This window comes from Echiichthys vipera (assembly GCF_963691815.1).
Source record: "Echiichthys vipera genome assembly, chromosome: 21".
In the NCBI taxonomy this organism is placed as follows: domain Eukaryota; kingdom Metazoa; phylum Chordata; class Actinopteri; order Perciformes; family Trachinidae; genus Echiichthys; species Echiichthys vipera.
The window spans coordinates 4,660,210-4,804,388 of NC_139846.1; the positions used below are offsets into that span (position 1 = coordinate 4,660,210).

General features: G+C 41.5%; 1 protein-coding gene across 1 annotated transcript; it reads right to left on the minus strand.

Moving 5' to 3' along the window:
* Nucleotides 1-13,055: 13,055 nt before the first annotated feature.
* On the minus strand, nucleotides 13,056-107,094 carry LOC310963440 (cadherin-20-like). Its single transcript, XM_083936285.1, has 12 exons — nucleotides 106,988-107,094; nucleotides 47,214-47,505; nucleotides 41,627-41,921; nucleotides 38,879-38,998; nucleotides 36,529-36,696; nucleotides 34,515-34,702; nucleotides 33,303-33,556; nucleotides 19,181-19,317; nucleotides 16,928-17,049; nucleotides 16,429-16,546; nucleotides 15,995-16,246; nucleotides 13,056-13,613 (listed from the first exon to the last, which is right to left on the minus strand). Exons 2-12 carry the CDS (start codon nucleotides 47,418-47,420, stop codon nucleotides 13,096-13,098), a joined length of 2,379 nt encoding a protein of 792 aa, XP_083792411.1. The 5' UTR covers nucleotides 47,421-47,505; nucleotides 106,988-107,094; the 3' UTR covers nucleotides 13,056-13,095.
* Nucleotides 107,095-144,179: the final 37,085 nt, after the last annotated feature.

A 144,179-nucleotide genomic window follows, 5' to 3' on the forward strand; every position in this document is an offset into this window, starting at 1 on the left:
TGTAAATGATGTTAAAATCATCCACAATTAAACAGTAAATACCTACATTGGAGTAAGGTAAGTTAAAAAATGTAATCTCGTTATATCTTGTGCCTCTGTGCAACAGCAATGTACTACACAGGAGAATTTAGCAGTCTCATAACCCATGACTCAGCTTAATGATGTCTCTATACATTTTCACAATGCAAATAACAGGCACACATACTCTTTTCTCTCTCTCTCACACACACACACGCACACACACACACACACACACACACACACACACACACACACACACACACACACACACACACACACACACACACACACACACACACACACACACACACACACACACACGGTTTTGTCTCATCACAAAAAAGTTAACAACATGTGAGCTCATGCTACAGCTCGGTGGCTAACACACCATGAGGATATGCTAACTTGCAGAGCTAACCGCTAACTACCCACACTTCACAGCGCTCACCGGAAAATAAAAGAATGAACACAGGTAAAGTAACCAGGGTCGCTTCTCCGTGGTGCACCAGACGCTCAGGTATCGGCCCAGACAGGTTTGTTTCCTCCACAGTTCATCACTTTGCACGTTATCAAGTATTTTTTCCAACTTTTCCACTCCGACTTCTGTGTCCTTGTTCTCATCCTCGTGTGTGTATCACTGCGCGCCTCACTAACTGCAGCAAGGGCGAACATGAGCCAATCTCTCCGATAACAATCCAGCTTCACTACTTGCATCTTTTATTAGTTTCTGCTGTTTTATAGCTTGTTAGCTTGAAACTGTAAGCAGCTGACAGTGTGTTTTCTCTCTGTACTGACAGTCCGCTCTGAGCTGGTGATTTCAGCTTTCTTTGCCGGCGTGTCCGAGCTGTTCCCTCGTCGAATAGTATTTCACAAATCAGACAGTGATTTGTTCGATCCTTTTTGTGAAGTACCATAAAGCTGCCGCTGATACGTTTGAATCTCAGATTTCAGAGAAGAGCGTGCGTCCGTTTAGTCATGGTCAGACATTTTGGGAGGCATAAACATAAGAAACTAATGTATGAGTAGAGGGAGAGATTTTCATGTTTTGTTGTGTGACATAAAATATGTCACTAAATAAAAAAGGCGATTGCAACCAGTGGCAAAATGAGACTTCAGAGATTGTCAGGGACTTTAAACGACAGCGCCACCATAGTGGTGGTGACGTTGAAGTCATGCAACCATGTAGTTGCTACACAGCTTAAAGCCCAACATTAGCTTTTTACTTTTGATGACTGTATTTACTGTAATATAGTCTATATGATGGAGAAAAAAATACTTTCTGTCAAGGAACCCTGGGCGATGCTAACTTCTGGGTTGCCTTATATAATCCCTGCAACACTCATCCCTGTACATTTTAAGAGGCTCTGAACTTGTCACTCCCCACAAGCAAGCACCAAGCCCAGCACAGAGGGAGTGACGATAACTCAAATGTCAAAGCTAACTTAAGGAGTTCCTGTTGTTTTCTTCCAGTTTCTCTTCTTTTTTGTTCACCTCATAAGAAGCACAGACAAGTGCTTCAGACTTGCTGAAGAGTGCATTACACATATGTGCATGCAGTCATAATGCGCTTCTACTGCAGCCTGTGTCTGCACAGCTGGAGTTACATGTGTGCGTGACTGGATGCAACGAAGTGTCCATCTCTTCCTGTCTCACTTTGATATGTGAGGTGACTTTAGCCTCTAGGGACTGACAGTCATGTGCAATGGAGGGCTAAGAGAATGCAGGATATCATTTAACCCAAAGACTCCACCTGCTGATTTCACTGATCAGCACACGTTCAAGTAGAAATCTCCTTAAGTGAAATCCGGGGGTGAAAACTTGCAGACTCAGGAGCCGTCTACACGAACGTGGGTGTTTTTGAAAGCAGGCGTTTCTCTGCACGGTTCGGCCTTTCATCCACACTTAACCACCAGAGTCCAGAGTGAACTTTTGTGAAAAGTCTGGTTTCATCAGTCACGTGTGGACAGGAAAACCATCATTTCTTGTCGACATTGTTTGACGTCTGTGAAAGAAATTCTCTAGAGTCCTCAGTGTTTCTCAAATCATGTCTTTACTAAGCTGCGTGCATACAGGAGAGACGCTACCAACAAACGTGGTCAAAATGTTCTCTGCCTTTCTCCAGAGAGCTTCAGCATATATACAGTCACATCAAAGCACCTTACACAAGAACATCACAGTAACAATAACAAACACACTACCCAATGTTTATGACCCCAGTAGATGTTATGACCGGCAAATGTCACCATTTGCAACCCTCATGTGACCCCTCTCCACAATCCCCCCAGCACTTATTCAGAGCTTGACTGTTAGTTAATTGTTATGTTAACCAACATACAGAAACCACGGATTCACACACCTTAAACTCAGAAAAACCCATAATATGAAATGAATGTGACCAGCTGACGGAGTTGTTGTTAAGGACGACCTCGCCAAAATACTGCTGCTATTAGCAACTTCTCAGCACTTTGTGTGTGTCTGTACAACTACTCAACCACATCCAGCAACAGAGGCGTCAGCGTGATCTATTAAGATAATAATAATAATAATTATTATTATTTTTCCAGCCTTTTGATTGTCTAGAATGGCCTTCCTGTTATGAGTGCTCTAGCCACCTACTCGTTTGGCATGTAAATGACACTCTTTGTGGCAGATTTTGCAGTTTCTTCTGGACGGAGATATTTTTTATCACACTGGTGGTTTGGAAAGGATTTCTTTTTAAACCGGGGGCCATAAAAGTGAGGTTTCAAAAATACCCGTGTTCATGCGGACAAGGCCAGGTCAGGTTGACTCACTGCCAACGTGTGACATGATTGCCCTTCCTAGATGGTGCAATTGGTCCAAATTAGATTGTTATGATAATGCGTTTGTTTTTGCATGAGGAGATAGTTAGGTAAAGACAAAAACATGCACCTGCATCATAAATGTGTTTATCCCAGGGACAAGCTGCTCAGCATGCTCATTTCATTATATCTCTGCAACACAAAAGACTTCTTTGACATACACATGAAATCATTCATTTTTCGAATGATTTTAACTAAAAATCTGGCCATATCTTACACATTGCAAACTGTAAGGATGAAAATAATTGAGAATATAATACATAGAGTTGAGTCATAGCATGCACATCCTGTTATTTAATTTAGAAATTTGCAGAGGACAATTCCTTTTTTTTAAAGAGTACCTGGAGATTTTTCGCAGAAGACAAAAACCAACAAAGCCCCTCACAGATGCACAGTATCTCTCTGGAAGGAGTCACATACACACAGACTCAATTTCTGTGGTCTGACAAAATAAGAAAGGCTGGTAAACAAACCGTCCTGCTGGGATTCACTGGATTGGCAGCTCAATAAGAACACTATCACAAGGACAACAACGGGTGCTGTAGCCGTATCCCAACCCAGCTCTGATTTGACAAACACTTCATATCAACCAAGCTCTCACCTCCTCCATCACGTCCCTTCCAGTCCCCCCTCGCTGTTTTTATATTTGTAGAAAGTGGCATCCATCATAAGGGTCTCAGATACCTAATACGCTGTGTGCCAAGTCCAATTTGTCAGATCCGGTTTGTATTATCATGCTTCACTTTTATTTCTTTTTTTATTAAAGCAGAAAGAAGAGCTGAGATTTGATCCTCTCGCCGAGTTGAAGGACACAAACAAATTGGTCACTGTGAGGAGGATGAGAGAGGAAGGAGAGAGATTGGAGGACCAGTGGGGGATGGAGGGGGGTGTTAAAATTTAGCTCCAACTGAAAGTCAACACCTCCTAGATCACTTTCCCACCTCAGCCCCACTGCTTAATTTCAATTCACATGTGTAGGCTCCAAGATGAAGGCGTCTGTCTCTGCCATCGATAATAAAATGTGCAAAGCAGGCAGGGCTGAGACTAATCTCAAAGGAGCAGGAAAACTTACTACTTGTGTTCCACTGCCATGTTGCTGTCATCTTTACCTGCAGAGTACTCGTAGTGTCTCCTATATATCTCCCAGTGTGTGAGGATGCTTCAGCACTCACTCACTCACTCTCCCTCTCGCTGATGGATGTGGGATGCTTTGAAGCTGACTCTTTGTTTTTATGTTGTTCCAGGAAATAAGCTCTTACCAAAATGGCACCAATTGAAAGGGACCCATAAAAAAAAAAAATCCCTTTAAATGAAGTGTCAGATGTGCTTCCCATCACTTGTTAATGCAACAATCTCAGAGTATCAAAGCATGCGTTTTTATTTCTGGAATAAAGAAAAGAAGATCATAATTGTTGCATTAGCAGCACTTCCGTCACTCTGGATTTGATGTCCTTGTTGTGTGTCGAGTCGTATAAAACTCCTTCATCCCCACTGCCATAAACATCATAATGATCCACACATCCACGTAAACACTTTGCCACTTTGCACACATATATTGTCATTTTTGTCCCGTGTAAATTATATTTATTAGGTATTTTATTTTCTGTTTATAAAAACACATGTTGTTTCTTTATTGTCCTAGTTGTATGTTGAGCCACGTCTAAGGCGATTTTCTGTCATGACAGACCATAAAGTTTCCTGTATCTGAAGACACTGTGAAATCCGATTTGAGCGACTGTACGGAAGCCGAGAGTGGTTGTCCTTTGCGATTATTTTTTTTTAATTATTTCATTTTTTATTACGTTGAGAAATCAAAAGGTAGTTTCCTTTTAATATTATTTATCAGAGATCAGAAGTTTAAGTGGCCCAGACCGAGACGACGGTGAAGTGTGCGGAAGGATACGCATCGTTTTTTTTTAAAAATAAGATGTTAGGTAACATGTTTTATTAATTTCTTGTGAATATAATTCAAGTAATTTTATTCCATACATGTATTTTGTATATACCCTTTTATTAGACATGTTACCTGTGTCCCTTGTAGATTAATTCTGTAATATCTGGGTTTCTGGGGAAAAAAGGCTGGTACAATTGAGTTGAGGACATCCCTGATTATATTTAGACAGAAAAAGAAGCATTTTAAAAGAAAAATCATTTTGGAGAGATCAGGGCCATTTGAATGCATTTAACGTAAATATCAGTATACAGTGCCTATAGAAAGACATGATACCCTTTTGAAATAAATAAATAAATATAAAAATAAATAAACTAAAAAAGGAAATCACTTAAATCACTTAAATCACACTGGCAAAAAATATATTTTTTATGAATTATCATTTCAAGCTGTAACACAAAAAAAGTGATTATTTTTAAAAGGGTATCATGAATTTCTATAGGCACTGTAAGTGCATTACATCGAGATAACAGAGCTTGTTTTCCCCATATAACAAGGACGAATCAACTCTTTATCACAAGATAACGCCAGTAAAATAGTTATTGCAAGCGCGACACGTCTCGGCTTCTGTAGTAAAAAAAAAATCACATTTCATTGGATTGTTTGTTTTTTGCTATCCACACTTTCTAAAATCAAATTGGATGCAACCTGGATAAAGCCAAGGTCTAAGAGTAACCTGTCTGCACATTAAAACAAAAGAAATTTACAGATTATTGCTTTAGCGTAAAGCTCTATGCGCCAGCGTCTGCAGCTGAGTGTGAAGTTACTGTAAACCTCTGTGAGAAGCTCATGATGCCACACTCAGGAGAGGCTCTGTTCTCTCAAGCAAACACCCTGACGGCAAAAAAAGCTCATGTTCTGCTGCAGCTTAAAGAGATAAAGCTGGAATAACCCGTCGCTGCACTCATAAGCTTCATGGGCTGAGAGACAAAGACGGAGAGAGAGAGAGAGAGAGAGAGAGAGAGAGAGAGAGAGAGAGAGAGAGAGAGAGAGAGAGAGAGAGAGAGAGAGAGAGAGAAGAGAGAGAGAGAGAGAGAGAGAGAGAGAGAGAGAGAGAAAGATAGAGACAAAGAAGGGAATAAAACACATGGAGGGCATTTTCATGAGAGAAAGAAGTGTTGGAGTGAAGGAGACAGAATATGAACTGCGGGGAAAGAAGGTAGAGAGACCGAGAGATAAGAAGAGGATCAGAGAGAGAAAGTCCTGCAGCGATTTGGGTCTGTATATATGTTTCGCTCTCTAACTCCACATGTCAAATGGGTTGGACCTGCTCTTCCCTCCCAGGGCTTCAACTTTGCCTTTCTTTCCGCCCCTCAATTTCCAGCAGAGCGGAGTGTGTTTTTCCACTTCGCATTAGGGGATGATTCACTGGGTCTGCTGCGGTTTACCCTCAGCAGGATTAGAGCCGGAAGGCTTCTTATTATCCTCTACCGTTTGAGCTCCTTCGTCTGTTAGAAAGAGCGGTGGAGCTTTTGACAAATTACCCCCTCAGTGCCTTTTTTGGATGTCACTGCTCTGGCCTGGAAATGGCCCTGGAAGAGGCTGGCAAATTGGGCAAAATGGGAAGGAGAGGTTGCTTTGGGTGTCTGTGTGAGTTTGACGGGTTGTTAGGATTAAGTGTATGCAGCGGGATGGGGAAAAAGCGTAGAAAAAGGCACCGAGGAGGAAAGAATCCGCGGGACATGAGCTCTGACAAATGCTTGCGACAAGAAATTTATGTTGAGGATTGATGGGAATAAGGTCACCGCGAGCGCACATCCTTCTTGTGGAGTTGACTGAAGAGTTTGTTGACCGAGAATACATTCACAGAATAATGAATCCCTAAACCCCTCTTTATACGAAGATTTGTAGTCCTGGAATTTACGTCACATGAACCCATGCAGACCTCCGTTTACTCATCCATGCAAGACTTGCAAAAAATAGAAAGTTTTTCTCCACAAAGACTCAGGGATTGTTTGCCTACTTGGTCTTCATATTTGCAGCTTATTCTTGACGTTATATTGTTATGAATTGAAAGTTTTTCAAGCATACATTTTCTAATATCTACAATCCAGGTCAAGGCTGGACAAGAGGCGAGACGAAACCGAAGTTTGAACTGAACTGAAGGAGAAAAGCAAATAAAGTCAAACCAAATTCAACAAAAGCAGGTGGAAGTCAGGGCTGACTGAAAATAATCCCAACTTGCAGCCATGGTTTGTATGTCCTTGAAATTCGAAAGCCCATGAATTGCAGGGTTACTTTAAAGGAAATATCTGCTAATATTTGAGTTCTTTCTGCCAGAGGAACAGTTTTAGGTATTTAATAGGACAGATTACTGTGTTTTTGTCTGCCTTCTCTTACCTGTTTGAAGTGGGCGTGTCTCAGACGGAAAGAGGAAATGTCACATACTTTAATTCACCAATCAGAGTTTAGAAGCATTTTACTGAGATTCAGATGATGGGATTAATAACAGCCAGGATGCATTTAGCTTAGCATAAAGACTGGAAGCAGATGGAAACAGCGTGCCTCGCTCTGTCCAAATGTCAAAAATACACCTACCAGCACCAGAAACTTACTCATTAACATGTTGTGCAATGTCTTTTATTTTTTATTTTTTAATTTGTGCACAAACAGAAATGACAAATAAAAAGTTAGAAAGGTTGATGCATATTTTTGAAACTTTGTTTAACAAATTTACTGAATCCTTCAATCGGCTTGCAAATATTTCAAATAGTAAACCTTCCAAATGGAGTTTCAGGAAATTGTACCATCCAATAATAGTACTTCCTGATGAGATGAGATTGGAGGTTAGACTGCTGATGAGGACACTTTGATCATAATACATAAAGACATGAAAAGCCTCTGTGGACTATTGAATGGTAAAATAAAGAGACAAATTAGAGGAAAATCCCCCCGGTGAGTAATTGAAGTGTCCTGCTCAGCATGCAGAGGAAATGAAAGTGAAAATGTAAATCTTGGGAATATTATAAAATTCATATTCACTGTTGAATACCACCCAGCAGGCCAGCCAGAGCCACAATGGAAATGGAAATTCATAGTAGATGAAGATATCGTACACGATAGATTATCACTCGGATTATTATTGATTATCTCCTTTCCTTTGCTTCATTCTGCATTTTTGGACTGAAGGAAATAAACTTTTCATAGTCCCAATTCAATTAAATTCAATTCAATTCAATTCAATTTTATTTACAGTGGCAAATCATAACAAAAGTTATCTCAGGACACTTTACAGAGTATATATATATATACCACACTCTATGACTTATTTATGATTTACATAGACCTAACAATTCGCCCGTAGAGTACGGTGGCAACAAAAACCTTGCTCTGTGGAGGACGGACATCTGTCTGCACCGGTTGGGGAGGAAGAAAAGGAGAGAGAAAGAAAGAAAAGACGGACAGATGGACAGAGAGAGAAAAGTCAGACACAAAGACAGACAGACAGAGACACACTTCCAGAGATGCAAGCAGCCAAAGAGCAACAGTAACTATAGTAATAGCTATAGTAATGTGAATAGGACTTACAAGTTATGGCAGTTAATATAGCAGAATAGCAAGAAACAGGCACAGCTAGAGTGACAGAACATGGCAATGATAATAACAATTATGGCGGCAAACACAGAGTTTAATTACATCAACATTATAGTAACATGCATTCATGAGACATGAATGATACAGACAGACAGGATAAAAGCTTAGAGTAACAGCAACAGGAACTGTGTCCGCACCACAGGAACGATTGCAGTTCAGACTTGTTAGCCCCTACTTCAGAGTGGCTTCTCTAGAGTAACTACAAGCCGTCCATCTGCTAGTTATCTAGCTAGCCTGCTAATTTCACCATACTTTCATGCTACACTGGTAACAGAAAAAGAACTGGGTAACGGTACATCTGACTCACTCTCTGCCACTAGCAGACTGCTTCGCTCGAAATGAAAGCAGCTAGCTAGCTAATTTTTATGTTGTCATGTTTTATACATGTGGTGATTGTCTGCTTAACATTGATCGGATTAATTGCATTTATCCTATTCATCCGTCCATCTTAGCCTTTCTATTTCTTGTTTTATTGGCCAATTTGACCATTTTGACCCAGAGGGAACAACATTGGAAAATTAGCCTTTTGGCTAACACTGGCACATTTGGAGTAATGTTGATTAATGTGCACTTTCGCTGATAATGGAATTAATAATAAAGAATAACTAGCAAGAAGTACGGGGGCTCAGTGTCAGAGCGGGTCGTCCTCCATTCGAGAGATGGTGGTTTGATCCCCAGCTCCCCCGGTCCACATGTCGAAGTGTCCTTGGGCAAGACACTGAACCCTGAATTGCTCCCTGTGCTGCACATGGGTGTGTAAATGTAGTCAGAGTAGACTAGAAAGGCGCTATATAAGTACAAGTCCATTTACCATTCAAGCTAACTGGCTAACTGTAGGTTGAGGCTCAATATAAATGATCCGTACTGCCTTAAAAAAAAAAAGTGCGGTAACTACAAAAAAAATAGATAAATAATGGTTTGAATTTAATGTAATATTTTCTTCTTGTTTTCTATTTATCCCTTAAGTTACTATCTATCGAAGAGTTAAGACAATGGTGATTGATCGTATGGGCGACTAATAAAAAAACACTTGTTGCCTCTTTGCTGAGTATTCCACTGAGTCTGTAGAGACATTCCCTCTCTAAATGTAAATACGCCGCCTGTTATTGGCGCTGACGGAGGTTGGTCTGCCGGTTATGCTGCGTTCACTTGTAATCAGATATCGGGAACTCTCAACTTCTGTGTCAGGCTTGTAATAAGGGCAGAAGTGTAATAGGAACACGTGTGTGTGTGTGTGTGTGTGTGTGTGTGTGTGTGTGTGTTTGTGTGTGTGTGTGTGTGTGTGTGTGTGTGTGTGTGTGTGTGTGTGTGTGTGTGTGTGTGTGTGTGTGTGTGTGTGTTTGTGTGTGTGTGTGTGTGTGTGTGTGTGTGTGTGTGTGTGTGTGTATTTCAGAGGGTAACATATAGGGGGCGGAGTGGAGACAGAGAGGTGAATGTGTGTCAGTAAAGAGCTATCTACTGTATGATATACAGTATCCTGTATATATTATGGTTCACTGACATGCCATGGTATCATTTTTTTATCCAAATCAATCCTAACGTTCATACTTTAAGGCCCAAACACCTTGTAGAAGTCATGTTATTAGTGATTTCGTAGTCACTTCACGTTGTTCTGCACTGCTAGTAAAGCATTGACTGATTCCAGTGACGTGCAGTGAGGGTTGGGGTTGGGGAGGCACTGACTCACAAGTCAGATTTACAAACATACAGTAGGATGCCAACAGGATAGGAGGAGAGAATAGGATGCTGAAAACCATTTTAAAACACCAGTGCAACTGTATATTGCAGTATATCTGACCTTTACTGTAAATGACTATATATTGCAGTATATCTTACCTTTACTGTAAATGTATGTATATTGCAGCATATCTTACCTTTACTGTAAATGACTGTATATTGCAGTATATCTTACCTTTACTGACTGAAAGTCCAGCTTTGAAAAATTTCTTAGTTTAGAAATCAAATCCTCCATTTTCAGTGGAAGAAATGACAGCTTGTCGCTAAGCTCTACAGCGTCGCACAGCACACTTCTTGTGTTTACTTTTTGCACACAGGTCAGAGTTCACCGTGATCTGGCTGCAGGCTATCAGGCTGCTCACTATCGCCGCCTGCCTTGAGGCAGAGGTACTGCCTGCCTCAAGCCAGGCATCTCCCCTGTGGATTTATGTCTTATCAATAAGATGTAAATATTACACACATACGTAAAATACATTACTGAACACCATGGAAAAGAAGACGTATGCTTTTATTACATAAAAGTGTCCTCAACCATCATATTGGAAACATAAACAGAAATGGGAACAAGCACGCGCAGAGGGTACACGCTCAATCCAGTTTGTGAGTGATGCGCAATCTGGAGGGAGGCTCGGCTGTCCGTGCCTCACCTCTCATCTCCGAAGAGACTCCGTTTATTTAAATAGGAAATACAGAATTTCCTGCCACTTTTACTATAAAAACGGTCAAAATACATTAAGAACCACACCAAAATCATAGTCCAGAGGATAAATATTAATACTTGTGTTATTTTATTATTTCGTTTCTTTTTCCTCTCATGATGACAGGGGAGGCACAGCCTCACCTGTCTCCCCTGACCGCACGTCACTGACTGATTCACAGTTTATGAAAGGAGTGCCATCTACACCTAAAGCATCTAAAGTATCTCGCCCTGGGCTTGTGGGTAATGAAGAGAGAGGAGGGGGCTTGGAAATAGTTTTATGTACAACATTTACCACTACCTTAAGTTCCTCTGGTCCAAAAACGCCTGTCGTTGTGACTTTGAGTGACAGTTAAGTACAGACTCACTGTTTGTGAGTGATGGATTCCCACCAGCTCATATAGAAAATACCGTGAAAGCAATCAGGTGGAACGATTTTTGCAAGGTGCTACCAAGGCTCGAGGCTCAGGTACAGCAGGCTGTGTGTGTTTGTGTGTGTGTGTGTGTGTGTGTGTGTGCGCGCGCGCATGGGAGGGGGCATGATTATCGCTGCAAAACAAAATAAGTCAAGCAAATTAAGAGCTTTGAGGGAAACTGTAATGAAAAGTGATTCAGCTGCAATAACACTTTGGAGGACAATTCAGCGTATTTGCAAAATTTAAATTGCTGCTTTATCTTTTAAAGGACTTACATTTCTGCCATGCTTCAGGGCTCTGTATATACCCTTTTCCCCAACCAAAAAGAAGCAGTTTTGTTATTACAAACCACTCTGGAAATGTCACCACCCAGAAGTTCAAAAAGCCTTTTTTTCTTTGCATCATGCATCTCGAGGTGGTTCAATGACAGAAGAGAAGCAACACTACTTTTTTCCTTTTTATTACCAAGAATACAAAAAGAATATCTACATTCACATACCACTTACTGCAGCATGACTGACCACATAGTGTAGAGTTCAAGTAAAACTTCATCCAATCAAATTATCAAAATGTACCTTCACTTAATTGCAAGTCATTAAAATCTTTTTTTCTTTATATCTTTTGGTGTTTGTGTTTTGCGGATTTCTTTTTCATCCAAAATGTCTTTTTTTTTAAATTATTATTATTTTTTACACACATTTGGCACTTATTGCAGATTATCAACATCTCTGAAGTCCACAGGATTGGAGGATTAAGCCACGTTTGTGTGGTGGCAGAAAAGCAACACAGTGTCTCTAAACAGGGCAGGTGGGACTCTGGCTGGCACTGCGGTGGTGGTGGTGGATCCCAAATGAAAGGCGACTCGTGTGTCGTGTGCTCGTCCAGTGTCAGGGAGGTGACATTTGACCGCCTGCTGGGATACGTCCACTTCCTAAAACCGGCTTCCCTCGTATCTTCATGAATGAACTGCTTTAGTTACAATACAAATAGCTAAAAAAAAGATACAAAAACAATAATACGATTAACATATCAACCTGGAAAAAACCCACATAGGATTACAGCATCGCCCATCTCCTGTGCACGTCGTGTGACTGGAAAACAATAGCTTTTACATCATTTATGTTACAACACATATGTGATCTATTTAAAGACATCCTCGCGTAGCGGCAGTTTAAGTACAGTGTTGGTTTTGAAGTACCCACATAGGTTAAGCAAAAAATATATATAAATACAGCACATGGAACAAAGGAATAAATTAAGACCTGCCACGGATGAAACAAAACCAAACAAAACTCAGATTGCAGCAATGACTTTTCTTTTATTCCCTTCTCAGTGTTGTGGCTCTTCAGATCAGCATTTCAGAGTTTGTCTCCCCGTGTTGCTGTGCGTAAGGTGGCTCTCGTTTTTCATCTCTGGCATAAATCGCTCCACACTTTGAAGCAAAAGGGGCTCTGCCTGTGGCTGAGTCGGGCAGGCAGGGGAGTTAACATGTGCTTTGAAGCCGTTCCTTTGCGGGGCCTCAGAAGGCTGCCAATCCGGCCTCAGTCTCTCTGGAGGAGATTTAAAACCAGCTCACACTGCTGCTGCTGCTGCGCTGCTGCTGCTGCTGCTGCTGCTGCTGTTGCTGCTGCTGCAGGCAAATCAGGCCTTCAAGGCTGTGAAGAATCGAGGCTTCGGCAGGATTTCAAGTGCTATAACGGTCATGGATGTAGACATGAGAACATCCCGGCTTTTATTGTGCACACGTTCTGTCTGTTTGTGTCACTTCTTTGATGCTTTTGTCTCTTTTTCGTTGGTGTAATTGATCTCGGATTGAAAAGGCAAAAGGCTCTTGGTGTTCTACCACAACGGAGGGGAGTTTGTCTCCAGCACGCCGTACATCTCAGCTAGTTTTTTAAAGCGAGGCCCCCAGTCGTTGAGATAGTCGTACTCGTGGTCTGTATTGGACGTCCCCGACTGGAGCGAGCTGAGCGATTCGGCGACCGAGCCTTCCCCCTCGTAGGCGTAGGTCTGCAGGGAGTCATAAGGCGGGGCGCACGGGTCTATGTCGGCGTCCAGGAGTTTCGCCAGCACATATCCGTGGACGTTGCTGTCACCACCGCCACCCATGACGCACGCCTGGGGGACGTAACGGGACAGGCTCTCGATCTCTGGCAGCATGTCCTGTCTCATCTTGCCCAGATGGTGGTGCGCCTCACGTGGGTTCCACATAGCGGCGATGTCGAAGGCCTCGGTGTCCTCCTCGCCACCACCTTCGTCGTCGTAGCGCACAATGTTCTCGTGGACGTTTTCCTCCTCATCGCACAGGTAGGGCTTCTTACGATGAGTGCGCAGGGAGAGCATGAGCAGAATCATCACTGGTGAAAGGAAGAGATGAGAATCAGTCAGAGAGGAGAGTTTTAGAGATCTTTGAAAGGGACGCAATATTTTTTTAAAGATTCTTTTTTGGCAGTTTTCCAAGCCTTTTATTGTACGGACTGACAGGAAATGGGGTGAGAGAGAGAGGGGGAGACATGCAGCAAAGGGCTGTATTTTAACTCAGTTCACCATGAAACGTTCCCAGTTGATTTCTAACATAAAGACAAATATTTATGGTGTTACAAGTTTTCTGAAATTTTAATTAAACATGCAAATGAGACATTATCTACATACTTCCTAACCCTCCCGATTCTCCCACGAGACACATTTCTCATTGCCCTCTTTTGAAAAATGTCCTGCATTTCTCTCCAAATTTCTCCTTTTCCTCATCACAACCTCTTTCTAACTGTTTCCACCCACAAAGAAGATTCAACCACACAAAATGTCAGTTAGTGAAGGGGAGGGAAAGAGAAATGGAGGGTAAGCTAAGAGAATTAAAAGTAAAGAATTTAACAAAAAAAATGCTTTTGTAGTGTTCTTATTATTTTGTTATTTTATTTCTTTAAAAAAAATGCAGATGCAAAAAGACAAAGTGACGTAAAATAAACACCTTGATGTGTTTTCTTTCCACTAGTCTGAAAGAAACCATCATGGAAGCAAAATAGCAACGCATGAAAAATCGGTTTGCCTTAATTGGAACTTTTAAGGGGAAGCAGCACAGAAGTACAAACCTTTTTGTAGATCAGATGGATTAAGTACTAACGAATCGTCAAACTCTTTTATTCCAATATTGTATTACCTATTTTATTTCAAGCAAAAAATAACAATCCCTGGCTGCTTTCATGGGAAAATTTGAATTTTACATATCTTTGAATTGCAAATACATTTGTGCTTTTATGGATTTTTATGTCAAATCACATCTCTGAAAAAGCACAAGCACAACCACATTTCAATGGCTGTAGTTACTTCTTTCACGTCCTCGTCATTACCAGCGTTAAATGTCTCATCACATGCCGAGCGTGAAGGCACATGAATCCAGAAAAACGTTCCATTAACTGAAATTTCCAGTCAGGAATTTTGCTGCCCAGATTGCACTTCAAACAATAGTTTAAGCCCTGCCGGAGGGCGAGCCTCAGGGCTGCAGGAGGACCTTGATTAAAACCACTGCAGAACTTTGACACCCTGACCTTTTCTGCCGGGGAGTGTGAGACCTCTTCCAGAGCAAAATAATCGACCTTGAAGAAGAATATGTTGTTTTAATAAAGTCCTGTCTTTGAACTAAACACTTGAGAGAAGAAAAAGGAGACACCATTAGCGAAGGCATCTCCCAGTGTGATATCATCCGTGCAGGATTAAATGTGGCTCTCTTTTTTGCATCCTGGCAAACGTCTAGCGTTCATTAGCACCAGCTGCCCTGCAGCATCACACTTTGTTCTCCCCGGGAGGCAGATATGGACCCACTTTATCTCTCCCTGCAGACCTGTGAGTGTGAGCAGGAGGGCTCAGCCGGCTGACTCACTTTGCTCCACCAGGGAGGCACCGCAACAGTTCTGCTCACCTCAAATGTGAGCTCATTGTTTTCAATAGACATAATAATTCTGATTTGAAAGATTTTTTTTTCCATGTGAGCTGAAGGGTTATTCAATGATCTTTGTTAAATATATCAAATACACAGTGAAATGATGATTATTTATGCTTTTGACTGTTCAATTAGCTAGTAACCTCAATGACCCTCACTTTACTCTATACTCACTATATAATGTAATTGGTGTTAGTTAAATATTGTTATATTTAGGGAAGGTATTTACTATAACTATATTATTTTTTATTTAGATATTTTTTTAAACATTGTTAGAGTTTCTTAATTTTCATTATTCAGGTTTTTATCTATGCGTTGTTAAAAATATGTAAAACTTCCTAAGTAAAAAAAGATTTTAAAGCATCTCTGTTTTGCTTTTATTTAATTTAATTCTTTTTTATTTATTTAATTTCTTCAAAGCTATAGTCTATGATTTGAAATATTGGTAATTATTATTAACATAATTAACATGTATACGTCGATTATTATCCTGTAGTTCGATCCACACAATATAAATAGCAAAAAGAACCTAAAAAAATCTATTTTTTCAAATTTGTCTCAGAGGCTCAACTGATTTTCAGAATGTAGGGACCATAGCTTTAGACATTTTTCATATTTATTTTCATATTTTATTTTATTTTCTAAAGAGTTTCTTGATTTTGGTCATTCATGTTTTTATCTGTGCTTTGTTAAAATGATTTCCTGATAAAAAAAAAAAGATGTAGGGGCAGTAAACCTGCCACTGATATCATGATGTGACAGAAGTCCACTGGCTCGTCTCTGCAGCAGGTCACAACTCACCCAGCAGGACGAAGATGCAGGCCAGGATGGCGATGAGCGCCCCTCTGCTGAGGCTCGCGGGCAGGCTGTATGCCTCGGCATTGCACGACATGACATTGCCCTCATGGTCGCAGCTGCACACGCGGATGGTCAGCGTGCTGGTGCTGGTCTGGACTGGCTGCTCACCATCAGAGATGAAGATGGGCAGGTAGAAGATGGTCTGGTCCTGCTGGGACCAGCCTCCTCGCCGTGTCAGGATCCAGGCTGTGTTGTCTGGAGAAGAGACAAAAAGGTCGGGGAAGGGTTGAGAGTGTGGCGGTGCAGCTGATAACAAATCACAGATTACAGGGTTCAGGGCATGTCCTGGACTGTACGTGTTCAAGGTCACTGTAAGTAACTGTGAGCAAGCATCACTTGTTTTCGTGAGACTTTACAGGACCAGTCTGGACGTCTACCTTGGTTGTCTCGAAGGGTGAAGTTGGGGTTGTTGGCTGCTTCTGGAGCCAAGCTGTAGTAGAAGTGTTGTCCACTCAGCGGCTCATCTGGATCCACCGCCGTCACCGTCTGGATCAGCTGGACACACACACACACACACACACACACACACACACACACACACACACACACACACACACACACACACACACACACACACACACACACACACACACACACACATAACACAAACACACAGTGGATTATTATCAGTGAGCAGCATTTTCATGCTAATTTTCATTTCTTTACCTACAGTTTGGAGCTTAATCTATAATAATGTATCATATTTTTGTCATATATTTTGTCTGTAAAGTTTCTATATCTCCTAGTAGCTTTATTGGAGGAAAAAGTTTAGCATTTTCTTCTGGAGTTTGGTGGTGTAAAAGTATAAAATGCACCTCAAAGTTTGCATTTTGAGTAAGTTTTCTTCACGCCGTCATCACGCCAGATGTATCTTACCTGTCCTGCTTTGGCGTTTTCACACACATAAGCCTCCAAGTAGTGTGTCAGCGAGGGGGCATTATCGTTGACATCGAGGACCCTCACAGCTACCGACACACTCGAGATCTGTGTTGGGTTATCTGCAACACACAAACACACACACACGGTCAGACGCTGTATAAGCTGCGTTGATGGACTCAAATAAACGACTCTTTGAGGATCCATGCTGAGCTCAGTTTGTGCCTCCTTTAATCTTCCCCTCATTTACAGCGAGCCTGCAGCGCATTAGCTCTTCTCACACTGACATTACAGTTCTATTATTCTCCATTACCAATCAGCTATTTGCATATCTTAACCAGCTGTGTAATAGGCAGTGAAAACCCAATTAGTGTGTAGTAACTACTTTCTCAGGTTTCATCACATGATCGATCAGTCAGTGGCGTGACTTTGGTTCGGGAGGTCGAAACGTGTGTTCATGCCGGGTGTGTGTGTGTGTGTGTGTGTGTGTGTGTGTGTGTGTGTGTGTGTGTGTCTGATGGTCAGAAACACTCTTAAATGTGCTGACTTTTTACCAGAGTTAAGTGAAATCAGCGGTGTGGAAATCTCTTTGAGTTAAAGTACAGCACGACGCAGTCAACAAATGAAAATGAAAACCACTAAGAATGAGAAGAGGATGAGAGATTTAGATTTAATCCTCATGAAAATATGACTTTTCTCAGAATAATTTAACTTCTCATCAAAATAAAAAGATTTTTCTCAGAATAATATGTATTTATTCCCATTATAAAACAAATTACCTTTATTATGACTTAATTCTCATAATATCATGTCTTTTACATAAAATTACAACATCCATATCATATAATATGTAATCTTATAATTACTTGATCACTTTTTCACAACTATGAAATCCAGATCTTAAAATGATGATTTTTTTTAAATTATTATGAGATAATAAGTTTACTATTAAATAAATTTACTATTTTCTGTTTCAATGCAAAGCATATTTTATAACTATATATTACACAATATGATTATGTTTGTTCATTATTATATTGATATATTATTATACACTACTATTACATTTTTATTTATTACATTATTATTTGTAAAAAATATATTATTTATCTATTTATTATATATATATATATTACATATATATAAATTCCCCATAATCATTTTTTTCTCATTAAATTCTCATAAAATAAAAAGTAAATTTATTGTCATAATATAAGGATATTTTCAGTCTTGAAAACATATTTTTTTCCCCCTAAAAATAAATGTATTCTCAATTTAACTTGTGAAAAAAGCACTTTGCTCTCAAAATATCCTACTTTTTCTTCCCACAACGGTGCAAACACACAGCATATAATCACAGCATCATGCGGCCTAAATGCAGCTTCACAGTGTTATAAAACAATAAATAAGAACACAAAAAGTAACAGAAGTAAAGAGAAAATCAGTGAGCATTTAATGTTGCTTAGTAAAAAGTCAATCAGCTGTATTTAGTTTGTCACTCCTCTCTCTCGTCCCTTTATACCGGTGCCCTCTCTCGCCCTCACCGTCTCCGGCACATCTTTAATTAGCCACCATGTGAATAGTTAATCAATTAGCCGTTCATTTAATTATCATCTCCTTTTCAGTGTGACGACCACACAAAGAGACAAACAAAGCAAAGGGAGGAGGAGGTGAAGGTGACTTTGGGGACTTCCAACTGCGTGCAGATCTGCAGGACATCTTCTGCTCCACGTTACACAACTCTGCAGGAGTTGTTTTCCAAAAATCACTGCTTCTGTGTTTAGTATAATCACCCATCTGTTTTTTCTGCACTTTTTTACATCTCCATGGTTCTACTTCTGATCCAGTCCCTTCTGTCTGTGACTGTAAAAGTTCAAACCCAGTGTCTGAGTCATTTAAGTTGGTATGGTGTATAAGTTGATTTTAAACTCAACAGGTCCTCCAAAATGTTATATTATATATAATATATAAATATTGTCTTTGTATGCACAAAAGGAGTGTCAGCCTAATTTGGTTGTATACAATACAATGGTAATAAAGGCTATTCTATTGAACCTTTTCACCTGTAGGGTCTCCACATAACATTAAATATTCCCTGAAGGTGTTCCTGAGTCACAGTGACCTTTGACCTTTGACCATCTGTTTGACATATTTTCATCACACTAACATGAAATAAGTCCAATACACGGTTCTTATGACTCAATCATAAACAGAAATGACTTGATGAGGTGTGTGTGTGTGTGTATGACATACTCATCTCCATGGCGAGGATGGTGATGTTGTGCCAGCCGATCTCCTCTCGGTCCAGCTTGCGCACCGTCATGAGCGACCCTGAGGTGATCTCCAGGTAGAAGAACTTGTCGGGGTCACTGGACCTCTCGATGGAATACCTGGTGACACAGTAGGACACGTGAGCGCTGCGTGGAGCGTCAGAGCACCTGCGTGTGTTTTTTTGGGGGGAGCTTGTAATCCTATCTGAGGGGGGGAAGCAGGCACACGCACACACAATCCTGCATGTGTGCATGTGTGCATGTGTGCATGTGTGCGATAAGGCGTCAGGCTGGCAGCCTCTGAAGGAAGAAGAAGAAGAAGAATGGGCTCCAGATAAGGCTCAATCACAGTATCGGCCTCCTCTGCCAAAGTGACGCCGGGGATACACAGACCTGCAGCGGGACACCATGGCTCATCTTCTGCCAGCAACACACACACACACACACACACACACACACACACACACACACACACACACACACACACACACACACACACACACACACACACACACACACACACACACACACACACTCTCTCTCACACACACACACACGCACACACACACACACACACGCACACACACACACACACACACACAGACACTCTTTCTCTCTCTCTCTCACACACACACACACACACACACACACACACACTTTGGAGCAGAAACCTCTTTCTGTAACCATGAGGCGATCACACACACAGCTTCACCCACCTGGAGTCACTTCACAGCAGCCAGTGGTGGAACAAGCACTCAGATCTTTTACTTTGAAGTAAACATTGGAATACAACAATGTAAACAAAATAAATAAATCATAAGTAAAAGTCCTGAGTTCAAAATTTCAAAATAGAGAACAAAGTATCAGCATAAAAATAAAGCATTATAGAAAATATGTCCTATGAGTATAAAAATCAATATAATATAAAACAATATTTCTCATACTTCATTGAGTTTGTATCTTAAAATGTTTTGAAACTCTTTTTAACAATATTATCGTATTTTTTTCTGTTTGGGATTTTATGATTGTTGTTGTATGCTTGTTGTGTAAAGCACTTTGAGCTGCATTTGCGTTATCATAGATGCTATATAAATAAAGTTGTATTATATATATTCTTTATATTAATAGAGTAGCAGACGGAAATACTCAAATACAACTACTTCAGAATTGTATTTATAGGTCCAGTACTTGAGGAAATATATGACCAAAGAAGAAAATGCTGATTTTTTTTGGGTGAATTTTGACAAAATTAACAAAACACAATTATTGTTTTGTTAATTTGACATTTTATGCAATGGACATTTGTCAGTCATGTCCATAAATCTATGGTGAAATATATAAACATTGTTAACAAAAATAATAACTGACGAGGGGACTCTGTAATTGGTCGGCTCCCCTCACCTGTCCTCCCTCGCCCGTCCACTAGATGCCCCCAGACTCCCCTGACAGTCACCTGACATCCCCTCCCACCTGCTCATCAGCCCTGCAGTTTATAAGCAGTGTTTTTGTGGCTGCTGCTTCTGTGGTTTTTTTCTCTGTTGTTGTTGTTGTTATGTGGGTGTTGGAGGCTTTATTCTGAGGTTATTGCTTCTTGCACCCAGCGGTGTCCAGTTGTTATTTATTGGCTGTCATTTTTTTGTTTAATTGTCTGAATTGTTGTCTCTTTTCTGGTTATTTCTCGTGTGGCTACACTGAGGAAGACTGTTGTTTGTTTCTAACTGATAACCTGCAAAGTGCCAAGTCCATAGAAAGGGAACAAATGGCTGCTTTGGACATCAGACCTCTGTGGTGTGACATGTTAGTGCACTGTATTTTGAAGCCTAAATATCCTCTAATTAGGGCTGTCATATCCTCCTTGTTCCTAGCCCCCGTGGTATGGTGTAAGGCAGCTGTCAAAAAGACGTATCCGTAATTCTCTAATTCATATTCATAATGTTAACAATTCATGTGTCAAAAAGTGGTTGCACACGAAATTCCTTAGTCATATCCATGAGTCAGTGAAATTGGATGTGGGTCCGGATTGTTTTTATGAGTATGAATTAAAAAGCTGTGAGTGCAAAGTCTTGTGAATATGACTCAAATTTCTACAAGTACAAAGTCTTCACTGTGAATATGACTTTGAGTTTACGGATAAGAGTAGAAAAATGCTGAAATGACGTCACTGAGGTCACAGTCAGGTCAGAGGGGAAAGTCATCCGCGTAGTACAAACACTTATCTACTGTAGTAGATTTTTGGGGTATTTGTACTTTACTTGAGTATTTATTTTTCTGATGACTTTTTACTTTTACTCCCTACATTGATACACAAATATAGGTGCTTTCTACTCCTTACATTGTGGGGGGCACAGGTGACCGCCGGAAGAAGTCGAGTGAGTGAGGAACCATAAACTGTGGAGGGGACGGTAGAGAGAGAATCGAGAGCTTGTACTTTAGCAGACATGGAGACAAGGACTATTGCTTTCATTGAGAAAGGAAGGAAGTATTGCCGACACTGACGTTTCAGAAGATTCAGAGAAGCAGGACATTCCCCATCCACGGCCCTGTTTAAAAAGTTACTTGTGTCTGTCCAAAAAGGGCTCATGGTGTATGCACTGTGTCAACCGAAAAAAGCCACGATCTGCTGGCGTTCCAGAACTGCAGGTTTGATTTTCAGACCCAAAAGGACACGCCTTGATTCAAAGAACTTGAGATCCAGCTTCTGCTGAATAAAATATTTTTGTAGCCTTGAGTAGAGATGAGTGAATTTCTCACAAAATAAAAATAGACTTGATCAGACATGAAGTTTCCATGATAATTGTCACAGTTCAGCCATCTGCTCCCAGTACATTTCCATTGATCCTGCCTCCGTCCCACTCAGCCTGCCAGCCACGCCCACCTCATCAGTCTCACTCTACTCACCTGTGCACACAGCTGCCCCTCATCACATGCAATCAGCCCAGTGTATATTCACTCTCCACCGTGTTCCTGCCTGACTTGGTATGGACCTTGCTGTCACAGATTCTGGTGCCTTATGATAATTGCCTCAGCCTTCTGTCCCTGGCCAAGAGTTCCGTCTCTGCTCTCCTGGTTCCTGGTTATATTGTTCTGCTGCCTGTGCCGTCGTCTCCCTGGTACAGAACTTCTGCCTGCCTTGACTGAGCCCCCTGCCACCCGGTTGTTGTACTGTTTGCCTGCCTTCCTTAGCTTCAGTAAACTGTTGAGCTATCTCCATTTGTTTTGTGTGTTTTGTGCTGCAATTGGGTCCATACATCACCCATTACAGATAATGTTTAAGTTCTATTGCTGAAATGGAAATTTGGGTTTGGATATTGCTGTGAAGTAAGGCATCAAACTGCTATTTTTACAATATATAGTTTAAAATATATGTGGCACCCCTGAGAGGGAATGGCCACATTAATATTATTTTGTATAACATGTCATGGGCACTTTCATTAATATATGTATTTATTTTCATTGATTTTATTTAAATATCGAGAACCATATGAAAGGGGTCATTTTATTTTGAATAGAAGTGGGGCGGAACATTTGCGGGTGCTCCAGGTGTTTGGGGGGTACGGTAAAGGAGCCCCACCTTCCGCTGCTACCTCAGACACGTTCTGGAGGAAAACGGAGACGCATGGTGTCCTTATTACTCCGCTCTTCACCTGCTTCTACAGGTCGGTAAACGGTGTGAAAACCGGACAATGTTGTTTGTGTTGTCGCCTTTTATCTATGCTAATGTTAACAAGAGAGCTTAAGACGGTTTACTTAAGTTATTTACAGGTAAAATGCACTAGAAACGGGAGAAAGTTCCCGAGCGCCCGCCAGTACGGGGCGAGTTCATTCAGGTCAAATGCTCATTAATGAGAGTCTGTGCCTATTGTACACTCTAAAAAAAACCAAAGGGCTATATTTTCTATCTTTTTTATTGAAATATATTTTGTTAATGTAAATGTTTACAGTTATGCTTAAAAGTGACTGAGTTTATTAGCTAGTGGAGCACAAGCACTATGAGCACGTTTGTGTAGCTAACATGCAATTAAAGGGTTATTCCAACATGCTGGATTTTCATGATACACTGTGGATAGTGATTTCTACCAGTAAATATACTGAATTGGACAAACATGTGATGAATTTACTGATACTGTTTATTGAACATAACTGTGTAGGAGAAGAAATGTGATAAATATGATGATTAGAGAAACTGAAATAGCTAAAGAGAACATATTTCACTGAGATTGTGGAATCGTGTGTAAATGACTAAGAACTAAGAACCAGCTGAATTGCGTAGTGAAAACTTGTGTAATGTTTATATGGCTAATATTTTGTGTAAAATTAAATAAGACACGTTCTGGAGGAAAACGGAGACGCATGGTGTCCTTATTACTCCGCTCTTCACCTGCTTCTACAGGTAACATATTTGTCACCACGGTCCTCATCCTTGGGACCCGTAACAAATCTTGGGGGCTCGTCCGGGAAGGACTAAAGGGCCCCAAATGCCATCTCGGGCGCCCATAGTCTGGACTCTTGAACATCAGAGGATACTTGAGCAACTGGTCGACATGCTAACCCATCCTCCAGTTCTAGCATATCCAGACTTTGACCAGCCGTTTGTCTTGCACACTGATGCATCTGAGCAGGGACTTGGCGCGGTTCTCTACCAACAACAGGACGGGAAGTTGCGGGCTATTGGTTATGGATCACGGACTTTGTCGCCTGCTGAACGGAACTACCACCTGCACAGTGGCAAGTTAGAGTTCCTGGCTCTTAAGTGGGCAGTGTGTGAAAAGTTTAGAGACTATCTTTTCTATGCACCACATTTCACAATTTACACTGACAACAACCCACTTACATACATCATGAGCACAGCTAAACTCAACGCAGTCAGTCATCGTTGGGTTGGGGAACTATCGGATTTTCGATTTTAACATTAAGTACAGACCAGGAAAAACTAACATAGATGCAGATACACTGTCCCGTGTTCCTCTTGACATGCACAACTTCACGTCAGGGTGCACAGAAGAGCTATCACAGGAGGTGGTAAGCGCGGCTTGGGAGGGAACACGAGTAGCCCAGCAGAAAGAGGTTGCTTGGCTGGCTGTCCTTTTGGCTTCCTCTCAGGATGTTGTGTTGCAGCCTTGTGCACCCCTTCAGGAAATCAAACCTGATGATCTGATGGAGGCGCAAAGGCATGACCCCACAATTAAGGAAATCATCAGACTTAAAGAGTCTAATGTCCGACTCACTGAAAGTATCAGGAGGTCGTTGAGAGGATCCGCTTGTAAACTCCTCCGCGAGTGGGATCGATTATACCTAGAGAATGGGATCTTGTACCGGCGAACACCGGAAAGGAAACAACTAGTCTTACCTCTCCTGTACCAGTCCATGGTCTTAAAACATCTCCATGACCACAAGGGCCATGTGGGTACTGAGAGGGTACTTCACCTCGCGAGAGAGAGGTTCTATTGGCCTCACATGAAGAGGTGTATTGAGGACTACGTAACAAAGAAATGCTGTTGCATTAAACAAAAAAAACCAACAGTTCATGTGCGTGCACCCATGAGTAGTTTGACGTCCAACTCACCACTAGAACTTGTTTGTATCGACTACCTGCATCTCGAGAAAAGCAAAGGGGGGTACGAATACATTTTGGTTATGGTCGACCACTTTACGCGGTTTGCTCAAGCCTATCCGACCAAGAACAAATCGGGTCGTACAGCAGCTGAGCGGATCTATAACGATTTCATACCTCGCTTTGGGTTCCCCAACAAGCTCCATCACGATCAGGGGCGAGAATTCGAGAACGAGCTCTTCCGGACTCTCGGGCAGCTTTCAGGGGTTGGTCATTCGCGAACGTCCCCATACCACCCCCAGGGAAATCCCGCAGAACGCTTTAACCGTACTTTACTACAGATGTTGCGTACCCTGACAGACAAAGAAAAAGAAACATGGAAAGATCATCTTCCGCAAGTTATACATGCATATAACTGTACTCGTCACGAGTCTACCGGTTACTCGCCACACTTCTTGCTTTTTGGTTGTCACCCCCGTCTTCCGGTGGATCTCTTGTTTGGTTTAGCTGAGCAGGCTGACCCTGTGTCGCACAAGGGATATGCTGAAAAATGGCGTAAAAGAATGACAGAGGCCTATCAAGTTGCTAACAAAAATAGCGTCTCAGCTAGTGCTAAGGGAAAGTCGTACTATGATCAGAAGGTGAGGGGAGTAGGACTGAAGCCAGGGGATAGGGTGTTGGTTAGGAACCTAGGAGAGCGGGGTGGACCTGGCAAATTACGCTCCTACTGGGAGAATAGGATATATGTGGTCAGGGAACAGGTTTCAGATAACCCAGTGTATATCGTCCACCCAGAGGGTAACGGTCAGGGAAGGACTAGAACCTTACACCGAAACTTGCTCCTGCTGGTCAATGATTTGCCAGTGGAGTTCCCACAACAACCAACTAAGCCAACCTCAAAACCAACGCATAGACAGGCAAATAATCGAGTGAGGGTTAAGAACCGTGACGAACAGACAGGAAAGTCTGAGACCTCTGATTCAGATGATGATTCAGGTAGTGGCTATTGGTTGAGAATACCACCAACCTGGGCTGAACCCACAACAGCAGTTGCTCCTAAGAAGCCAGCTGTTAGCCAGAACGGAAGGGAACCAGTGAGGCAGACACAGGTTCAGTCTGATAAATCTGTTCAGGGTTTGAGGGGTCATGAAGAGCCTGGGCGAAGGATGCCTGTAATGGAGACCGCAGACATGGTTGAGGGCCTGCCAGATATGGCTGGGATCCATGAGGGATGTCAATTAGGAAGAGAGGGTCAGGTGGCACACGAGACTGTTCCCGCACTACTAGTGGATGATGTAGTGTTGCTGGAGGAGGCAGGTCGAGATGAGTGGGAACTGAGGGATGAAGTTGAGACTTACCAAGATGACTTAGAGAGCAGTGATAGTCCAGCGGCCCTTAACCTACCTCAGTCAGATGCCGAGCCCGAGTCCCCTCAACACAGGTGTAGTGAGGAGCAGAGAACAGACTCTCAGTCTAGCCCACCAAACCCACTGAGGCGATCCACTCGACAGAGGTGTCCAGGCCAAATGCTCACCTATTCATCTTTAGGTCATCCAACATACCAGTCACGGCCCACTGTAAATACTGTAGGTACTTATTTTGTGCCTTCTGTTGACCCGTGGCATCCACAGCCATACTTACCTTCATTCCAAGGTCCACCTTTTGTCCAGGTTCCGTACCTATCTTTTCTTTATCCCATATGTAGTTAGAAAGAAAAAGCTGCAATAATGCACATATGACACACACATAAGCTATAAAAGACTACCTACTTACCTGGGAACATAACATTTATTCAAAGGGTTTTATGTTTTGATTTGACTTGAGAATTTTGATTATTATCAGTCTGAGGTTTGGTAAGAATACAGTGACTTGAAGTCAAAATTGGGTTAAAGTGTCAGGAGCCACTTTTGTTGTCGGGGAGCGTGTGGCACCCCTGAGAGGGAATGGCCACATTAATATTATTTTGTATAACATGTCATGGGCACTTTCATTAATATATGTATTTATTTTCATTGATTTTATTTAAATATCGAGAACCATATGAAAGGGGTCATTTTATTTTGAATAGAAGTGGGGCGGAACATTTGCGGGTGCTCCAGGTGTTTGGGGGGTACGGTAAAGGAGCCCCACCTTCCGCTGCTACCTCAGACACGTTCTGGAGGAAAACGGAGACGCATGGTGTCCTTATTACTCCGCTCTTCACCTGCTTCTACAGGTCGGTAAACGGTGTGAAAACCGGACAATGTTGTTTGTGTTGTCGCCTTTTATCTATGCTAATGTTAACAAGAGAGTTTAAGACGGTTTACTTAAGTTATTTACAGGTAAAATGCACTAGAAACGGGAGAAAGTTCCCGAGCGCCCGCCAGTACGGGGCGAGTTCATTCAGGTCAAATGCTCATTAATGAGAGTCTGTGCCTATTGTACACTCTAAAAAAAACCAAAGGGCTATATTTTCTATCTTTTTTATTGAAATATATTTTGTTAATGTAAATGTTTACAGTTATGCTTAAAAGTGACTGAGTTTATTAGCTAGTGGAGCACAAGCACTATGAGCACGTTTGTGTAGCTAACATGCAATTAAAGGGTTATTCCAACATGCTGGATTTTCATGATACACTGTGGATAGTGATTTCTACCAGTAAATATACTGAATTGGACAAACATGTGATGAATTTACTGATACTGTTTATTGAACATAACTGTGTAGGAGAAGAAATGTGATAAATATGATGATTAGAGAAACTGAAATAGCTAAAGAGAACATATTTCACTGAGATGTGGAATCGTGTGTAAATGACTAAGAACTAAGAACCAGCTGAATTGCGTAGTGAAAACTTGTGTAATGTTTATATGGCTAATATTTTGTGTAAAATTAAATAAGACACGTTCTGGAGGAAAACGGAGACGCATGGTGTCCTTATTACTCCGCTCTTCACCTGCTTCTACAGGTAACATATTTGTCACCACGGTCCTCATCCTTGGGACCCGTAACATATACATTCTGTCAAAAGTAATTGATGGTTCAGTATGTTCCTGCTGAGATAATTTTACAGTGTGATAACAGCGTAATGAGTTCCATTGGTTCATATGCATGCCATGGTTGCATCTGTTGTAGAGCTATGTCACAGAAGCGGTTGATTTGTTCTATTTTGAACAACAGAGCAGAACAGGAGAACCTGATTAATCTCTCACATGTTAAACTAAAAATATTTATTAAAATGTTGACTTTAAAGTCAAAATCCACTGTGGATGCATTCATTGCCTTTTGTGTGTAATGCTTGATCATGTTACATGTGTGTTTTGGGGTCACGGTTCAGTACACTTTTACTACAGAAAAAATAAAAAGGTAGAAAATTACATTGGTCTTTTGTTAAGAGTGTAAACATCCAATATGGCTGACTGGTCATAACTATTACTGATTACAGTTTGTTTGTGCTGCAGTGGAAAAAGAAGAAAACAAGCTATAGTAAAGTACCAAAGCTCTAACCTCTGGTTTTGTCTTTTTTTCTTTTGACAAAGTTATTAAAGAATGTATTGTTTCGTTAAAGGCATTTTTACTTTTACTTTGAAAGTACATGTCAGAGCCTGTACTTTCTTTTACTTGAGTAAAGGAGTTGAATCGGTACTCCTACTTTTACCAGAATATTTTTTTTAGACATGTATCTGTACTTCTTAAGTACAGAATATGAGTACCAGAGACAAACATGAAGGGAAACGGCCAACCGGAGAAACATCACAGGTGAAGTCAATAATGTGTATATCCACTATTTATTTCATAGAATCATACTTTTTAATGATATGCATTTACTTATTTAAACAAAAATGCTCTGCGTAGCTTCTCTTGAACTTCTCTGTGCTACTCTGATCAGAGCAGCATCCCTAGCAAGAAGCAAGCTACTTATACTTGACAATGGTCGTATTATTGAAATAAAATAAATAATGGATATACAAGTTATTGACTTTACCTGTGATGTTTCTCCGGAGCATAGAGCAGCACCATCCGGTTGGCCGTTTCCCTCCGTTTTAGTCTCTGGGTTCATGTGTGCATGCGCGGTCGGAAGAACCGCGGTTCTATAACTTTCCCCTGCAACCTGACTGTGACCTCAGTGACGTCCTTTCAGCATTTTTCTACTCGTATCCGTAAACGTGAAGTCGTATTTAAAGTGAAGACTTATGATTCATACTCATTCAAAAACAATCCTAACCCACATCCAATTTCACAGACTCATGGATATGACTGCAGAATTTTGTGTGTTAACAACATGAATTAGAGAAATACGGATATAACTTTTTGACAGCTGTCTTACTCCATATCATGATGCCACTTACTAGTATTGTCCATGGTACGCTAACCCTCCTTTATAGAGTGATTGGGAAACAATTGCTGTTATTTTTTTGAGGTTAGGAACAAATGAAGACGACAATCTAACTAACCCATGGAGGCAGCAACTCCTATGTTTCTGCGAGGTAAAGGACTATTTTTGTCAAAGGAGTCTGATGGCTTTGAAGAAAGCATTAACTGAGGTACTCTTTATTTTTCTTTAAGTGCATATTTACACTTTTCTTGTACTCCCAGGCTACATCCTTAGACTAAAGACGTGCTGATTCAAATGTTTGTGCTAAAAAATGAATAGGTTTCTGGTTGGTCTTACAAGGATTTAATAGTCTGAAACAGCTTTAAAAAACTAAAACACCCCATTCAAAAACAGAATCTTTATTTTTTGCAGTTAGCACCTCTTTAAATTACCTTCTGACAAGAATTCACTGGAAGGAGGACAAACGCTGCTGCATTTAAATGATGAAAGAAACCATTAATCGTTTACCATTAGTGTGTGTGTGTGTGTGTGTGTTCATGTTTCTGCAGGGTTCTTTGCAGTGTGTTTCAGAGTGTGTATGTCAGTCATGACTGGCACATCCAAGGCTGGCAAGGATCTCCCTAAAGGATCTCAGCCACGAGAAGGGGCTTGTGTGTGTGTGTGTGTGTGTGTGTGTGTGTGTGTGTGTGTGTGTGTGTGTGTGTGTGTGTGTGTGTGTGTGTGTGTGTGTGTGTGTGTGTGTGTGTGTGTGTGTGTGTGTGTGTGTGTGTGTGTGTGTGTGTGTGTGTGTGTGTGTGTGTGTGTGTGTGTGTGTGTGTGTGTGAGAAATAGCAGGTGAATGTGTGTGTGTGGACGGACGTGCCTGTGTTGGTTCAGATATATCTGCCAGTCATGCTGCTGTCTGTAAAGGACAGAAAGATGTAAAATGGAAATGAGACAGACAGAGAGACTGAAGGTCACCTGCCTGTTGTTTTTATCTGTCACCTGCTGCTGCAGTATCTCAGCTCCTCACTGTCATCTTGAACTGATTCATCAGCTATCCGTGCTGCAACTCTCCTCCGTGAAAATCTCTTTTTCACTGATTCTACGCCAGAGTACAGTGCCAGCTCTGGGGATTAGGCTGCATCAGTGGCTGACTGCTCTAATTCCCAGCCTCTCTTCAAGAATGAGAGCGTTGCCGCTTAATTGTCAGCAGTGGAGCTCCTCGAGCATCAAAGACTTTAGAGCAGCGGCAGCTCCCAACTAAGCAGGTTGGGACTGTCGAAGAATCTCAAGATATTTGTGTGATTGGCTGCTGACTAACGCTGCTTTTAAAATTGATAACATCCATAATGCACACCTTACTGTCATTTGCACACTTGCATGCATCCATGTTGACTTTTTAATTCCTGTAGGAGCAGCCTGGTTGTGTTGTTGTTTGTTTTTGAGTCAGGCTATTTAAAATACGGCGTAGTCTCCGTGACGTCACCCAGAGGTTTCTGAAGAGCCAAAAAAAGAACCTCAAAGTGGGCGGCTTAATTTTTCAGTTGCTTTTCAGTTGGTTTTTGTACTATTCTTTGTACCGTATGGTTTAATTGATTTACTGCTGCTGTGACATGCAGATATAAAGTATCCATCCGTTTCTGTCTTGCAAAGCAGATTCAGCGGATTTAACTCCAGCACTGTTTGCACCCATGTTTACTATCCTTGCTGTCTTCTTCTTCTCTGCCTGTGCTGGTGCATCATGACTTGGCGCCTGTTGATCGGTGGTATAGTGTGAACTCGCTGGGAGGAATGTGTATGGTGTTGCATGTATGAGGTTAAAAAAACGGGGATCCAAGTCATGGTAAATGGACTTGTATTTATAAAGCGCCTTTCTAGTCTTCTGACTACTCAAGGCGCTTTCACAGTGTTTGTCACATTAACCCATTCACACAGACATTCACACTGATGGCAGTGGACATCTACATACCATCTAATCATTCACACCACATTTACACACCCATGTGCAGCAAGAGGAGCAATTCGGGGTTCACTGTCTTGACCAAGGACACCTCGACATGCGGACCGGGGGAGGTGGGGATCGAGCCGCCGATCTCTCGAATGGAGGACAACCCACAGTCTCCCCACATTCATAGTGCTACTAGAGGTCAAAAACATATAGCAGGTGAAAACCCCACAATGCAATGTTATGTGTCACTTTAGGGGAAAATTAAGTGTTTGAAATTTCCTGGTCACTACTGACTGTTTGTTGAGTGGAGAATAGTGGTGAATGAAGAGGAACTTTTGGACACAGCAATTATCAGATGAACTGCTGTCAGATGAGCAGCATAACACTGACACACACGCACGCACGCACGCACGCACGCACACACGCACGCACGCACGCACGCACGCACGCACGCACACACACAAGCAGCTGGGACAGGGTGCAGCCTGTGCCATGTGAAACAGTCATTTACTGCCGCAGTCATTGACTCCTACACATGATTAATAGGCTAATTAAAGGCTTTATGTCTAATTAGTTTATGAGAGGTGCAGTCTGGACAGTAAACCCACCATGCAACATCTGTTCTGTAGGAGCACAAAAACTTTCTCTGATAACTGAGAGAAGGAAAAAGTCCTCAGTTCCTCGTGTCTGTGTCACTGACTAATTGCTGGATGTCGAAAGTTGTTATTAACAATATAATGTTTGTGCTCCATCAGTATCAGCTTTCCACACTGTGGAGCTGTCTATAGTTGGAGCCTGTGGTGAGTCATGTTAAGATGCTGCCCCCTGCTGGTGATCAGACTGCATTACAGAGTCAGAAAACCCCCATGCCAACTCATGTCAGTTGCTCTAGATTAATAAATTAAGATAAATGGGATTTTCTAATAACGGTTAATTAGCTTTACAGCCTATTCCAGCATGCATTGGGGGAAACACCCACCAAGTTATTTGAAATAGTGAAATAACAATCCTCCTGACTTTTATGTGCTTAGTTAGTGATGCATATTCAGCAATAGACTCATATTATAATGGGATGTACACGCAGCAGCTGAACAGCAGCCACATTGTTTTATTGTTATTGGAATTTTAATTGAAGTGGCAAACCGAATGATCCTTTTCACGAGCTCCATATTTACTTTGTCACCTCGCTTTAATTTTCCAACAATGTACAGATTGTGCAGCAGCTCATGAACGCAGCATCGTCAGGCAGCCAGCTCCTGTATGTGAGATTTCAGAGCTTCACAGCGGCCACCTGAACCCCCCTGTACTGCCAGAAAAATATGCTTGAAGTACTTTTTCTACATACAGCATATTAACTGTGCTGGTTTAGCGACATACACACCCAAATAAATAGAAAAACGTTCTGGATATAAATGAAAAGACAAGCAAAAACCCAAGTTTGATCTGAAAAAAAAAGACTTTCAGGGGATGATAGCCCTGTTTCTCTATTAACATCTAATAATACTGAACACAACTGTTTAGTTTAAATGATTTATACTTTGGTGACGAATGCATTAAGACCACCCCCACCAGTGGCATGATGTGACTTTTCCACTAGGTAGGGCTAAAGCTCTATAGGTAGCTCTGTGTATTTTAGCCCTTTTCTTGTGTTTTTAAGTCGGTATTTTGAGAGTATTTCTCATGTCACAGAAACCACTGAGATTGCTCTTATCATCGGCTCTCTGGAGCTTTGTGTGCTGGGTAAAGGTTGTTTGGTAAAGGCGGCAGTGGTGTCATAGCTTGGAGGTCCCCGGGGACTGCAGGTAGACAATAACCTTTTAATTGTTTTCACCGTGTGTTTGTTTGTGTGTGTGTGTGTGTGTCTGTCATTATGGTAAGATGTTGTACTGGAGACACCTTCTGTAATGAGGATTACCACAGAGGAGGTTTTGAGTATTTGGCCAGGTGTTTATGTGTCTGTCTGTTCGACTGGACAGATTTTGTCTCTGTAATGGTGTAGCAACCATGCAAGATAGAGTCAGGAAACATTACAGGAGTTTATATGTAGTTTGTATCAAAATGAAGGCCGCGTTTAATGATGGTGACATCTGAGGTTTATACACACACTTTGGTGTATTCCATGATCTGTTTGGACTATAAACTGAAGAATCACACAACTTGTAAATATTATTTATAGCTAAGCCAAATGTGTGATTTAGTTTCACCTTGTTGGCTCATTGGAAAGCAACAGGAGAGTTTAACAAAAACAAGGAGTGAAGTTGTGAAAACCATAAAAACAGCCAGGACGGTGTTTCCTCGTCTTCCTCACCTCACAGTGTTGTTGGCAGCGTCAGGATCCCTCGCCGACACCGTCTTCACCACCGTGCCGATCTTGGCGTCCTCTGACAGCTCTACGTAGTACCCCGGCGAGTCAAACTGTGGGGGCTCGTCCACGTCCTCCACGCTCACATGCACGATGGTGACATCCTTGAATGGCCCGCGGTGCCGGAGGGCAGAGTCCAGGTTGATGTTGGCGCCCTCCACCTTCAGAGTGTAACTAGGTTTGCTCTCAAAGTTCAGTGGCTGGAGGGGTAACGGACATAAAGATGGTTACTGACCTTTTACTGCACTTTGACTGCAGTTTTAAACACAAGTTGACAGAATTTTCAGTTATAGTTGCTTCAAGAAACACTTGAATTTGTGCCAGTTTGAGAGCGTCTCTCCTGGTCTGGTCCTATGTACAGTAGAAATGTCACCAGAGAAGGTAACATGCCAGGACAAACTGAAAAGGTATGCTAGGGAACAGCAGATGGGTGAAAAGATCAGTATAGGTGTCTATCAGAGTTTACCGTAAAAGACAGTAACTTCCGACAGTCACAGAAACATTGATGTGAAATGTTTTTGGCACCCGCCCTCTATTATCTTTATGACATGAAGTGAGCTTTCAACTGACATGCACATGCTCCAGAAGTCAGGTAACATAGTTTAACAGGCCTCAAACTCTGCTCAGGGAGTAGGTGAAACTTAATTACATAACAGATGCACTTATTTTAACCCAAACCACGAAAACTATTCAGCGAGTGAGCACAGAAGTTGAAACAGGCAGTTAAATGTAATGATGGTAATTAATGGCTAAAGGTAGTGACTAAACAGTTCAAGTGATTGGCTTCATATTATGAAGAAACAGAAAGAATAGTTAGCTGAAAGTAGTGGATAAAACATTTCAAACAATTCAGCTTCACTTCAAGCAGTAGGCTGAGCAAACCAACCTAAATACTGACGGTGCAATTGTATGAACCAAAATAAACAATATCGACTTTTATAAAATGAATAGTGTTTTGTTTGTCCTTCTAGAGGCAAATGGCAATTTTTTCAGAGGTAACTTTCTCCCTGTAAGACCATGCATCCATTCAGTTTTACAAACCTGGGCTTCTTTCATGAAATGTATCATAAGTCATAAGTTATATTCGTTAAACATACATATTTGCTGCCTCAAAGTGAGAGGATGAATAAAATGTTCTTTATCAGTGCGTCTGTGTACCCTTTTCACTGTGATGATGCCGAAAAGGTTGGTGGGGTCGGTGCTGATGTCAAAGGTGTCCCTTCCATCTCCATCGATGATGCTGTACTTCATCTGAGCGTTGACCCCGATGTCCCTGTCCTTCGCCCAGATACGACCCACCACTGAACCCACAGGAGCCGACTCTGGGATGCTCATCTGATACAGCCCTGAGGAAATAAAAACAAACAGGGTGATCCTTTTATAAATCCTCTAGAGGGAGCCAAACATCTTCCGTCATCAACTCCAAGGCTGCTCTCTCCTCTCAAAATCACATCTCAGACAGCTTAAAACAAATGGCTCCATAAACTCCTCGCAATTGGGTTATATACTGTCTCGTGGGTCGACTTCAATTTCATCTACCGTTTAACCTCAAAGAAGAGGTGACAGCTGCCCAATTTGTGGCGCTCCCCGCTGTCCAAAGTGAAATGCCTGCGCATTGTTCCTGACAGAGGGGAATCCCTGAAGCTCTTCACAACCGATCAAAGTTCCATCGAAGTGATGGCGCTAATTGGTGGGGGACTAGTGGTGGAAGTGGAAGTGAGCGGCGGGTGTTTGCTTTGTCTCAAAGTAAAGCCACCCGTCGGCTGGGAAGAGATGACCGCGGACAGCTAGACAACCCCTGACCTCAGGAGGACGCTAATGAGAGGAGCAGATAATCAAAGAGACAGCGTGGGGCGACTGGTGCCTGAGCAAGGGAGGGCAGGGAGGAGGCCAGGGGGTAAATGGCCAGGGACTGGTAGACAGAGGGAGAAGGGCAGAGGGCTGAACTGCTTAGATGCCCAAGAGAAATGAGGTGGATAGAAATGGAGACCTGGTTCTCATCCAGACAAAACAGTAAACGTGCACACATGGCTCACCCATGCTGCATGCGCTGGTTTTATCGCATGCACGCTGCACACACGGAGCATGATTTGCAGCTGAAACCAACAGTAGAGTATCCAAAAGTATCAGCGCTGAAACAAAACGCAGTGTTTTTGACATTTAAAGTGAACTTTAGAGTCATTTGAGAGCTTCGGCATTCTGCCTCAGGTAGGGTTTGATTTAACAATGCACCATGAGCTACATGGTGCAATATTAAATACAGGTTTCACTGTACACTCAAGATCAGTTTGAGAGGGTATGTTTTAACAAAAATGGGAAAAAAACAACCTGTTATTGTACAAAACTCTGTACTTAGGATATTGTTGGTTTAAAATGTGCAAATTTTTCTATAGACTCCCTTATAGAAACGGATACTGAGAACATTAAGAAAAATGAAAATAAATAGCTCAATAAACCTCATGTTTAGTACCAGTTGCTGAGTTTTCTAAAAAATAAATAGCTATATGACCGCTCTTCTAAAGCACCCAAAGCATAATGTTCTGCATTAAAATGTTCTGTAAAGTTTTTATATTGGGGCATATTGGAAAACATAAGCAGATACTGATATGTCTGCGATAGGCGCATAAAATCAGCAAACTGTTTTTTTTGGTCTGGCTCTAGTATCTGCATAATATAAAACAAAATAATGAAAAATATATATACATGAGAATGTCCTTATGGAGACCTAACATCTGATCTTTTTCCAACACTTCTGCTGGCTTTTTGTAAAACTATAAAATCAGCATCTCTTGCAAAAAGGCCCAAAATTCAGTGGTTTCAGCGACTCTAACATAAAGATTCACTGTTTTTTTCTGTTCTTCATCTTCGTCAATGAATATCTTTGAGCTGTGAACTGTTACTTAGACCATAGAAATGTTTTTGGACTGATCAGATTTAGAAAATGCAGAGATTAATCTTTCAGCTTTAGAATAATAAAATGTCATGACACAGTGCAGTCTTACACCCCTGGCTGCACTGTTTCTCTACTGTTGAGAGTTTTGAATTTTAGCTGCAAGAGCATCAGGAGGGATTAGAGAGGTGATGTGGGTTCAGGTAGAGCTGGGAGCAAAGTGAATCAGCAAGAAAAAAAAGGATGGTAAGACAGGAGTGCAGTTAGATGTCCGTCTCTTACTCTGGTCAAACATGGGCGGGTTGTCGTTGACATCGCTGAGTGTTATGTTGACAGTGGTGGTACCAGCGAGCCCCCCCAGCTGTCCGCCCATGTCCTTGGCCTGGATGACTACAGTGTAGTTTTCTCTTGTCTCCCGGTCCATGTCTGCCAGGGACACACGGACCACGCCTGAGGAGAGAGAGAGAGAGAGACAGGGTAAGAAAGGCCAAACAAAGGTCAGCTGGTGACACAGATTAGGGTCATGTGTCCCAGCGATGGTGTCCTGGAATGTCAGCGCTCTCAATGGACCGGACAAGAGCCCGCATGAGGGATTTATAATTAAACCTGTCGTTCTATTCTACTTTAAAGTAAAGATTTTTATCAGAGTTAAACTTGTTTCAAGCCCTACCAGACAATATGGTTTAAATGTGCCGCATTCTCAGGCTGCAAAAGAGAAAGTCATCTCAATCATTTTTTGGAATATTTTCTTTTCCATCTATAGCCAAGTCTCTTTAGTTTAAGATTTCCTGAATGTCATGTATTTTATCGCGTCATGTATTTTATCACACTTTTACCCAACAATGTACATTTTAAGAGTTATTAGGGCAACACTTCCTTTGATGTCAGCATTTCTGCAGGTAAAACCTTGAGTAAACCATGTTACTTACTTTATCAAAGTAAGTAACATGGTTTAACTTGTGCATATTTTCTATTGTTGTCCAAACTTAACCATCACATTTTGTCGTCTAAACTTAACGGCAGCTTCTAGAAGACTGAATAAGGTAGTACAGCAGAAGCACATGTACACTGTAGAAAAAAACCCTGTAAGCTATTATTGCAACTGTAGTGTTATTGCAATCGATGTAATCTGTACACTATTATCCACAGTGTATTATTACCAAACACATCCATACACAGACAGTTTTGCCGGATGCAGTAGAATCCCACCAAGGTCAAGTATAATTTTGTGCTGAGAAAGAAAAAGAGTGCATGTGTTGGTTTGAGCTATATGTGTTAAAGGTTTTACACTGTGTTTGCAGCAATAAAAGCCCCAGTGCTGGGCTTATAGCCCAGCCAGGGAGGTTGATTGATAGCTGTAGAGTTACTTGTGTTTCAGTGATGGATGAACCTACAGCAGCAGCGGGCTGACCGGCTGCTGATGGGCAGCGCAGCCGGAGAGGTTTGGCAACAGATTTCCATGCTGACAAACAAGGAAATGAGGCAGTGGAGGTAAAGAAAAAAAGAAGAAAAAACTAAATGGCCGGCGGCTCTGCTTTTTGGAATGTATTGAATTCATGGAAATGCTAATTTGAGTTATAAATGCTTTTACCATGTGCTCCAGTGCTGCAGTTACTTACTACACTTGAGGAGGTTTAGTTATTTACAAGTTTCTTATACTTTATTTTTTAAGCTACCATCTTGCGTGATTATTTTGACAAATTACACTACATGACCAAATGTAAGTGGACACCTAAACATTATATGAAGGTAAACATCTTATTTGAAAATCATAGACAGTATTTGGCTGCTCTAATAGCCTCCGCTCTTCTGGATTTAGTTCCTGCAGGGATTGGATCCCACGGTGCTATCATCGTGTGGTAATGCAGATCAAAGCCTGCTCTATAATTCTCCCATAGTCAAGATTCTCCTGTATTTCTCCCGATTTATGACACACTTTCATTTTATTTTCTATTAATGCAAAAAATATTAATTATTCTCTAAAATATGAACAAAGAGCAGAGCTGCCGCTCCACTGTGCGCATTTACACACGAGAAACTCAGCAACGTTACTTAATTTCCTCTGTCAAGTTTATAATTACAGTTTTTTGTTTTGCTGCAGACATGCCCCACAATATTTTGTGTCCTTATGTCCCCCAGACCCCTAAAATCCTCCCTACTTTTAAGGTCTCAAGGTGTGGAGAAGTAACATTTTGAGTTTAGCACAGTTTGAGTTTGAGTTATTGCAAATTGCAACAAAATAGTTTTCAATAATGTCGTAGCAACAACAGGAGCCATGCTGAGCTTCCCACATTCAGAGCCGGTTGGAATACACAGGGGCTTTTAGTGTGGACTGCTGAAATCAGATGGTAGTGCAATTATAGTGTGATTACAGTGTTAGAAACAAGGTAGGGAATTAGCAGTATCTCTTAGCAGTGTCGGTAGAAACGATGGTGACAGTCGGTGGGAGTTTATCGACTTTATCAGGTCATCTAACATCATTCATACTTATTACAAATTCATGTGGAGCTCATAAAATAGTTAAAGTGGCCAGTAATGTTTGAAATCCATCAGACACTACATGCAACGGATCAAAACGCTGGTTGCCGTGGTTACTGGATGTTTTTAGAAGGCAGTATGTGTGAAGTCGTACCAGTCTTGGCGTCCACTGAGAAGTAAGGCTGGCCCTCCAGGATGCTGTAGACCACACGAGCGCTGTTGCCATACGTGGGGTCATCGGCATCAGTAGCGGTCAGATGAATCACAGATGTTCCTGAGTGAACATGGAGGCGTGGAGGAGAAAGAAAGATACAGGTCATCTACTTTAATATCAATAAATTAATAGAAAGAAATAATTTGGGGTCTGATTTTTTTTCCCCCATCTGTGTCTGGAGCAGCTCCAGGAGTTAACTATGCTTATTTACTTCAAAGTTACCACAAAAAGTAGGTTCATGAATAGTGAATGAAGCATATGGAGTCAAGCCTGTAAGAACAAACAAGAACTCTGCAGGGCTGTTATGTACTCGGCTTTGTTCACCACGGCTGCAGTCGCTCCCTAAAAAAGAAATACTGCAGACATACGCAGGCCAGAGTTTCCGTCTGCCCCACTGACTGAAAAAAATAATGGTGAAGTGCCTCAAAAATGCATTCTCTTGCAGGGGGCAACTCCACTGGCTCCAAAAATAAGTGTTACTGTATAGAAGTCAATGAGAAAAGGAGCCTACTTCTCACTTGATTTATTACCTCAGTAAATATTTCCCTAATAAGTTTATGGTCTCCATCTCTCGTCTCAAATCTCCTGTAATACAGCATGATATTTATTTAGTAAACTATGGTCTCATTTATTGTATAAAGACCATAACACACATGTTACTGTGTACATTAAAATAGCTTTGAAGTTGGTTAAAGTCTCAGGATTTTAACCCTCTCACAGTGTGTTTTTACTTCATGAGAGTTGATTGTAATGCTTTGGTTGCCTAAAAGTTTTGATCAGTATTCGGTAGTTAGGTTAGGTTAGGTTTTTCATTGTCCCAAAGGGGATAATGGTTTTCACACAAGTCTTTTTTTTCATGGCAGCATACATTTACAGTTTTTCTCAATTGCTAAAACACTAAACCCTGTTGTCTGAACCAATTTCTCTGTTGCCTGAACACACTGATTGAATCAATCACTCTTTTGGCAAAACCATGAGCACTTTTCACCTGTTTAGACACAACTTACCAACACATTTTCATTGTGATTCACATGTGCTGCATAATGGTGAGCACAGGTGGCAAAAGTCAAACACAATTAAAGCACAGTTGTCACTACTTGAACACAACAACTCAAAATTGATAACAGTTGTGGGTAATGATGTGAGGGATTATATAAAGCCAGTTCAGAGAGCACTGATTTGAGAGGCACTACAATGGATAGAAATCTAAGAGGAAGAGAGGCGGTCAAGGTGGTCAAGGTGGTCAAGGTGATCAGCGAAGACAAAGAACAGTAATATCTGATGAAATCAGAGCTACTGTGATTGACCATGTTCTTGTCCATGGTATGAGCATGAGGGAGGCCGGACAAAGTGTACAACCAAACATCGCTAGATTTACTGTGTCCACCATAATCTGAAGATTTAGAGAAGAGAACAGGTCTTTTTTGAAATTATAGTACAGTATGTAAATGTTGAGAGCAAATTACTGTATGGCATATTACAGTATATACTGTACCACAGTATACTGTAAGTAAATATATGTTTCAGTACATCACTGTGCCAATGTACTGTAGTATTGTAATGGAGCGTTAGTCTAAATGTCTGTAGTATTCCATGTATATTTTTTGTAACTGCATGTTCTCTTTTTGTAGAATTAAAAGACTGTCACATGGGGGTGTGAGGACAGGTATGTTCTCCCCTAATTGTTGATATGGTCCGTGAGGACAATGCCGAACTGTACACAAGTGGCAAATGCATACGGTTTCTGTTTGTTTTGAACAAATAATATGTGTACTGTAAATGCAAAAGATCTTTGTTTTTTGTACTGTACAAGTGCTACATGTTAATGCACAAGATTTCTGTTTTTTGTCTTTGTGTAAAGTGCTAAATGCAAGTTTTTTTGTTTTGCAACATGCATTCAGCTTCATGTCCTGAGCGTTGTGTTTTCTATTTTTCTATGTAGTGTTTAGTGGCTGCTCAGTAGTGTTTTTAATTTTGATTGACTTGGGGCATGATTTGACAACAAAGTTCAGTTTTGGGCACAGATTGAACTGTTTTGAGGTGAAAGTTTGGTTTTGCAAGAAGAGTCTGAGGTTTTGTGAACGTAGCTTGAAAATTGGGGTTTGTGTTTACAGTTTAGAGAAAAGGAGAGAAGCTTTCAAGAAATGTGTCTTAGAAATCGAGAAAAACTGTAAAAAGGCACAACACATGGACATCATATACAGATAACACACCCTCTCCCGACAATTAACAAATAGACCCTCTTCACACATATCCCCAGAACAACATGTAGACATACATGTCAATACATATTCTTGTTTAGCATTGTGATGGCTGAGGGGACACACTTCTTTTAAAATGGGCTTTCCTTCAGTCTAACACCCTGTATCTGCGGCCAGATGGGAGGAGAGTGAAGTGTGGGTTCAGGGGGTGGTCAGGGCTGCTGACTATGCATATACTGTGGGTATGGTTGCAAGTTAGTTTGTTTCTGTGAGTCTGGGAGTGGGGAGGTTGATTATCTTGGCTGCTGTGTGTGAGATTTGGAGGAGTCTGCTGGTGATAGTATGTGAGGATAGGTTGGATGATGCTTTTGTAGTTAGTAAGAGTAGTAGGGGGGCCATAGACAGTGATTTCAGTTTACGTATGATGTAGTCTTTGATGTGCATGTTTGTGTGTGGTGATGACATGTTACTTTTCACCCTTTCTTACCTATTTTGGACATTTCTGGCACAGACGCCTGGTAGGGGCCATCCAGAAACCTCGGCTCGTTGTCGTTGATGTCCTGGATCTTTACAATGAACTCGGACTCGGGCTCCAGAGGCCTGTCCGTCAGGCGGTTTCGAGCCTGGGCGCGAAGGGCATACTGGGCCTTCACCTCCCGGTCCAGCCTCTGGATGGCGTGGATGTCCCCTGTGCTGTCGTCGATAGTGAAGGTGGTGCCTGCACCTTCGCCCGATAGGATGTACTTAATGGAGCCGTCACCTTTATCCATGTCTGAGTGGAGCTGTGGAGATGTTCACAGAAATGTCATTCATGTATTCCACAATGCAAATTCCCAAAGAGAAGACTTTATGTTATTTAAGCGACATCTCAAGGGTTTGGAAAGTAACATGGGATAACTCCAACTGTTCAAATCTGTGCCCAAACTCCTCCATGCATAGGGATCCGTCTCAAAAATCATGACTACATCAACAAAGCACAAGTGTAGCAGTAATCACAAAATTGAAACAACAGGAATATAACACATATGGTGCAGTCCAAAATGTATTATTACAGTGACATGCTTTTGAGAACATTTAATTGGGTCGCATCCCCTAATTTTAGAACAATGCAGCAGCACAGTGATCCGGAACATACAGATAAGACAACCAGGAGAAAGTTCTTGTCTGTCCAAGTCAATAACATGATCTGAATCCAACTGAACATGTGAGGTGGGTTGTGATACAGGCCTGGTATAGAGCATAATACAAAGATAATTTCTGGGCCATTCTACTGACTCGGTGCCTTTCCCGTCCCCAGGACATTTCATGCATAAATAAGCATGAAGTGTATCTGTATAATACATTATATTATCAAGCAAAGTGTCCTTCACCTTGTCCTAATTGCAATTTGAAGATACATCATGTAAAACCCTAATAATAAGCCAGAACACTGAAAGAGCTTCAATTCACCATGAAATATAATAAGTGTCCTTCAGAAATCTTTATTTTTTTTCCCAGTTTAGGCTTTTTTTCCCCCTAATTCATAATATGTTAGTTAAATGACACATTTTAGTTGGGTCCCCAGGTTTTCACATGGTCCTGTTACCCTTCCCCCTCTAAAACTTTAACATTTTACAAGTCCAATGATCAACAGGAAGTAGCATTTGAAACCATATACTTTTTTATGTCCTGTTACCTACCTGCCTTTGTTTCTTAGATGTTATGTTTTTTTTTTTAATTAGATCATTTTGGTAAACCAATTTTTGGTTGTAGCATCCAAATGTGAGGATGCTGTTTTTCCTCTAGTATATATACTTTTAAATTGAATATCTTTGGGGTTTTGGACAGTTGGTTGGGAATTTTGAAAAAATCTACATGGCGGGTTAATCGATTGTGGAAATAATTGATATTAATGATAACTTTATACTTAACTGTCTAATTACTTTCTCATGGTTCCCACTTTTATTAAGAAATAATTTTTCAGGAGTTTTTCTTTAAAATACAGGACTCGCACTTGCTCACAAACGATCATAATTTACTGGTAGGTCTCGTATAGACACATTTAACCTGCTCAAGGCTCACGAAAACATGGACTTAGTGTTGAAAAGCTTGCTGCAAGTCCATTCTTTTCAGCAGATTGATTGACATGGGAGGACAAATGAAAGGGAGTGTGTTCTCCAATACATTCTACCTATCCTACCAATAAGTCCAGTTTCAAACAAAATACACATCTGATTATTTCAGACGCGAAAAATGTAATTCTGTTTCTTCTGTCAAGTTTATAACTACAGTTTTTAGTTTTGCTGCATGTCCCGCAAAATTGGCTGCAGTGACTTTACTGGATGCATGGAAATGTTTACTGCGTGCAGCACATGTGGGAACCCTGTTTCTGTACTCTAAAGTTGGGGAACTATGTATAAAATCGGCTACAACGAAAGTAAATAATAATGTGAGTATAGCTCTGTAAATTTAAATCCACTCCAAAACTTAATTGACCCCCTTTCATACACCATTCAACCAAGTCCCATGAAAATTGGGTAGTAGTGTAGTGTTTCTGCAATCCTGCTGACAAACAGACAAAAAAACAAGTTTTCACACATCAAAATGTGTCACAGTCCTATGTGCATTTAACTTGCTAAAATCCTTTCAATCAATGTAACATAATGTTTCCCTTTTCAATCTATGCCTGACAGCCTTGTCAACATATTGATTCCTTACTGAACCAGTGGGGAGCTGAACTCTAGACCTCCGCAGGGGAAGTGTGTGGTACCTTAATGCTGTAGCTGTAAGCAGACATGTAATCACAGCTTATAGCCTGTTTGTTGCCATGGGCCCTGCAGTGCAATCAGGAGCCTTTTGTGGCCTGTAAGTGTAAATGCCAGCCTGTTGATGTGCAATCACTCCTCACTTTGTACTTAAAGGGTCTCTGCGTATGAGTACTTACTGCCATCACACTGGCAATGTGGAATTAAAGGCCCCCATTGATATCTTGTCTGGTATATAATCAACAGGTGAGTGTGCGGCACTGACAAAAAAAACCCTGCTAACTCTAAAAAACACTTTTTCAAGTTGCCCGCTTTGGCTTTCTTGCCATCTGGGGGCAGTGAGTGACCTAGCAGAGGGTGTCAAACTGCTAAGGTTCTCAGCTACGTCGCTCATTGTTGTTGCTCTGGTGATAGTTGAACAACAATCTTCACAATACCTATCATTCCCTCTGAGCAGCCAGACAATACAGCTTTCTCCTATCTTTTTTGGACAACGCGCCCACCTGCACACTCTCCTGGAAAGTGCCATGCAGCCGAGCTCGGCCCAGAATATATTTTTTTAATCAACGCCCCATTGTTGGGCTTCGGCCTCGTGTCTCACGATGATATATCTCAGGTTGGTACCTTCCCTCATCCACCTTCTCCTGCACTGATCCTTGTTCTGCACTCAAATCTATGAAAAGAGTTTGACACTACAGGCTATCAATTACCTGCACCATCTCTGCCCGGGCCCGGAGCCCAAACCTCCGATATCCTCACGGCTCTGAATACTAAGCTCCCTTCAACAGAGGAGTGGCAAGGTGGGCTGAGCCGAGGGGACAAAAGGACTTACAGTACACATTTCTCTTGCTTTATCATATCCTACAATGCCTTTCTGCCTGACGTGGTTCTCTTGGGAAGCAGCCCAGCTTGTCGAAATCACTTGTTTAATTCATCTTGAAAAGATTAGGGTGGGTGGCTTGAAAAGAATCAGTGAAGAAACGGTAAACAGGAAAGAAGATGATGGAAGTGAATATGCTACAGCAACTGTAAGCAGATACAGTACTTTATCCTCTCAGGACTCGTTACTTTCCTATCTGATCGAAGCACATGACTTCTTGGAATCTGTCTTTTTCACCGGTATTCCCGAGCGGGGAATGGAGAAGTTATTCCAGAACTCCAATTAGGCAGGTTAGCATCACTTCCAAAGGGACATTTCGAAGGATGAGCGATGCAGGGTTTTTGAAAAAGTCAAAGAGAAATACTGAGGCAACCGCAAATTCAATCAAAATCCTGGAATCTGTTTGTAAATCATGGCAGGAATTTCGGAAAGAAAAGTAATTTAAAGCCTCCACATACTAACACATGCACTTGGAGATCTAACATCCCTGTTCTGAAAAACATGCTCTGCAGGAAACGTTTTATTCAGTGCCATTTTCAATTTATAGGAATTCACAATTTACATGCATACTGTAAAAACCTGTTGGGTGCTATAAAATAATACAAAATATGAAGAATTGATGTTTGACATAGTATATTAGACATCTAATGTAACCTAGGATGAATCTGCAAGCTTTTTTTTTCATTTGCTCCGGCCTCTCTCCTATTCAGATAGATTTCCAGTCGACCAGGTCCTGGGCAAGCCAATCACAACCATTTTACCTCATGCAGGCTGTTCTCATTAACTGTTTGTACATATAACTATGAAAAATAATACGCTGTAATTTGTTAGCAATCTACATATTCATTACTGTAGAAATGATGTCCAGTGCAAAAGAGGAGATCAGGTGACGTAGCGTAAGGGAGTTCAAATCCATCAATCTGGATGTATCAGGAGAACCTGGTACAGCGTTTGAGACACTACCGTGTCTGAAAATTCCTGATATGATCGACATTACTTCCATCATACTTCCTCACTGTGAAAGTTCTTTCGTCATGTAAGTCAATGGGAAAAAGTATTTTGGGCCCAAAGCTATCACGTGACCCATTCCATTCAACCGGTTTACAACTTCTACCATGCTCATGAAACTCGAAAACTGAAATTAGGAAGCGCTGATCCAATATGAATCAAGAATATGTAACTGTATTGGCTCTACTCCTTGCCCAAAATGCTTTCAGAAAAATCCTTTTAGTGTACTGTTTTTCTGTAATTTGGCAAAGTTTGTGACCTGGCCACCACTTTTTGTCTGCCTAAATTTGAGCATTCAGGGACTCAACTGCGTAGCTCACGTTACGTCAAATGTCAAATGCATCTTGGCAATAAAAAAAATAAAGGATCCAGACTTAAATGCATTTAAAATTAACTTGGTGATACCAAGGCTAATTAAATTCAGAAAGAAGAAATAAATCAGATTTTTTAGTAAAGTAATATATCATTTGGCTAAAAAACAGGTTCATCCATAAAGTTAAGTACCTTTCTGTTTCACCAATGCTGGAATGTGCTGCTGACAATATTTCTTCTGTATTTTACTTTGAACACCTAAAGTTTATCTGAAGCTAGAGAACCATGGACATCTACTGTTAGTCACATGTAGTGACAACAGCTACTGGGATCATTAAAAAGAAGTAACACTTTTTAAAAGTAATTATTATGAATTTATTTTCCACTCCTTGTAATAATGACAAAGTGAAGGGGTATTTTGTTTCATAAGGAGGGCTGTTTTTGCAGCGGTGCTCTCTGGCTCAAATAGGACTTAAAAAGCTAGTGATGTAATGGCAATTTTCATTTCAGTTTGCAAGATTGTTGTTCTACTTGCTGATGATGACTGGCCTTATAACTATCGATCAAAATGTTCAGTTCACTTTGGCGACTGAGTGATCAAAGTGCTCCTTTGTGAGTATCCCTCGTATGCTCTTTTCAGAGCATGTCAGTTGTGTTGCAGACGTGCCATCCACTTCCGTGGAACAGTGCGGCCGACTGAGTGAAGCCTCGGTTCGAGTCAATTAACTCAATCACAGCTGTCTGGCTCTGGTTCAAAGTGGACAGAGGAGAGGCTTAGTATGGACGCAGTGCATCCAGGGATTACTTTTTTTTTTCTGCAGTGGTTGAAGTTTCCCCACTGCTCACCCATGATCTTCTCTTTTGCATTCATGCGCTCAAGCAGCTGATGACCTGCAGGCTCCTGAGCTCCCCCATAGTTCTGTTAGTTTGACCTGTTTGAAAGTTACGGGTAGAAACCTCTTTGAAACACCTACACTGTGACACCCTTGTGTACACTAGGGGGAAAGGTCATGCAGAAAAGCTTCTCCCCTACCAGGCAAGAAACCTATACGCTTTGCATTTCTACAGGTTATACTTCGGCATATATGTGTGTGCATGCTCACACAGTATAGCATGTAGGCAACACTGACCTTTCCAATATAAAGTGGTTCCAATCCGGTGTACTCCTCCAGGACAAAGAACTGGTTCCACACCCAGCCTCTCTTCACCCTCTGGAGCAGTGCTGAGCTGCCTGTGTTTTCCTTACCCAGAAGGCTGTGAGGCAGAAGGGTCAAAAAGCAGAGGATCGCAGGGAGCAAGGTGCTGGCAACTCCTGGACGAAGCAATCTGTATCCCATTGTTAAGCACAGAAGGGTATTTGAAAAGACTTTTCCTCTTTTTCTTCACAAGTGCAGTTGTTCTCTCTTGGCTGCTGTTGCCGTCCTGCAAGACAAAAAAAGAAGACAGATTAGTCTCACATGTTATGTATTTTGGGACGTCATCCTTTTGTTGTATACTCAGCAGCAGTCTGTTTTGCACTGTGGGATACCTGTGGATGACACGTATTTGCAGTCTTTTTCTCCTTCTCCCAGATTAGCTCTATACGACTGAGTTTTTGTTGAGTTTATAATGAGCCTTATCACAGCTGAATGGAAGGGCTCCTCTTAGGCTGCCGGTGAGGCCGCATGGAGAAGGAGGAGGAGAGAAGGTAACAGGGGGGGAAGAAGATGACGGGGACAAAACATTCTTGTCATGCTGCCACTCACTATTACAGGCCCCCTCATTACTGGAGTTATCTAACTAAAATGGAAGGACTGTCTGTCTGTCCTTTCGATTTTCTTTGACAACCGTTCATCCAATTGGCTTCACACCGAACAGGGAGGATCCAAGGAAGTGTGATGTCAAGTACAAGCTCTTGAGATCTACAGGACATATTTATTAGTCGTGCATTATGCAAACTGTGTAGTGTATTGACAGAGAGAGACCCTTTTTAACAGTTACACCACAGAATGGCATGCTGGGTAGATTTACAGAAAGGAAGAGACCAGAACTGTAGGAATGAAAGCTTTTGTTCCCAGAGGTAGTCTGGACCCAAAGAGCTAGCTGTTAGTAAATGACACGTATGGAGTGCTGCAGGGATGACATATTTTTGTAGGCCACCCGGGAAGTTAGCATCGCCCTGGTCCCTTCAACAACATGTTTGGGATTATTGCAGAAAATAAGCTCTGAGGTGAACAAAAGTTTATGATACACACGTTTTGTTCAGCAAGACAATCTCCATAAATGAACGCCACTTTTATGATTTCTTTTTTTTAAATGTAAATGCTAACCATGAAGGAGCTACATCACCCACTGGCTTCCAACTGATTTCTCTTGTATGGCGTGATGATGTTTGCGTTCTCATTTGGCCACCAGTTAGCAACCGCCTTAGGGTATCTATTGACAGTTTTAACTCATGGAACAACATTTTAAAATATCTTAACCCTTTGTTAACACCGGAAGTGCAAAAATGCTTTTAGGCTTCAGGACTCATTCCTGCAGTGCTTTCACGCATCAGTGTTGCAGCAGCCCGTTCCCAAAAGACACTTTGGTAGTAAATATAAAGAAGACGACTGATGATCGGATGTATGTAAGTGCAACGTCCCCAGTGAGGCAATTAGCTTAGGTTAGATTATGAGTTGTGGTGGTTTGTGATGTTGGGAGCCAGGAATCTAGCCTCCACCATTAGATAAGTTGTTAATTAGTGAGCTTCCGGGGTGTTGATAGGCATATTTTTATACTTTTGAGGTAGCTGTTTCCACCTGCTTCCAGCATTTATGTCAAGCTAGGCTAACAACCTTAAGCCTCATGCTTAACACACAGAAACAATGACGTGGCGTCAATCTTCTCATCTAACTCTGCTCAAGAAAGCTGTAAGTATATTTCCCCAAATGCGATAATTTTCTCGGCAGCTGATTTCTCGTTGCTGGAATTCCATAAAATTTCCATCAAACTTTGTAATGGAAACACGAATGATTGAACCACCAGCTTTCAGCCTCTTTTCCCTCCAGCTCAGGACAATCAGGGATTACACACACACAAAAAGGCACACAAAAGAAGTGAAACAGTCTTTCCCTTCTTTCCTCCGTTCCTCTCATTAGGAGAGGCAAGCTCCTTCGCACCTCCTGTAAAAGGCCCGGGAGGAGGGTGTTTCTGTTAACACCCCTGCTCAGCCTGACGTGCACCATGTTCTACAAGTTCCCTTCAGCACTGCATACTGTTCATTACAAGTGTTTTCCCCTCTATTTTGAAGGCCCCTGTGGTATTACCTGGGTGCTGGATTTCATGCCTCCAAATACTATCTCCGGTTGCATTCCTCTTTTTTTAAATATGAACATCATAGGAATCTTTAAGAAGAGCGAGGTCAAGTCTACAAATCTGTTGCTTTTTTTATAACTAGACGCATTGATTTCAGCTAATCAATACCTTTTCACATGCAGCGCACCGGGCATCTATGCTGCCTCTTTCCATCTGCATCTTTTTTTATGCATTAGGAGGATGAGTGCAACTGCCCTGCTCTTCCTGCATTAACAAGCTCCAAGGGGGGAGAACAGGCAGATTTATGGTGAATAGGGAGAGAAAGATGGGGGAGAAAGTAGAGTAAAAAGAAAAGCAAAGAGGCTGTTAGCAGGGGGAGGTGGAAAGTTTGGAGCAGCGGAAGAAAGAGAGACTGTTTGACTCATGGGCTGACTCCATTATGTTTTGTAAGAGAGTGCATTGTGCCGCTGTAGACTCTCTCTGAATCGGCAAACTCAGTTAATCATTGTTGAAGAGGCACAAAAGGCAGGGAAGGGTGGGGAGGTGTGGCTGCATTGTCAGCGGGGTGTGTGTTTGCGTGTGTGTGTGTGTGTCTGTGTGTGTGTGTTTCTGGGCCTCCTCTGCTGCTTGGCAGGATGGCTGACACTTGACCTTGCTGCTCCCCTCTTTTCTGCCTATTCAAGCTGCCTGGTTGCCATTATGAAGTAAAATTAGCTCCCTGTTCTTCGCTCACAAAACCCTCGGCCTCGCCTCTCAGCTCCTCCCCCTCCAAAGGTCACGGCTCGCACCCGAGCATTTTGCTCCATTTTGTCGTCCTTAATGAGGTGTCGTGCCACGTTATTGTGCTGGCAAAACATTTCACACATCTCTCTTATGGTGGTTTCACTTGTTTAATGAAAAAAACAGCTGGTGTTTGCCACACAACAGGATGGAGAAGATGAAGGGATGAGGAGTGGGGTGGAGAGCGGAGGAGCAATCATATGAGAAAGCTTAAGGCGAAGACTTAAGGTATTTTCCCACCGGGCTGAATGAGACATTTTTCCCAGTGGAAAGCCTTTGTATTCAAAATAACACATTTTAGAGTTGGTGGTGTCTAGCGGTTAAAGAGGAAATTAAGCCAAAATGGCAGAAGAGGGAAAGGAAAATCCGATTTTTATTGTTTGTTTTGAAAGGCACAAAACTTTTGAGATGAAATGCTGAGAGGGAGGGAGAGATTGACAGTGGAAGAGAGGGATATCGTCAGGGGGAGCAGCTGGTGCGACAAAATGATGGGCCATATTGGTGTATCAACTTACTCCGAGTCCACCTGCTGCTCCATTAACTGCGATGTGACGACGGACTGCATCAAACTGCTCACACAGCAGCGAGAGAGGTGAGCGTTTCCTTTCCGATGGAGGAAAACAAACTGGAAACAAACGCTACAGAACAACTGACCAACCATCACTGGGCTGAGGACGCATGCATCATCTCACTAACTCCACCTGTTCAGATTAATGAGCCTGTAACACCCTAATTAACAAAAACATCTATTTTATTCCTGTATAATAACTTGAGGGAACACTCTTGGACTCTTCAGATTGTACCTGATTCAAATCATGCAGTAATGTTGCCAATTATAGACTTTTATTTTGGTTCTTTGTTTTCAGATAAAAGCAAAAAGTTTGGCTTACTTTGTTCATTCCTCAAAGTAAGGTTTTGAAAAGAGTATTTTTGCAGCAAAACAAGGCATCTGCAGTGCTACACAGACCCAATATTTAATAAAGAAAATACATTACTGCAAAAAACACAATGCAAACTGTTATCTAGAGTGAAACAGTTAATCAATTTTTTTTTTTACAACCAATAAATCGTTAAGATTTGCTGCTTTCCTTTGGTGTATGTGATCGTAAACTTTGTACATATTGGTTGTGGACTGTCGGTCGGACAACAAACAATCTGCAAAACAATCATAAGTTCCTGTCATGTTATCAAAAAACTCCCCCAGACCTTTTAGTCCCAATCCAAGAGTGAGAATACCAAGGGCCACCTCAGTGTGTGGTGCATTAGTATGGGTTTGCCCTGTTTAAGTGCTATGTGGAGCATTATTAAGTGTTAATTTCACAGTGGCCATGTCTGTGCTCCACTCACCTCGGCTCTTAAAAGAGGCCTCCCAGACTGTGGAAAGAGGTCCTTTAAAAACTGGGTGGACCCATGAAAAAGGGATCCACCCACCCCGCCAGGCCAAAACGTCACGGCTAATTTGTTAACCACAATTGATTTTGCACGGTGGATGCCACCAAGAAGGCCCTGCACGTATATCTCTGACCCAGGCGAGAGGCTACATCGATGCATTTTTTTTTTAAAGATGCAGCAGCGGCGGGCATGAGAAAAGTGTCTTTCAATAAGCCGAGTACAATAAGCCGAGCGGGTGCTTTTGGGGAAAAAAATATAGAAGCGTTTTCTTTAAATACAGCCGCTGAATCTAATTTCACTTCCCGGGCCAAGAGTGTGACGAGCCGCATTCCTCAACCAAGCGTGGGTTTTTAATTTCTGAATGTTTATTTACTTATTTACACATAATCAAATTCTGCTGCTGCACTAACTTTTTAATAAGCAGCCGTCCCCCACAACATGGCCTGCGGTATGCTTTGTGTGTGTGTGTGTGTGTGTGTGTGTGTGTGTGTGTGTGTGTGTGTGTGCGTGTGTAGAGATGTAAGAAAATGACCAGGTCTTCTAAAGCAAAGGGTCTATACCAACACCGCCTGCAGCAGGGACCCAGCTTCCTAAGCCGGCTCTCAGGGTGAGCTGGCAGCCTTCAAAGGCAGAGCCAGGCTCAGGGAGGTGTGTGTTCTGGCCAAACTCTCCAGATCACACAGTTGTTTGTGTGTGTGGGTATGAATATGAGTTGCACAGCATGACTGTATGTGTGTGTTTCAACGCTACCCTCTATTCGTCCTCGTTCCTCTAACCCCGTCCCCCCTCAGGACAGAGACGCTGGCATGGGGCAGGCTTTGAACCTGCTTCTGTCGTACTCTCTAATTGTGGGGAGCTCCCGGGGCCTCAGTGGCGTGTGCAGCTGTGTGCGCCGCCGCCGCAGCGCCGTGACGAGCGCCTCTCTCTCCCTGCGGCTCGTTTACTGTAAGGTGTTTTTAATTACTCGTCCCTCCCTCCACTCACCATCTGCCTTTTATTTGTGTGTGACTTCAGAAGTTTGTTCAACCCTCTGATGCTCCTGCTTCTGTACCCTACACTTCATCCCCCCTCCTGTATTCAGTCTTTTTCAACATCTGTATCATCCAAACACTGCACTTTTTTCTTCATTTTTCTAATATTTTCTCTCGTCTCATACTCCTCCTCCTTCCCCTTCCTTCCCCCGATGCACATTTAGTTCATTCACCACTCGGTGAAGCCCATAAAAGGAGCCTTGTCATTTATAGAGAAATTAAATCATGCAAACTGGCATTCATCCCAGCCACTGGTGCATGGAGATGATGTCACCCTATATAAGCGTCATCTGGAAAAGTTTGCAATCAGTGTCACTCCACCGCAAATTAAAACAGCCGTGTGTTGGGAACAGATCCTTTCTAATTAATATTGAACTCATAATCTCTTTTGAATTTTGGGGGGTTTTGTCTAGAAGGAGGATTTTCCCTCCGCCACATTGCTGCAGCTATTAGACCATCTCATGTGCTGGAATGTCATTTAAGATATCTCAACCATGCACACAGAAAACTGAAAGGTGTTGTTAATATGGAGGCCTGCGCACAATGCTCGCCTTTCGGATGATCCTTCACCGCCTCTCACTGTCACTGATAATGGCAAGAAGAGTCTTGCTGTCCCTCCGACAGCGCACATGTGTCTTATTTGTCAGCTGGAGATTACAAGACAGGCGATAGTTTAATGGCTTAGAGAGAGAATGAGAGAGAGAGAGAAGAGAGAGAGAGAGAGAGAGAGAGAGAGAGAGAGAGAGAGAGAGAGAGAGAGAGAGAGAGAGAGAGAGAGAGAGAGAGAGAGAGAGAGAGAGAGAGAGAGAGAGAGAGAGAGAGAGAGAGAGAGAGAGAGAGAGAGAGAGAGGGAGAGAGATAGAGACTAGAACCTTGGCTCAGGCTGAGGAATGAATCCCAAACAGAGGTCCTTAAAAAAAGCAGATAGGCAATCCTCTTCTTCATCATGACTTGTTTGAAGTAGCGACCTTGTAGACGTGCTGAGAATTGGAGCCACGCTTTGAGTCTGAGCTTCACAAAAGTTTTTATTTATTTATTTGTTTTTTATGTCACCAAACCCCCTCCAGGCTGAAGCAATAAGGCTTTCCAAATATTCACCGTGACCTACTTTTGAAAGCCAGACACGAGATATATCTGTTCCTGTAAACATTGTTTATCAATTAACACAGAAGAAAAATGAGTTCTTGATTCAGTGCCGTATAAAAACGGTTCTCCTATCTTGTGTCTTATTCATCTCAGCACTCTCAGTCTCCAGCGCTCAGTTATAGCTGACAAATCCTCAGTCATCCTTTAAATCATCTTCACCATTCACTGTTAACAGCTTGAGAGTCTTATTGGCGTGTCTCATTGGCATGGCTGTGTTTCAAAACATGACCGGTAAAAGTCAAGGATTATCCTTTTTTTTTCTTTTTTAGAAAAATTCCATGCCTTACCTTTTCAATCGTCCCTCCTCTGTGGACAATGCTCGTATTTCTTCTTCTTTTTATCTCTTTGTTCTTCTTTTTCCTACACGCTCCCTAAATTTCCCTTGTAAAAGTTGTGAAAGCTACTGCCTGCAGTGCATCAGTTTCCCTAAAGTCACCTTGAGTCCATGCTCTCTCGCTCACTGTCCTATTTATAAAGTTCCTCCTTTTTCTCTATATTTCTATCTATCTATATAAAAAATACACTTCTTCCCGTGCTGCTTCTTCTGTCACCACTGCATTCTGCCTCTCATAGCTGTCTGCACACTCTCATCCCCAGTGTTGCTTCTCTGGGGACCCAATCAGACTAAAGGACCAATTGTCCCTCTCTTTACAATCAGTGGGACGGCCTCGGCTCCTGTGTAATCCAGTCATCTACAGCCTTGAGCACGGGGGGAAAGGAGCAATGGACGAAAAGGAGGTGGGGTGAATGAAGGGGAAGGGAGTGAAAGAGTCGTAGGGGGGTAGATTGACAGCGGGATGGGGAGAAATTGCAGCGAGAGGGGGTCGGAAATCAAGGAGGTGGAGTGAAATTCGTCAAGGGATGGAATAATGAGGTGGTAGATAGTGAAATTCTCCGGCACGCACAACAAAAGCATTTCATCTAAGAGTTTTTGCAAGTGGGAAAAAGTGACCAGCCAGCATGGTGGGGAGTGTGTGTGTGTGTGTGTGTGTGTGTGTGTGTGGAGACTGCCGCGGGCGCAGGGTTCCTCGGCTCACTGACCAGCGAAGTAGAAAAATGCAAAGTATGAGGGGACGAAAATCACCTTCTTTCACGACGGTGAAACCTGCCCTAATGCATTTTAATGAGTGGCTGTTGTACACGGCTGGATCTGCAGAGGAATGTCTGGGCGTAAAAAAATGAAGCTTTAAACTACATTGTATTCCGCAGCTTGCCCAGTCAGAGTCAAAGCAATTAGTTTTCCAAATTGGCAAAAAAGATCCTGAAAAATTAGGCGCACACCAATACACACAAAAAGCGCAGCGGAAGATTAGTCATGGTCACGGATATCTGATCCCTGTTTAGCACCGAGCGGGAAAGGGCAGTGTTTTTTCATGTAAGCAATCACGGAATTAATGCAGCAAAAAGAGGTTTTTCAGAGTTGAGTCTCTTGCATATTTCTCCTCCGTGAGGAGAAGGACTGGGGAAAGTGAAATCACATTGAAGATGTACTCAACCATGTTTAAACAGAAATGAGAATATAGTACACTGAAACGAGAAGTGTTCTAGGCTGCTGCTGCTGCTGCTCCTGCTGCTGCTCCGGTTCTTATTTTGTGTTTTTTCATTACATTGTCTGAACTGTTTTCATATTATATTTATAGACACAATGAAGTGACGGAGCTCCAGATATCAGCCAGCAGAACTTTCTCTTTTCCCCGCTTCCAATTGGGACGACTTTGCTCTTTTTTCTCTCCCCGCACCCGACAACAGACAACCCTTTGACTCTCCTTAATCTTCATGACAGAGTAATTTGGTGTCTTGTCCAGCTCTAAAAATATAGATGAAGGCTGTTGTCACCCACCGAGCCAGATGGTCAAAAGGTTGTACTTCTCTATCAGTTCAATATGTTTTTCCTTTCTCCCACTCTGTCCCTTTCAATATGTCTTTTTTCTCATTTGGCAGGTCATTCTTCTTCACCACTGCTCCCCCCTTCGCTGCCCTCCCCATCGTCTTTGTCTCTTTGAAGACCTGACTGGTTAGCGCCCCAGCCAATCTGTCAGCAAATGCTTGACTGGACCCCCAGAAGCAAAAAAAGGCAGGGGCTCCTTCTTTTGTCGGGGGCGGGCTGCAGAGAGAGGGGCATTCAGGCCCATTGAACAACACCTTCCATCACTGTGGCAGAGCTGAGGATGATAATTGGCAGAACAAATTGAACCTATAGGGCTTATGGAAGGGCCTTTTTAAAGTCTGTTACGGTGGTAGACGTCTGGAAAACAAGTCCCTCTTGGTCCCACAACAAAGGCCCCAGATCCGCCGTAGAAATAGATTGGATACAGTTATGTTCTGCATGTTGCCGCACTTTGGTCTGGTGATCACTTGCAGGATGTTATAAGGGACACGGTGCTTTAACGCTTGGGATCAAGTACGCCTCCTCAAGTTCAAGGGGCTGTAGGTTTATAAAGGCCCTGACTTCCGAGTACCTTTTACCAGCTCTAAGGAAAACAGATTTCATGGCTGTTAAGAGTTACATTTCCTCTCTGTCAGTCTTCAGTCCTATGCTAACGTTTTACCAGCTGTTTCCTCCCAATAAGCAGTCATTTCATATCAGTAACCATTTTAGTCAACACATACAGCATTTTGCAGAGTATTAAATGATCCGTTTATAAAATGACGAAGAAAAATGTGGAAAATGTCCATACCAGTTTCCCAGAGCTGTAGGTCTTAAAATGTCTCCAAGAAACTGTCCAAAAATTTAACATATTCAATTTACTGGCACCTAAGACACAGAAATGCAGCAAATCTTTATTGAAGAACGATCACTTGCTAGCTAGCTAGTTTACGAATGTTCGCCTGTTACATTCTGTCAATCCATTACTCTTGATTGATTAACTGTTTCAGCTCAACTGTACTGCACAAAGGCTTGGGTTAAAATTAATTTGTGTTAAATGTTAATCAAAGTGGGCAAGGAGTTTAGCAAGCGTACTAGCTGCCAGTTGCAACCTAGCAAGCAAAGTTAAGCTAATGCATTACTGTGACATAAGATCGGGTGATGCGTTTTTTATGAAATATTTATGGGCTATGGTTCGTTTGCTGGTCTGTATTTTCATAAAGTTGATTGGACCTCAACTTTATTCAAATGAGTCCGTCCAGAGCCACAAGCCTGGCTCACAAAACTTAAACCAAGCTGACAAACTGAAACTAAACTGAAACAAGAGACAGTAGCGGCGTTGCCTATTTCTAAATAAATGTTGATGGATTGTTTAGATGTAAATAACAGTTTAAAACAGGGAGCAGAGAACCAGTGACTGCCCACTAGCAGCACATTTATCTAATCAATCAACTTAAGATTTTAGATTATAAGACTATTTTATTGGCATGGCTTGGAACAGAGATCGAGATGATCATGACTAAAGTTAAGCTCGTTCCAGGTGGCTATTACCATTGTTCACTAACAGACTTTCCTCTCACACACACACACACACACACACACACACACACACACACACACACACACACACACACACACACACACACACACACACACACACACACACACACACACACACACAGACACACACCTCAGTAGTGCCGAGGAGGTGAACTGACACCTCCCCATCTACCAGTCCACCCCCATACTTTGGCTGTATGCTAGGGGACTTGAACCTGACCCAAGTCCCTACAGACCCCCCGCCCCCCCTTTTTTAAATTTAATTATCATCATTAAAAAGTTTTCCTGACGGCTTCAAGAGGACGGCCCCCCCTACAGAAAACACCCTCCCTAACCCTACATGACTGACTTCAGATGGCCCAGTCTGTCTAAAGTCTGCACAGCCTCAATAACAACTTCAGTACCACCAAAAAGAAAAAGCCTCAGTTTGGGTCAGTTGTGTCACCGAGCAGACAGCCATTCCCCAGAGTTATGGGGGGACATTTCAAAGGTCTGTGAAAGCAGAGAATAAACACTCCTGACCCTCTCTCCCAAAGAGTGAATGTTAAATAAGCTCTGAAAAATGCTGTGGTTCCAAAAGGCAATTAAAATAATGACACCAGTTAGTTGCACTGGACTTGATGAAAAATACAGCCCAGGAAGGTAATACCCTCCTTTTTTTTCACCTAGCTTATCGTGGAACAGCCTTCAGGCGTAATAACCTAAACAAAATCCAGCCAGTCTCATCGAGTGGACCACTTTGCCACCACAACAACCACTAGGGGAAAGCATGAAAGAGGGCTGGGTTTTCAGAAGAACAAGATGAGAGCCCGCCAGTGAAAGAGAGCAAAGCCTCCATGTCATCTAAGATAAGAGGAGCAGCTCTCTTCCCTTCTGCCCGAGATTAAAAATGGCATGGAGCAGAACAAAGTACAAAGAGCTCTTCTGTGTCTTTGGGGTGCACAGTCAAGCCTTTTCATGTCTGATTTTGGCTACAGGTCCAAACAAAGGGAAAATTAGATGGAGGAAGTTTTGTTTGGGGGGTGCGCACGTGGAAGTAGGATTTGTATACAGAAGCCAAGAAGCCAAGTTTACAACTGAAGCGGTAACCTTTACAGTAATTGGTGGAAAAGACCAAAAATAAGATGTTTGGCCTTAATTGTGAGACATCAGAATTGGCACAGGGGTCGAAAGAGTGAACCGTGACATTAACCGCCTGCCTGGCATCATCTGGCTTTTGCGTGCTCTTGTCTCAGACAAAGCTGTGTCTTTCAAGATCCCATTTTCCTGGTGACCTTTTCACCCCCCACCCCCCCTTCTTGTGTCTGAGCTACGGCACCTCGGCACGGTACTGACTTTCACTCCGCCGTGTTAAACTTTGCCATACGTGCAGCTCGTAGCAGAACCGCTGCTGTGACAAGAGGCGGCATTCTGTTTTGGGGATAAAAGGCTCCCCGGGCTGTTTGATGCGGTATTCCAGCGGGGATAGGCAGGGACTCGGGCCTTGATGAGCTGACAGGAGCCGAGGAGACAAGGGGGCCTCGGATCAGCAGGACCACAAACCTCAGGCAGCAGTGTGCCTTGCTCTGATATTTACTCCTCCCCGTTCTGTCATTCTCCATAACCCCTACTCTCCGCTCTGTCTCTGTGACCCTGTCTGTGCAGCTGAATGTGACATGAAAGACTAAAGTAACTTTTGAAGTAGCAATTAAGGGGGGGTCACAGACGTAGTGACTGATGCAAGCTACAAACACAAATGCACACAGAACATGAAATGCCTGAATTATGAATGTATTCTGTCTGCAATGTTTTCCTGTATTTAATTATTTACATACCGCTAAACAAAAGTGAATGTAGGAAAAAAAACAGAAAGGAAAACAAATGGAAAATAAAATCCCATTTAAGAGTATTTTAAATCACAAAGATGCTTTTTTTTCTGAAAAAAATAAATGAGGTTCAAGAGAGCTCTTGCACGCGTCCCATATCAGCAGGTTTGTCTGCGTGTATATATAAGACTCTAACCACACTTCCCAGAGTCATTCGAATAACAAGTAGGGGGAATGTGCGCGCTCCATTAAAGGTTTGGTATGCGGGGGTTGTATGCACAGGCAGCCACGTCTAACTAGAAACAAACACACACAGGATAAATGTCTCCTTTGTTGGTTCCTGTGTGTTTGTAGTTCCACACTGATCCAATGATCAGAGGAAGAAATAGTTCAGCGGGGGTTTAAACAACACCGTCCGCCACTCGCCTTCCACCTCCGAGCAAATAAACCTGGCTTATCAGTATGGAAAAACCAGTGGTTCCTTTTCAAAGCTACATTAGGTGTGTGAAAAGTGTCTGTTTTTCTTTTTCCAACTGCATTTAAACATAAAACTAAAACAGGAGGAAAGGAATAGGAGCTGTCCATTTCAGCTATCTCCTAACTTGTGCTGTTCCCATAGATGAAGCTGTTGGCCAATCTTGGCAATTACTCGTTAGCTACTGGTGCATGTAAAAATCTATTAGGACAGTTCTGAAGTCCCTCTTCCACCTGGAGTCAGGCACAGTATGCTCAGTTGAATTGTGCTGGTAGAAAAAAAAAATCTGTCACCTGGCAACAAAAAGGACCTGTTCATCTCAGAAGGTCTTTGATCCATGAAACCTTTGCTTTGCTACTATTTTCATTCAAACACACACACTTCCTTGGGGGGTCAAAGAACTTGGACTGTAGACTCTGAACCCTTTTCCCAGAGAACATGACTTCCTCCTCCTCGGTGGACTTTTTCAGCAATTATATTGAAGAATGTTAGCAAATTCACAAAGTGCAGGATATAAAGGTGCTTGTTTGTTTTGTGCGAGTGTGGTACACCCCAAAATTGCGCAATCATTTTTGCTCTATTTAAATTCATTATTTGAACAGTACCTCCATTGATTTCCAGGGCCTAATATTATCCTGCTATATTATATTATTTTTGTGACAAGCATGTTATATTATTTTTTCGTGTGTATTACGAAGACTGACCATAAATATCAGCAGCACTCAGGTGGAACAGTTGTCACTAAAGCAGTTGCGTGCTGGGTTGTCTTATTTTCTCAACAGTTCTGCTGAACCCTGCTGCAGCCATCTCCCTTTGGAATTCCTCCAAAATAAGCTTCATTCTCAAAATTCCCTCCAGTTTACTCTGGACTTCAGCCGAGGACCATACTCTAAAGAGGCAGTTTGTCTCCTCCACCGACCACCGTTTAGCTTTGTTGTCCATATTTTTGCATATTTTTTCACTGTATTTTTACAAATGGCGCTCACAACATTTCCTTAGTTGGTCACGATAACCCCGCCCCCAGGCCCTGACGTAGGCAAGACCTTGTTCCGGTGCCGGTTCTAGACCAGCAAGGAGTTGGGGCCATGGGAACCCGTGTTCATGGCCGAGAGCTGGTTGTGGGGCTGTCAAAGCTCAAAGAACTGGGTCGTGATTAGGCACCAGCTCCAAACCGGCCCTCAAAATTGGTTGATCAAAAAGGGGTATCAGAGGGAAACATCCGCCCACATCTCAGAAGCAATCTGGATGACAGACGGATTGCTCTGTCTTCATTGCTGCTGCACTTTATCTATGTTTTAAAGACTAGTAGTTGGTGAAAATGACCAACATAAACTTTGTAGAGCTTAGCTTTTTTTAGTTGAATGTTTAAAGGCATTTTAAAATTGTTGTGAGTTTGTTTGCCGAACTTTAAAATTCGCCACGTTCAGGGCGGCAGGTTCAGAAGATGCTGGGGCGACAAATGGCCACAGGCAGGCCGCTAGGCTTTGGGTGTTATTTACCTACGCTCTGTCTTGCAGGAAGGTTGTTTGATTTTGTTTTGTTTTTTACCTGCGCATTGTCTTGCAGGCAGGTTGCTTAGTTTAATTAATGTACTTTGCACACTGAACACTGTTTTATTTTGGCTCCTGCACATGTAATAACTTGAGGGAAATTATTTTGTTATGAAGTGTTATGAAAATATATGCAGTTTAAAGGTCATAAGTTAAATTTGGTATTGAAAATGCTTTGTATTTCTCTGAGTGATAGCGGTGTCCATACTAAATGTGTAAATCTGAAATTATAGCAGATTCGATTGTCTGCTTTAAATACAGTTGAGTATTGCTGTAACTTGCATTATATTATCAAAGTAGCCTTGATTCACTTATGTACAGGTGATAATGTGTTCTAGGATGTTGTTTTAGGTACAAGAATACAGAACACTTATTGTCAGATGTGATAACTGTGAATGTTATTTGTGAAGAAGTGTAAAGTGCATGACAACGCCCAACTCCCAGCTAATCCACAAATGGACGAAGGCATGGAGTGTCGAGCAGTCTTTGCTCCCCACCCTCTCAAAGCAGCCACCCTTTATTGAACAGTACGTTAATTCTTAATATAATTGAAACAGCTAGGTTGTAATCCCCCCCCACCCTAAAATTGTCATGAATAGTAAAATTAACTATAAAGATCAAAATCGCTTTTCGTACCAGGTTGTAAACACATTTATTACTGCTGTAAAGTTGGGCAATTTAACACTTGGGTCCAAGGGGATTAAGTCACTTTTGGAGCCAGTCTCAAGTGGCCATTCAAGGAACTGCAGATTTTGGCACTTTCACTATTGTTTGTGTAGCATTCTAACATGGTCACACTGACAATATTAACACGCTGTGTCTACCATGTTCAACATGTTACTGAAATCAACTGGAAGTTGCCGAGAAATTTTGCTTCAAACTACAAATGTCAATGCCATAGTGGTGCTAAAGGAAAAATGAGGGGATTAACCTGTGTGACTAATGATCTTACCCTTGTCCTGCTTAGAAATCTGAAAGCAAGCTCAAATTTGGGTTCTACAAAGACACTCGCATGCAGACTTTCTTCATTGTAGTTTTACACAGATATATCTGCTTTCTTTTTAACTTAAGAGATTATATTATTTGCATTTTAAACCCAAATCCTAAAAAAGTTGGAAGGGCGAAACTTGAAACACATAAAAAAGGACAAAAAAATACATTTTTGTTTGTTTTCTTGTGTGTATTGTTCGTTGAACTCCTTATCTTGTATCTTAGAGACAACACAACACAAGGTGATAGAGTAAAGACATGAAACTATGCTTTAAGTGGCTGCTTGATTCAGAAGTCTTGCACCTGTTTTTCTCGCTGATTTAATAATGTCCCCATTAGCGCTACGCTGAGGTTTCAGCCCAGGGGTCGGTGACAGACTGATCTGAAATCATCTCTCTCTGACTGCTCTAATGACTCCACTGCTGTGCTCAGCCTCACGGTGAAGCAGCATTCTCGGCTGCTGAATCCGGAGGCGTCTGAGAACCGTCGCCATCAGTTATTTCTAAAAGAGACTCATTTGTGTGCTGGATAGACAGCCACAGAAAAAGCAAGGGAGGATTTTAATACCTCATTTATGAGGCTGACAAGAACTATCCCAAGAATGCGGAAACATTTGGTATTGACGAAAGGAGAAGAAAGCAGGCCGACGCTCCTAAAGTCAGAATTAATTGCCATCACTGCTGCTGCTGCTGCTGTGAATGAGGTTTTGAAGATGTGACACTTCTGGGTCTGATCTGGGCATTATCTGCGGGAAAATTAAATCAGAATTTATTCCCAATGCACAAAATGGGATAATGTGACACCACATTCACCAAATCGACGTCTGCAAATGACGACGATGTAGCCAAGAAGTCAGAGTGACATGAAATATACGTAGGAGAGGAATATCAGTAGGTGTCAGAGAATTATAAAGTCCAAGTATGGGAAAGTGACCCAGTGTAACTTATACTGCATGCTGCAAACAAACCCCTATCCCTCCTTCAGTATGGGTGCATCTCATTACAGAAAACTAATGAGGCAACTATGGTGCGCTGATGAAAGAAACATCCCCTTTAGGTTGATACTTTTATTCTGCAATGGAGCTATATTCTTTTTTTTTAATTTTTTAAAAAGCAACTCAACAGCAGCTCAACATTTCTTTTAGCTGACCTTGTGTTGGTATTTTATTCTATACATTTCTGCAATGACTCAATTCAATTCAGTTGAAGAGAAAGGTACTCTTGGGTGTGGTCTGTCTTTTTTAGAAGTCTTGTACTTGTCTTGGTCTGTAGCCTTCTTGGACTCTGAGTTGTCTTGGACTTGTCTATTGAGAACTGGTCAAGTTGTTCCCAGCTGATGATTCAGGATCAGTTTTACTAAACGTTAACCTAAATTCTCTGTATTGATTAGTTTGTTTTTAGGAGGAGATTGATCGGTCCTAACCCCATTGTCCTATTAGAATCGGAAATACACTTTTGTCTGTTAATGGTCTTGAACAGGACTCCATTTGCTCTGGACTCGTTCTTGACTGGACGCTATGAAGTCCTAACGAAGTCAGATGGAGAGAGAAACAAGACTTCAGACAATCAGACAGGTTGGTAACAGTTTAACCAGATAATCTTAAGTGCAAGAGAGTACCTGAACTTTTTTAATAGTCCCCTATTTGACAGGAAAACAGTTTGTTTCTTATGGTAGATCAAAGTTTAACGAGGAACCAGAAAGTTGTCTCAATGGTGTCATTCTTCCATTAGCCTTTATTTGTTTTTACCAAATAACTTGCTTCTTTCAGTCAGACTTCTTTTCAACGATGCCATCTCCAGATCTCAGCAATGACCCTTAACTGACAAAAACCATTGTAATACACCTTTAAGTTTAGTTACAGATGCTACAAACAGTGAATACTGCTCACATATTGTTCACATTTTCATTTACAGTTTTTCACCTAAGCTAAGGACGATATGGATTGACATATATTGACATACGCTGTGTTATTTGATGTTATGATTAAGGTAGAGTGCCATAAGTCAAGTAACTAGTGAAGGTAAGAGAAGATGGAACTCTGAGATGTTTTTGTAGCAAAAGTTGAATCTGCTCACAGGTTCAAATCCCTCTACAGACAGCATACGTCCAACAACATCCATGTGCACTCTCAAAAGTGTCCTTGAGCAAGACTCCAAAACCCCAACCTGCTCAGTCACGCAACATGAAGCACTGCAAGCTTTTGAAGGATTTCATTATCTCTCCAATGCATATATTATCAAGCTCATAAGAAAAAAACGACACCTAAGACATGGCGCTGTTTTCTCTCTAAAAAGGGCAGAGGAGTTTTTAGCTGAGTGGATGTGAGGACAGCTGAAGCAGCAGGCCTTGTGTAGGGAACATGCCAAGCCAGGCTTTATGCCGTAATGCAAGGCAACGTGCTGGCAGAGACAAGAGGAGGAACAATTGACAGAGCTTTTGTTACATCTTTAATTACAGACCTTGTGTTTGTGTTGTTCAAATGGGGAGCTTGAGAGAGATGCAGCTCTCTCTAAGTCTGATCTGTTCCTGTTTCTGTGAAAATAATGACCTGACCTCTCATCTTCCCACGATTTGTCCTCCTCTAACAAAACGTACGGATGGAAAGGAGGTGTTGAATATTAGAGTGAGTGTAGCCTATGATAAGAGTGTGTGCACTGTATATACCTGCTTCAGTGCACTCTGCAAAAAACAAACCTGCCATCCTTGAGAGAGAGTGAGGATGTCGTCGAAGGCAAGCTCTGCATGGAGAGCATGTGAAGAGTTAAGTGTACCTGGAGAGTCAGGAGGGAGGAGAGATGCTCCACTCACTGCCCACTGCTTTAACATACATGTCCTACTCCCACCCCCCTGCTCTGCAGTGTGCACAGATATGCCTGGCAGGTTAAGGTGCTGGGCTCTGCACTGAGCAGAGATCAACGGCTGTGTCAAAGGAGATGATCCACGGCTAATGTGCAGCCATCTGACCTTATTACCTGTTGTGGCAGGGCCAGGCTGCTGCATCATAAGAAATTTGTCAGGCTTTAAAGCGCTCTGTGCTCTGCAGATGAATGCATGCTGCACTCTGCATGCATCCGTGCGTACGTGTAGACTTGATAGGGAGAAACTGACGGCATTTGATCTGTGAGTCAAGTCGGGTTTATGTTAAAAAGCTGATTTGTATGTTGCCCCTTGGCTCGTCAGCCTCCATAAGGATTTCAAAGGGGCTGATTTCTACGTTAGTTAGTTTAATGATTAGAACAAAATCTCTAGGAGCAACATTTTCCAGCAGGATTATTATACTGTATATTCTAAACAGAGCATGTGAGCGAGCAGGGAGTGCAAGCAGGAGGATTTTGGATGGACAGCAGGGCTGATTGAAAAAAAAGGTCCGGCTCCACCTATATCTCCCGCTACAATTTTGCTCCAGTACTGCTCACACAGAGGTTGCAACGCAGCAGCACGTGAAGATGGATGGAGTCCCTGCCCTCCCTCATGGCGGTGAGGTGTATGGCTTTTCTATGCTGGAACAATACCTCCTTCTAGGTTTAATGTGTGCCCATTTTACTACAGGCTTTAATTTAGAAATATGGAACATATTAGATGCTGAAATTGTTTTTTGACACAAGCCATGCCCTCAAGACCATGTACTACTGTATAACCCACTTCTAAACTCTTTATCGTGTCCATTCTTTAATTTACATCATCTGATTGGCTTACCATGATATTCTTTCTTTAACCCTTAACCAATCTCACTTGTCATGCAGTAGTGCAGCTTAAAATGGTCCAATAACTATTATTCTGCATAACAATTAACTACGTGCTTCTGTTTGGGACAAAGTGTATTTTCGAAAAAAAAAACATTCAAAGCAATACACGTTTGTTTACGGGGTAATGGTCTGTCTGACAAATTGGCTTTTGGTCCAATTGGACTATTGGAAATTAGAATTATGGGCCGTCAGACCAATGGGCAGTCTCCTTCAGCCACTCCAGAAACAAATGTGCCAGTTACTTGGGATAATCCATGCAGTTTTTTCTCCGTTGTATCGATATGTCAGCAAAAATCTAAAGTGTCGGTTGAATGTCTAAAGACCTTGGCACATGAAAACAAAATAAATCTACTGTATTTAAGACATACTGTATGTAAACATCTGAACACAGTGTAAATCTGTATAAACAGGTAAATGCAGGAGAGGTGGGATACAAGTAGAGGTTATATGATGAAGAAAAAAACATTTGCACACGTGTTCTTAGTGGTGGTTTTTTTCGTCGCCACAGTGATGCCTCTTTTTCTGTCTTTCTGTTGGGTCATTGTCTCCTCTCTGCTAGATCTTGTTACTTTACCTTTTCACTGAGCCACATTTGAAAATTGGCTACACACAAAGGAGCATTGTCACAAGTTCCTCTCAAACTCTCCCTGCTGCATGATGGAACAAGAGGTGTCTGTGTCAAGATCTTGTTACGGGAGTTATGATCTATTCATAACAGCCTGCACTCTGATGTGCTTCGCAGGTAGATTTTCTGCTGGTGGTGACAGATAAGTGGATTGAAGCAGAGAGATACTCAAGTGTAACCACACAATAGAAGGGTAAAGTTAAATAGTAGTGTACTTTTTACAAAAGGAATGAAAGCTATGTATTACTACTAATTTACTGCTCTTGTGTAGTTTTTATGTCCCTTTTTACAGTATGTCAGAAAGAGTAGGTCCTGTGCTTTAACTCTAGTGTGCTTCACTGCAGCTGCATCCCACCCACTTCAACTGTGGTTTGACAGACATCTGCAGTTATCTACGCCACCCCCTGTAACTGCTCACATTTCAACTATGTAACTATAACCTGAGGCATCTTTTTAGACTTCAAGTCGACTGTAATGCAGCTACATGAGTGTACATTTGAGCAGTGAGCGCTGTCAAAAGGCTTCTGAGAACAGCTGACACTCGGCTTTCTGCCTGGACAAGAGAAAAACCAGTGTTATGTTGCTAACGTCTACTGCTTTTCATTTACGATTGAATGACATAATCCTTCATCATTGGATTAAAGTTTTCAATATCAATATATCATAATGTGGCAAAAAATCACATAGAAAACAGACATTAGTTTTGGAGCAAGCAGCAACCTCCAGACCACTAAATGCCTTAAACCTGCATTCTTTCCAATGTCCAGTAGGGGGCAACTTCACTGGCTACAAAGCCAGAGAGAGAAAGAAAGAAAATTAGTCCCTCCAGGGGAAATTCAAACGATTGTTATTTTTGGTCCTATTTTGTGTAAAATAGATGATAAATAGGGTCACTTACGGCTCAAAAAAAAACTAGATGGTGAAAATGCCAAACTCGGGGCTTCAGACTGGTAGTCCGCAAATGTCACAGTGGCTACAACCACCTCTTTTCATGTAGTCCATGGTTTGGATGGATGGATATGGATTCGATATTGGATAAACAGCTAAAATACATCAGTGACAATAATCATATGGAAATGAAATGATTTCAAGTATATAGAAGTCTTTAAACTACATCCCTACATAGCTATCACTTTAGAAATAATCAAATTACACATTACTCAAATTGTGTTGATGGAGGAATGGCCTGACACCAGCTAATTATCAGACGGATGCTGGAGAACCTGTGTTGTGGCCAGAGGAGCCGCTGATTCAAGTCCTGCTGGTAATTTCTCAGTCAAAAGCTGCTGATAAACAACGACCGAGGCCCCTTGAGCAAGACTCCTTTTCCCTGTTGCTTCTCAGTAGTGGGAATGAGAGGACTGTTTTTCGCAGTGGCCAGCTACAGGGTATACATGTAACTGTGTACTGTGAAAAGCTCTGGTAACCGTCCCAAAAACAGTACAGGTGAAAAAAGACTCAAGACTTGGATGAGTTTGATGAAATGGATGATGCTCAATGTGCTGGGCATTAAAGAACATGTGCCACATCAAAAATATCTCTTTTTACTATATTATTGGTTTAAAATGGATTTACATGGCCTTATTAGCTGTAGTTCAAAGTGGAGCAGCACAGTGAAAGACGTACTGGACATATGAAAATGAGCAGTGACAATAACAGCAGATTTATAATTTCAACTAAAGGTGATTGGATATTTTCTAATTTGTTGGCTTTAGTATAATCTAATGTGGGCTCTGAGAGTAATAAGCAATTACCGTGTGTTTATCCCCACAACTCAGAGAGAACTAATCTGCACTCAACAGCCAGGGCCAAAAATAATGAAATTAATTACGAGCATTAAGGCTATGCCACTGTCTTAGAAAGGTAGAAATGTAATTATCCACATTGAGACAGAAACCTTCTTGTGTTTCCCTTCGCTCTCTGTCTCATTGTGTGTTAACTATTATGCTCCCTTTCTGTCTTGCTCTTTTAGTTCTTTCGTGATGGGCAGCATCACCCACTGGTGCATGAAAAACAACACAAGAACTGCATTTACGCATTGGAAAACATTCATTTTTATAATTTAAATGGTTTTGTGTTGTGACCTGCCTCATGTCCATTGATATTACAGTCTCCTTAAAAATAATTTAAAAGAAGCTTTAGAAACTCATAAAACTGTTTTTATTTATTGCGATATCACCCCAACAACAAGATACTTTTGTCCTGATTTTGGGAAAACAAGATTATAAGAGTCCATTCAAACTAAATCACTACTTTAATAATGGGATTATAAAGTGCTGTCCTGCGAGCGGGCTATGCTGCATTGCACTATGATGCGGTTATCTATCATCAGGTGTAGAGTAAAGCCATGGAAAATCAGTTTAATATTTTATTCGCACAAAGTCTAAGAGTTTAGAATGATTTATGAATTTGCTGATACTGAGTTTTTATCACTTGAGACATACTGTAACAACAGTCTGTATATGACTGTATATGACGTGCTGATGACGGGAAGAGACAACAATTCATTCAAAACAACAATAGCGCCCCTTAAGGTTAGCGTTGATGCTGCAGTAGCATCAGTTATATCAGAACTGGAGAGTATGTCTTCATTGAAAGAAGAGCCAAGAATGGCACTGAAGGCTTTTCTTGAAGGAAAATATATTTTCTCTTTTCTCCCGACCTGCCAGGTATGTTCTTTAAAGTGCCTGTCCTTTTCCAAATAGCTCACAATGACTGCTCCTCAGGTGGTTGTGTAACAAACCATCCGACGAGTCAGGTAACATCTACCCTGGAAGTAAAAAAATATGCCTCTGTGAAAAAAAGTATCAACATGGGTAGGGGCTTGGATAGGTGCTGACCGTGCATTCACACTAAAAGCAATTGAGGCGACGAAAGCGTCAAGCTGCCATTCAAAATTAATTAAAGTGACGCGATGACACGTGATGTCGCTTCGGGTAAGGCAATTCGGCCGATAAGAAAAATTTGGGATTTTCAAGCGACATTGCGCGATGCTGTGCCACGACAGCCAATCAGCGTTGAGATTGTGGTAAGCATCATCGAAGTTATCTGTGAAACATCCAGGGGCTCACAGGGCTCACTAAAGCTGCTATTGTTGCAGTCCTTGGGAGAAATCAGACTGTTCCTTTGGATATAATATAATGGATATAACTATGGACTGTGGATGGCATCTAGTCTGCCAGAAATCCAGAAGAAGAAGAAGAAGAAAGCCGTCAGTGAAGAGTGAAGCGTATGGTGGTCTGGTCCAACGGAGACCGGGCAGCAGCTGTACAGCTTCAGAGGTTGATTCAATGACGCCTGATCTCACTACAACACAAAGGCTCTTTTCAGAGCCGCACACTTCCTCTGTAAGCTCATTTCTGTTCTTTTAAAAGCATTCCGATTCCTGTTAGCACTAGCATAACTTCCATTTAGCACAACAGCAGAGTAGGCAGAGGTTAGCTTCAGTTAGCTAGCCGCCTCGGCTGCTACCTGCGATAGACACGAATGAAGCGCTGATCAAAAAAGTGACAAATGTGATCAAGCGTTGCTATACTCGCGATTTAATCACTTCCATCACTTTTGGTGTTAATGTGGGGTTAGACACTCCCAGTCACTCCTCTTTGACCTCTCCAGAGCCTGCAGGGTTGTGTCTAGATGGTCACTGTAGATTTGCTTAAACTTTTGCAAGACTTGCTTCCCAACAACTTAAACCTTTATCAGTCAATGACTTTTGCAAATCTTAGGTTAACACCTAGAGACGACCTCTGCAGAGTCGGGAGACGTTGGTGACGAAAGCTGCCACCATATGCGTCACAAGATCAGCAAATGGCAAAATTAAATTACCATAGCTGGATTTACAGGCCAGTCACTTTGCATGTTTATAGCACAATATGTAGCTACTTTTATGGAGCTCAACCATTAGTAGGCAAAACAAGCTGGTTGTTCTTCTTTGCACATGTGCAACTCTATCTCAACATTTCCTAACATTGAATGTATTTAGTAGCCTATACCATATTTAATGCTGTGATTTATATTAGATTCCACTGTTTAGTACAGTATACTTGTTAAAGACAATCGCTAATCTGACCAGTTTGTTCATGTCAAAAATGCCAGCACAGCACATTGTGGTTTCCTCTTAAAATGATTTGTGTTTTCTTTTATTTTCTTTTTGGGCCAGTAGGTGACAGAAAAACATTATAAATTGTCACAGTTGTGAGCTAGCTGTTGCTAAGACGTTTTAGCTAAGGTCTAAAAAAGGTGTTTAGGAGAATCCAGCAGACAGAGCATAATTACTTGAAGTTGTGTTTGTGTTCACCTAAATAAGGAAGTCCAATATTTACGCACATTTTAGCTCTTGTCTGGTCCCCACTGATGCCTAAGAAAATATTTGCTGAGTAGCTGCTCGATGTTCCACTTTCTTCATCAGCTAGATGCTAACAGTGTCTGTCATTTGGTGCTAGCTGAAAGAAGATTTGTCAACGTTTTTTTGAAATTTGTTTTAAAATCATTTCATACTGCTGCTGGAGGACGGATACATGAAAGCAATGGTTAAATCTGAAAAAAGAGGCTAAAAGCTGCGCAGAGCTACAGAGTTCCAATTCTCAGTGGTATTGTAAGCTGTGAGTAACCTCTTTGACATTACATGTAATAATTTGATACATTGTTAATGTTAAAATATTAGATTATTTGCATGAATATTGATTAGTGGGGCTTTTAAAAAGAGATCAAAGGATCCTTATATAACACAGCAGCAACCTAACATACAAGCATAAGGCCTTTGAAAATCTATATCGACCGACCGTAATTGTAGCCTAGTGTCTTTTTGTGTGTGTGTGTGTGTGTGTGTGTGTGTGTGTGTGTGTGTGTGTGTTAACAGGAGGTTGTTGTCGTCCTCTACAACATCACCAGTCACTGCGGTCAGGTTAACACCTTAGAGGACAAACCTTCTCCTTTTAGTAACCAGTACCTGGAGCGTAGGGGCTTGGTTGTCATGGGAGACAGGATGTAGCGGCCTTGTATTACAGCGGGAAGCAATTGTGCTGAAACATGACTCTGCCTTTAACGGCTATTGTTCTCATTCCTCACACCCTTGCTCTAGTGGGAGAGGAGTGCCTTGGGGAAGAGGATTCTACTTTCACCGGTGCACCAGTTCTCAGGGACACACTGGCCTGTAATGAACATCCACTCTCCCACTCAGATTCACTCACACACACTTTTACTTGTTCCAAAAACATGCTCACAAATCACACCCTTCTCTGATCTCTCCACATCTACCTTCAGGCCATTGTGATCTTCACAGACAACTAATTTTACCGGAGCATATTTCACACCTGCCTGACAAGAAATCTGATGCTAACTCACTCATTTGCAGAGGCTACACCCCTCCTCCTCCTCCTTCTTCCTTGAAGCCTGTTTCTCCATCGCACACTGTCTTTTTTGAAGAGATGTGGAGCGTGGCGTGATGGAGTAATCACTACCTACTTGACCCTGACGGACGAAGTCTGGGCTGGTTTTGGGTGTTAATGGTCTCTCAGACTGTGTGAGTGCACTGAGCAGTGCTAATAATGCTCTCTCACTGGTGTACTTTGTATCGCACTCAACGTACATATATAACCAGACGGTCTAATATCTCTCCCCTGGCAGCCATTTATCAATTTTCAGGTTGTACAGTTAATGACTGGAGGAAGAAGTGTAAAGAGGGTCTGAACATGTATGAATAAAGAGATAATGGTGTGTGAGTTTAATGGCATGGGTTGTAGTGTGCACACAAAACGCAAGCTTATTATTGAGGAGTGCATAAATAAATATAAATGGCAGACTTCTTTTTAAAAGGAAATGTGGATGCAGTTTGCCATTACCTTGCTTGTGTGAATGCAGAAAGTTCACTCTTTTTTTTTTTGCTTTTCTCTCAGAGGACAGCAAGATGGAGGGGGAGAGAGAGACTGAGAGTGAGTGGGTGATTGAATTAATTATGTTTTATCACCTTTTAGCTGATTGAAGTCTACCTTACTCCCCTCAGACAGCTTGTGTTTGTGTCTTCGCCCGCGCCAAATGGATCACCCAAAGCAGGCGCTGCCATCTCTGTTGTCAGAGACTTGGACTTTCTAGATCTGAGCGCTGAGGCTGTGCTGTCACTTGGTGTCTCTGCTGCTTTTGTGTGTGTGTGTTTTTTTTGTCTTCTATTCTTTTGTTTCTCAGTAATTCATCTCCATCAAAAATGAGTCCTGGGCCCGGCTGTTCATTGCTCACACAATGATTGGTGGGAAGGAGTTCAGGGTTTTTTAAAGCCTAGTGTCTGTCAGGAAAGGTGTGTTTCATCTGGTGTTTACAGATTCAGCCCTCAGATGTACAACCATAAAAAGATATGACTTTTGATTGGGGCTGCAGATAATTATCTTTTTTTTTTATGAACTAATCTATCAATAATTATTTTTGATGTATCACTTGTTGTTTATCACTCAGAGTGATATGAATGAAATGAAACTGAGAAAAAAAAAATCACATCTGAGAAGCCAGGAGGAGGAAATGTTTGGCATTTTTGGCTCGATATATGACAAGCCATATTGTTATTAAGAGAAAAATTATAATAAAGCATACTGTATATCTGTATATTTTTGGGATGGATGGATGGAAAGAAGCATGGATTCACACACCTGTGTATAGTAATGTATATTAGTACAAGCTAGAAAAATACAGTTAAGCTGTATTTCAAACGTTTGAGCAATGAAGGTTCTAAAAAAGTTAGTAAGTGAGTGAAGATTTTAAAATGGCAAACTGCATATAAGTCCTGGCCACAATCTCACTTTGTGTAGTTACACTGGCTTAGTCATATCAGTCATGAAAATAGGTGATATGGGAGCGGAAATGTCAATAAAAATACTAATAAATAACATTGAGATTCATATGCACTCTGAAATAACTGTTTGCATTAAACTCTACTCCCTACTTCATTGCATGTTCCATAGTCATCATCTTGACAAACATCCATCAGCCTCCCTCTGCATGTGTTCTCTGCAGCACTTTGATAAACACATGTCGAGACTCCTTCGCGTCAATACGATTGATCGGCTGATGGATCACGCCTGGGGATGAATTACACACCGCTCACAATAGACCACAATTAGCTAAACGGGCAGAGGATTGATCCATGCACAGCTAACCAGAGAGACAGGAAGGATGCTCTGTCAGGAAAGAAAACCTGATATGTGACTGTACGGATTGAAAAGAACGGCAGAAGAAAAGTTGTGTAGAAAAGGAGTAGATGTATTGGGTGCCGTGGAGAGTGATGGGGAAGCAGGAAGCCACCCTCGTAGCTGACATATCCTTAACTCAGGATGACATGTCCCAGGTCCCAAACAACAGCATTCCTCTGTGCACTAGTCAGTTGTTCTGCATGCTAATGTTTGACATAAAGGTTCCTGGAAGATATTGTTTACAAAAAGCTGCTGGGAGCTGGTGTCTGCATGCTGCGGAATTCAAACTTAGGATATTCCTGCCTTTGCATACAGCTCATAGGATTTGCCCCTTTCATTTGTCTCAATGCACTCTGCCAAATACCAGAGTTTCAGTAATTGCCTACACACCTACAGTACTGTATGTGCACAGCTTTGTCCTGATTCTTTAATGCATACTAACACCTGGCAGGCTATGGAGTTGATTTATTTTGGAAAAGTGATAAAATTAAAGATCCCCTCCTCAAAATGTGTTTTCTTATGTTCATGTCCCCTAAAATGTCTGACCTTGACTTTACAGTCCTCTCCTGAAGGGAGATATGTCTGTCATTTGGTATGTTACAAATTCAAAAGCCTTTCAGTCTAATAACCTCCAGGGCAAAGCGCTTCTCAGTACCATAGACTGTATAAAAAATGGACATAGCATACCCGCCAGGGTCTGTTCTCTCAACTTGATCCAATCGTACTTATCAATGAGGGTTTCCATCTTGTCAGACTTTGCCTCAGCCTAATTTCCTCTTACCAAAAAAAGGGCATATATGTGATGTTGTCGGGAGAGAGATACGTCCATCTGGCTGACGTTTACCTCGAGGAGAAGTGAGGGCAAGAGGCTAGCTGTCACTCAAGAGGCCACTTCAATAAAGTAAAAACTAGTCTGGTCCAGAAAAATGCTATTGCTAGTGCTAAACATACAGACTAGAATGTTTTTTTTTTACCAGGCCTTGAATAGGTTTAATTATGCTGTGAATACGGCCTGTTTAACATGGGGGTCAATGAGGAATTGCTCTATTATAAAACCTGCCCCCACTGGACACTCTGAGAACTGCAGTTTTTGGCACAGCCGCTGTGGTGGGGGCTTGGTCAATAATCAGACCGATAACATGCTGTCATCGAAAAACAACATAAACAAATAAAAGATGCGAACTACATTTACCATTCTGATACGTTTGCTAGCTGCAGATTTTGGTGCACAACACACTCTCCAATCTGGGTCTGGGTCTGACTGGACGCCAGGTTCAGACCGGATGCAGAAACTATCACTGCAGTTTGCGAGGCGGGCGTGCTGCATAGTGTCCTGTCTGAGGCTAAAACATGTACGTCTGCCTCCCCCGAAGTTTAACCATCTTGATGCACGCTGTTCTTTTACCGGTCAACCTTGCCAAGCAGCAGCGGTGGTGGTGAGTGAGGTCATATCCAGAATTTCTCAATGAGGGAGAAAGACTAGTAGATGCTCACAACCATTTAAAAAATGTTTAATGTGAGAGTATTATATTCAACTAAATATTTATAATAGCAGTGACATTTTTCTTTTTTACATGTGTCTGGAGGGATACGTTAAGCATACTCTAAGATGTCAGTATGCAGACCATATCTGTCTGATTGTATTTGAGGCATATTAAGACACTTCATGGCCTCTTCATTCAGACAGAAATGTGGTTGAAACATTTACTGTAGTAATGGAAATGCTCTGATTAGAAAATTAGTATATAGTGAATGACTGTACACTATTTGTATTGAGCATGGAATTGGGACACGTATTAATGACTAAATGGGCAACAATCAATAAGTAACAATTCTTTGGCTATTACTTTTATGAGAGTTTAACCCTTAAACTTCTGATTGGTGCACCAAGGTATGTGACATCACTTTTTTGGTCAAATTCACCCTGCTCAATTCAAACCAGTGATAAAAGCACAGACAGAAGTTTCTCCTGTAAAATAACGAAGAAAACTTTCACAGAAAACGGCATGTTCAGGTCGAATCCTATAACATACATGAACATACCTTGTATATATTATGGGCCTTTTTTTAAAGGATATAACCTCAGAGCTACTGTTCATATTTGTCCTGTTTGTAGTCAACTTTTCCACACCAAACTTTTCATACACGAGCTGTTTAATGCTGAATAAAAGTCATCCTCCCCCTGAGGATGTTCTTCACTCAGATTATTTGGTGCTGCTGCCCACCTAGCTGTATCTGCGTGGCACTCATAATCACAGTAAAGCGAAACCTCCCGGGTATTATTATGACAATGACATTTGCCAATAGAAGGGCAGGCAATCACAATAGATGTTTCCATTGCAGTAAAAATGATTTATAGCAGCTCTCACAGAAATGATGATCCAGAGAGGGCATGTTAGCGAAGGAGGATAATAGCGCCCCGGTGCACCGCTCAGTTCCATCCATGGTGTGGTGCACAGCCTTGACTGGCTCACAAACCCTGCTCCCCCGGATAACTGAGCCTCCTGGCCTTCAAAGAATCTACCCCCCCCCCCCCCTCAGATAAACACTGCTATTAAGAAAAGAGTACAAAGCCAATCACCTCTCTGTTTAAAGAGACTTGCCACCTTCCCACACACGGGATGGTTTGTGTGATCTAATCTCCTTAGTTTGGTCTGGGAGTCGTTGGTCTGCTGTCGGGTTGGCCTGCCTGACTAATTGTTGGAGCCTGCTGCTGCTGTGTTTGCTGGGAGAGAGAGCCCAGGCTGTGGGTGGTATTTGCCATTTGAGGATTTTCAGTGCTGTGGACCAGATGGCCGTCAACCTCGTGTTGATCTTGGAGCAGGATCTAGCCAAGACTGCTTCCCCCCGCAGTGGAATAAGAAGAATCGAGATGTTAAACATGCGCCCTGCCCCGAGCTCCTGGCTTCACTACACCACAGAGGGATTATACTTGTGTCTGGCTGGGCAGCAGGAGTGTGTATATGCTGTAATAGAGCCCGAAGGGAATGGGGACTGGCACAGTCCTGGGTTTCAACTAAATGACACCACCGGAGGCCCAAGGGTGCCGTCTACTTTCTTCCCTGTCTAGCTCTCTTACATTTGAACTTTATTTTTTATTTCAGTATTAAATCCTTTCCTTACATATTGTCTCTAGCAAACAGTTCTGGATAATCTAAGTAGCACATTAAAGGAGGGCATTGACATTTTAGGAGATACGCTTATTCACTGCCTTGCTGACAGTTGGATGAGAGGATCGATACCACTCTCATATCTGTCTATTAAAACTGGATGCTGGGGGCAGGGAACTGCTCAGCATAAAGACTGAAAACACAGGGAAATGGCTTGTTTCCCAGCTGTTTTTAAAAAAAAACAACTTTTATTTATATTTTAAAGAAAAGAGTACCTGTTATAGCGCACTTTAGAGGAGCTGATAACTAGTCTGGCTTTGTACAAGGGAGAAAAATCTATTTCCCCCAATTCCCCGTGTCTAAGCTCAGCTAACAACCGACTGGATGTAACCTCATATTTCCTGTATTAGTGGTGTTGAACATAGATCTTCTCATCTGAGGCAAGAAAGTATTTTTCCCAAAATGCTGAACTCTTCCTTGAAACACCAATGCAGAAAAAGGAAGACATCTGGTCTAAATAAATGGCATAATCTTGGAAGGTCAGCAAGGCTTATTATCTTATCTCCAAAATGTCTGGCAAAATGATCTTTGAATTCCACACGAGCTCAAGCCTCTACGGGGCTTTACTATCCTCCCTGAGGTTGAGGAAACTGACAGCCCGCACAGCTTCAGCAATGCTGCCAATTATTTCCAATGGAAAATGTCTAAAGACTCCTCGTAAAAGGTCACTAGATGTCATCATGCAAATTTCCGTAACAGTGACGTCATAACATTGTTATTTACTTGTTTACAAGCTTTTATAAAAATAAACTTGATTTATCATTAGCTGTTTTTTCAAGCTGCTGCTGCAACTATCTCAATAATATGCTTGGTTTTAAAATGCGCCTTGGCCGATTGGATCAAAGGTGGACAGCGCTTAGTGTAAACGACGATCAAAATGCATTGTGATCCAATCACTCGAACTACTTACTTGGATGTTCTGGGGTCCGTTTCACAAAGCAGGTTCAACAGACTCTGAGTCTAAACCTGAACTCTGAGTTGTTTTACTCTGAGATAGGAAACTCTGAGTTTTCGGTTCCAGAACAGCAGATTTGCGTTAGGTTGATCAACTCAGAGTAGTTTGACCTGGAGTTAAGCGCGTGCACCACAAGTATAAAAAGACAGCATCAATGGAGCACTGATTCGATGAGTCACCATAGCAACGGGGAAGGGGAGGGCTACGCTACAACTGGAACTGTAAATATTAATGCGCTCATACGGAGAGTTTGAGCATGTTTTTCACCGAAAGTGTAACACCGCTGCTGCAGCTAAAGAGAGGGAGACGGTGCGGGAGGATATTGCTGCTCGGGTCAGTGCATAAGTTTAAATGTAGTCCTGTTGCAATCACAGTAATATCACAGGGGGAACTGCTTATTTGCTTATAATTTATTTAATTTAGGTGCTTCACACGGGGGAGAAGCGCACTTGGCAGCAGCTTAAGATGAAAAATAAAAACATTGTTCAAACAGGTAAAACATCGGCACAATCTCATGGTGACGTCTCATTTGGAGCATGTTTTACATTGTAAAGTAAATATTACCGTAAGTGGCTGTTTTATACGTTGTATAAAAAACGCCCATTTGCAAAAAAACGCAGCGCAACACACAATATCTGCTGGGATATGAAACGGTACCGCTCAAATAGAGAATTGCCTGGAAATGCAAGAACATCAATAATGAATAGTTTGATAATCATCTCCCGACGAATATTGAATTCTCTGCGCAGTATTGCTGCACCTTCATCCACAGGATCGTTATCAAAAGGACATGCCATGGTAGTGAAATAGTCACCACCTAATATAACTTCTAATGTCTGATTTTTGCAATGATTTTCTGAAAAAACTGACGACAGAACTTTACTACGCCAAAACTCGCCTGCTGACTGAATGAATGAGGAAATCAAACACCGTTTGTGGCTGAAAGAGGGCGGAGACAGAGAGAAACTCAAGGAAATCTGAGAAAAACCTGGTCCCGACCAGGTTAGTTTCAGAGGTAACTGACCGAGAGGTTTAGTTACCTCTCTCTGTGAAACAGGCTAGAGTTACCCCTCTGTCTCTGGTTTGAGTTACCTCCCTTTGTGAAACGGAAACTCAGAGTTTCCCTCATTTCAGGGTTAACAGACTCAGAGTTTTCACTAAACCTGGTTTGTGAAACAGACCCCTGGTGGTTTCTTAGACAAGGATGTAGTTGTTTTGGTGACAGCGTGCCAATGCTCTTTTGTTTCGATTACCTTCCACAGCACTATGATGAATTAAGAGGAATACTGCCATGTTGTTGCCATATTTATATTGTGAGAATAGGTATTTGAGGCCTACTGTATATTAACAAAAACTGTGGCGCGATGTGAGACAACTTCCTGTCTCTTGCGTATACGCTAGAACTGACTGTAAAGTAATGAGTATAGCTGCACTTTTTTTTACTGTGAAAATGACCAATAAAGGCTTCTAAATAAAAACGATGAATGTTGTCCGAAATCACAACAACAAATGTTACAGCAGTGCTTACATATTAAATTCACTGCTACATGTAGCTATTGTATTAGTAGTAATGATAATAATAATAATAATAATAACAATAATAATAATAATAATAATAATAATAATACAAAATGTATCAGTTTTATATAGCGCTTTTCTCAGAACTCAAAGACGCTTTACACACATTAAAAAAAAATAGACAATCAAACAGGAACAGGAACAGAACAAGAAAGTGTCGCTGTAACATTACTTCGCAGACATTCCACTGCTACAGTATGCTACATGCTAATATCAGGGAGTCTTGGCTGCAGATGTTGTTAATTTCTCCCCAATTTTGGATCACATTCCTTCTGGAACTTGTTTGCTTGTTTAGGTTTTGATTCGAAAGCCTTTTAATGGCATTATTCATGGTAGAAAATATAATATAATGTTCTTACAAAGTCATTCAACTGCTACATGTAGTTACATGCTAAGATCATGGAATCGGGGTCATCCCTATGTTCCAGGTCCAATGATCCCTGGTGGCATAAGTCTCTGCCTTCGTGGATTTAGGTCGGCATTTTGTTAGGGCTAGAGGTTAGGGTTAGGTTTAGGGTCAGGGTCAGGGTTTAGGGGGTAGTGTTAAGGTCTTCATAGGCCTGTCTGCTGGGAAACTGGCACTGATTGTGGTAAAAATATCAGACCGGGGAACTAGAACCTTTTCTGTGACAAGCGGGGAACATAGGTAAGCTCCCTTTCATTGCTACATATAGCTACATGCTAACATCAGGGAGTCTTGGCTGTAGATGGTAATTTCTCCCCAATTTTGGATCACATTCCTGTTGGAAGATGTACGTAAATCATTACAGATCAAATTCATTACAAATGGCTTTGGTTTTCTCAGCTTTACAGTTGGTGCAGTACTTTAGTGAGTCCAGGGAAGAGTTAAAGTAAGAAATGAAAACGATGAAATGAGGTTTCTGGTTTGTAAATTTGGTGGTATGTATATAAAATGTACCTAATAATAACAAAAGAATCATAACATACAACTTTTTGATAGGAAATATATTTTCAAAAACACAAGAAAAAATAAAATCAATTTTAGTTTGAGTCGTATACCAAACCTTCTGTTTAAAAATAGGTTCATTTCATGACACAGTGTTTGACTAAAAGAGCATTCCCTAAAAAGATGTTGTGTTGTTTCATCTGTGATGTGACAAAAGGAGCAGACAGGATCAATATTTAACAGATATCTTACAATAACAGAATGAACAGGATAACATCTGTGCAGTCATTTCAGAGACACCTCTTGCACCTTATTTGAGAAAAGATTTCCTGGGTAATAACCATGTTTTTTCCCATTCTATATCAAAATACTGATTACTCCAAAAAAATATAGAAGCAGGTTTACTAATTGTGCATCTTTGTATCAATTGCCTTATACATCTATTATTAGTTTTATACTCCAAAAAGGATCAGAGTTTCCTATATAAAGCTCTGGTCGAGAGGTTTGCTGGATAATATCCATTCTCCCCTTCGAGGAGAGAATGTCCCTCACTGTTTTCAAAACTTGAGAGCCCTGCCACTGCTACACATAGCTACATGCTAACATCAGGGAGTTTTGGCTGCAGATGTTAATTTCTCCCCAATTTCGTAGCACATTCCTGCTGGAACATGTTTGATTGTGTAATTTAGTTACAGGCTAACCATCTGTTGAATCTGATGCAGTATGCCAGTGCTGGTGGAGCTTATTATAAAAGAAAAAAACAACAACTAGTAATTCTGTCCCTATGAGCAGCTCTGTCTCGACTAAAGTTGTTAAACTAACAATCTGTAACTTAACACCTCGGAAAAAACTAATGTGAAGCACTGCATCAGTACAGCTGTAGTGTCATTCAGATCCTCCACTGCCGTCCAACCATGATTACATCTTCACTCCTCATTCAGTCCTCTGTCCACCTCCCTCTCCACTCACCCATGTAATAACTGCATTGGAAAGAACAGACGCCATCTCCCATCCAGATACCTTGCTCGGTATTTCACTGAGCTTCCTGAATTAGACATAAGTATGCTGCTTTGCTATCCTTCACCCTAACCCCAGAACCTATCGCCCATCCTGCACCAAGTATTCCTTTTTGTGTGTAATTCCACATACTATCTGCTAGTGGCGATCGTACCCATATGCAGCTGTGGCTCCAGGATGCACTCTAATGTTGACCTCTTTACGCCAGCTATTTGCGATCCCCGAGAGGCCTGTTGTGCTCCTCTGATGCTGCGTCTAATCTATCTGGTAATTTGAGGCTTACTCTGCTGCAGAGGGGCTGAATCTTCCATCTCCTGCCTCATGTCTCATGTGAGGTGGGGCAAGAGAATATTGTGTCTCAATCCCATTTTAGCACGTCTGAAATGGAGTAAGGTTGAAGGGAGAGCGGATGGATCTGAGAGAAGCTCAGGACCTGAATGCCTTGATAAGTTTTCTGATCCTTGTCTGCGGTGTGTTTTACAACCAGCAGATGTGATTCATCTATGATTTAACTTTGACATCGATCGGGGATGCCTCCCATAATGATGATATGATGATGATTTTAAAAAATTAACAAAAGAAAGCAGAAAATGTAGTAAGTTATATAAAACTTACAAAGTACATTTAAAAAAATAAAATTATATAATTTAAAAAAAATGGAAGAGACAAAAGTAAAAAAGACAAAGATACTTAAGTAATAAAAATAATACTAATAAAAAAATGTGAAAACTAATTGGGCTCTTGTATATTAATATATTATATAATTAAAAACAATACAATTCATAGAAATAAGTTTGAAAAATCCTAAAAATTAAATAAATAAAAAGTATAAGAATACAATTAATGAAAGCACAACATAAATACAAAACAACAGCACTCGATTATTTCGACCACTGTTTTATCGTTCATACCCGTATGAAAAACCTCCACTTGTATCCTCCAGAGTCCCAGCTGAGTGAGTGTGATTATTTCCATCACTGTGTACCATATCACCCTCACAGTGAGATCTGATTCACTCCCAGACTTTGAGCGTCTCAGATCTCCTTCACATCTCACCACCGCTGCTGGTGCGAGGCTCAGTATTTGAGTCAAATTAGCATAATTACGAATGAATGTTCCCCTAGCTTGCAGCATTACCCACAAACTTCTCCAGTATCTGGCAGCCCTATGTACTCCAACCCCCCTTGCCCCGATACAATCCCCTCCGACATGTGCATTCACCCACACAGTGTTTCTGAGGCTTGTTGTTCTTGTTGTTGTGCTCCGTAGAGGAAAGAGATGAAGAGGAGGCAGAGCAGATGTCAGGATTGATAGGGAGCTTATCTAAACATCATTGATTTTCACACTTTCGTACTGGGGCCAGCATGGGTTGGTTTCCTCCTCCTATGCCAAAGCATTTTACAGAGTAGCCAGGAAACTTGTCAGAGTGGATGAAGACAGGGGAAAAAAACGTCCACCCACACCTTTCCGCTACCTTCAACACGTTGGACAAAAGAGGGGTGCTTTTTACTTTGAAACAGGATTCATCAGTGTGTTTGTACATGTGAAAAGGAGAAAAGGGGACCCGGAGCAGAGGGGAAAAAAATAATTGGCCACACTGCCTGTGCGTCCGGCCCTTAACCCTGCCCCGCTTCTTTTTACTGTTTGACCTATCTACCCATTTAAGAAGCTCCATCTAGGTCCATGTACACCTACTGGAGCATGAAAGCCCTCTGAGGCAGCATGTTAGACAGACGGAATAGAGAAGGGTGCAAACAGGGCATACGAATAGGATAACAAGAGGAGACGAACAGAGACAAAAAAACATCTCAACAAACAGTTAAGCAGCCGAGATAAGATTACTGTTTTTGTGTTTGTGGAGAATCAAATGATGTAATCTTGATGCCAAAATTGAGATAATATTGTTTCGGCTCCATTGTGAAATCTGCTGACAGATTGTTTACTTATCTTAAAGTGATACAGTTGTTGTGGTCTGATTTCACAAAATGATCCCAGAATAAGACGCAACAGGTATATTGCTAGGTGCTGGGATTAGTGGCTCTCCCCAAGGCCCACTTGTATTCTCAAATGATCAACATTGGAGGCAGGTGCAATGTGCTGCAACAAGACCAACGTTGTCTCACAGTCGACTCCAATATTACAGGTACATTTTCAACCATTTTTTTTCAACACTGATAAATTCACAGGTTTGTTTTACATTAAACGAGCTGTACTCGACATTCAGAACATTATTATAGCAGCAAACAGCTATTTGCTGTTCAAATATATAGTGGAGTAATGGAGTAAGTCGCTCTCCCTCTATGTGTGTGTTGTAATTGGAGTTTCTCTGTTTGTTTCCATAGACAGGCATGCGTGCTTGTTAACAAAACTCAAACACGAGATTCTGGATATTCTTTATGCAGTGTACCTATATGACCACATCTTGTTTGTTCCTAGCCTCCGATATGACCCACAGGAAGGTTTCCTAAATAATCATTATCATTTGATCAACACATCCTCATAACTCAACATGACTGTCACAGTTTTTAAATTTGGTTAATGTTGTGAAACTTGTGTTCAGGTTTAGGCAACAAAAATACTCTGTTACTGTAGGCAAAAGATCAAGGTCCAGCTTAAAATAGGTGAATTTTATACAAAACTTCAGTTGCAAACATAAGTATGTGATGCATACACAATGTAACATAATGTAGTTAGATATGCAACTTTAAGGGGTACTTTACTCATTATAACAGTGTCTAGCCTGTCTCCTTGGTGGAAGTCACCAAGGAGACAGGCCAAACATCATTCATCTGAGCAGAAAGCCAACATTTCCATGACACACTCACATATGTCAACGTTAAAAAAAGGTCACCGTTGACTTTTGGATTCACACTGGACACGGACAGCATTGTCCTGTGTTTGTTGTACCATCCCTTCACCCCATCCTCTGCCCTTAAGTGGACTTTAACTCCTGGAGAAAAACTTGCCTTCTCTGGGTTCTTTGGTTTTATTTGCGTCATCACATGATATTTATCATCTTGTGCTCAGATGATGTATTCGGTGGCAACTAAGACGAGTGCTCAAAGTCAAATGCCAAGGATTGTTGCTGCCGCCTGTTGTGTTTACTCCCTCCTCCAGTAGCACCTGTGACATGTCCCATCTTTAAAGCGAAGCTTTGATGGAACATTTGTTCAACATGACAATGAGGGTTCGCCACCCTGAGGCAAGCTAAAACAAGCCTGTCCACAACTCCAGCTGTGCAGGCGCACCACTGTTTGCACACATTTGTTTGTGTTTATGCCTGTGTATATGAATATATGATTATATAGCTTTAGGTTATTCTGCCGAGCTGTTGTTTGTCCGGCTCATTCAAGTATTTTGTACAGGAATATGTGAAGGAAACAAATTAAATTTCCTCCAAGGTCTTGAGCATGATATCTATGAATAGTTTACTTATTTCATTAGAGATACAATTCTCATCTGCTAACATGATTATTTGTCCTATATATTTAAAATCTTCCTGATGCAGACCATATAGCCTCAGATTAACGTGTTTTCCAGCATCCCCTGCTTATTACGGAGTCAGAGCAAGATTCACAAACATTTCTTCTCTTAAATGCACCCAGGGCTCTGAATCCATTAGTGGCTATCACCTCAATCACACCAGGAAAAGGGAGGCAATCTTCTGAGCAGCAAGAAGGGTAAGGGAGGGAAGGTACGGTGCGGGAAGAGGACGGGGGTTGGCCGGGGGGACAAGTTCCCCCTCCCAGGGTTAAGAGAGGCAAGACATGCTCCACAGAGAAAATCACTCAGCCTTATTGTGCGGACTAAATCAGAAACCATTGCCACCCCATCCATCTCTCTCAGCTGGCACTATAGGTTGAGATACTCCAGAGTGTGATTGTGCGCGGATGTGCGTGCCTTTGTGTGCATTTGTGTTGTTTTGTGTTGTCTGGAAGCTAAAAGAGAAGAGGGGGAGGGGAGGGGTGATGAAGAGTCTTAAAAGCCTAAAGCTTTGCTTCCTGTCTCCTGAAATCCACAGCTTCCACGAATCACCATTGCTGCTATTTTCAGCCCAATTACTTTTCTGTCAGTGCTCCACAATTTCCTAATTTCTACATGAGTCTTCGGTAGGCACAACTGAGCCACAGTTTAAGATGGTGGTCAGAGGAAAAATTATCATTTTGACAATTAGCATGTTAGAATTTGACTATTTGCTGGAAGATAAAAGTTATTAACAGTGGGATTACTTTTCATTCCTAAGAAACAATCAAATTTTCTGATTATATTGTTTGAATCACAGGGCTTTTCCACTGTTTTTGTCCTGGCAGATTAAGGAATGTCTTGCATAAATTGTAAAAAAACAAACAATGGACGTAGCTTCCGGGGCTGAAAATTGAAGCCACTGCAGAAGTGCCTTAAACCTATATTCTCTCTAATATCCAGCAGGGGACAACTCCACTGGCTCCACGAGTCTGATTGCGACCTGTCAGTCAGCATAGAGGCTTAGCGATGGCACTTAAACTTATTTTGGGGTGTGGTCAGTGTTCTGTGGTTGCATCTTGCTGACCAAGCTAGCTAACTAGCACTAGCCTTACCTGGTAACTTAAAGAAACTGCAAATATTAGGAGCGGCACCAGGAGCTCTCCACATACCAGCCAGCAAAAGTCCACTGCAGGAATCACGTCAGCTTATTTTCCCTATTTACTGTTTAGCTTTGTGCAGCTGCATTGAAGCGTCATTTGCGTAGTATTCCTCCTCATAGTGGTCACCTTTGTCTCCAAAATACCAAAATGCAATTCCTAGCAAACAATTGAGCTTATTCTTTGGCATCAAAACAGGAAGGAAGTGGTGAAATAGTAAAGCCCGCCTCTTGCTTGAGTTTAATGGCTGCCTGGGCCAAGTATGATATTGTTGAATGGTGCAACACTGAACCAAAAAGTTCAGAATATTAGAATAAATTAGAATATTACTTTTATGCACAAAACCCACCAGAAAAAGGAAGGAAAATTAGACGTCATAGGACGACAATGAATCTTTGATCAGAAAAAAGTAAGCCTCCCATTCAGTCACATTGCATGTACTGTTTACAATTGTTCCTGAATATCTTGTAGAGGGCTCTTTATTGAAGAGGCATTTGAACCCTTTTAGCTGTTCTGACATTTCACTCGGACATTGGACAGCAGTTTGATCGTTGACACTTTCACAGATGGACATATTAGCCGTTTGAATGGGTCAAAGCTGCTGCCTTTTCAGTTTTCTCCAACCTTTCAGCCACCTTGCCACCAGCAGTTAATTTCCCTTAATCTACAGGCAGGTCAGAGCAGAGCAGGGCAGGGCAGGAAAGTTACTGGCTCAGGATATGGCTGATTGCTCACTGGGCCCTAATTTCCTTTTAACGGTGGTGGAGAGGAGTCAATTATGAACTTAAATAGCCAAACTTTAAAAAAGTTACCCCCACTTACGTTGATTGCATGAGCATTTCATTGTTTTAAGAAGAGTTTCCTGGGGTATTATAATTGCCTCTGTAATATGCAGAGGCTCTTATCCTGCTCATAAAAGCCAGTCACATTAATCAAGTTGTATTGGTGTTGGTGAGCTATACGAGATGATTGGGACAATAAGTGGTGCGTGTCTTTGAGCGATGCGAGACTCAGAACGTGTCATCTGAACCAAGATCCCTACCCATTAAATGTTACAACACTATACCTCCATTAAAAATCTGGATATTACTCATACCAGGGCCTTGGAGAAGGGAAGTGCCAAACTCTTCTGTGGAGTTCATATGTCAGTGTCAATCTCACATCTCCGGTAATTGTAGAGCAGGTCATATATCGAAAAAGGATAAGGGAGGAAAAAATAGCTTCCTCAAAAACATGGCAGGTTTAATTTGTTAGCTTGGATGAAAATTGGCCGGTGAAGAAAAACAAATGACGGTTACATGGGCCGATGGTACCAATTCGTCAGGGGAAGATTGAGGAGCCAGTCTGGAGATAGCTCACGTCTCCATAAATCATGTTGACAATTGACTTGAACTGCAAGAGGAGGAGGTCTCCCATAAAGCCTGAACAGGCACTGATATAGGACGTCTCTTTCCAGCAGCCCAGAAATAGGACGACAGCTTGATGCACTGAGGATGGCCTGTGATGGCTGAGTGAAACACTGTCTGCACACTCATTTAAAGTGCTAATCTGTGAATTGCCTTTTGACTTTGGCACCATCTTTGGTGGTGCGGTACCATTACTGCTGCGTTCCTGCTGTGGTTTGTATAACAATCACTTCTCAAGTGTTGTCTGGGGCACTGTAGCATCCCTTCACTTGAATTTACCGTTGATGAATATTTAGTTTCTGTAGATAGTGATCTTTTCTTCACCTTTTCATCTTTTGTTGCTGCTGCCAAAAGTATAACATACAGATTACTGTAAGTCAAATAACTAAAAACCATCAAATTCTGTTAAAATACATAGTGCCAACCTGTCCTCATCCGTCACTCGTCACATACTGCCGTTTTGTGAGGACCTTTGAGTAACCCTGCACATCAGACACACAAGGCTCAACTACAATCACTTTTTAAAACATGGGAACATGTGGTTAACATTTTAAAATCACACTAAACTATGTGGTTAGCTATAGGCCAAAAAAAATGGCTGGTAGGGTTAGGAAAAGATCATGGGTGGGGTTGTGTGTTTGTTAAAAGTGATGGACATACACAAATCGCGGTCTCCTGAGTGAAAGTCCGGTGTTTGTTTGACCCATCCACCGACACAACCTGCCTTCTAACCTGGAGTTTGGCCTTCTTAAACCTGGAGCACTTCCTCTGAGCGTATAATAATATCACCACGGAGGGTTTACAGTTGAAAGCCTGGTGCAATCCTGGTACGTTCAATGAACGGTGCTCATTTAGCGCGTTCATGCACAGCACTGCTGGTCCTTCTTGGATTTCACTTCCTCCTCAATGAGCGCCTGTAGCCACACATAGACACCAGTGTTTTGGTTTGACCACAGTTCTATTGCTTGCAAAGTAATTCAGGTCCACTCACCACGCACCGCTCATCCCTGCAAATGTCCACTGAGCCTTGCCAGTTGACTTAAAGCAAAAACTTGAATGTGTTCTTCTTCTGGCCATTAGGAGTTCCTTCCTCTTCCTCCCATCAGGTCAGATCTCTCTCATCTTATTACGTCTGAGTTATCTTTGTTTTCATGCATTAGAAGGGAGCGAGGCAAACTAGATACGTAAGACTGTCAGAATTATTTATAACACTGTAATACAAGTTACGGCCTGTTGATAATATCAGCATATGTGATGTGATGACTAAAAGCAGAACTTTGATATCCAGCATAACTCTATTACAGGAAACAGTAATGTGATAAGAGCTTCCAACAGAATAGAGTACAGATGTGAAAAAGCTGTTCTGCTTCTCACTGTGTTTCCTGTGTGTGTGTGTGTGTGTGTGTGTATGTTACAACTGGGACACCCAGTGGAGTGTATAAGCTTCTCCCTCTCCCTCACTGCCTCCTGGTCGGTTGCTCAGAGAGCTTCTGTTTTTATGCGGGTTTTTCTACCAGATGTTGATTCAACCATTGAACAGATGACAGACTTAGCCAGCAGCTGAGGAGACAAATCCACCATCCAACACTCAGCAGGCTTCCACAACGCTTTTTCTCTGCCTCCTTTGTTTACATACATCTGTCTCTTTCTTACTCACACCATATCAATGTTCTGGCTTTTTCTTTTTTTTTTCAGCTTGGCACACACTCTTGTGTTTGAATACTAATCCTCCACAACTGACTTCCTTAAAAGACAAAAAGGACAACACTGTAAAGTTGCAAATTATGATTTCAAAGCAGTAGTAAACAAAACAAAAAAAGAAAAGAAAAGAAAAGCAGTGCGTGTTGATAAAGTTGTACTATATGATGTAATTGTAGGAGCAGGGAATAAATAAATGGCGCTGTTTCCTCAAGAGTAGTAATTTATTTTAGCTGCTCTAATAAACATTCAGCCATAAAAACAAATCCATCCGGCAATGCCAAATGTGTAAAGCTGTCAGTGTTGAAATGACAGATTAGAGTCTTCACTAAACAAATAAAACATGACGGTTTGAACTGCCTTTTTTCCAGTTAGTGTTCTCTAATGATTGTGTACCTTCAAGTCCAATTACAAAACAAACAAAACGGAACATTATTATTATTCTTTTTTTTGCAGTTTGTGCAAAAACAGTGAGCGAACATACTTTGTAGAAGTGTAGTTCAGAATCTTAAGCATAAATTCCACACATGCAGTCATTTCTCACATCTGATCTTTGAAATACCTTGTCATCTACAGAAAAAGTCCACCGTAAAACACCTATACATCTCTGCTGAACATATTGTTTGGTAGTATATTTTTTTCATGGTGATGTGATCCATAAAATACCCAAACCACAGCGGCATCTGATAGCAGCATTTTCAGCCATCTGAAGCATCAAACAGAGAAAAATCCATTGAGAGACAGACCAATTTTTCAAACAACAGCGGGTTCAGTAGACCATGATGCTGTACAGCTACAGGACATGGCTGCACTACACGACTCCCCATTTTTTACCATCACTGTAGCTCACATGTAACCCGTAGCTGCATACAGCGTCCTGTCTGCCACTTTTCAAAAACATATTCTGGGAAATGTCAAAAAATGACAAATTGAAGCTGAAAAACACAAGCTGGGAGGAGAGGAAGGGAGTCTACCTGAAAAATAGATTTAACTGTAATATCATTGCACAGCACAGGTGCAGAGACAATAAAATACAACCAGAAGTGCAATTTAAAGCAGTAAATTTAATCATTTACGGAATAAAATATTAAATAGCAGTATGAACAGTATTAAAGCTCCAATATCATGCTCATTTTCAGGTTCATACTTGTATTTTGGGCTTCTACATAAAACATGTTTACATGCCTTAATTTTCAAATAAAACCTTATATTTACTCATACTGTCTGTCTGAATAAACCTGTAATCACCCCTGTTTGAAACACTCCATCTTAGCGACTTTCTCTTTAAATATCACTTTTTGCAATATATATATATACACACACAGTAGAACAAAAAAATTAGCTTTGGGACGAATATATAAGCTACACCACCCTTTTTTGGGCATTTATACTGTTTTTTTTTTCAATTAAGTCTGGTTGGTTATTTGTTTCTTTGTTCACCTCTTACTAAGTGAATTCAGGATTTATTTTAATTGGTGATTGTTGCATTGGTGAATAATGGAAAGACTAACTAAGACAGGTTTGATGAGTTTTAAATTGCTTCAGTCTAGTTTGAATTTAGCATGTTTCGATGAGTTAACACAGTAATTAATCTAATGTCAATTCAGAAGATGTACTATTGTATAGAGTATGTATACAAGGGAATATATCTTTTGTTGAGAGTTTGTGAGTCTATTCTGCTTATTTATTAATGCAGTGAATCTCCCAGCTGACCATGTCGGAAAATTTTAACCCTACAATGATATGGACATTGGTATAAATATCAATGCCTAGTAAATTCAATATGGGCTATGGTGTAATTGTAAGGAATATGATTGTGTATAGTGAATGTGTTGGCAGAGATCACATTTTAGCGTGTAAAACAAGTTAATTTCACTCTCACTCACTATGCTTATTCACCTTGAAAAAAAAAAGAAAACGCAGAGGAAACTGAGGCACATTCATTATGAATGCATTCCCATTCTTGTAGGCGTGTGTGCGCTGCGCAGCCTCTCCTTGTTCTTATTTTATGTCTGGCTCTTCAAATATTTAAATGCAGGATTTAAGAATTGAAGTGACTGCAAACATGGATCCCAGAGCCCTCTCAACGAGGCGAGGTAGGTTGTTGTACAAGACGGGCACTTACTCAAACATATGGCCACGAGAGCTCGACACTGGAGAGGGAAGCCAAACCACTGTCTCCCTCACTGACTTTTTTTGCATTACCTAGCAACAATTGGTAATTTTCAGTTTACAAGTGGAAAGGACCATCTTTTCCATAGCATGTGAAGGCTTTACCATTCTTATAGACATTTACTTTCTCAGTACAATAGCCTTATCAACTTATCTGACTGTAAAATGCATGTTCACCTCATTATTTGTGTGTGCTTCATCTCTAGTAAGTAGCGTGCACTGGGTCCTGTCATAACTACCTAATGGCACTGGACCAAAGCATCTCAACATTTAGTGAACTGCAAATTATCCAAGCTTGCTGGGAGATGGCAAGAGGTTTAACTTCACGTTTTCCAAGAGTTTTAACTTAATGGTTGCCACACGAGACACTTATGTCTCCTTGGGAGATATGCAAGGCCCTGAGAAAAGTAGAGAGAGGACCTGATTCTCCCATCTGACTGTAGATAGCCGATCCTGAAACCCTTTCTGTGGTTATTTCCTAACTTCTGTCCTCCTCTACATTTTCCATTCCGTCTCATCTACACTCCTGAAAAAAGAGTACACAGGTAATAATATTTCAAAGGGAAGTGCAGTGATACCAGGAGGAGGGATGGGAGTGAGGACGGTGTTGAAGTGTGTGTTTTCAGGGGGGTTATGACGGCTGTTGAGCGGGAAATCGTTTCTGAGTGAGATCAAACGACGGGGGGGTGTATGGTAGATGACCCGCCCCACCACTCCCACCCATCACTGCAATAAGGCATCAGTGATGTTGGCCCCATCAAACAGCGTGTGTGAACACGAGGGACTGTGGCTCACTGAGCAAGTAAATAGGTTCTGACTGGAGCTCTCTCTCTGGGACATGTCCTCACAATTAATTTCATCATATTTTGAAGTTTATTCTTCCTAAAAATCAAGTGGAAAATCTGGTGATTCCATGCACATTAACATCACAAACCCAACTCAGGAAGAACAGTTAATATTTGATGAAAATTAGGATATGCATTACTTTAAGCTTGATATTTATCTAACTTTTAACTAATCTAATGGGTATAAAAGCACTCTAATGGAACATAATTTCTCATTTATTTTCCAATAAACTAAAACCAGAATACTGTGAACGAGATGATTTTAAGTATCAAACGAGACTTTAATATTTAATCGTTCATCCATGCTTACTGCTCCTACCACAGATACAAATATCCAACTTTATATAACGAACTTGACCAAAACAGAACAAGAAGTCATTCTTATTGTCTTGAGGCTGCATCAGCTGATTTTGGGACTCTTGGAGGTTGTGCAACAAGCTGTGAACACAAGATTGACATCGATTGGAGCAACATTAGGAGTCATGTTTCTGGCCAATACTGATCTGTCTCTTTAGCAGATTAATGCTCCACTATGTTCAACAGTTTTTTGATAATGTTTAGGCCTTTTGGTAGTGTAATGCATCACCAGACTAATTCACAAATGTTTGTTAGTCTGGAACATCTCAGTTCATTTCAAATGTGCGTTATCAACGGTGCAGATCAAAAATGCCTCTTGATCATAGACCATGTTTAAAAAATGGATTTAACATACCGGTCGGGTCCGTTCTCTTAACTTGATCCAATCGTCCTCAACTATGCGAGTCGCCATCTTGTCAGACTTTGATTCCGCCTCATTTCCTCTTACCAAAAAAGGGCATGTATGTGACGTTGGGGGGAGGGAGATACGTCCATCTGGCTGACGTTTAGCTCTGACGAGAAGTGAGGGCCAGAGCCTAGCTGTCACTCAAGAGGCTACGCCCTTAATTATTTGTAAACTTTAACATCCAATAAAAATAAAACTAGCATGGTACAAAAAAATGCACCCCCCTCAGTGTTGTCATGGAGATATGAGCTAAACATATGGACTAGAATGTTATTTTGTCCCAGGCCTTTAACAGATTCAATGATGCTGTGAAAACGGCCTGTTTAACATGGGGGTCAATGAGAAACTGCTCTATTATGCAAACTACTCCTAGTGGATACTCAAAGAACTGCAGTTTTTTGCACTACTTTATTGGATCAACCAGGAAGTCACTGTGGTTGGGGCTTCGTTCTGGATGCATTTAGATAGACCTACATGTATCTGCCAGAGCAAATGAAACATGAGTACAGAGACTCATCCCCAGTTAAATTATGAGAGTTTCTCAGTTGGTACAGCAGCTGAAAACAAAGCTAAGAAAGCAGTGAATGTGAGCTTTAGAGAAGCTACACATAATAAGCTTTTCATATATTTTCATTTGATCAGTAATTCATTCTAAAAAGAAAGTTAATCAAGTTTGTGTGAACGAGGATCATTTGGATCGTGGTGCAGTAGAGATGAGTCCAAACTATTTCATTTCCAGTACTGTAAGGAAATAAGTGTATTATAAAGATGTATTATTTCACCTAAAAACACTAACAATCATTCAGTGTCTAAGCAAACAGCAGGAAAATAAAGAACCAGATGTGACACTTCTTCATGACTCTCACTCTATTGATTGGATGCTTCGTGATATGAAAGAAAAACGATGTGTGCGTATAAAGTTCAGATAAAAGCTTTCCAGCCAGTCACAGCGCTGTATCTTTCAGTGCAATATGTCTTCAAAACTTGAGTCGCATCTCCTCCAAGAGAAGAGGAAAAAATAGCTAAACTTCAATCAGATGACTGTCATGGCGTGACACTCTCACTTTCCTCACAGCTGCAGATGATGTGGGCGATAACTGCGTTACTGGGCCCTATGAAATGTGTAAGGTATGCAGGTATATGTGTGTTTCTGTGTATAAGCAGAGCCAACACTCGGCACCTGTTCTCGTGTTTCTCTTTCATCCCAGCATCTGTGGCAGGCTGCCAGGGGCCCGTATCATTTAATACACTACTACACCTGTTGGGATGAATTTGATACCTGGAGATAATGGGTTGGAGTTCAAGGGAGGAGAATGTGGACAGGAAACTTTTCAAGAGGTCATATTTCATAAGAAATCTGTGTTGATGCAAACACACCCACACCCACCCCTCCCCCTAACATGTATTCTCAGGTTGAGGACTAAGAAATGCATACACACACACACACACACACACACACACACACACACACACACACACACACACACATGTTCAAATATAGTACTGGTAACCGGATTTTATCAAGCCTGGAGATGAAAAGAAGAACCAATTTGCAGTTACAGCAGAAACTGAAAATATATATATTATATTATATATATATATATATATTATATTATATTTATCATTTATAGAAAATTCAGCCATGAGCCAAGGAAGAACTGATTGTTTTTTTTTGTGTGTGATGAGCGCCGCAAAGAGGGCATTTTTAAATAATTCTTAACGTTTTTACTCTACTACTACTTTACTACTGCTGAACCCATATGACAAAACAGATTAACAACAATTTAAATTTTTGGCACTTCTGCTACAAACTTAATTCATAGCTACTGTCAAATTCTGTTATGCATCAAACATCCAGTTGGTTTGATGCATAACAGAATTTGACAGTAGCTATGAATTAATTTCAAGATTTGCATAAGCAAATATAATAAAAATCAGATTAAGATGCATTTTTTTTTTCAATTTCTTAAGGTGTTTTTTTTGTTTTTAAAAAAAAAGTACTGATTAAGTAAATTAGATATTTAAACACGTATGCCAAATTATTTCTGCCGTAGTGATCATTTAACTCACAGGACTGATGCAAGAAAAAAGGGTGTAAGCTGCAAAAGGGCAAGACAAGTTTTTTGCCTACAGTATTTTTTTGAAAAATGTAATTGTTTGTTATCCTTGTATTTCTCTCTTGCACGTTGAACAAATGTAAACGACACGTCTTGAACTGTGAAGAATAGTCAATAGTACAAGTTGGGTGGGGTTTTCGGGGAAAGTTGATTGTTGAAATGACTCCCCCCAGTTATATTGTAAGGCAGAAGTAGTGAGAGGTACAAGAGATCAATGAACAGACCTTGTATTTTGATGTTGTCATATTTACTGATCTGTACTGACCAGCAGCTCTGCAGTGGAGTTGAAGAAAGAATCCAGCTATCATTATCACTGTTCCACCTTGGTTGCTCATTAATCAGAGATACATCTCACTGCTGCCATGCGTTGGTGTTTTCTTTCTAATTTGGGCTTCTTTAGGTCTACCGCATTTTTTGCATTGGGTCTAGTTATCCTTGGGTCTATTTTGGCTGGGGTCTGAGTGGCCCTTTGAGATTGATGGTGACTCTTAACATTTTCACTAATAACTGCTGAACCCATATGGCAAGAAAGATTAAGCACAAATCTTTTATCTTTATCTTAAACATTTACTCTACATTTAACTTATCTGATTTCATTTTCCGTGGATTTTATTTTACCTGTATTCATCTACCTCATATGTATTTGACTAAGAGTTTATTGTTTACTATACTGTATTTTTTTTATACCTACCTCATGTTTTTGTAAGCTGCAGGAAATTCAATTTCCTTGCAGGAGTCCTCCCAAAGAGATCAATAAAGATAAGTCTAAGTCTAAGTCTGATTCCATACGCTGGGTTTGGGTTTCATATCAGGTCCAAAATGTTGGACCCATATAGACTTTCAGTGAGGGCTTAACAGAGGAATGCTCTACTTTTTTGGTAATTCAGGGGTTTTCTTTGAACAACTCAAGTAATTAAAACACAGAACATACTTAGGAGAAGCATACATACACAAAATCCTTTACTCTTTTCTTTATTACGCCTTATGTGACTGTCATGGCTGGTACAAAAACCAGTGGACAGAGGGAGAAAAAGGAGCCTTATACGTGTGTGCTGCAGAGTACAGAACCCTAATGGATCTCTGGGTCAGATTTATAGCGGCTCATCCCATCTCTTGCTATAGGAGAGAGAAAGTTGACTGGAGCTCACAGACTCCAGAGACCATAATTCTTTCCCCACTGCTCTCCATTTTATCCAGCCAGAGTACATCAGTGAGTATTGGGCTCCTTCTTTTGGGCCAATAAAATGTAATCACTGTCTGCCAGGACCAAGGTCAGACTGTATTCCTTATGTAATGTGATGATTATTTTGGCCTTCGCTGAAGGTCGATTAGCAGTTTATCTTTCGCCAAAGCCTCAGGGATGGTTTGTAATAAATTAAATAGATGATGTTTGCTTTTGATATAATTACAGACCAGAGTTTGTGCTTATATTTTAGGTCTTTTTCTACAGTGGGATAACTGAACTCCTCAACTACTCTGTGTCCTATAATTAGCAGAAGTAAGACAGTTTGATATCATTCTGTTTACTTTCAGTCTCCAATCCCATCGCTGAGTGCACTTGGAAGACAGCCCCTCACCCAGGCTCTGAGGACCAACACAAGTGGCAACTTTTGGGCCTTTAGTGTATGGCCATCTTGTGATTGACTTGGCCATTGTCATTCCAAGGGCAGTGCTAAACACAATGGGCCTCATTGATCAATCTTGCGTGAAAACGGGCGCAGATCTGAGCGCAGAATTGGTCGTAGGAAAGGACCCACGTGTGATTTATGAAACATTCGTATCGGACCAATCTCAGCGTACGAATGAGCAGGCCTTGATAAATGCGGCGGCTGAATTCGATCGTCATTAACATGTTACACCCCTAAATATTCCTGTTTCGGAGGCCTCGTTCACTGAGGTCAAACATGCAGAGGAGAAACGCAGGTTAGAAAAGAAACTTTTCCGACACACAGATCGGCATCCTGACATCCGAGATGGAGCAAAATAAAGATGTGCTTTTTGGCAGTCTTAAGAGTGGAAAAAAAGGGCCCCATAAAAACGCTGTATGGAAAAGAATAACGGCAGCGCTCCAATGTGACCCGAGTGCGCCTGTGCGCACTGTTGGACAGGTGTAACCCAATTAAAAGCACACACCTTTGCCAGCGGGGTTATTAGGTATTCCGTAAGAGAATACCTTTGTCACCTAGAACCATAACAAGATGTTAATCATCTGATACCTTGTTTGATTTAATGCAATTTATCGAGGGTAGCCACTTACTGAGGAGTAGGCTCTGCAGGGCGCCTTGCTGCAGCCACGCGCCAACACATTCATTCATTCATACAATGTCGGGGTCGCGGGGGGCTGGAGCCGAGCTGTTTTGAAATATAAAAGAATCGTGTGTCCCCCCCCTGGTCACCTGGCCACCACGTTTAAAAGCGACAGCTTGGCATCACAAATCACCTGTACATTTATCAAGTGGTAGTTTTTGCGATTGATAAGTGCGTAATCATTCATTGGTGGTGCCTTCAGACGCACATGAGTACAATCAATCGCTCCAACCACAATTATTTTTTTTTTTTAATTCGTTTTAAGAATCCGTTTTGATCTGTTCTTAATATGTGACTGCTTAGCCAGATTTTGCTGTGCTGCACCGCAAATACACAGGCTCAAACGTGCGTACACGATCTCAGACCTGACGTGAGATTTGATCGTTGCTCCCGCTCACATCCAAATTGATAAATGCCGACGTTTGCCAGGAAATGGTCGTACGCACGTTTTTCTGCCGTACGTTCATTTGATAAATGAGGGCCAGTGTACATTCAACTGTGAACCTGTCCACTGAGAAACTAGACGCTCAGAGCAAGTGCTCCAGGGTTAGGACTGCCAAACAGACCGGGCTTTGTGACCTCACCCATAATCTTTTCCTAACCCTAAAGGCCCCTTCACATGACACGCGGTAAAAACGCTCCATTCAATTCCTATGGAGGAGGCGGTAACGCCCAAGGTAGCGGCATTTTCCTCTCTCAAATCAATTGAACTTTGACCTTGTTGCCCCTGACCTTTCAAGAGCTCAACCAATGAGATAGAAGCTTTGAGTGTGACATTTACATTTCCTAGACAACCAGAGAGTGACTTCAAGCCGGTAAGAAAGATAGAGGAAAAACGTATTGTTTGTCCGAGGTTCCTGAACTATTTAAAGTTACATTAAGGTTGTTTCACAATCTGGGAAGAAAATGTAGTGCTTGGCCTATTCACACCAGGTTTGTGAATAGGCAGTTTACAAGCTAACAGCTGTTATAATACTAACCTTGATTAAGCGGTTTACAGGGTCTATGCACCTAACCTCCAGTAAGCCACAGGCACGTGTTTTATACACAGTGATACTGAGGAGGTGGAAGTGACACCAAAGGATCCTTACAAAACAGCAGTATGTGATGAGTTTGGATCAGCACGGGGTGCTCGGATTGTCCGTCAGATCCACAACACGCTCCAAAAACCACAATGGTGACGTGAAACTTGATTCTTCAAAATGGTAGTCAACAAACCAAAGGGTGACGTCATTGTGGCTATGTCCACTTCATTAATACGGTCTATGGGTCAACAGTGGCTGCGTGGTGACTTTACGGTCGTGGTCAGAGTCTGAACTGCAGGTCATATGATTCAGGTGTGGCCTTTTTCTATTCTTTACGTGCACCATCATTACCGTACAAAAGAGCAGATCTAAAACCTCAGATTATAAAGATGTTTTTCAGTCCATCAAAAACACTCTGAAATTGCTTTTATAAAATAAAAATAAATCACAATTTGAGCCATTAGGGCAAATGGAAATGTGTAGAGAAGTAAGTAATTGAATGCACTTAGTGAGCAACTTTCTTTTTGAGAGAATGGATCGTCATCTTGATATCCAGGTCCCTTTCTACCTCCATAATGTCTGCCTGCTGCAGTTTTTGTGCATTTTAGACCTCCTTCTTACAGCAGAAGTTTTTACTAAAGCACAGATTAAACTAATGAAATTAATGATGGCTCAGTTCCATTAAGTGTCCCAGTGAGCTATTTTTTAGCATGCCCAATAACAGCACCTCCCCACCTTATTAAATACATCTGTGCCTTTACTGTAACATCAAAAAGTCCACTGTGAAAAATAAATGAAAGTAGACGTCTTGTGCTCATCTTGACCAGCTGGAACCCGCTAATGATGATGTAATGTGTATATCACACATACTGTCGTCAGGCAGAAAACAGCATGCCCATAGGCACAAACACTGTTCACATGAGTGCACATGCATTTGGCGCACACACTCAACCTTTTGTGATGCAAATTTTAAACTTTAGATAATAATTTTCTTTGTTCATTCTGTGGGGATTTTTTTTATTATTATTATTTTATTATTATTATTTTAATGTGAGCAATACATTTAAGACAAATTCAAATTCATTTTACTTTCATATCCTTGTATTTATCTGAAGAACACTCAACTCTGTTGCACATTTAAAAAAGAAGATAATGAATAGTAAATAGTAAATCTGGAAGAATCTCACTTAGTTTGGCAAGAAAGTCTAAAAATATAAAGGAAGACCCTCCGTAATGCCAGAGCAGCCTATTACTCATCTTTAATAGAGGAGAATAAGAAAAATCCTTGATTTCTTTTCAGTACTGTATTCTTTAATGATAACATTTTAACCACAGTCTTTTAAAGCAGCTGTAATTAAACCTCTTCTTAAAAAGCCCAGTCTTGATCCTGAGGTACTAGCCAACTATAGACCTATATCAAACCTTCCTTTCCTCTCTAAGATCCTTGAGAAATAAGTTGCCAATCATCTGTGTGACCTTTAACATAATAATGAGTTATTTGAGGACTTCCAGTCAGGATTAAGAATGAATCATAGCACTGAGACAGCACTGGTAAAAATTACTAATATTTATCGATCAAACCAGAAAAAACGATGAGTTGATCAGGATATGTCCTTCGATTCTCACATAAAACTAACTACTAGGTCTGCATATTTTCACCTGTGTAATATTGCGAAAATTAGGAACATTGGCCCTCATTTATCAAACGAACGTACGGCAGAAAAACGTGCGTACGACCATTTCCTGGCAATCGTCGGCATTTATCAATTTGGACGTGAGCAGGAGCTACGATCAAATCTCACGTCTGGTCTGAGATCGTGTACGCACATTTCAGCCTGTGTATTTGTGGTGCAGCACAGCAAAATCTGGCTGAAAATAATTAACAAACCTCAGCTGTCATTAAGCATAAGCAGTCTCATATTAAGAACGGATCAAAACGTATTCTTAAAACAAATAAAACAAATAAAAATTGTGGTTGGAGCGATTGATTGTACTCATGTGCGTCTGAAGGCACCATCCATGAATGTTTACGCATTCATCAATCGCAAAAACTACCGCCCGATAAATGTACAGGTGATGTGTGATGCCAAGCTATCGCTTTTAAACGTGGTGGCCAGGTGACGAGGGGGGGGGTATTTTTAAATATACAATTCTTTTAAATATCACAACAGCTCGGCCGCAGCAAGACGCACTGCAGAGCCAAAGTCATCTCCTCGGTTCGTGGCTACCCTCGATAAATTGCATTAAATCAAACAAGGTATCAGATGATAAACATCTTGGTTTTATTCTTCTAGATGACAAAGGTATCCTCTTACGGAATACCTAATAACCCACCAGTAGCGCCGGTGTTGTGCCGTATTCAGCACCCCTGCCGTGAAATGAACCCCCTCGCATTATAGGTGATATTCTGGATTAGAAGGCTGTTGTTTCCACCTATAGGAGTAGTTTATATACAGGTAACCCACAACGGTCAGAACATTGGTTACTTACAGTCTTTAAACTATTTTAAAGAGTTTAAATCACAAACTTGGAAAATAGCGAACATAAAACAACACCTTTTTGTATTTTCTGTGGAAATAAACTGCAGCCATAATTATAAAATGAATTAAATGGATCTTTTGAATATCACCTATAATGCGAGGGGGTGCATTTCACGGCAGGGGTGCTGAATACGGCACACCTTTCCAACAGTGCGCACTCGGGTCTCAGTGGAGCGCTGCTTCGGGTTGACTCCCTCTGTTATTTTTTTCCATACAGCGTTTTTATGGGCCCCTTTTATTCAACTCTTAAGACTGCCAAAAAGCACATCTTTATTTTGATCCATCTCGGATGTCAGGATGTCGATCTGTGTGTCGGAAAAGTTTCTTTTCTAACCTGCGTTCCTTCTCTCCATGTTTGATCTCAGTGGACGAGGCCTCCGAACAAGGAATATTTAGGGGCGTAACATGTTAATGAAGATCAAATTCAGCCATACATATTGTAGCCATACAAAATCACAGCTGTTATTACCACTACTCATATCATGGATCACATTTACCACCAACATTATTATCATTGTCATATTCTATCACCTTTGCTGTACTTGTTTCTACTATTCTACTATATTAACTGCCATAACATATAGGTCATATTTACATTACTATAGATATAATTACTTTAGTGGTTGCTTGCATCTCTGGAAGTCTCTCTATGTCTGTCTTTGTGTCTGTCTTTGTCTCTCTCTGTCCATCTGTCTGTCTTTTCTCTCTCCTTTTCTTCCTCTCCAACCGGTGCAGACAAATGTCCGTCCTCCACAGAGGAGGGGGAATTGTTGGTTCAATGTAAATCATAAATAAGTCAGAGAGTGTGGTCTTTACCTACTCTGTAAATAAAATTGAATTTAATTAAATTGTAGCTGAAGTAAAGATTTATTTGGGGGCAGGGGCGTTGACAGTAGGCCATTTGCAGATACTCCAGAAATTCTCCCTGTTTTTCACAACCTAATGTTGGCAGGTGTGACAGCTGACAGATGACCAGACTGGTGATGGATCCGCTAATGTACGCTATCCTCCAAAAATGGCGGTGCCACCCCGGAATGCTCTCCAGAACCAGTTCCATATTCTTCTTTGGATGATGATGTGTCAGACAGCTCTATAGATTTAAAACAAACCAGATGGCATCCAACTGTCTTTGACTTCTGTGATTAGGTTGTGGTTTATTGGTGATTTTGATTCGTCTTCTTGGTCGTTAAAATGAGCAGCATGGGAACATACACATCACTGCAATCATTGTTTTTGGACTTTGAGCTCTGGCAGCTCTCCTGTCCACAGTGAGAACAAGGCAGGAGACAGACAGCTCACCTCTCGGATCTGCTTTATTTAGAAATAGATTTTTTACATGTGGCCTTGAATGTTTGTAATTTCCTTCTCAAAACCTTGTCAGAGCAGGGGGGGGGGGGGGGGGGGGGCAGGGAGAATCGATTCAAATTAATTTGAGAGATTAGGTGTATTGTCTATAACTTTAAGCAACTTCCATTTTGAATGGATCCATTGCCTGAGAGTCTGTAAGTCCCGGTAAAGAAAAAGAAAGCAGTGAAAACATGATTGCTTTCTTCAACCCAAGAGGGGGAAGGAATAATTCACTGTGTGAGTTTGAGGGAGTTGCAGGAGCGGCTTAATGAAATGAAAACCTGCATCTTCTGGTGCGTGATCAGGCTCGGGTATTGTGGGATTTGCACCGGCTAACACACAAACAGTGGCCCATGCTTACACACATTATTGTTCTGTATATACACTGAGGGTAAAGCAGAGGTGTTACTTGTTTTTTAAAAGTCAGAATGCCACGGAATTAACTTATTATTTGCTGTAGGTGTTCTTTAAGGTGGAAGTGTTGGTGCTGACAGGTTAAATTACAGTTACAGTATTTTTAGCTGCTTCAGTCTTGAACATGTGCCTGTTCTTTAACTTGTAGTACTAGAAACTGGGGGAAGACTTAGACGTCTCTTTATTGATCCCTTTGGGATGACTCCCGCAAGGAAATTGAATTTCCAGCAGCTTACAAAAACACAAGGGAGGTATAAAAAAAAAATACAGTATAGGATAACCAATAAACTCGTAGCTAAATAAATACAGAAAGTATAAAAAAACAATAAACAGTAAACAATAAACTATTAGTCAAATATATATGAGGAAAGTCTTGGTTGTTTGTGCAGATATCTTTTGCTGAAAATGTTAATGTTTCTAATCTGTACTGCACACAAAATATGCCCTGGTTATGCTTCTTTAACCATTTAGGTTGTTTTCACACCTATAGTTCATTTGCTTTGGTCTGAATCAGTTGATGAGATTGTAAATCTGGAGCTTTTTGCCATCAGTTTGATTTCTCTGCAAATTGGTCAGATGTGTGGGCAGGAACAAGAAAGTTACTTCAGGAAAAAGGTTCTTTGTTCTGGACTGGTGCATATTTGTATGAGAGAAACATTGCTATGCCATTCTCCGGCTAGCTGCTACTCCTGCTACGCACGCTGCTACAGCTTCCCTGTTCTGCTCTGTTTTGGTCAAATTTTCAGGTTCGGATCAAGATCGGATCACATTCTCATCATGTTGTCATCACGTTGTCATCACAAATAAATCACTCCAGAGAATGTTTGGGACCTGACAGAGACCACCGGTCAGCAGGTGTCCAAACCCCTTTAGGAAAAGTAAGTTGGACTAGCTGGGTTAGGGTTTGGGATTGTTTGGTACATATTGGATTGGTGGTTTGCTAAACTTATAGAAATTTGATATAAATAAATAAAATGAGCTTTTCACCACTTCAGAATATTCAGCCCATTCTGTTTGGTATCCAATAATGCCATTATGTCAAACCTCTTGGGAGGTGAAACTTTAAACTTTGATTCAGACCCCTGCAAGTTTAGAAGACACCAAAAATGGGATATGTTCACCAGCCTGTGGCGCTATAATCAAGTTCAACACATTTTTGCCCGTAACTCCCACATCCTACCTCGCATTATTCAACATTTTTACATTCAGGCATTCCCTGAAGGATGGCGATATACGCAAACGCTACCTTTTTCAAACTTCTCCTAGGCAGAGTGTCAGATCAAGATAAAACTTGGTACATGTAATGTTTGGATGGTCCTGACCAAAAGTTATCAAAAGAATTGTGATACTCTTCTAAATGCCGAAGTTATAAAGGAACAACTTCCTGTAGATTACAGTCAAAAAGCGAAGTGCTGCTTATCTTCCTCAAATTGTGTCGGATCGACACAAAACTTGGTTATCTAGTTTCTTATGTCTTACTGAGGCCTTCTACAAAATTGCACACCAACCAACCACTAGGTTGCGCTGTTATGCAGAATTTATCATATCAGCAATTATAAATCAGATTAACAAGAGACGTAGAACAATAGTTTCTGCATCACAAAACTTTGCAGGAGTTATCCTTTAATCATCGTGAGGAAAAGTTATCAAAAGAACTTTAATTGTCCAAAACATGTGTATTTTATGAAAAAACAACTTCCTATATGTTGTACTCAGGAAATATTGTATATCTTCGCAATAATTAGTCCGAATAACATCAAACTCGGATTAATACTTCTCCATAGAAACTTCAGGCTCTGTGAAAAAATTGAGGTCAATTGGAAATTAGTTTGCGCTGGTAACAAAATTGAAAAATACACAAAAGTGCAAAAAATATTCAAAACCTAATTTTGTAAACTCGTCCTAGGCCAAGAGTCTCATCAGCATGAAATTTTGCACACATAATCTTTCTAACGCTACTATCAAAAGAATTTTCATAATCCAAACAACATGAAAGTTATAGAGGATAGACTTGGTACACTGTAGATAAATCAGGAAGTGCTGCATTTCTTTGAAGTAGTTTCTCTGATTATCACACAAATTGGAAAAGTTATTTCCCGTGCCCCACTGAGGGTCTGTGCAAAATCTGACATCAATTGGCCACAAGCTGGGGCTGTTATGCAAAATTGAATAATGCACGCATTATGTGAACAAACACAATATCTACTAATAAAAATACCTACACTTTGTTTTTCAAACTATTATCTGTGCTGCGTTAAAGCTGTGTCTTGCGTCATGTCCATGGACTCGCAGGTCCAAATTGCATCGCCTCAGTGGGTCGCCAAGTCGGAGTTGCACGGGGGGCTTGGACCCCGTTGATACCTGCTTGCAGGTCTAGTTTTGTTTGAATTCACAACATTAACCACTTCTTTCTCGTGTTTAACATATTGACTGACAGGTTGTCCTGAAAGGTTGGGCTATCCCAATAGATTTTCACATGTAATATCCATTACTTAACAAGAATGTTGTATAAGAAAACCAAAATATTTGGCTTTCATTGGTTTAGTTATACTGTTTAGTCCAGAAAATGATCAACGACTTCCATTTATTTCAGTTTAAAGCACTAATGCAGTATATCTATATTTCTACTGCACATCTGCATGCTTCCCATTGTGTACAAACTGGTTAACAAAATGGTGGGTAAGATTTTGCAGCGTGACACGAGCATGACACTCAGCAAATTGAGCAAAAGTATGCATTGTAGTCTTTTTCTGGTGTTGAAGTGGCAACAAGAGCCCCAGGGTCAGTCAATCCATCAACAGCTCAGGCAGATGAATTTCAGCTCCAACAAAAGGATTCGCTCTGCTAAAAAACACTGAGGGTCTTTTCCGTGCACAGAAAACATACATCTTATTTTTGACATTTGTCCATTTCCTGTCAACTGTGTCTCTAACCTGAGGCTACCCTTCTTCGACCACCATGATGATTATCTACGATACCACTCCCCCGGTGTTGCGTATCACTGGGAAAATGTGCCGCATGATGATCAAATGAGCCAAAAAAAAAAGTGTTTCAAAGGAACAAAGGCTAATTAGAGGTAATAGGACACTGCATGTAGCTCAAGCGTGACATGGCAGGTGTACAAGCGCTAACACTCTCCCTCCACCACTGACGCCTGCCAGGCCTGGCTGATTGACATGACGTCGTTTCCCAGACCACAACAATGCCGACAGGGTCCTCGTTATTCCACACGCTCTCAAAGGCGCCTTCTGGAAGCCCATAAAGCTCCATCAGGCTCCTGGGCCCTGCAGTCATTCAATTAAGAATTTACTGGGCTATTGATTTCACCGCAAGCAAAGTGTCTCACATTGTGGAAACAATAAGAAGCCTTTTACCTAAAGGGGCGATGACTTTGAAAAAGGATGATATACCCAGTGAACACATACAAGATGCTAAAGAGCTCCATAAAACTGAGGGTGATAATTCACAGTGGATTTGTCACTACGAGCAACCTCTTTAATTTTTAACATGAAATGACTGAATACATTCTATGTGACATTAAAAACTGCAAAAGTCAACCTGATTTCACCCCCCTTTACTGGCCTCATATTCCACAGTAAAGTTGCTAAGTTTCCATCTATTAAGTCTCCAGTGACCCTCAGCTGCATAAAAGGCAGCCGCACCAAGGCTGTGAAACTTTGGGTTTTTGGGGACAGTCTAGCCAAAAGTAGCCTCTTTGTCATAGATGTCCTCCCTCAAGAATCATACCATATGTTTTATTATTCACTGAAGAGCTTCACAAAATACAACATGTTGATGCAACACGAGTGGAGCTGATTATAGGGCCAATTGAGACTATAATGAAAGCGAGAGGGGAGGAGCAAACGCCGGAGAGTGCGAGGTGAGAGGGAGGGAGAGAGACAGAGAGAGAAAGAGAGAGAGAGCGCGTAAAAGAGTAAGAGCGGCCAGGAGAGAGTACATGTAGATGCTTAATGAATTCAGTCACAGCTCCGCACAATGAAATCTTTATCCGCAGGGGGGAATGAGGCAGGGGACTTGGCAGAGCCCCGGTGTATCTCGGCAAAGGGTGAAAAATAGAAATCCCACTGTCCCCTGTTGGCTCTCCCTCATGTCAGCTGCCTTGGTTACTGAGTTGGCTGCCAGAGAGCCCCCACCACTCTATCCCTCCTCCTCCTCTTATTCCTCTTTTACTCTCTATCCATCTTTCTCGGTCCAACTCTCCTTCACACTGTTTTCTTTCTCAGCCTCTGCTTCATTCCCACTCTCTTCCCCCCTCTCTCTTTCTGATCTTTCTCTTCTCTCTCCGCTCATCTTTTCCCCCTCCTTCCATCATTCTGTCACACCATTTCTAGTAAATAAAACTGCAGCTCCTCAAAGTCAATCAATTATATCCACGATTGCAACACATACATACATAGATAATAGACATTCTGCAAGCACTCAAAGGCAGCATTTAAAGACTTACCTGGTAACAGGTTGCTGTCATAATTATTCATCTCATCTCATATTCATATCATAATTTTTTTTTTTTACATTCACCAGTTGAGGTGATGCAGTTTTATCAGATGCATATAAGCTCAGAAATATTAAACATATATCCTACCTTTTCAAGCTCTCAATGGTAGATCTTCAGTGAAACTTCTTCCTTGCAGCCAGTGTCATTTACTGCTGTTGTCTCACTTTTTTTTTAGACTTCTCTCTGTGACTCCGTGCTGGTTTCTAATGCTCAGTCTTTCCAAGTTGAGTCTGATCACCGAGGCTTTGCAGAGAAGTCCAGCTGACCCCGGATTAGAATAGAAAGACAGAGAGAAAGAGAGAGAGAGAGGGAAAAAAAAGACCAAATAGCTGGCACCTCCTGATCAACTGATCCTACTGCTCCTTCCAGTGCTCAGGGTGAGAGAAGTGTGAGACAAAGTAATCTTCAGGTGAAAAGAGAAGACTTCCTCCCTCCTTTTCCTTCTGCACTCTCTCTCTCTCTTTCTCTCTCTTCCTCCCCGCCTCTCCCTCTGTTGCCTCGCTCTACCTGCTCAAAGCGTTGTGGAAGAGCTCACACAGCAGCTGCCTCTCCAGCTCTCCCTCTTGTGTCTGAGCGCTGTGCTGTTGCTCCATCCTTGCCCCTCGTTTCTCTCCCTCCCTCCCTCCCTCCCTCCTCGGCTCATGTTTAGACACAGCAATAGTAGCTGAAAGGCACTGAATTAACCCTGCCGAACCCAAAATATACACTTCTTCTTCACTTTTCCACAGTTTTCTTTTGTTCTTCCTGTTGCTGCGACCCCTCTCTTCGTGTATGTGACCCTCCTGAATAGTACAATCAGTTCTTTTTAGAGAGAGTGGTAGTCTATTAACTTTTTTTCGGCCCTCACTCTCCACTGGATTTTTATCAACACACTGTCTGAAGCACAGATAAAAGATTATGGTCCAACATTCATGATGAATGAGCAATTAGGAATGCCAGCCAGTTGGATTAGAATGCTGCGCACACATTATAAGAAAATTGACTCATAAAATAATCATGAGCAAAACAAGAAGTGTGCATGATGAATAAGTAAATATTTATCACCCTCCTCCCTCGGTTAATTAATGATTAATTGCCCCTAAACAAGTGTAATTGGAGTTAATTGAAGATATTGAGCCATTGGGAAACAGATAAAAACCATCCAGCGACAGTAAAGTGGTTGTGTCCCCACAGTCTGAGGAGTGTTTCCGATTAGCTCAGCCAAGCCAGAGATGTTCGTATACATCACCCAAACAAGACTCAAGAATCAAGAAACACAGTTGGAGTCAACTTTATATTTAGCTGTCAATAGCTCAAAAACATAGGAGCTTTTATTGTCATATGTCCTGCTGCTCGGCTGTTATAACCTGCACCAAGGGAATGTTTCGGTTTCGGTTTGTATGCTTGTCAGCCGGATTATGGAGAAACTACAAGTCCAATTTTCATGTTTCAAGTGTAGCATGGACCAAAGAAGAACCCCTTCATTCAAATCACAGGGAGGATGCACACATTATTTTCCACTTTCATTAACATTGTGAGCTAGGACATGGACGAGGTCTGTGCTCTCCCTTTCAGATTTTATTTGTCTTCGTTTGTTTGCTAGATGGAGCGGTTCAGTACAAAAGCTACATTTAGGTCACATCAGTGCTGTCTGCCGGTCGACTTCCATCCACCATTTCATGAGTTCATCATATGAATTTTTGTGCAGGACATTTTGTAAGATATATTACGAACCTGGGGCCTGTTTCACAAAGCAGGTTTAGTGAAAACTCTGAGTCTGTTAACCCTGAAATGAGGGAAACTCTGAGTTTTCCGTTTCACAAAGGGAGGTAACTCAAACCAGAGACAGATGGGTAACTCTAGCCTGTTTCACAAAGAGAGGTAACTTAACCTCTCGGTCAGTTACCATGGTAACATGCTCTCTGAAACTAACCTGGTCGGGACCAGGTTTTTCTCAGAAAACCTTGAGTTTCTCTCTGTCTCCGCCCTCTTTCAGCCACACACGGTGTTTCATTTCCTCATTCATTCAGTCAGCGGGCGAGTTTTGGCGTAGTATAGTTCTGCTATAGTTCCGTCTGTTTTTTCAGAAAATCACTGCAAACATCAGACATTAGAAGTAATATGAGGTGGTGACTATTTCACTACCATGGCGTGTCCTTCTGATAACAATCCCGTGGATGAAGCTGCAGCATTACTGCGCAGAGAATTATATATTCGTCGGGAGATGATTATCAGACTATTGATTATAGATGTTCTTGCATTTCCAGGCAATTCTCTTTTTGAGCGGTACCGTTTCATATCACAGCAGATATTCTGTGTTGCGCTGCGTTTTTTTGCAAACGGGAGTTTTTGTATACAACGTATAAAAATCATTCAGTAGGCCTATATTAGAAGTTATATTAAGTGGTGAATATTTACACTACCATGGCATGTCCTTTTGATAACGATCCCGTGAATGAAGGTGACGCATTTCGCAAGAGAATTAAATATTCGTCCGGAGATGATTATCAGACCGCGCATAGACGTCCTTAATATGCTGCAGCCATAATTACAAAATGAATGAAATGGATCTTTTGAGCAAGTTGAATGTATTTGACTTAGCGTTTCCTTAATATAATCCCAGCTTTTCTTGCAATTCATAGGTTCAAAAGTGTGTGCTTTTAGTTGGGTTACCGGTATATAAAATACTCCTATATAGCCTTCTGATCCAGAATATCACCTATAATGCGAGGGGGCTGAATACGGCACAACACCGTTTCATGTCACAGTCCATCTCATCCCTCCTTACATTTCCAACATTAACAACCAGTCATGCTCTCATATCCCAGCAGATATTGTGTGTTGCGCTGCGTTTTTTTTGCAAAACGGAGTTTTTTATACAACATTGATATGTTGTATAAAAAACAGCCACTTACGGTAATATTTACTTTACAATGTAAAACATGCTCAAAATGAGGCGTCACCATGAGACTGTGCTGAGGTTTTACCTGTTTGAAAAATGTTTTTATGTTTCATCTTAAGGTGCGCTTCTCCCCCGCGGGGTTGCACTTAAATGAAATAAACTAATAGGCTCCCACTCATGCAGTTCCCCCTGTGATATTACTGTGATTGCAACAGGACTACATTTAAACTTATGCACTGACCCGAGCCGCAATGTTCTCCCGCACCGTCTCCCTCTCTTTTGCTGCTGCAGCGGTGTAAACCTGCTCAAACTCTCCGTATGAGCGCATTCATATTTCCAATTCCAGTTGTAGCGTAGCCCTCCGCTTCCCCGTTGCCATGGTGACTCGTCGAATCAGGGCTCCATTGTCTTTTTTTACTTGTGGTGCACGCGCTTAACTCCAGGTCAAACTACTCTGAGTTGATCAACCTTACGCAAATCTGCTGTTCTGGAACCGAAAACTCAGAGTTGATCAACTCAGAGTTCAGGGTTAAACTCAGAGTTTTTTGAACCTGCTTTGTGAAACAGGCCCCTGTTCTTGAGAATACGTTGTATTGTTTGCTGCTAAAAAAACAAAAAACAAATATGGGTCAATCAAACCAAATTTAAGAGAATGTGCATGTCATATAGTTAATTCATGGTATTTTTTTTTACCCACACACAACCAATTCTGCACTGGTACAACACTCTTGAGTTGCTCAATGATGTTTCTCTCTATCGTTTATGCCATGTGAAGTGAAAGTGGCATAAATCCAGATACTTTTACATGCATTTATTACAACAGGCCGAAAACAATAACCACAGTAACAAATTAGCAAGATGACCAAAATGCATGCCCCCTGTTAACCTGCCACCCCCCTCTCCATTCCCTATATAGTAGTAGCAGAGGAAGTGCAGGCAGAGGGAGAAGTTCAATATGATAGTCCAGTCTGCCCAACTCTTGAAAATTGATCCAACTGAGGTTTGTGCAAGTTAAAAATCAACAGTATGGCCTTGGCAATGGCTCTGAAATATCAGTAGCATACAGTAGTAGTAACTGCTCTGCATTGATTGATGATTATCAGCCTAATGCTGTGTGTGTGTGTGTGTGTGTGTGTGTGTGTGTGTGTGTGTGTGTGTGTGTGTGTGTGTGTGTTTGTGTGTGTGTGTGTGTGTGTGTGTGTGCGCGTGTGTTTGCTTTGTGTATGAGGGCTGAAGTTTTCTGTACTGCGTGTAGCTCTTCTGGTTGATTAATAGATACATTGCTTGAAATTAAAACGTGTACAAGAAAATATCACAGAATCGGGGAAAATCTGTGTACATAACGTGAGTAAATAGTTTAGGGAAAAAATAAGCTAATATAACTTATTTTGTAAACTTGGGTTTTATAATATTCAACATTAATTTGTAGTGATGTTTCTGATGAGAAAGAAAAGTTGCATTTTGCTGCCACAACCACACCAAGAGAGCGGTGGGAGAGGCCCACACAATACATTTACAGAATAACAATGACCTGAAAGTTTTGCTTATAAAAGGTCTTCGATCATGGGATAGTCCCTATAATAAAAAAATCCCCTTTATAAACAATAGCTTGTTAAGCTAGCGTCTCATGACTTTACAGCACAATGTTCTATTTCAATCCCCAAAGAAATTTAACTCAAAAGCAACTGGACTTGGTTATTTGTCTAGGAAGACATTTCACCTCTCATCCAAGAGGCTTCATCAGTTCATTTACGCATCTGATCAGGATGGGACTAGTCCAGGACTAGGCTGGGACTGGTCCAACTAACTGGTGTGGAGATCCAGGTATTTAACCTGTCACAAGGCCGATGATGTCACTGGAACCCTTTGTGCTCCAAGCACCAACTACCATCGTTAGAGTGACATTCGTTGGTGGGAAGTTGGTTTCGACTTTGTTTGTTTCGACAGTCGTTGGAGTCACAGGAGGCCATTTGTGAACACTTGATCTTTGAGGTTAGACTGTTGAATCTCCTGGGAAGGGATGAAAGGGCAGCATTGTAAAGTGGAGATAAGTGGTGTCTCAGACCTCCTCCTCTGTTTAGCGATGGTTTCTCTACTTTTACATAGATGGCTTCTTTTACTCCTTTTTTTAAACCATCTGTCCTCTCTGTCCAGGATGTGGACATTGTTGTCATCAAAGGAGTGGACTTTCTCCTCAAGATGTAAGTGGGCAGCAAAGTCCAGGCCTGAGGAGTTAGCACTCCTGTGTTGGGCCATGCGTTTATGCAGAAGTTGTTTTGTTTCTACAATGTAGAGATCTTTGTATTCCTCGTTGCATTAGACAGCATAAACCAGATTGCTTTTGTGAGTGTGTGGTGTTCTGTTCTTGGGATGTACTAGTCTCTGTCTGAGTGTGTTACTGGGTTGAAATACACAGGGATGCAGTGTTTGTTGAAGATCCTCCTGAGTTTCTCTGATACCCCAGCCACATACGGGATGACTATGTTGTTTCTCTTGTTTTCTTTTTCTTTTTCAACCACTGCCGTTTTTTACAAAGGTCCAGCTGGGGTAGCCACAAGTTGTGAGGGCACCTCTCAGGTGCTTGCGTTCTTCCCCTTCGGCCTGTGAGCTGGTGGGTACGTTATCAGCTCTATGTTGCAGTGTTCTGATGACTCCAAGCTTGTGTTCCAGGGGGTGGTGGGAGTCAAACAGTAGATACTGATCTGTGTGAGTGGGTTTTCTCTATGTCACAGTCTAAGAAAGGCAAACTATTGTTCTTGACTTCTTCTCTGGTGAACTTGATGTTTCTGTCCACTGAGTTTATATGTTCAGTAAATGTTTGCACCTCTTTGGATTTGATTTTAACCCATGTGTCGTCCACATATCTGAACCAATGGCTCAGGGTTAAATTTAAATCTATTTGGCGATAACGATGACCTGGACAAATGAGATCATTCACAGACTTATTGTTCTATTGCAAATAAAGCCAAAAAAACATATCTGTCACCTTTCGTCGTCTAAACTTATCCGTGACCTTTTGTCGTCTAAAAATAACCGTCACCGTCGTACCAGTCGCCACCATGTACCAGTAACCGTTTTCTCATTAGCGTTAAATAGAATATTATATTTTCGAAGATATCAGACGAACCTGTTGATAAGAATACGTTTTTAGGCTAGTGCTTAAGGAAGTTAAAAAAAAAAGATCTCAGTGAGTTTTGCTGATGATTCAGCCTTTTACATGCATTACGCATCACACTTCTTCTGTTTAGGCTCAGGGCTGATTCTTAATGCTTAGCTGTATTGGAATTGATCTTGCCGAAGCCCTGCTGTGTCCAGCACAGCTTGCCATATGTTGATTTGACTTCATGCACCTCTGTGATCCATCATCAGGGATAAGGGAGAGGTTTTTTATAAATCTGAGGCTTTAATCCAATACAGTCTTTGGAAAGGCTCTTGTTGTCCCCAAGCCTGAGTCATGTATACGATCAATAAAAACACAGCTAAGTGCAAGTGTGTTGCCTCTCGCAGTCTCTTCTCTAATGAAGCTGAATGTCATTAAAAACACAAATCTTTGAAGAAAAAAGGGACTTATTACCATCAAATCTTGGTGGGAATTATCTTAACTGATATATGATTTCCTGCTGTCCTCCTGAGGGCCAACGTCGCCATTATGTTAACAAGGAGGCCATCTGCATCATGGCACATTTCCTCACAGTGCAATGGCATCAACAAATTAATCAGCATAACTGTAGTGAAAGACACAAACTGGAAAAAAAAAAACTGTAACCAGGTTTTTCGTCTAAGGAAGATATATATATATATATATATATATATATTATATTATATTTTTAGCATGCACACAAAGCTGGTATAAAGAGCCAATTGAGTATTTGGGATGGAAACAAAACAATTTACACACAGAAGCTCAATTTTAGGAGTGTTTCTGCCTTCATGATGGTATTCGGAGAAAGTCTTTTTCAGCTCTGGATAAGCACACACACGCACGCACGCACGCATGCGCACGCGCACCCAGCGAGTACGTGTGATTGATTTCTTTGGTTTATCCCCAGGAGATGAGAAAGTTTGCATGTCTGGCTCCCTAAACCTATAAATCACATTGATCAGCCGGGATAATAAGGCCATACCTACACATCCCCGGGAGAGTGAGATGAAAAAACAATTAGGAGGAGGAGCATGGTAACAGACAGAGACACAGATGAAACAAAGGTAGGACCTAGATGGATAAATGCATAAAAAAAATGATGGAAAAAAAGGAAAAATGTGGATGATTCTATTGTGAACCTTCAAAGGGTGCAGAACGTGTCAGGGAAGAAATCATGTAATATAGGGCACAGTGAGATGTTTTTTTTTACAATGATCTTTCCCTGACATTGTTCGGTAACCCTGACCTACTTATTTATGACCTGTGGAGTTTATACCAGGAAGAATATTGTTTTCACTTTCTGTGGGATCAGAAGCTTAAAAAACACATTTTATCAAGTAAATGAAGACTTTAAAATTTCTACCATTTTAGTTCTAGTTCTTATTAATTATTCTTTTTTGCAGTGGTGAAAAGTATATTTATTTTAATTATTTAGCTAGTGGAACTTTACTTAAGTGTTGATACTTCAATAAAACTGTCAAGACTCGGTTCTGTCAGTACCCTCCTCTCTCCCTTTTTGGTGTGAGTTTGTCTCCCTCTGTCTGTGTTTCCCTGCATTTGTGTCTCCCTCTGTTTCTGTCACCTAGGTCCGGTAGGCGTTTCCCCCAAGCTGCAGCCTGTTAGGCTAATTACCTGGATAACTACTTATACCCTGAGCTGACAGGCATGCAGTGCCGGACCGTTGTATTCCTTCATTGGTAAACTATTCCCCCCGGATTGGCATCCCTTTTCTCGTTGTGGCTATCACGCTCCCCTATATCTAATCGTGTTTGTTTTCTGTTTCTCCGTAGTTTCCCTTGTTCCTATTTCCTCGTCCGTCTCCGGATGTTCCTGTTTTTCCCTCGACCGTCCTGTTCTTAGGATTGCCTGTTTTTCCCTGTAGTGTTTTTGCGTTTTTCTTTGTAATTGTAATTAAATATTTGTTTTTACATTTATTTCCGTCTCTGGTCTGCATTGGGTCCAGTCTTTTTCTGTGTTATTTCTGTACCGTTGATGACAGGACGGTCCGGCCATAACATGGACCCCGCAGACATGGAAAACAATCCCCAGGGTTTTTCCTTTTGTCACGCGGTTACTTCCCAGGGAGTACTACTCGGTAAACATTCACAGACACTGCAAGGAATCCTGGAGAGTCTCAGTCAGCTGACTGCCTGCGTAGCTCGTTTGGAGACAAGACAGGTAGGACCTCTCCTTGCTGCTCCTGTGAATACCCACTACTACTGTGAGTACTCTCCACCTTCGTGAGCCCTATGTTCCAGGACCAGAGCATTATTGTGGTAGACTGTGTGAATGCAGGATCTTTCTTTTTCAATGCTCACTGGTTTTCGGTCAGCAGCCTCTCACATACGCTAACGATAGCACCAAGATAGCCTATGCGCTAGGCTTTTTGTCCGGTAGGGCTCAAGTCTGGGGAGCTGCGTTTTGGAACAACCCCCTGACTCGGCAGGCTACTTTCCAACAGTTCTCCAGTGAGATTATGTCGGTTTTCGATCATCCTGTTTCTAATTGCGATTCCAGCAATCGGTTGCTCGATCTACGCCAGGTTCCGCTTTTGCTGCTGATTACTCCGTTGAGTTTTGCACTTTAGCGGTGGAATTAAGATGGGATGATCGGGCTTTTCAGAGTATTTTCTTTAAGGGGCTTAATGAGGAGGTTAAGGACAGTTTAGTGGGTAGATCTGAAACTGATAACCTCCAGGAGCTTATAAGCCTTGCCATAAAGATAGACAACCATCTACGTGAGAGGCGCTGTGAGAGACGGCCAGTTTTCCCTGTGACTCCAGGTCCTCTTACCAGTTTCCCCGAGCATACTCCCTGTGTACCCGTGAGCAACCGGGTTCCCCTGTCTCTCGCTCCAGACCAGGAGGAACCCATGCAGCTAGGTCGTAGTCACTTGACTCCCGCTGAACGTGAGCGGCGCTTTAGAGACAAATTATGCATTTACTGTGGAGCTCCCAATCATCAGATAGCCAACTGTCGCAGACGGTTAAACCATCAGACTCACCAGTCACAGACGGGGTCCTGGTGAGTCGTTCGGTTGTTCCTAATAGTCCTAACGTATTAACCTGGACATAGTATTGAGTAGTGAGGGCAGGGAATTTTCCCTTCAGGCATTAATTGACTCTGTGGCTGACACCAATATCATTGACTCTGATTTTGTGAAATCTAATGCTATCCCTGTGAACCAGCTCGAGACTCCATTAATGGTTAATAGTCTCAGTGGGAGCGAACTCGCTCAGATCTCCGCGGAGACTTTGCCTTTAACCATGTCTCTTGCTGGTAACCACTCGGAGTAATTTGTGTTTCACATTATGCCTTCTACTAATGCCCTTGTTGTTCTTTGTCTCCCCTGACTTATCATTCACAACCCGGTTATTGACTGGTTAACGGGTAGGGTTGTGAGTTGGAGTAGCAATTGCCATTCTTCGTGTCTTCGTTCAGCTCCTCCTAGATGTCCTAGCACACGTAGTTCCTCACCACCTGATCCTCCTGACTTGTCTTCCGTGCCTCCCGTGTATCACGATATCGCCCAGGTATTTAGCAAGGCTAAGGCATTATCCTTACCTCCTCACCATCCTTACGATTGTCCCATTGAGTCGTTTCCCGGGTCAACTTTTCCTACTAGTCGCCTCTATAATCTGTCAGGTCCCGAACGTGAGGCAATGGAGACATACATAAATGACTCGCTTAAATCAGGAATCATTCGTCCTTCTTCTTCTCCACTAGGAGCTGGGTTTTTCTTTGTGGCCAAGAAGGATAGATCTCAGCTTCAGCTGATGAGGTGGTCGGGCGGTGGAAGGAGCACTTTGAGGAACTCCTTAATCCTACTAACACGCCCCCTTTTGTAGAGGCAGAGCTGGAGGCTGATGGGGAATCATTGTCAATATCCCTGGCGGAAGTCACTGAGGTAGTCAAACAACTCCACAGTGGCAAAGCCCCAGGGGTTGATGAGATTCGTCCAGAAATGCTGAAAGCTTTGGGTTGGGAGGGGTTGTCTTGGTTGACACGCCTCTTCAACATTGTGTGGAAGTCTGGGACAGTGCCAAGGGAGTGGCAGACCGGGGTGATGGTTCCTCTTTTTAAAAAGGGGGACCAGAGGGTGTGTGCCAATTACAGGGGTATCACACTACTCAGCCTCCCTGGTAAAGTCTACTCCAAGGTGCTGGAAAGGAGGGTTCGTCCTATAGTCGAACCTCAGATTGAAGAGGAACAATGTGGATTCCGTCCTGGACGTGGAACAACGGACCAGCTCTTCATTCTCGCAAGGATCCTGGAGGGGGCCTGGGAGTATGCTCATCCAGTCTACATGTGTTTTGTGGATCTGGAGAAGGCATATGACCGGGTTCCTCGGGAGAAACTGTGGGAGGTGCTGCGGGAGTATGGGGTGAGGGGGTCACTTCTGTGGGCCATCCAAGCTCTGTACACCCAAAGTGAGAGCTGTGTCCGGATCCTCGGGAGTAAGTCGGATTCGTTTCCGGTGGGGGTTGGCCTCCGCCAGGGGTGCGCTTTGTCACCTATCCTGTTCGTGATTTTCATGGACAGGATTTCAAGGCGTAGTCATGGTGTGGAGGGGTTGCAGTTCGGTGGGCTGAGGATCTCGTCTCTGCTTTTCGCAGATGATGTGGTCCTGATGGCATCGTCGGTCAGTGACCTTCAGCACTCACTGGATCGGTTCGCAGCCGAGTGTGAAACGGCTGGGATGAGGATCAGCATCTCTAAATCTGAGGCCATGGCTCTTAGCAGGAAACCGGTGGATTGCTTACTCCAGGTAGGGAATGAGTCCTTACCCCAAGTGAAGGAGTTCAAGTACCTCGGGATCATGTTCACGAGTGAGAGGACGATGGAGCGTGAGTTTGGCCGGAGAATCGGAGCAGCGGGGGCGGTGTTGCAGTCGCTCTACCGCACCGTTGTGACGAAAAGAGAGCTGAGCCGGAAGGCAAAGCTTTCGATCTACCGGTCAATCTTCGTTCCTATCCTCACCTATGGTCATGAAAGTTGGGTCATGACCGAAAGAACGAGGTTTTCTCAGGAGGGTGGCTGGAGTCTCCCTTAGAGATAGGGTGAGAAGTTCAGCCATCCGTGAGGAACTCGGAGTAGAGCCGCCGCTCCTTAGTGTTGAAAGGAGCCAGTTGAGGTGGTTCGGGCATCTAGTAAGGATGCCCCCTGGGCGCCTCCCTAGGGAGGTGTTCCAGGCACGTCCAGCTGGGAGGAGGCCTCGGGGAAGACCCAGGACTAGGTGGAGAGATTATATCTCTTCACTGGCCTGGGAACGCCTAGGGATCCCCCAGTTAGAGCTGGTTAATGTGGCCCGGGAAAGGGAAGTTTGGGGTCCCCTGCTAAAGCTGCTGCCCCCGCGACCCGACCCCGGATAAGCGGATGAAGATGAGATGAGATGAGATGACGTATCTAATAATATCTTTAAGTAATATATTTACTCAATTTATGAATTATTTTTAATCTACCTTCTCTTATGTTTCTGTCATGTATTTGTTGTCTTAAATGTACACACGTCTCTTGTTTTGTTTAATGTTCACGCGTAGCGTAACATTTTTTGGGTGAAATTGCTCACTTTTAAGCGAGTGTGTTTAAGAAACAATATAATTGATCTCAGCAATGAAACTGACAAGATAAATATATCATGACTGATGTAAAAAAAAAAAAAAGAAGCCTGGAACAAAACCCAGCCCTTCCTTTAAGATGCTTTTTCCTTCTGAGTTGATGCAGATTTGACAGAAGGTTATTAAATGACACACTTTTCTACCATTTCCTTTTTGGTTTTCGTCCACTGTGCATTAGGGAAGCGGTTTCATACAAAGAGGGAACGTGCCAGATGTCCTCTATGTGCAGTGGTTGATGGCCAAATTGTTAGTGAGAATTGACAAGTGGGTAAAGTCTCTGCAAAGCATCAATGGGAGATGATGAGACAAAACAGTGAAAAAAAAGAAAAAAAAAAAGGAAGAAAATCAGTGATTGAAGTCTATCCTCTTATTTTGGACCACTGGTCCGTTTCATATGAGAATGATTGGGAGTGAATGACAGTGACAGCTTCCTAATGGTTAGCTATATCTCTTCCAGTAGCTGGCGGTTTGACAGTGGCTTCTTGGACTGCAGTCATGCAAACTGCCATTTGCTATTTGATGGACATGTGCAGTGGCTGCTGGCCCTGGGTGTTGGATTCATGATTCAGCTCCTTGTTACTGTAAGAAGAAAAAAAAAAAAGACTGGACTTGTCAAACTGAGCTGTGCACTCGCTCAGAAGGCTTTTTACTCTCAGTTTGGCAGTGCACTCTGACTAAAAAATACATTCTAAAAAGGTTTAAAATGCATATTGATGAAAAGTAATCACATTTAAAAACAGTAGCGTGTTGATATTATGCCCCAGAAGAGCTTTAAATGATTGTGTTTGAAGAATTAAGGGTCAGTGTGACAGCAAATATTCCTCTGTGCATATTATCTTACTAATTTATGAAGAAAATATTCTCTGATTTCCACAGTTTTTCAACAAATCTACAGGGATTTTTCAAATTAGAGTGGTGAAGAGTGAGTTGTGGTCGTGCAGTCGGGAGATAAATCAAGACAACTGTGTAGCACGAGAAACAATCGAGCCACTGGGGTACCATCTACAGCAAATTAGGTCTGGGAGCCCTCTCTATATCGAATCAGTGTTACACTGCAAACACAACAGTCACATAAAGTTTGTCATACGTTGAAATACCAAACAAGACACCGCCGTGAGAGCCCGCACAGCTGCCGTAAATTGTCGATATGGTCCAGCCCTGAGAAACAGCCGCGGCACGAATTATTCAAATGACAAAGCAAACATCGCTGGAAAGGTGCTCAGAAATCTGTCAACAGCATGCAAGATTGATGTGTTGTTGCTTTGTTCGAGCGTCTTGAACCAGCAGAGGAGAGAAGAAAAGGGCTTGACCAGTTTCTTTCAGGACAGTAAGTTACCATTCTCTCAGCAGATTGTCTAGTGTTGGCCTGATGAATAATTTGGATGGAGAGCCGCTGACTCGTACGCTGGGAAAACAGAGGAGGACGTTGCTGCAGAGGAGGCCCTGGAGGTGGTGCTTCGGACGACTCGAGGAGGATCAGAGAGAATCTGAGCTGAAGTTTGATCAAGACATGATTCCACACTTAGTGACCTCATGTTCAGTGTTCTGTCTCGCAAATACGATATTCAATAACCCGCCAGCCAACTAGCTAATAAATGCCTTTTTTTCCTCCCTCAGCCAAATTCTGTCAGCTTACTCCAAGTATCTCAGCATGACTGAGCGAATGTGTGTTTGTGCCTCTGTGTGTTTTGTGTATTTATTTATATGATGGACCCCTGGCAGGAGCTGCTGTCTCACTACAGGGACAGTCTCTTTCCTCCGCAGCGGTGAGATGTGTAAAATGCGGGCTGCCACGCAGAGTGATCCATCCATGCTGTGCACATGAGGATGCAAATCAAATCTAATATCTGAACTTTTTACTAGAATAAATGTTGCACGGTTGATCAGATATACTGGATGTTATAGTCAACCACAGCAGATGAGGGGAAAATCTTAGAGAAGGGATTGTTGTTGTCTTTTTAGTCTAATTCACACACTCGGGCTGCAAAAGAAAGAAATTCCCATCTTGACCCTGTGGGTTCCTTTGATATGAGGCTCCACAGACTTAACCTGACGCACCAGATGCTCCGTTACGCAGAAGCTGCTGAGAAGTTGACATTGGGAACTATTTGAAAAAGGGCTACTTCCATAAATAGTACTGACAAATACCATCTGTCTATCACAGGGTAACATCAATCAATCCATGCTGTCCTCATTCACTGTTCATACATATAACTTCAAAAACTAATGGACTGTCATTCATACGTATTCCACATATTTATCTGTAGAAAGTGTGCCTGAACCAAAAGAGGAAACAGGTGACGTATCATAGCATTTAGATCTGAAGGAAGGAAGGATTGATTAAAGAAAAGAAGGAAGGATTAAAGGGAGGAAGGACGAAAGGAAGGATTATACAAAGGAAGGGAGAATTATAGGAAGGAAGGAAGGAAGGAAGGATTGTTTATACAAAGGAAGGAAGCAAGGAAAGAAGGAAGGGAGGATTGTAAAAAGGAAGGAAGATTTGTAAAAAGGAAGGAAGGGTTGATTATACAAAGGAAGGAAGGATTACAGTTTAGGAGGAAGGAAGGAAGAAGGCTTATATATCATATTTGGTAAGGCTGTGTTAGGTTAATTGATTACTCTAAGAATTGCCCTTAGGTGTGAATGGTTGTCTGTCTCTGTTTGTCTCTATGTGCCCTGCGATAGACTAGCGCCCTGTCCAGGGTGTACCCCGCCTCACGCCCGATGTCACCTGGGATCGGCTCCAGCCCCCCCCCCCCCCCCCCCCCCCCCTCCCCGGGATAAACGGTTGAAGATGAATGTATTGAATGCCATTTGTTTTTAGCTCAGGTAATAATGCATCTCAGGCAGATATTTGTTTGAACACGACTAAGTTGCACAGCACAGCGCTGCAGTGTTTCAGTGGAATAATGAGTTATTTGAGGATTTCCAGTCAGGATTTAGAGCAAATCATAGCACTGAGACAGCACTGGTGAAAATTACTAACGACCTTCTAATAGCTTCAGACAAAGGACTTGTCTCTATACTTGTCTTACTAGATCTTAGTGCTGCCTTCGACACTATTGACCATCACATCCTGCTACACAGACTAGAGCATCTGATCGGCATTAAAGGAACCGCACTGAGCTGGTTTAAGTCATATATATCAGATAGATCTCAGTTTGTACATGTTAATGACAAATCCTCCATGCACACTAAAGTTAGTCACGGAGTCCCACAGGGTTCTGTCCTTGGACCGATTCTTTTCACCTTATATATGCTTCCCTTAGGAAATATTATAAGGAAGCACTCCATTAACTTTCATTGTTATGCTGATGATACACAATTATATTTGTCGATCAAACCAGAAGAAAGCCATCAGTTAGATAAACTTCAAATGTGCATTAAGGAAATAAAAAGCTGGATGACCTGCAATTTCCTGATGTTAAACTCAGACATTATTGTACTTGGCCCCAAAGGCCTCCGAAATTCAATAGCTAAAGACATTGTTACTCTGGATGATGTTGTGTTGTCCTCCAGCACCACAGTAAGGAATCTGGGTGTTATTTTTGACCAGGATATGTCCTTCGATTCTCACATAAAACTAACAACAAGGACTGCATATTTTCACCTGCGTAATATTGCAAAAATTAGGAACATTGTGTCTCAGAAAGATGCAGAGAAACTTGTTCATGCATTTGTTACTTCTAGGCTGGACTATTGCAATTCCTTATTATCAGGCTGCTCCAATAAGTCTGTTAAGAGTCTCCAGTTGGTCCAAAATGCTGCAGCTCGTGTACTAACTAAAACAAATAGAAGAGAACATATTTCTCCTGTATTAGCTTCTCTGCACTGGCTACCTGTAAAATCTAGAATAGAATTTAAAATCCTTCTCCTTACGTACAAAGCTCTTATTGGTCAGGCTCCGTCGTATCTTAAAGAGCTCATAGTACCGTATCACCCAACTAGATCTCTGCGCTCTGAGAATGCAGGGCTACTCGTCGTTCCTAGAGTCTCCAAAAGTAGAATGGGAGGCAGAGCCTTCAGCTACCAAGCTCCTCTCCTGTGGAACAAACTCCCAAATGTTATTCGGGAGGCAGACACTGTCCCCATATTTAAGAGTAAACTTAAAACTTTCCTTTTTGATAAAGCTTACAGCTAGGGCTTACGATGAGACTTTATTCTGCTTAATTATGCTGCTATAGGCCTAGTCTGCCGGGGGATAATACTTTTCCTGATACTCTGAGCTTCTCTCCTCTCTGTCTGAATCATTCATGTCCCATCAATGCATGTTACTGATTCAGCTTCTTCCCCGGAGCTGTTTGTGCTTTGTCGTCTCGCAGGTCTCTACTGATCGTGGTGGTGCTTGCTGCCATGGTCCTACATGACGCTTCCTGCTGCTATTGTCACTGTTACTCATATATACTATCACTAGTTTAATAAACTATAAAATTTGTAGCTGTATCGTAGCTGCTATTGCCACTACTCATCATTGATCATGTTTGCCACCATAATTATTATCATTTTCATATTCTGTCACCTTAGCTGTGCTTGTTTCTACTATTCTGTTGTATTAACTGCCTTAACATATACGTTATATTCACATTACTATAAATATTATAGTTACTGTTAGGCTTTGCTTGCATCTCTGGAAGTGTGTCTGTCTGTCTCTCTCTGTCCATCTGTGTGTCTTTTCTCTCTTTCTCTCTCCTTTTCTTCCTCCCCAACCGGTCAAGACAGATGGCCGTCCTCCACAGAGCTGGGTCTGTCTGACGTTCCTGCCTGTTATAGGGAAGGTTTTCGTTGCCACTGTACTCTACAGAGGAATTGTTGGGTCTATGTAAATCATAAATAAGTCATTGAGTGTGGTCTTTACCTACTCTGTAAAGTGTCCTGAGATAACTTTTGTTATGATTTGACACTATAAATAAAATTGAATTGAATTGAATTGAATTGAAATTGAATTGAATTGAATAAATAAATTGGTAGCTAGCAGACTTCCTCTACTCAGAACACGTGAAGTTCAGCCTGAACTCACCTATGTGACTATGAAAATGTGTCCACTGCAGCGTAAACAATGCCAACTTTCTTCAAGAAATGATCATCTCCCTCACATTAAGCCTTCAGTGTCTCAGTAGTGGCTGTGAAAACTTCACAGTTTGCTCCTTCACAGAGAGCAGCGTAAATTTCTCCAAAAAGATGCAATGAATTTTAAAGTTTTAACAGCAGAGGAAAGTTGTTTGAAACTTTTCAAACCACTTCTGCAGCTCCACTCTCTGTGTCCAAACTTATATTTTTGGCACACTGTGGCTCATTACAGTACAATTAATTCTCATGCACGGCCACCTCCTGTTCTTGTATTGGTCACTAGACCGGCTTTACCCTGGCTGTACTGTTTCTCAAGACTCTTCTTCTGAGTAAGGAAAGTATAGTGATGTACCCACTTCTGACTTGATTTTTCTCCTACCATGGCGACGGCAGCTGAGGCTCACGGGTAGTGCTGTACTTGGATGTGTTGTTTTGGAGAGAGGTAGTGCAAGTAGATTCACCATAACCTACATTTCTATTATGCGTCTTATAAGGAATACAAAGACTCCTGGTGAGAAATTGTGAATTGCTGATGGATCAGGAAATGGTCATGGCTTTTTGAGGAATTGAAAATTAAAATTGTCATTGAAACAAGTTTTGAGATTGAAAAAAATGTTCAGCTCAAAAATAAAACACACACATTAAAAAAAAAAATCTTACAATCTCGTTATGTTATTTAATTTTTATGCATCATGGTGGGTTTTTCCAATTTAAGTCTTCACATTTTCTCGATGTTTTTTCAGTGACAGTTGTTTTACGATGTCAGGATATTTGCAATGCCACTGTTTTACAGTTCCAACTTTCAGAGGGGAGGGACAAGGAGGGCATCTTTTAAGGATGTAAGGCTTTTCAGTGCTAAAACTTGTTGTTTCAATGCTGATTTTTATTTTAAATGACTCAGTTAAAGCTTAATTGTGAAATCATCCAGGGTCTTTTTGGCAAGTGATCAAATAAGCCATCGAGACATTTTTTTCTGTGTATGAACGATTAACAGAGATATCCTGGAGAGCCACCTACAGCCAGATGTGGCTAACAGTGATTAGCTTGGGGAAGCAGGGTGAAGGCATGAAAGTGTCTTTTTTAACCACTAATACTGCTCAAAATAACACCAAACCTTTGCAGTAGCACTATAAGAGTCCATACACATAAAACGAAGCACCAACAACGTAGTTAGTGAACCCAGGGTAAATCGTTCTAAATTATCCTGATGGCTTAGTTGATGACTGAATTTTCCTAAAAAGACCCTGGGATGATTTTACGCTGGAATTACTCTTTAACTGTCACTATTGTAGCTCCACACTGACGTCAGACTGGTGCATGGCACGTGTTGAATATTTTTTTTAAATGTGCTTAACTGCCCCCAACCCCCCTCGCATTAATGCACAATGTAGAATGCAGAGTAACTGTATGTGGCTGCAACCCATGTTTGATCTTAAATTACTATATTTACTGCTCATTTATCCCTGCATCATTACCACCTACACAAATGTTCCATTCAGTTCCATACAGAGCAAATAAAGCCATTGAGATTCACATTCTGACTGCCAATTAATGACCCCCCACCCCGCCTCCCAGTGTTTTCCAAACTGGCGAGAGCAGATGTTGACCTTTGGTTGTTTTGCACAGGGGGATGTGAAATGTTGTTTTATTAGGCCACTGCTGCAGTTCACAGATTGAATGTGGATATTAGATTTAAATATTTCATGATTGTAAATCATTATCTGCACAGTTTTTTTTTAATCAAGTCCCAAAGTTGATTGATTCATGCATATTTTGAAGCTGGGAGGTGATTTGTATGAAGGGTTTTACACTGAAAATCATTGTCAGGTTAGTTTTAATCACCAATGCTCCATAGTTGGCCATGCTGGGCTTTCTTTTTTTTTCCAAGTGCACACATTTTTTGAAGAAAATCAAGTAAATGATTCAACAAACTTGCAATTTTACTGGAAATGTAGTTTTTCCATGGAATTGATTGTGAACAAATGAAACGCAATCATGGAGCTACACGGTCATTTATTTTTCTCTATGCTAGAAGAGCAGTAGTGTAATTGTCGATTTACACAAAAACATCAATGATGAATTCCTACACATGGCTACCTGTTAATAATTTCACTGTCTGCTATTATCAGGCTCTCTATCTGTGTTATCTTTACTACCCAGCTCAGTTGATTTTGCAGATTCCCCCTCCCCTTCTTGTCTCGTTAAGCAGCCTCTTCTCTGGCACGTTTTGGCTCTTTGCTGTGTTTTCCACGCCAGCGTCATGCATCCAGTGTGAAGCCGCTGTGCCATGATTCAAGGCAAACCTCGCGGCCCCGCTGCTGATTAGCTGACCGTGCCGTTTTTCCGGATTAGCCTGAGATTGATTGTTGTGCTTCCAGAATGCTTTGAGTTCAATTGTTTCCGTCTTGATTTTGCTTCCACCTCTCTTATGTAGCATAATCATGGTGTGTGTTATCTTAAAATGTGTTTTTTGTGCTGCTAAACCCCAGGAGAGGGATGATTTTTTTACTCTATGTGTTTTTACAATGGCACAGTGTGCTCACAGCTGGCCACACTCAGATGGGTCCTCACAAAGTCACAAAAAGTCCCTGTGTCCGAGTCGCTCCCTCTGCCACTGTCTCCACAGGGACAACAGCACTGCACACTCCTCCTCCTCCTCCTCCTCCCTCCAGCGGTGGAGCAGTTGCTCTCTGGATTTTCTGACCCAATAGGATTTGTGGGGAGAGCCGTTAGTGGAGTTGAGCTCCCTCGGGATTTCCCCAGCTTGGGCTTTTGGCTGGGCTTGAGACGGAACCCTGGAGAGCTTTTAGGTTTTGTGTGTGTGTGTGTGTGTGTGTGTTGCATATGTACTAGGGAGGGCACGTATGGTTCTGTACATCTGCCACTTCCTCCCAAGGGACACAGCCTGGAAGGTTAGCCTAGTTTTCACCTCAATCAGGACTCTGAAAGAGTCAGGAGGGTGAGTTAATTCTCACATGTGCATGTGTGTGTTTCGACCGATGAAGTATTAATGAATAAATACGCATACTTCATGCATTTATATTAATTTCAATGAACCAAAAACAAAATATGATGAAATTGATTCTCTTGCTCTCCATTATAATGGATTATAATGGCAGTATAACAGAAATATCCATGAAACATACTGATCGTCACAGATTGAAGATTTAAAAGTGGTCTGGGAGAATGTTTAATTACTTTTTTTTTCACCATCACCATCCGAACTGACCACAGCTGCAAACCATGTCAAGTCATAGGCACATTACAGGGCTTCAGTATCAGTAGCCGTGTTTCCATAAACGTATTTTATTGCGCATTTTGATTTTAATCCAATCAACCTCACCTACGGGAGTCGCCATCATGTCAGACTTTGTGTCATGAACGGTGCGGGTAAATAACACTGGGAGACTGGACCCAAATGCAGACATGGACACGGGGTAAAAGCACAAACAAATATTTAATAAACATGACAAACAAACATGAATAAACTACAAGGGAAACAGAAACACTGAGGACTAGACGGTCGAGGAAAACGGGAACGAGGAAACGACGGACAATCAGGGAAAATGACGAGGAAACAGGAACGCGGGAAACTACGGAAAGAAACAAAAGACAGGCTGCAGCTGGGCAAGGGACACGCCTACCGGACCTGGACAAACCAAAACACAAAGGGGAGACACATGCAGGGAAAAACAGACAGAGGGAGACAAACTCATACAAAAGGGAGAGAGGAGGGAACTGACAGAACCAACTCTTGACACTTTGACTCATTTCCTCATTTACCAAAAAAGAGCATGTATGTGACGTTAGGGGGAGGGAGATACTTCCGTCTGGCTGGCGTATACCTTCGAGGAGAAGTGAGGGCCAGCAGATTCGTCCCCAGTTAATGTTGAGAGCTTTTCAGTTGAAAACAGCAGCTGAAAACATGGCTAAGAAAGAAGCGAACGTGAACCAAAATGTGAGTTTAGCGAACGTCAAACTCACATTCTGACCTTCTATTTCTGCTCATCATAATGGGCCTCATTTATCAAACGAACGTACGGCAGAAAAACGTGCGTACGACCATTTCCTGGCAAACGTCGGCATTTATCAATTTGGACGTGAGCGGGAGCTACGATCGAATCCCCCGTCTGGTCTGAGATTGTGTACGCACATTTCAGCCTGTGTATTTGCGGTGCAGCACAGCAAAATCTGGCTGAAAATAATGAACAAACCTTAGCTGTCATTAAGCATAAGCAGTCACATATTAAGAACAGATCAAAACGGATTCTTAAAAAGAATTAAAAAAATATAAAAATTGAGGTTGGAGCGATTTATTGTACTCATGTGCGTCTGAAGGCACCATCCATGAATGATTACGCACTCATCAATCGCCAAAACTACCACTCGATAAATGTACAGGTGATGTGTGTTGCTAAGCTATCGCTTTTAAACGTGGTGGCCAAATGGCCGGGGGGAACACACGATTCTTTTAAATATCGAAACAGCTCGGCTCCAGCCCCCCGAGACCCCGACATTGAATTAATGAATTAATGTGTTGGCGCGTGGCTGCAGCAAGACGCACTGCAGAGCCAAAGTCATCTCCTCGGTTAGTGGCTACCCTCGATAAATTTCATTAAATCAAACAAGGTATCAGATGATTAACATCTTGGTATGGTTCTTCTAGATGACAAAGGTATCCTCTTACGGAATACCTAATAACCCACCGGTAGCGCCAGTGTTGTGCCGTATTCAGCACCCCGGCCGTGAAATGCACCCCTCGCATTAAAGGTGATATTCTGGATCAGAAGGCTGTTGTTTCCACCTATAGGAGTAGTTTATATACAGGCAACCCACAAGGGTCAGACCATTGGTTACTAACAGTCTTTAAACTATTTTAAAGAGTTAAAATCACAAACCTGGATAATAGCGAACACAAAACAACACCTTTTTTATGTTCTGTGGAAATAAACTGCAGCCATAATTACAAAATGAATTAAATGGATCTTTTGAATATCAGCTATAATGCGAGGGGGTGCATTTCACGGCAGGGGTGCTGAATACGGCACACCTGTCCAACAGTGCCGCAGGCGCACTCGGGTCACAGTGGAGCGCTGCTTCGGTTTGACTCCCTCCATTATTTTTTTCCATACAGTGTTTTTATGGGCCCCTTTTATTCCACTCTTAAGACTGACAAAAAGCACGTCCTTATTTTGCTCCATCTCGGATGTCAGGATGCGGATCTTTGTGCCGGAAAAGTTTCTTTTCTAACCAGCGTTCCTCCTCTCCATGTTTGACCTCAGTGGGCGAGGCCTCCGAACAAGGAATATTTAGGGGCGTAACATGTTAATAACGATCGAATTCAACCGCCGCATTTATCAAGGCCCGCTCATTCGTACACTGAGATTGGTCAGATACGAATGTTTCATAAATCACACGTGGGTCCTTTCCTACGACCATTTATGCGCTCAGATCTGCACCTGTTTCCACGCAAGTTTGATAAATGAGGCCCATTGTGTCTTCATCTCCGGACAGCATGAAATGTGAACAACATTAGCTGACATGAAAAAACTATTAAAATCTGCCTAATCGAACCCAATTCCTGAAGGCTTCTCTGCATTTTTCTCTGGCAGATGGTTAGATGACGAGATGGCTTGTTTTGTTTCTGGTTAGCTACATGTACTTCTTCTGCTCTGTTTACTGGAGGACTGCATTTCAAAAGTTTACTTGTAGTGTGTACAGTAAATGGTGTGAATGGATCACAGCCCTGAAATGCTTCACTGTTTGGTTTGTTTTCTGTAGCCAATGTAGTGTGAAACTATGATGGAATTAGCAAACTAGTTAGTTGGCTAGCTAAGCTAAAATTAGATGAACTTATCACTTATTTTATCATCATAACATCCAATCACAAGGAAGCCCAGAGACAATGGGCATTTAAGATCACATATAAAAGTGGCCCTGATCTGATCGGAAAAACATTTTTTTGGTTGCACTTCACTCTGAAAAATCTGATTTTTGTGTCCACATTCATCTAAAAAAAATCTGTTTTTTGTGTCCACATTACTTTGAAAAGATAAGATCAGTGTCACATTTGAACCACATTTGCTTGTAATGTGAACATAGCCTATATAACCCCCCTACTGAAGCAATGAAACACTGAAACAAGAGGATGCAATGGGGCTTCAGTTTAGTTCATAGACAACAGAGAAAAACTCAGCAGGATTAGAGATGTGCATCAGGTGTGACTGCAGCAAATTTTCTGAAAACAATATCAATATAGCCTGTAATTACTCCCTGAGAGGAATAGGCCTGTGTGTGTTTCTGAGGCAGTAATTATTTGTAAACTTCTTCTTCCCATTGTAGAAGATTGACAGGGGAAACAAAGTGCCTGTTATTATGATGCCCTGCAACATTTCCGAGAAAAGCCTGAATCCCTGGCAATTAGAACAAATGTCAACCAGGGAGGAAAGAATTGGGGGGTGGGGGGATTGTCTAATTGAAAACATAAAAAGATTCTTCAATTATTTCTGGAAGGAAATGCATGGCGCAGGTTGTGTAGGAGAATTATTTATAATAATTTGCATCATTAGGCAGGGGAAAAGACATGCTGTGCTGCGTTCACTGTCAGATATCCAATGGAAATGTGTGCCATTCACAGCAGGGAGCCACATGAAACATCACCAGTGTATATATTGTTCTCAACTATCCGCTCGGGTCCTAGATTGTGCTTTATATTACCCACAATATATAGTAAATCATCAAAATGTACAGCACAATATGACCACAGTTTTGCAATTTTCCTGCAAAGATAAATCTGTCAGCTACTTGAAATTGCCACAGCAATCAGAGGAGAACCTTTTCAGGAGGTGCTGCTGCTGCATCGATGCACAATGCAAAGCGTCTCCTGTCACAGGCTGGGTTTTTGTATAGCACCCCCAGACCGCCTGGCAAGAGCATCACTCCCAACTGTTATGAATGCAATCCATAAAAAGCAATCTTCTTACATCTTCCATTGCCTGAATGAGTGAACAGGGCAGTCACCTGTGGAAGAAAAGAAAATGACTGCATGCACACAATCAGCCTGATGGAGACATCGGATTTTCGTTGTGCAAACAAACACTAATGTCAGCTGCTGTAAAGTGTGTACATTCACTGCGAGGACACAAGTCTGATGAAGAGTTGCTGTTGAATTACATGGAGTTTATCAGAAAGACAAAGATTATATAAACACGTGGCTTAAGTCAAACGTGTCTACAACCAGTCGTTTCTTTTTTACTGCTGAACTATAACAGGCACATGTGACTGGCCCGGGCATGGCTGGGTACACCTAATGTTGTACAAATTTATCTTACATTTTTCGAGATACTGTGACCTTTCACAGGAAGGAATAATCAGGTTGTTTTTTTGTTTTTTCTTTTACTTTTGAATTCGGCTGACATTTTCTCGTATCAGTCAGATAGCTTTTGACATAAAAGCCAAGGGAACATCTGCAGGGCCCTTTTTCACTGAGAGAGAAAAAAAAAGAATAATAATTAGAAGAGGGAACTGTGAGGCTTTTTAATGTGCAAATACAACGTGAGCTGTGACCTGTCTTTTGGCAGACTTTCGCAATTCACTGTAGAGACATCATAATAACAAGGTTTCCTCTAAAACAAACAAAAGAAGCAACAGAGGCAGTGTCTCCTACCCAGTCGCTTGTCTCGCTTATTAACACAGACTTTAAGTCTCCCCAGAAAGAGAAAAAATAAGAAACATGTATTTGTCTGTTTACACAGCTAGATACAACACAGAATTTTTTTTTTTTTGTGGAACACAAACAAGAAAAAATGTTTTCCCCCTGAGAGAAACATGACAAGAAATAAAATATTGCAGTAGAATAGGGAGGGGAACTGATAAGATTTGGTTGATACAAAAGGCTAATTTTTTGACCAGGAATGACGATTCTATGTGAATTCTGAGTCTGCAAAGTTACTCAGAAGGCTGCTTTCCTAAACAAATAACTTTATTAAAAATATTTAACATTATTACACATCAGTATACAATATAATATATTGTAAACCAACCTGCTGTCATCTTTCTTCATGAAATGAAAATGTTTTGGAACATAGAACGATTCTGATGTTTTGGAGGATTTGGAACCAGTTCTCAACTGGAACCATTTTACATTTCCAATCCTAAGCAGAAAGTAAAAGTGTTGTCATTTAGGCGTGGTCAGGGGTACTTTTACCTTCATTTCTGCCCAAACTTCACCCCCAAAAGCAAAGCTTTTCACCTCCTACTAGGCAGCAAAACTTCATACTCTTTATCATTACAGTTCATTTTACATGACAAAGCAGTGGAGATGTAGTTTGGGCTTGGAATTGTCTGATATAGTAGTTAGGGCATGAATCTAAGAGTTTTTGCTGTCTCTATTAAAGGAACCAAGACCAAACCCCTAATTCTTGACTGTGAAGACGTTGAGCATTCTTGAAGTGAAGACGGGACAAAATGCCCTTAGTCCAAAGATGTGGAAAAACTGGACCTCACAAAGGTATAGGAAAGACGTATAGGAAGTTGCCCTGCGGTTCCCTTTGAAATTAAGAAAGCATCATGGAAAAACAACCTTCGACTTGAGTGGAGGGATATTTGTTTCAAAGAGAGTTCTTGAAAAGGACACTTTTGTCTGGGTAACATAACTCTTCTTCAGGGATTTTTAGTACTGAAACAACCAACTGTATAAGATCTTATAATGTAGCTGTCCGGTGAGCCAGGCTAATTACAAACACCTGTTTGTCTCAGGCCGTCGTGCTCAGACTGTCTGGCTGGATGTCTAGTGTATCAGATCTATATCAGACATATCAGATCATGGAAATGGCACCGCTCAATCAGACATTGTAGTCAAAAGACAACAAATGTCATTTGCAAAATTTCTGCTGATATGTATCCATTGTTTTCTCAACTCACTTCAAACGCTGTAACAGCTCGTCAGCAGCCAATTAACAAGCCATCAGATCATTTCCCCCCTCTGCGTCAGCACTGATGCTGTGTCAACCTGTTCTCACTCCAAACTCTTCAAATGAGTGCCTGACACCGACACACAAGCCCCCCTCAGCGCCTGTTTAACACAGGACTAACACCCAGGAGGCTGCTGTTCGTGTTCCGTTTGAAACCAAAAGTCAAAGTTGTCTTATTTTAACTTGTGACTCAAACTCTTAAATACCTCTGGGGGTATGTACGGTCTTTTGGTGAGGATGGGCTCTGTCAGCTTCCCAGACTACTTTGTACTGAACATCCAGGGTGGAGCAGTGTAACAATGATTGGCTCAGACTTCTCCGCCTGCCACCTTTCTCAGTCAGAAAGCATCATGAGAAAACCACACATAGTGCATTTGTGAGGAGGAAAATTGAGAAATTAGAGCAGATGATGATTATTGTACAATAAGTGGGAGAAAGTACTGTGATAAGGGGACAAGAAGAAGATTGTTTCCATAAGGATGTTGAAATGCACATTGAGTAAAATCTAGCCATGCATTTGTAGTGAGTAAGTTAGACACTGTCATAGAATTTAGCCTGGAGATCAAAATAAGAGAAAAATGATTAATACTTGACTCATTCTGAAATATTATTGTTTTTTTTCTTCAGTATTTGATAGAATATTCGCTGTGGCTATACCACTGCTGTACTAGCATGTTTTTTGTTTTAATAATTAAGGCACTTCAACAACCCCGTAGAGAATCTCTGGAAAATCCTTGTGAACAAAGTAATGTCTAAGAAACCCGCTCCAGTTAGTGAACTGTGGAAGAGACTGAGTCAGAATGGACCCAGATCAAACCAGAGCCGTGTGAGAAACTAGTGATGTCCTGTGGGCGCAGATGTGCTGAAGTCATTCAAAGCTGTGGCCTCTACACTTCCTGTTCATTTTTGAATCCTAGAGAAGAAAACATTGTTGAAATCTTCTCTTCTGACACAATGAACACTGTTCTCATATTTTGATCACTGTTTTTTTTTACTAAATAAAGGTTTGTGTTGAAGTTCCTTGGCTATTTAAAAAAACATGCTAGTTCAGCATTGGGATAGACAAAGAGGATATTCTATCAAATTATGAACAATAAAAAATAACAATATTTCAGAATAAATCAAGTACTAATAATGTGTTCTCTAATTTTGATCTCTAGTGTAGTTATATAGTTACTTGGCCCTCAGATGCAGTTCCTCGATCGCCCACTGAGTGCTAGCTTAGTAGTATCCCAGACTCTATTAATGATAGTGGGCACGTTTCTCCAGAGGTATTCTAAAAAGGATATTAACAGCTATTTTTTCAAACATGTGTCATTAGCATTCATTTGGATTTGTGTTTCTGTAAAGGACCCGTCCTGCCAACTTCAGGCCGGGCTGTAATCTGTCACAATTCCTGGAGACTTGAATCAGGTTGAGTTTGACGAGTTTCTACATTTTGAAGGATGCTTTGTGCTATAATCCATAATCAAATGATGCTTCAAATGTCGACATTTTACTATTGTCTCATTGATCTTTTGCTACTGCTCTAGAATTCTGTCTCTGACAACAGTTGCCTGGAACAGTCCTGACAGCCGGGCCACACCAGAAGCATGAGCAGTGTGTGGCGGCTTGCCTATGATCATGGCCATAAATAATACAATCTTTCAATTCATTTTATTGCAAATGTCATGTTTATTTTAGACAGAGAAGGTTGAGATTCTGTCCACAGAAATGAACCTGAACATGAAGTCCAAATATTGACATTTTGTTCACGTCTGCGGCATATTCTACACATTTACACATTGAAACTGTATGATGTCAGTAGGACTGTCAAGATACCGTTATCTGTGTCTTTTGCTGCATGTTGCTCAAGTTTTGCAGACGCCAAAATAAAAGAAACTGCGAGCAGCCTGTCTGAGCCATAACTCTCCTACCTCTCTTTAATGCAATTTAACCGTTTCAAGTTGTCTTATTGTTATAGATATTATTATTATTATTATTATTATTGTTATTATTATAGCAGCAGACTAAGTGATTGTATGTGTGCCAAGAGTTCAGGCATTAATATTGGGTTTGGCCCAGGTTCAGAGAGGAGCTCCTTTTTAGATTCATCCTAAATGTCAGTTCCAATCAGTCCTGTAAAAGTGGATAATTCCTCTGCAGTCTATATTTAAAGCATTAGCCATAATTATCAGTGCTCTACTGTAATGTAGTTCAGTTAAGGAATCCCTGGACTCCCTGCTGAAAAAGCCTGCTGTTAAACAGTAGGCTCGTAAATTACAAATCACAACTAATAGGAATGGGAAAACAATGCCAGGAGAGTAGCTAGCAGTGGCTGTGCAACCCTCTGTCAGTGTTTGTCATTATAATTCATACGATTTAGAAGGAAATTGTTAAATTCATGTCAAATTATTCAAAGAACCTCCAGGAGGGAGTTCACAAACCAGCAGAGATGTTGTCCCTTTTTTCTTTTTTAAAGACAGTTTAATTATTTTTTCTTTGATTGAAAATAAATTATGAGGGAAGAAAAACCTAATTGGAGTTCCTTTCTCTTAAGCTCAGGCATCGGGGACCTTGAAGCTGCGATCAAAATGCAAGAGGCGGCATTGCTGGGAAGACAAAAGGACTCTGGGAGGAAAGAGGAGCGTGGCAGCAGTGATGGTGCTGTTCAGGGGGATCTGGCAGACCTGTATGTTCATTTATAAAAGAAATTAAGCAATGAAGGAAAAACACCTCTACAAGCCTTTAGAGTGAGACAATAAAAGAAAGCAAAGATGTGAAATTAAATCTCACAACAATGGTTACTGGGTATTTTTCAGATTTCCAGTGAGAGCAAAAGTATAAAAAGGTTCTTCTTTTGGCTGCTTTTATTTAGCGCAGAGGCTAATAATGAAAGCAGCCAAAACTTTCTCCACTGTGTGAGGATCAGTCAGGGTTAAGGATGTGACTCCTTTACTTACTTAAGAGTAAGAGTGTAGAGTTGTTCATTCAAAATCAGGAAAGTCTTCATTTTGGTTCAGGTGAGGTTCACATCTAAGCTTTAGAGAAATGACTTGCTAATGGCATTAAGAGAGGAGGGGTTATTATTGTCTTCTACAAAATCACAGTTATTTACACAGGAGGAAATTGTGCAATTAATGGGGACTACTTTCAGCTGCAGATTTATCAACCTTGGGTGCTCTTGTGAGAATTTGTGGAAGCAGGATGGTTCATATGGTGTAGCATGTTGTCCCTTAAAATCAGGCGTTTATTGCTTCTTTCCGGGCGCCAGTAGCTCAGACCATAGGTGACTTGGCTGGGAAACGTAGGGTTGCTGGTACAAGTCCCTGTGTGGACCATGTATGGAGCGCACTGCCGAGGTGCTGTTGAGCAAGGCACTGAACTCCCAACTGCTCGGGGCGCCGGTCACTGGCAGCCCCCTCCCTCTAACATCTCTCCTTAATTGCATGTATAGGTCCTGTCTGTGCTTGTGTGTGTATTTCAGGACTGTATGTGTGACATGATTAATAATAAAAGTGCAAAAATTCAATTTCCCCGGTTGCGGGATAAATAAAGTAATTCTTCTTCTTCCTCTGATTTGCATTTGAACAGCATGGTTCCTCAAAGACTGGCAGATCGAGTTGACTACAGATTCCTGTGAACGCGCCCATGTCTTCTCTCCTCACTTAACATCATGGAGTACCTGTACATGGAGGTAGACGGGCTAACTTACTCATACATAGCAACTGCTAACTTTATTTAGTATATGCTAGCTTGAGACGCTTGCCTGTGATATTGTAACATGCGTGAGCGGGGAGGGGGATCTGTGGAGTGTGCACAAACTGTGAACTGCTCTGAGTGGACAGGATGATACAGGCGCTGTGAAGTTTTGTAAAACGAACAACAGGCATGTTAAATAAAAAGAGTTCAGGAGATAAACTGGCCTGCCTGCAGTCCAGGCTTGTCCCCTACTGAAAATATTTGTTACATTAGGAAATGTGAACTATGTAAAAGGACATCCTGTTCTTTTGAGAAGCTGAAATCCTACATCAAGCAAGAGTAGGGAAACATTCCAGTTTTATAATGAAAGCAGTTGCTCAGGGCGCACTCCCACTGTCCGTCCGTCACGTCCCCCTCTCCCCTCTCCCCCCACGGCCCAGGCCCGATTGTACTCACACTACCTGGGCCTCGGCAAATGCTTCTTGCTGCCTATACGTCATCACGCCGTAACACGTCACACACATTGATGAAGTCACTGCGATGCGTCGCTTTGTTTACAAATCTTTCCATAGAACTCAGAGTTTTTGTGCATCTTGTCGACTGTTTTTGAATATTTTCATCCGACCAAATCTGCAGTAAACACTCCACCTCCGCATCACACCAACGTGAACCTTTCACCACCATTGTTTTAAATGTCCGCGCATGGTCCGTCCTTCTTTTTTCTATGTCCCAACAGGCGCACATAAAATGACGTCAGAACCGCCACAGGCCCCGTGCTCATGCTCGTACACGTGCACACGCTCGTGCTCGTACATGTGCAAACGGGCTTTACAAAAGCCCACCTCTCCAAAACAGTCCGTGGCCGCCACACTCACACTGGTCAAACGAACTAGACTTTACCCGTGAAAACTGTTTGGGCACTGTACGGATGGACAGTGTGAGTGCGCCCTCAGTTCCCAAATGCTTCCAGTGTGTCGTTAAAAGAAGTGGTGATGCAACAGAGCGTAAACATGACCTTGTCCAAACTGTTGTCAAACTTGTTGCTGCCATTTAATTCCAAATTAGTTCTGTTTCAAAATTTACCATGTTGCCTTTGTGCTATTTTAACTTTTTATTGAATTATACAGTATGAAAAGAATTGAAAACACAAATGGCGTGAAAAAAAATGCATTTTAGCATGTATGACAGAGTACCTCATTGGCCGGTTGTCCTGGAATAAGTTTTTTTGAGTCCTATAAGTCCCTTGAGGGTCTCTTTTTAATGTCCGCCTTGGCTTAAATCATTATCTGTTAGACCGTAAGATTAGTCATCAACATTACATACAGTGCATTAATGAAATTGTCTAAAGGGAACAGAATGGACAACTGTTCTCTTCCTGCCTGTTACATTATGTTTTAACTTTACACAAATTAACTATGAATTATTCATCATCATCAACACTGCATCCATGTACAGTAACAGCACTCATGTGGGATTGAGTATATATTTATATATATATACCTACATACATACTTTATTCATCTCCGGAGGGAAAAAAATTCCCATGTCACAACAGCAGTACACGCACAAAAAAAAACGCTTAACAAAGTCATATATCACAACACAAATACGAATGGAATATAAGACTTAAAAGTTATAGTGTGTCATTCAATCATGCATGCAGACAGTGTGCAGACTGGATGTGCATTGGGTGTGTAAACGAGAGTTACAGACAACATTGCAGTGGGGATGAGTTAAAGCATCAGATAGCCTCCGGCAGGAATGAGCTCCTGTGCTGCTCGGTGGGTTTTAGCAAACGTTACTTAAACAGGAGGAAATGATGCATTACCGGGGACTACTTTCAGTGGCGGTTAAACCCATACTTGATGCTTTTTGGAGTATTTGTGGAAGCAGGACGCTGCATGTGGGATTGAGTTGAAATACACTGTGTTCAAGGTGATGAAGGAACTTGTCAGCCTGAGCAATTTAATAGTTTTTGGACCACATAACTCCGGACAGAGCCAGGCTAGCTATTCCCCCTGATTCAGGTGTTTATGCTAAGCTAGGCTAATGACGGATTCCTTTAAGACAACACTCCTCAACAGGCTTGGCCTACAGGACCAATTATATTTTGTTTTTAAAGTATCTTGGGGAGCATTTCATGCTTTGACAGTAGAGGGATGAGAGTTGGGGGATGACATGCAACAAAGGTGTCCAGCTGGACTTGAAACAGGGATGTTGCAGTTTATGGACAGTGCCTTAAACCCGCAGGCCGGCAAAGAACCACAGCGCTGAAGATTGTAAAAGTGGTTGGCTATATTTGCTCTGCAAGATGTACACCGACACATATTTCTGGCTATTTTGGGGTCTGTATATATGAAACATTCAACCACTCAGAGGTGGGCATATGTAGACCTGTTTATACACACTGCTGCACCTTTGGTCTGGTCTCTTTGGGCATAGATATATACAGGCAGGTTGGTAAACATGTCATGTGTGCAGTCAAACAACATGACACTGTTGGACAGTGTTGCCTACTGAAACTTTAAGGGATAGTTTTGCTTGTTTGAAGTGTACAGCTGATGGCGGTTGGCACGGAGACGGTTAAGGGAACTAGGTGGAAAAGTCACCTTTTAAGAAAAAAAAGGACCACCTAAAGAAATCCGTGTACGCTATATTTAGAATATTTCCACAGCTTTACCTCGCCACCCGGCAGCCCCTTTGGTGGGAACTTCATTTTCTCAACGTTTTCTTCCACATAAGCGTAACTGTACATGTAGTGTATCATGCCACAGATCAGTATGTTATCAGTATGTATGAATGCATGCATTGTATGTCTTTGTGATTATTTTGCATCGCTGTGGCCGTTTTCATCAATTTTTAAACATTATACGTTTCTACGTCGTCGTTTTGTTTCTCTCTGTGGTCATTTTACATCTATTTTTAATAATTTTGCATGTCTTTGCCCTCATTTTTTGTCTCTATATTTTTGTCCCTCTATATTGTTTTGTGTCTATTTTCAGTCATTTAGTTTTCCATCTAGTTTTGCTTGATTATACTCATTTAGCATCTCTTTGTGAACATTTTGTGGGGGGTTTTCCAAAGCATTTTATGACTCAGGGCCCCTGGACCGACTACAAGTTCCTTATACAACCACACTTCAAAATAGCTGAAATAGAAATAACTTTCCCTTTAAATAGGATGGTAACAACTAGAGATTATCCGGCACGGATAACGCACTTTTTCCGAGTACGAGTACTACACAATTAATACGCGTCCATATCCGTGCTTAGATTGAATGAAAATACTCATTAGCGGACTATGTCTACATCTGTGATATGTTTGTCACAGCGCCGCTCCGCTGCTGTGTCCCCCTCCGCTACATATAAACACACACACACACACACACACACACGCACACAGACACACACACACACACACACCCGCTCTGCTCACTCACACACAGAGCAGCTCTCTTTCTCTCTTCTTTCTCCTGTCTTTTCCTTTAACTTTTAAGTTTCTTCAGCTTCAGGTTTGTTTTAACTTTGGTTTGAACTCACTTATTAACAGCAGAGTTCTGTAAACGTGGGTTCGTTCAGACGTGATGTTAGGTAGAATCGCGTTGCATCTGCCTGTCGGAGATTTGTTTTCTTTTTCTTTTTCTAACTGAGTGTTCTTGATGTATTCCATAAAACAATAAAAGTAGAAGTGGTCTAAATATGACACATTAACTAAGCTGCACACGCAGACACTCCCTCTCCCTTCCCGTCCTCAGTTTTTTTTAAACCGTCAGCTGCCAACCTGGTGTTGAAATAAAAAAGAAACAAAAATATTAAAAATCACACTGATAATTGTTGTAAACTTGTGTAAATAGTTTATTTGCTGCCGTGATCAAAACCATTGATCTGAAGCTCAATGCTGATGCTGTTCTGGAAATAGTTTTCTAATCAGCAATAAATAGAACTAGTTCTGATCAACCATATCAATTGCAGGCTTAAAATAACAAACTGGTTAAAGCCCTGGCCATTTCAGGACAACTCGACCACTTCCGGTAAAACCCCACCCACTTCTGGGTTAGGCCCCGCCCACCCCGAGTACGGGTACAGATACGGATAATTCATATGGTAAACAGATTCAGATACTGCTGTACTCGCTCATCCCTAGTAGCAACACAAAGTTATTTATCATTTGGACAGATGTTTACTGGCTACACAGCTGAAAACATATGGCTTAACAATTCATTACATTAAGCTTATTTTTTACAATTGAATGCTATTAATGTGCTCTTCTGCCAAAGCATCAAAACTGTTTTATGTTTATAACGCCATCAAATAATCGCCTCAAAGTAAGTTTTAAAAAGTGTGTTTTCTTTTTGTGATTTGTGAATTCTTTGAAAAATTAATTCATCTTGAAGGAGAAGATGTTCAGGACATTTGCCACTTGGGTCTAATTGCTTTTTTTCGTTGGATAAGACAGAGCCCATTCGAGCCACATGATTTAAAGTCACCTTAACTGAAAGGGAAGCCTCCATTTAAAACAGGAGCTATTTACTATCCTCTTTGCAGTCAGTTTTGACCGCAGCGGAGGCGAAATTTTCATCAGCCCGTTGCCCTGTCAAAACTGTGAAGGATAATTTCCCCTTAATTACACACAAAGGAAGCTTTGAATGACCATTCATTTCTCTCCTCAGTCTAATGACACCCTTTGGGGAGAGTCCTCCAGCGCCACTGGGGTGTCAGATGACTTTCAGAAGTTCAGAAGAGCTATGTGATAAAAAATGATTTGTTAAATGTACGTTCTGCTTTAAACAGTGCAGACTAAAACATGTTGTCAGTACGAAGGGCCTGCAACCTCAAACAGCAAACACAAACTGGATTACCGTGAAATTAAATATAAACATAATGGATTTATCACGTGGCAACTTTTATGTCCTTAAATCTCTATTAGTGTTTGCCTGTGCTATGAAAAAAATACATCCACTTCCTTCGCCTGGATAATGTAAAGTGTGAAGAGGAAGGGGAAAAAATGAATACAGAAAATACATACAGTATATATTCATTCAATACAAAAATAGAGCATGTCCAGGGCAACAAGGAGCTATGGCTGAGCGTGCTTGTGATTGCCTTGAAAACATGGAGAACATTTGCATATTGAGTGGAATTCTATTATAACATCCAGGATGCGAGGACCTGTTTCTAATGCTTTGTACTCCCTCACATAGGCATAATTCAAACATACATTTTACTTCATTGCTCTGTTGTTGGCATTCCCTGACAAGAAAAAAATAAAAGATTTCACCATGAAATTTCCTCAATTAATGTTTAACGTACAGTCTCAGTAGGCAGCTTATTTTTGGCAGCATTAGGCAAAAACTTCCATGATAACCTTGAGAATAATGTAAATGAGCTACTGGCAGCTGCGGGTGTGGTTTAGGTGTCACGCATGTTTTGTTCAAAACAACACTAGCTGCTCCTGAAGAGGTCAGCGTCAATGCTGCAACAGAACTGTAGGTTTTCTTCATTGAAAGAAGATCAAAGTGCCTACCCTTTCCCAATGTGTCCGGTGTGTGTCAGATGGATTCATCCACTGGAACCTTGAAAAGTTCCATCTTTCAATACAATTGTTACTTTATTTCAATAAGTGACAATTTTGACCTTATGGTGGCGCTAAAGGCAAAGCCCAAAGGGTTTCAACCTTTGTCAATGCACTGGGTAGCCCTTGTTTAAGTGTAAAGTAGTGACTTACTCAAAGGAAATCAATGACACTAGGAGGCCTATCAAAGATTTAACACATACTTGATGGACTTTTTTTGACTTCCCGGAAATCTCAGTAAAAAAAGTATGGATATTTCTCACGTTCTGGTTTTATAGTCCTGTACAAATATTCATTGATGTATGTCCTGTTCATCAGACTTTTTCTTATCTCAACAGATTCAACCAAATACACGCACACACACCCTTTGGACACAAGCTTATTTGCGTGAGCAGAGCCCTGGCGTCTTCTGCTTCATAACATCCTGTTTTTTCAACCAATACTTTCCTATGATTGCCCAATTCTGTCCTTGGCTGGTCTCGTCTGTATTTTCTTTAATCTTAACACATCTGTTGTTTTCCTCTTACCAAAGTACAGTTCACACTAAATTCAAAGTCTCTCCTTCTCAGATATAGAATATATACACTTTTTGTGGATTGCGTTGATTATATCCACAACAAATACATGTGAATTCACAAAAAAATGCTGTTAGGTTTAGGAAAACTAAATCATTTGGTTAGGGTTAGAAAAACATCGTAGGTAAAGTGAAAATAAATGTGTAACTTCAGTGACGCATGCGATATGAACAGGAACAAGTATGGGGTTTGTTTGACCCCTTCTCCACCCAAACTTGCATCCTTACCAGGGATGTAGTCCTGCCTGAACGCCCCGGAGCGGTTCTCCGACACTTTTTTCTCCAAGTGAGAAAACGGAATAGTATACTCTGGTTGACATTCAGGAACAACAAATAGTTTCTCATCATTTTGATATTTAAGGTGGCTCGATTTATTCAGACTTCAACTCATGCACTAACTAATGTTAAAGAAAGCACTTAAAATTTCCAGTTGCTGCTAAAGAGCGGTAAAAGACTGAATGACTGCGACACTATTCCCACGGGCAGCGATGTGAATGTGCGACATAAAAGGTTTGAACATTCACAGCAGCTCAGGAGGAGTCCTGTCCTGTTTCTATTGCTAAGAGCAGTGACGGAGGTTAACTCCAGAGACTCCGTCCGGGAGACAATATGACAAAAGTATCTCCTGTGATTTTTGAACAAAGTGAAATGCTCTGAATTAATATAAGTTCTCTCTGGTAAACAGTAAACTACGTTGTGTGTGTCTGGAGCTTTTATTGTGAAAGGTCAGAACGTAAGAAGTGAAGCTATCTGCGCTGCCTTTGTCAAGGTTGAACATGAGGTTTAAAGTAAAATAGTTTTCCGTCTGATCCATAAATGAATGAGGTCTTGCAGCAGCCCCGTAAAATCAACCTTGATCCAAAAACATTACATCACTTTTTCGCTTTGTAATATTCACGTTCTGTGTGAAAGTGCTCATGAGAAAAACAACAGTTATCAATACATTAACGTGCAAATTATTTGCAGGAAAAAGACTCCCCTGGTGCGTAAAGGCCTTTATACAATTGACTTATATTAGGTCTATGTAGACTTGTCACATAGGTTACCCAACCATGGAAAAGGTGCAATTTTTCAATAATGTGCGTGCACACATGCCTCATAGCTGCGCGCCGGTAGTAAAAAATATAGCACTACAGCCCTGATCCTTACGCTGAGTTTGGCACTTTTACTCTGGAGCACTTTCTCTGAGCTTCTCATATTGCGACGGACAGGTTTACAGTTGAAAGCCTGGTCCCAAACGCACATCCATCCAGTCCAGTCTTTCAGCTGTGACGTAACGCCCTTTCAAAGTGCTGTTTCTGGTTCCAAGCCGGTCCAAACCTCATAACTGTATAATGCCAACACCACTTGCACGGTATAAAACAGATGCAGGGCTCACAACTTTCTAAAATGTTGGCTATGGCTTCTGCCAAATGAAACTTCATAATGGCCATTATGTAATAACAATAACCTGTTATAACTAATTTGCTCATTAATTAAGCCAATTAACTCCTAATTAGCCCATTTTTCAGTCAACAACATCCTTTTCTCTCACTTAAGATAGGACAATAGAACAATACACTGTCAGGACTAAGGACTCATAGAAGTTTTGGGATAAATCAGCCTTCATGAGTCTGTGTGTGTGTGTGTGTGTGTGTGTGTGTGTGTGTATGATGTTTCTCTTGTGTATAATAAGTGTGCTCTCAGACAGATGCCACCATTACTGCCTACCATGTGTCCTGGTGTCGGGACGTTAAAAAACCAGCAGCCTCTCTTCTCTCCAGGAATAAATGAA

Coding starts and splice junctions, on each gene's coding strand:
- LOC310963440 (XM_083936285.1), bottom strand. CDS start 47,420: ATGGGATACAGATTGCTTCGTCCAGGAGTTGCCAGCACCTTGCTCCCT. Junction 19,318..33,302: donor GCTGCCAACAACACTGTGAG/GTGAGGAAGACG, acceptor CTGTGTCACCAG/GTATTCCATCGAGAGGTCCA. Junction 16,547..16,927: donor AAAACGCCAAAGCAGGACAG/GTAAGATACATC, acceptor GTGTGTGTCCAG/CTGATCCAGACGGTGACGGC.